This window comes from Toxotes jaculatrix, chromosome 10, assembly GCF_017976425.1.
Source record: "Toxotes jaculatrix isolate fToxJac2 chromosome 10, fToxJac2.pri, whole genome shotgun sequence".
Taxonomy (NCBI): Eukaryota; Metazoa; Chordata; class Actinopteri; family Toxotidae; genus Toxotes; species Toxotes jaculatrix.
Window position 1 is genome coordinate 25,907,097 of NC_054403.1, and position 129,641 is coordinate 26,036,737.

The 129,641-nt window shown below is 41.0% G+C and overlaps 1 protein-coding gene across 1 annotated transcript; it reads left to right on the plus strand.

Annotated features, from left to right (window-relative positions):
- The first annotated feature begins 30,234 nt into the window (after positions 1–30,234).
- Positions 30,235–116,225, plus strand: ppargc1b (peroxisome proliferator-activated receptor gamma, coactivator 1 beta). The gene is made up of 12 exons (XM_041047914.1): positions 30,235–30,315; positions 89,694–89,879; positions 93,953–94,153; positions 101,194–101,319; positions 103,586–104,648; positions 104,907–104,952; positions 106,943–107,007; positions 107,202–107,859; positions 108,786–108,843; positions 109,258–109,376; positions 110,562–110,689; positions 111,003–116,225. Exons 1-12 carry the CDS (start codon positions 30,235–30,237, stop codon positions 111,092–111,094), a joined length of 2,823 nt encoding a protein of 940 aa, XP_040903848.1. The 3' UTR covers positions 111,095–116,225.
- Positions 116,226–129,641: the final 13,416 nt, after the last annotated feature.

Here is a 129,641-nt window from a genome sequence, read left to right on the forward strand (position 1 = left end):
CTCTTTCTTATCTCCTCATTCCTCCTTAAACATGACTCATCCCTCTCTCTCATTCCCATCACTCCCACTCTTCCACCCCGTTTTCATTGTCTCTCTCTTTCCTTTATCTCAGCTTTGCTCTCTGCTCCTCTCACTGCCTCCTCTTCCTCCTGCCATCCGCCTCTCTCCTTTCTCCCCTCCTTCTCTTTTTCTTCTCTCTCTCCTCATTCCTCTTTCCTTCCCCCTCTCTCAGATTAATCCTGTGTTCTGGTGACTGTCCAACAACAGCTGTTTCTATTGGCTTGCAGAGGTTTGGTGTGTGTGTGTGTGTGTGCATCTTTCTCTCTTACTTGTTCTCTGCCTTTCTCGCCCTCTCAGTTTGGTTTAAACAGACTTCAGTGGCATTATTTCTTTATAACCACGGCAAAACACACACACTCTCTCTCTCTTTCTGCCTCTCTTCTCTCTTTGCACTTGCCTTTGTGTGTGTGTGTGTGTGTGTGTGTGTGCGTGCGTGCGTGCGTGCGTGTGTGTGTGTGTACCTCATGAATCCAGCTATACATTTCAGAAATACTCTCGCTCTCTCTCTCTGTCTCCACGTGACTCAGGGATTATCTCTCTCAACCAAAATAAAGCTGAGAGAGAGAGAGAGTAGTGGAAATAAGAGCGAGAGGGCGAGGGAGGCAGAAAAACAGTGACAGAACAGCGTGAGTGAGAGAGTTACATGATGTTCCAGAGAGGGAAACCTTGGGGAGAAAGGAGGGCGAGCGAGTTAGGAGTAGAATAAGAGAGCGAGAATAAGACGGATGCACAGACACATAAAAATAAACCAGGGACGGGAACGATTTTACATGTAAGCTTCAGCCAATCAGATCAGTCAATGCAATGACAATTACCTGGTCACAGATGATGTAATCTGAACACTTTAGACAGATCACATCAGCTGTGACTGATATTTTTTTGCATGTTTTAATGTGACTGTTTCTGCCAGTGCACTGCAGATATTTTCATGATGACTCGACATAATTTGTACAAAGTGTTCTACATGGGGCAGTTTTTATTTTGTTTGTTTGTTTGTTTGTTTGTTTGTTTGTTTGTTTGTTTGTTTGTTTGTTTTAAGTGTTTGCATTTTCTTTTAAATCTCATTCCCGGGAACCAAACTAAAATAAGTTTTAACAACAGGTGGAAACAGGTGGAAACAGCCCTAAGGCTTTGCACTCACTAACTGCTGTCCACGTTTACCTGTAAACCCCTGAATATTGCTTTGCACAACATTATTATTACTTTGGAAATTTGTCTGGTCCATCTCATTATGACCTTTATCTTGTCCTAATCATTAATAGCTGAGAGCGTCTTCCATACATTTCCTTGTCTTTCTAAGGGCTGAGTGCCATCGCCTTCCTACATCTACAGCTGCAGCACAGTGCGGTACAGCATGTACCTCACTGCATGAGCACATACAGATAACACTCTCTGTTATGTACAGATTCTGCACGTATATTCATTACCTGTCTTGTACCTTGACAAATTCCTTCACACTCCACCAAGTCCATAAATATTTTATCTTCCACACTTGTGGTCAAGGTGTGGATCAGTATTGAGCGTTGGTAGGAGATGGTGGGTCATCCTGGGACAAAGTCAGACCCTTTTTATAGACCATCATCCACGCTAATGCTCTCTGTAAGACTCAGCTGTAAAAGAAGATCATATTGCTTTGCTATTTAATCCAAACTTACAATCAGCTGTTTAAACAGCAAAAACAATGCTGATGTTTCTCTGGTAAGGACAGTCGGTGCTTTTGTCCCCCAACAAAATCTCTGGAATCTAATTTCAGCACTGACTGTACAAACGTAAAAGCTGTGTGACGTCACAGTGTGGTGAAACTGAACGCTGCAGGTTTTCAGCTTTTTGGAAACAGCAGCCTGTGCGGTGGTTTTCTGATGGAGCAGCGTCACAACGTGCAACATCACGCTGCACAGCAAGATTCCTGCAGTCACACTGCACTGCATCGCTCACACATGCATACGGAGGGAAAGGAGTGTCTCTGACTGCATGTGTGTGTGTGTATCCATGTATATTTCTATGCCTGTGAACACAGTATGCGTGTGTACTGCATATGTCTTTGTGTACAGTATGTTGTCTCATTTTTTCTCTTAATTCTTAGAACTTTACTGAAAGTGATTGACAGAGAATCAGTATCATTCAGTCACTTTCCCACAGAGCAAATTTCCCCAACTACCAACAGTTTACCGACGTGTTTAATCACTGCTAACATGTTAAAATGATCTCTCACAGAAGATGTGTCATAACTTCCCACTCAGCTGAATAATTTGCATTTCATATTGTTCTATTTTTCTCACAGTATATTTACACTGTTTGTGTACGTCTTATATTTGTTTTGAGTTGTTATGGTAAACTGCTGCTGACTGTCACGATACTGCAGTAAATTCTTTCCCTGTTTCAGACGTTCAGACTCACTCAGTTTTACATGGAGACCATTTTTTCCCTGTACATTTCCTTGGATGGATGCACAGTGATGACTGTGTGTCCAGGACTGCACAAGCATACAGGGATAGTGACGAGTACATTTTTAGACATAAAACACATTACCGAGGTCAAGTGAAGACAGTAATAGTGTGTTTCTCTCTTACAGTGTAATAGGTCTCTCATTATCATTTCTTTTTGTTCATGAAAACGCTGTTCACACAATACAATGCAAATTTCACAGGGCTCTTGTGTGTTTGCACATGTACACGTGTGTTTGTGTGCATGTGAATGTTTCAACGTGTATGTGTGGGAATGTTTGTGTACAGTAATCTCTCTCTCTTTCTCATGAGTCATGCTCTATTCCTGTTTCTCATGACAGTGTGCTGCTGTGTTGGTGAGTTGAACGCTGACTTTCGTGTGGAAAACACACCTTACACAATGAGCTGCCTCAGCGGAGCAATCTGATTGGTCTACGGCATCTCCCAGCCACACTGACACGGTAACGAATTCCCTCTAAAAATATTATTTCCTGTGCTGAAGTGTTGGGTGGGGTTACGCTTATCCGCTTTATATTACTGATTATCAAGTTTCATGAAATTGATTGAGATTAGAATGAGAATGAGATTAGTTTCGTACTATCACAGATATCAGCGACACAAGACTACTGATTTTTGATTAATCAGTTTCAACCATTTACTTTTAACAAACCAAATTAAAGTAAGTGTAAATCAGGTTATGGGTAATTACTGACTGCTAACTTTTAGCACACATAAACAAGAAAAACAAAGAAGAGCATTACCTGAATGATTTTTTGGTTTTTGTAGCTTTTTCCTTCTTCTTTCCTTCCTTCCTTTCTTTATTTCTTCTTCCACCTGCGAGGACATACATTTAGCTTCAGGAAACCTCAGTAAACAGTGAGGGAAGCAGAAGCGCACTGTCGGGGTGGTCTGTCAAGGATGGCTGGGACTTGGAAACTACAAGGGCAAGAGATGGAGGAAGGCTGATGCCAAATACAACAGACTCAGCTTGTGATACAGAGGGTTTGAGAGGCAGATGAGGAAGACAAGCCTCACTGCTTTTATGCAGCGAAGCTTGTCTGCTAGGGACAATAGATGCAGTGGGTCCAGGCACTCCAGCAGTGGGTCCAGCGTGCAGAAGCTCTGGGAGAAGGCTTACAGGTCTTGCCGGTTAACACTTTACTGGCATTGAAAAGGGACTGTCACAATGATCCTGACTCCTCCTTAAACATGCAGATTACTTTGTAAAAGAAACACCGTGATTGAGAAAGGCAGCTGACAGCCAGCCAACTCTTTAAGCCAGGTTGAAAATGGTCCAGACCACAGGCAATAGACAGAGGTGTGAACCAACAGCAGCTGAAATGAAAAGAATCTTAGTCTGAATGTGAATACCTCCAATTATAGCTCCAAAGAAATGCACCACCATCAGGAAAAAAGGGTTTCAGCAGCGAGACAGGAACTGAGCTTGGCTTCCAAATTAAAGTAATTCGAAAGGCAGTTCAAAAACTGAATTTACTCCCACAACCTGGGTGAAGGCTGTTTGATCTAAAGATGGTCTAAACGTAAGGACATATAGTTGTACCATAATTAGACAGAATACCTTAAAAGAACTCCCCCTAGATGTGGATCCTACTGAATGTGGTGTCTGGTTTCTAAATCTATTTTTTAAAGTTTAGTGGCCTCCATATTTGATGGAATAAAACTTCAGTCAAGCTGTCAAGATTTCATCAGCAGGAGCTCCCGTTCCTGACAACTGTGTGCAACTTTCCTCTTTGAAAAACATATATACAAGAAATGCATTATAAATGTTAATACATCAGAATACATCAAAATACATCAGACGTCGTCTTGTCCCCTCAGCCGGCACAGGTCTTGTTCCACATTTGCCTTTCATGGAAACTATTGTGCCATTTTATTTATGACATCATCAAAGAATTCTTGTCTTGTTTTGAATTTCAAATTTATGACAGGAGTGAAAAAACTATCTTACTCAGCTAATACAAAAACCCACGTGTTCTTTCTTAAACTCACTAAACTACTGTATAGATCAGTAAAGACATCTGAGAAGTGATGCTCCCACAAAACAAGCCTTCAGGAAATTCTCCCATCTCTAACTGCTGCATGTCCAATGTATAGAAAACATTTCATTGTAAAAATACATGCATTACAGATTTCTTTGTAATTCCAAGGCTGGATTCCTGCAGTCTGAAACACAGAGATGCTTCATACTCCACTGAACAAAAAAATACTGTAACTTTGCAATTCTAATAGATTTATTCCTAAATATTCACCCAGCGTTCATACTGACCCGTCTGTTTCTCTTTTATTCCATGAACCATCTTCCAGGTGAGATTCAGTTCACAACAATTTGAGCAAAATTAGAAACTCAACCCGACAGATTCACCACAGAAAGTTAGTTAGAAAGGTTTTCTCAGGATTTCACACACAGTTGGAAATGACACATAATCAGAGTCAACGTGTTTCCAAATATTCAGATTGCTTCCTGCCGCTGCCAAACCCTCAGAAATACACAAACTTCACATCTTTGGTTGGGATTAAAAGTTCAACACAGGGTCAGACTGAATAAGCCAACCCTCTGATGTGATGTGCTCATATACTGTAGGTTTCATATTTTACATATACCACATATTTTATATTTTACCCACTTTCAAAGTGTTCCTCACAGCAGCACAGAGATTTTATCAAGAATCGTTTGAGTTCACTGCTGTGGAGAAGCTTAATTAATGTTTTCTTTGTGGTATAAAACCATTTTACTGTAAACGTTCTGGAGAATACGTGTTTCAAATATTCATCTCCGACCTAAACCCTAAAACGTCTTTATGTAGTATATGAGCTGCATGTGTTTATAAATGACACTGTGGTGTGTTTGTCTGGGAGTGTGTGTGTGTGTGTGTGTGTGTATTCTCTTTAGAGGCTGAAGAGCAGAAGTTGCCTTGAACAGACACCAGCTCTTTGAAACATCAATGACAAGAATGTGACACAGCCAACGCAGAGTACACACACGCTGCTTTCAGTCAGCCTCACACACTCACACCCGACTGGACACACACACACACACAGACACACACACACACACACACACACATTGTGGTTCTCTCTTTTGTTGTTACACACACACAAGGAGTTCAGAGGAGTCAGTGGTTGTACAATGCATGTTCTTAATGGAGACACAAACACACACACACACACACACACACACACACACACCTTTAACTACACACACTTACTATTAGCCAATACGGTAATAACCAGGTCACATCCACACACTCCCACACACACACTGAATGTCTGCACACTCCCATATCTGAGATCAGAGATCAAAGCAAAAACAACTATTCAGGCCACTAATGATCAATAATGATTTCTCTCTCTCTGTGAGAGAGATTACAGAGACAATACAGCAATAATTATCAATATTTATTCAGATCATGAACATTTCTAAGTTTGACTTAAGTTGAATTAACTGATTTCAACTAAATGACAGGCGGTGCCCACAGCAGTGAATCACAGCCAGACTTTGCACATGATTCCAGTAAAATTAACATTTCATAACATTTCACTGCAGCTGATTGGAAATGTGAAACATATTTTTTGGAAACGTCCCTGAAGTGATTTCACCACAAATAAAAATAAAAACCATTTGTAATTTTCACATTTCAGCTTAAATTGAAGGACTTCGTGCTCCATTGTGTGTTACAGTAAGAACTACAGCCGTTAGTTTGAGAAACCATTTACAAATTGGCAGCACATATGGACCCATTTTTATAATGTTGTTTATTACACTTCCTTCATGTAAGAAACTTTTCTTTATAGATGTCTGTTGAAACTACGCATCAGTTTTAGAGTCAGTTAAATAAAATTTTGAACTGTTTTTAATTTTGAAGCAAAACTGCATGTCTGTAACACGTCTTGTTTCACTTCAGCTGACAGTATGGAAGTTTTCTTTTATTGCATAATTTTGGCTTTTTCCAGTAAAGCCTAGTTACATATGTGCATAAAAACAATTTTGCAATATTTAATCCAGTTCTTTAATCCTTCAGCCACATTTTGCCCTTGAGTTTCGCTTTCACAGCTGAGGACACTTCTACAAACCTGTCTGATCAAACCATTTCTGCACTGCCCAGATGAAGCAGAGTGTTAAACCATTCATTAATAATAACTTATGATTTCCCCCCCAAAAAACCTAAACTCTGATTGTTGCATAGAAATCTGTGAACAATTAAGTTTAGAGAAAGATACTTAAAATTAAAACAGAGCTTTGAGGCACTGGCGACACGTGATAATAAATTACTTACCTGTTACAGTTTATCTTACACTGAATTTGTCTTATTGATCACAGACCCAACAGAGAAGCAGTTAGTTTCATCAGTAGCAGTATCATTATCAGGGAAAGAGGTTTCACCAAAAGAGTAAATTGCAAAACTTTTACACACAAACTCTTTTTCTGGAGTGTTTGATCATAACTGTTGGTCTTAAGCTCCACGTGGAATTGAATCTTCAGTTCTGCCAGTGTTGATGCTCCTCTCTTCACTGCAGAGCCATTTCTACTATCTCTCATCTCTACATATGAAAGTAATAAGAGTGATAACATGTTTTAATGAGGCCGGTTTAATTAGCCTAGTTCAGGTTTAAATTCTTATAGAAGCACTAGATTTACTAAAAATTGGGTCCCTGACTTAATAGGATTTAAAATGCTTGGTAACAGCTAATGAGAGTTGGTTTAAAGACACAACTGACTCTTTTTATAAGAAGACATCACTTTCATCTCTCATCCCAAACCCAAAAGTAATAAAAGTTTTTAAAGTGATTCACCTTCAAGGTTAGAAAAATGTTCTTTTATGACAAAAACCCAAACTTTTTAAACAGAATTTTTGAACTGGCTCAGTAATATTCAAAGCAATAAAAAAGGCTAAAGCTTTTTAGTTACTGCAAATACTGGTTTTCTGGTTATATAATACTGGTTTACTGTCCTTTAACTTAAACTGCATTCAGTAAAGTACTGTCTGCAGCATTAGAAGTGTAGAATAGATGGTTCTGAAGTGAATCATCCGCAGAGGCTACTGTCTTGTAGTTGCAGGTAATCAATGACTGTGAAATCAGTGAGGTGAAATGCAGTTGGATTGCCTGCTATCTTTTGTTATTATCCTGGCATGGCAGGATTCACTCTTTCAAATGCTTTAGAGCCAAGAAGAATGTAATGTAAGCACAAACTTTTCCCTACATGTCCCAGCAGTCCCTCTGCCCATATATCATGTACTTTATATTTCAACAGTTTCACTCTTCTCTGACTTGGGTGTATAACTCTACCTTTTCTTGCCTGTTTGTACAGTATGTGCATGCATGAACGTGTGCATGGAGCCAGGCACGCATGTGGTTGCGCTCTAATCAATATTCCTTCTAGGCTCAGGACGAGCAGCACGATTCGGCTCACGATCCTCCCCTCTGACAGCCGTGACAAAGCAAACAGCAGAATATGGATCAGCACCGCTGCTGTCCACCTGCTGCTGGGTGTGTTGTGTTGACTAAAGAGCTAATATCTGAGAAACTGTTCTTTATTCCTATTTTGTGTACGACACTGTCACACGCACCAGCAACAAAGTCTCTCCAAGACGCCAAAGGACTGCAAATCCTGCACCAATGGTCTTACATGGTTTGCAGTAACTTTAATGGTTATCTTTGCCTTTATTTGAGAGCATTGTTATCACTGTGTAATGCCCCCCCCCCCCCCCCCCCCCCCCCACACACACACACACACACACACACAAAGAATACTCATAAAAATTAAAATGATGCCTCCCCCTTTGAAAATCAGCAGACAGCCCAACCTCACTGTGTGACATCTGCTGCAGTACGGCTCAGGCCGCTTGGCATTATGAGCACAGCTGGAAACACACCGCAGACCGTTTAGACTGTTTGACCAAAGTTCATGTTTCATTTTCAAAATGATTCAGACACACCCTGACTCGTGACTGCTCCTCGCAGACACTGCTGCACCTCTCTGTCCCTGCTGGAGGTTGAATCCATTTTCTGCCCTTCTGAATCTTTGATTTTGGCTCATTTGCTCTGGTGTACCATGATCTCATCCCTCCCTCTTTTCATCCCTCCCTCCACACCAGTTCCCACCTTGAAATTCCGTTTTTAATAACCCTATGCCTTCCCCCAACACCATGATGCTGCCATCTTGTATTTCAGTAGGTTAGGAATGAACACTGCCCTGGGACACTGGGTCACCATACTGCAGTGCAGTGGGGCATTTGGTCATGTTATAAATAGAGTTATGACCCCTAACCGAGGCCCCCACCCTGTCTGCCTTGACCTTGCTCTACTTGATACCTTATATAGAATCACTTCTTTTTGCAAAGTGCAGTGCAGAAGTTATTTCTTTATTTGGAGAGGGTTAGGGTTAGATCGCTGATGTGTCTTCATGGACACATTAGGGATCCAGGGTTTAACTCCAGTTCTTTCAGCCTGCTCTTTTATGGAGTCATACTGGACTGGACAGTTCTGCAGGGAAGGGGATGAACTTTATGCTGTGAAGAAAACTAAGGATAATGGCGGGTTAATAGGTGTGAAACAAGTTTGTTGTTCGCTTTGTGTATGTGTATGTGTATGTGTATGTGTATGTGTATGTGTATGTGTATGTGTATGTGTGTGTGTGTGCAGCTGCCTGTATACATTAAATGTCCACTTGTTGGTGGGCTGGCAGCAAGGAGCGTTTGGTTCGTGTGCAGGGACTCTGTGGAGACGCTCAACAAACTAAACTGTCAACAAGACTGAGACACTGAACCCGGATGAGTGACACTGAGAGAGCGTGAGAGGGAGGAGAGTGAAACAGAAAGAAAGATAAACAAGAGGAAAGATGAAGAGATGGACGGTGAGAGCAAGGGAAAAAGAGAGGAAGGACAGGGATGGACAGAGCTGATGGAAACAAAAAAAGACATGTACAACCTGCTTTGTCAGTTACTATAAATTTTAATTTGAAATTTGCGTTTGAGAAACAGAGAGAGACATTTGGAGATTTGAGGATGTATCAACAGTAAGACAATGCTGGCATGTTCATTAATCTGTTTCTTTGATTTATATTTATTCTTCCATAATTTGTCGCCTGGGATGGACCATGATAAACAACGCAAATGAATGTCACTGCAGAAAAAGCCCAGAAAACCAGCGAAAAGGAAAGAGCAGACACTTGAGAGTAAAAGGGTGAAAGAAGAAGAGAGAAAAGGGCTGAGAAGATAACAAGGAGAAAGAAAGAAAGCTAAAAAAGGAGGTGCATAGAGAAAGAGGAAAGAGGACAGAAAAAATAGAAGGAGAGCGGGATGGAGAGCAGGAGAAAGAGAAAGAGAGGGAAAAGACCAGAGCATCAGCAGAGAGAGAGAGATCAAAGTGAGCCAGCATGGAAAGACAGAGAGAGAGAGAGTGTTGAGTCATGTGACAGAGCAGCACGTGTTGGCTGGCAGGCGCTCTCTCTCTCTTCCTCTCTCTCTCTCTCTCACATTCTTTCCACTCAGATACAAGGGGTCCTCTCAGCCAATCAGGAGGTAGCGTCTCTGTATCACACTGACTCTCTCTCTCTCTCTCTCTCTCTCTCTCTCTCTCTCTCTCTCTCTCTCTCTCTCTCCGTCTGTGCGTGACTGTGTCGCTGACTGTATGGCCCAACGACACACTCTCCATCCATCTCTCTCTCCTGAATGTCAGAATCAGAATGAGAATCAACTTCATTGGCTGAGTACCCCCCCCCCCCCCCCACACACACACACACACACACAGACCCCCCCCCCCCCCCTCCCCCACAGATTCCCCCCTTTATCTGGATTGGAATTGGAAACCACATACTATATGTATCAACTGTTATTCCAGCTTTTTATTGAAACTGAATGATTTTTTTACCTTTTTTTATTTCTTTAATGTTCAGTTTCACTCCTGTATTTAAAAGTAAAAATCTTTGATTTTTGGTTGCATGGGATAAACTTGTGCTGACTATGCTGATGGCAGGAAAGGAGAAGGTTAAACACCCTGCAAACTAAAGTAAATCTGCCAGATTCTCTGGTTCCAGCTTTAGTTGAACTATTTTTTTTTTTACTATTTCTATGTTCATTGAAAATTTCAAGAAAAAAACAGGCAGATTAATCAGTAATGAAAATAATTGTCACTTGCAGCCACACTCCAAACCCACACATGTTTTTCAGGCTGAAAGTGGGCACAGCTCTGCTGTGGATTATGTGAAGTCGGTGGACTCAGGTACTAATGAGAACAATGAAGGTTAAATTTGTTTCGCTCTAAGGTGCAACAAAGCTAGCAGGGGATTCAGAGACGCTGGTCAAGAACAGTTGGTACACACCCACACAGTCCTGAGAAGAGGCCTAATCAGACAAAATCAACAAAATTCCCTGCGTGAATTTACCACACGTGTGCAGGGGCTTTAAACATACGAGGACTTTGACTCCAATTATCGAAACACTCAGTGCTAAGAAAGAATGTACAGGAGGATACACACAGACCTACAGCGAGACAAACTGTTATGTACAGACAACAAGTAGGTATCAAATTAAATTAATACATAATCAATAAATGTGAACAACAACCTCCACTGTATACATGTCAAATTGTTACAGACAAAAAGTCTGACTGAATAAGAACGTTACATGTTTTGAATACGAACTCAGTCCGTGCAGCCTGATCCTAGATTATGTTTCCAAGTTAACTTTGCAGCATTAATCTGTGGCCCCCTCCACCGCTCCTCCCTTGAGTAACAAACAAAGATTACTGTACAGCAGCAACATGACAAAGCCAGAAAACAACCGTACATTTATCCACCATTTTCCATCAATAGTGTCAAAATCTCCACACATTAATTCAGAGATGGTTTGTTTTCATTAGGGAACACAACAACAACAACAGCCTAGTTTACAGAGGGCAGCAGGACAAAGGGTTATGATGGACAGTACATTTCGGAAACACCACATCTATAGTTCAAGGCACAACCCGCTGGATTTGATCATGTAAACGTTTCTCCTCAGTAACTCTCTTCCTACCGTTTTTATCTCTCCCTCGTCTCATTATTACTGACTCTTTAAATCTGGATAGATGTTTCTATCTCTCTGTTTCCATCTGCCTCTCTTCCTGCCGTGCGTTAAGTAAGTGGATGCAAAGCTCGCACATACTCGTACACGTCCACATACTAGGATGACTAGGTTAAATACAATACACGCTAAGCCTCTGTGTCAGTATGTGGCAGATGGAAGGAGAGAGCGAGAGAGTGAGAGACAGATAAACACATGCAGGTACTTTTCATGGTTGATCTGAGAAGCCTTAGTTGTGTGTGTGTGTATGTGTGTGTGTGAATGTCTTTGTGTGAATGAAAACCACACACACTGTGTGTCCATGTTTACATCTGTGTTGTTCTGTGTTCTTTCATCAGAGTGTGTTTCATCCACACATCTGTTTGTGTAGACGCTTACTGCATATCTACACATGGTGTTTGTGTGTGTGTGTGAATGCGTGTATGTTTACATATTGTCTGAACATTGTTGACCAATCTGGGTTGATCAATACACACACACATACAATTGATTTACTACGTTATGTGAGCAAATATGACGTAACAGGAGGGCAGGAGGAGGAAAGCTGTGAATGGAGTGGTAGTGTGTGTGTGTGTGTGGGTGTGTGTATGTGTGTGTGTGTTTGTGTGGACTGACAGATGTGACTGTGTAGTCTAATCACTATGGTGAATGTAAACATTCTTCTGCCTGAGAGGGAAAGGCCGTAAGCCTCAACACAGATGATGAGTCCTGCAGAATTAACAGGTTTTTTTTGTTTTTTCTTTTCCATCCCACCAGTCGAACGCCAAATGGGTAACAACAATTTTATTATTTTTATTACAATCTGTGACAAAGTTCTGGAAATGCACAGTGATCTGGCAGAAACGCCAGCAGCAAATAACTGAAAACAGATTTCCTGAATAGTTTTTCAAAAACTAAAGTTTGTGAATTTCACTAAGACAACCACCAACCATTGTCCCTGCCTTTACCAGAGAACTCATTAAGGGAAAAATCGCATATTACACTAATTATTCCTTTTAAGAAATAAAATTGCCATAGTGAAACTGAAATGTGAAAACAGCAAAGATGCCATGTTAGCATCCCTGTAGACTGCCTCTGATTTACAGCACCAGGCTCGGTGTGTTAATCCATCTGCATAAAACAGGGCTTCAGGTCTCCAAATGGAGCCACTGGTGATATTCTCTCTGCTGACATATTTATCTATTTGCTCATTTATTTACTCCCTTGTCATCCACTGCTATAAATTCTCATGTGCTTCTTCCAAAGTGAACGGATTGGTAGAAATATATAGAGAAAGCATGCATATCTAACTAGTATGACCGATATAGTTTCCAGTGCTCAGGGTATTAGTTCAAGTGTTATAATATACACAAAGGCTAAAGATAACAGTCATATGACTCAAGGTCGTCAGGATGGTGGAGTGGTCTGAGGCTCCAGCCTCAAGGGTCCCCCTTCCTTAGACTGAGCCTGAGAAATCTGCTCTCCAAGTGGGGGCATGTGTTCAAATCCCACACCTAACAGCTGCTTCTCTCAACCCAGTGACAAAGTTAATTACCATCACCACTTTTAGGCCTGCTTCAGATTTTCTTTTACTGTAATGACTTAGGAATCTTCTTGATCAGCTTTGGAGTCTCTAGAGTTTTAAAATCACAGTGGGCACACTTCCCCAGAATCAGCTGCTTAAGGGCAACTTTAAATTACCCCAGTACAGCTCTGGTTTCTTCAGTTTTGGAAACTTTAGGCAATGATGGTCAAAAATGTGTCATCTACAATCAGCTGTCCATGTGCTGAGCATGAGCAATCATCAAGACCAAGAAATCTTTTGTAATCTGCACATGTATAATATGAGCTGTTCAGGCTATTGGAACATTTCGCTGTATTTTGCACATCTGTTATTTATGCATAATTTGCTGTTTATCAACCTAGACGTACCTTGCACATCTGTGTCTCAGCCGATGGCTGCCAACTATGTCTGTGTTGCCACACTGCAGGCATTCTTTGTCTCTGACAACATTTGTGATGTGTCTGGGCTGAGTCTATCAACTGGCTTCTGCCTTGTTCACATTGTACATGGAAACTGGAAGCAGTGTAAGCTAGTACAGAAACAAGGCTGCCTGACAGTTAAGATGGCTGAGGGCTGAACTCAAGGTCAAGGCCTAAATAAGGGGTCTTCTGGGCACCAAGAGGGCTTCTGGAGGTGTTGGTTCAAATCCCGCTCCTGACTTGTGGAATGTCTTTTCATGAAAAGAACAGGTACTGTTCAATTCCATCTTCACTGTGGACTGAATCCAGAAGCAAAGTAAAATTGGCACCACTAGAAGCCAGAATGGCTGAGTGGGCTAAGACACCAAACACAAGGCTAATCCTAACCAGAGGATTTAACCTCAGGTCTCTAAATTAACCAGTTGGAGTTCTGGTTTCCCAGTGGAGCTGGAAATTATCATGAATGTGTGATGTGTTAGAAGTGGACCCTGGGGCTCATGCGTATCAATCCTTGTATTGTAAAACATTTCAGATGAAAGCCTTCTTCATAGAAATACTATAATGTTTTTCATGCATTTTTATTCTTGCTGCATGACAGTTGGCAGTTAGTATGGGAGCTGATCTTGCTGACAGACATGCACCAACTCTTCCTCCGCAGTTTGGATTTGGAGGAGGAGGAGGAATGCAATCTGAGTCTCAGGTTTCAGCTACAAAGGTGAGGCGCTTCTGTAAAAGACACGAGGGGAGCTGTTCTGCAGTCAGTTTTTTTTATCTCCCAGGTTGCTGAGAATGAGTTAGTCAGGGAGGCGTGTCTGGTGATCCAAGATGTGCAGTTCTGCTCATGGAGGCTTGAAAAATCCTGGTCTAAAGATAGAGAGTTTGCCAGAGAAAACACAGGCACAGTGGGGTGTTTCATTGCTGCTGGTGAATGACCTAATAATGTTTTGAACTTGATTGATGGACGCTCAGCTGAATAAGATTTGTGGCATCAGTACACTTACAGCCCACTGTAGAGGCTCCAAACTATATGGTTGCAGGGTATTTTACACAATCATAAAAATGGCTCCGGTTTTCAATGTCTCATGGGTCACTGGTGATGTGTGGGACCAAATATAATCCAGAAAAAAAAAAAAGACAGACAATCTTGTGGAAGAGCTTTTTGCATAATATTGATGAAGTGGCTGAGAAGAGTCCTCAGAAACACAATCTGGCACCGCAGTCAGGTCAATTATGGTCAACACGCACAGAATCACCACAAGTTTAGGGTTCATGTCATGGACCTTTTACCTTCAGTCGTTTCAAACCTATGCTTTCCTTTCAGTTCTTAAATGCAATGACTTCTGAATTTTGAAACCTCATTTCACACCTTAGGCTCTCTCCTCCAGCTGTATTATTGGTAATGTGACACAAAATGTGATTAGAAAGAGCAGAGTTTGCTGTGGAAGTTGTTGAATTTTCAGATAGAATGAAGACGCTGAAAAGCTCTTATTTCTTTTCTCTTTATTGGGGATGGAAATGGCCTCTGTGAGCATATAAATGAAACATTTGAAAACGCTGCACGTTTGCACCTCAGTTTGTCACCTGTGTGTGAGGGAGGGTGAGACATAAGAGGAAGAAATAATGATGGAAATCAGAGTGATGGTGATGATGATAGGAGAGAGGGAGGACGGAAAGAGGTGGAGTGAGGAAGATGAGGAGCAAGAGAAGAAGAATGAGGAGGAAAAACATGGCATCAGGAAGACAACTACAGGAAGGAAAGCTATGGGAAGGAGAGGTCAACAAGATGGAGGCGGTGGAGAAGAGATGTTAATGAAGGATGAGAGTGGAAAAGAAGGACAACGGAAAAGTAAATGTTTGGAAAACATGTTGGTGGAGAAGAAAGGGATGATATAAGGAGGATGTGAGTAAGGAGAACGGGGAAAGAAGGAGGGAGATGAAGAGCAGTAAGAGGGGAGAAGGGAGGGAGGAAGGCAGAGGGGAAAAGTGGAAGAGTAGAGCTTGAGAAGGAGATGAAGGAGGTGGTGAAGCAAAAGGTAGGATGAAAGGAGGGGAATAGCTGTGAAAATCGAAGAGGAGGAAGAGTCTCAATTGATTTTTTCTGTCTTCTCCTCATCAGTCTCTATCGCAGCCACCACCTCCAAAACACACACACACACACACATTTGTACTGTACTTGTGAGGATCCACACTAATATGATATATTCCCTAGTTTTTAACTGTAATATCAACCATCACAACTACACATCAAACCCCAGTCACATGACCTCAAACTGAACTCCAACCTGAATCCTGAAACCAAGTCTTAACCATCGAATGGCCCTTTGAAAAAGACACTTTCCACAAACATCTTTACCATCAAGGTCTTCTGCTGAACTCAAACTGGTCCCCACAAAAATACAAGTTCAAGAACACACACACACACACAAAGCTACATTTCAGACAAAGATGGAAGAGAAAGAATGTTCCTCATTACATCCCCATTGATTTAGTTGGAGTCCTACCAATACCCAAACCCAATCACACACACTCACCATCACGGACACACACACACTTCTAAAAGTGTCTCTCTAGCTCCCTTCACACATTAAACTGTTTTCAAACAAACTCCCTTCCTTCACAGCTTCATATATTATGACATGGACTTTGATTGTTGCTAATTTAAAACAACAGACAGGTTGATGCATGAAAAAGAAACTGTACCCTGAGTCCAAATCATACACTGAGTGTTCCTGTCTGAATGTCATTTGCAGCGGTGGCTGTTGTGTGTGTGTGTGAGCATTCCTCACCTGGTTTTCGTGCAGTGGAGGTATATTAAGACATTGTTGGAGAAGTGGGCGGGGTGAGTTTGGTGGAAGTGTATAAAGTTGATAAAAATGATAAAGTGATTGCAGAGCTGATATGATTCTGATACGAACCACATTCACACAGTTTCACAGTATTCACTCTGTCCCACAATCGATTCATCAACACTTCATCAAACATTCGAAAAAAAAGCAGCAAAAAAAAAACAAAAAAAGCTTAGCTCGTCTAAGTCTCTACAAAACAGTGTGTGAGTTTTATTGATCTCCTGCTTTGACACTGAACATGCCCTCCTCCCTCTCTGCTGATCAATGAACACATGACCCATCTATGAAACAGGCCACAGCTCTGATTGATAACTACCAACAAGACATGGTTTCCTATATTACATGTCAATAGAGGATTGCCTGTCTGTGCTGCTGAATGTAACGTCTCTAGACAACTTTATGACATGTTAATATATGAGGCTCATATTTGCCTGTTATTAGTTTGATTGATCACATTTTTATTGTAGAATCGATCATTTATGAATTGATACTGATGCCACACAGGATTCTACACATGTAAACATAAAGACAATTTAAAATGCAGGATTTGGGTGGACGGCTTTAGTGTCCCCCGATGGTCCAGAGACTGTCTATTGTCTATTGTAGCTGAAACGGGAACATAATGTTGTTTTGGTGTAGATTCAATTGCATCATTATCACTGCTGTTTAGTGTGAGGGAACAGCATCCAGTGGGACTACAGAGAGAAATGTGGGTATGAGACAGGGAATGAAAACATGAATGAAGCATTTAATGAGACGAGGGAGAAAACTACATTTGAAGACACAGACAATGAGGGAGAGAGGGGTTAGGCTCAGCCAATAAATACAATGCATACAATACAAAACAGACAGCAGTAAAGACAATATACATCATTGCATTGCACTGATGCTTCCCAGCTACATGGTGTTTGTGCATATGTGAGTGAAGGACTGTGGATTTTTCCTGCCATCATTCGCCGACAGGAGAAACATTTACAGCAACCAATAACTCCTTTAATGTACATATGGGCATGGAAGTGCTGTTCGAAGTTAGACTCGAAAGAATGCGAACCTCCCCTTTAATGTAAGCCAGCCCATCCTACAGTTACTTTAGGTTTATGTTTACATGTGTACGTGTGGGCACATGCAGATACTCATACATGGGAAGAGCATGGTTTCTAACTTGTACTGACAGCAGTGTTCCCGTGACTTTTTCCACTTTTCTTTTTTTTTTCACATCTTTTGTGATAAACCAAGTATTTTTTAGAAAGTATATATATATATATATATATTTTTTTTTTTTTTTTTTTCCTCTCTTGAAGAGCCTTCCCCATCCTCTCTAAAAACATTGATCGTTGATAAAACTTGCAGTTAGGCTCAACCATCCCCCAGTTATGCTGCTGTAGGCTTGGACTGCTGGGGGACTTCCCATGATGCTCCTCTCTCCTCCTCTCCCTCTCCATCTGTATGCATTCATATCCCGTCGATGCTTATGACTAACCCTTCTCTGTTCTTCTTCGTTCTGTGCCGTCAGAACTGAACGCCTACAGCGATGATAACAAACCAGATGCAGTCAGAGCCTTGGCCATAATGAACGTGCATCTGTTGCATTGGTTGATTTGCCTTTTTGTAAATGGAGGTAAAGCCAGCCGCCCTTTCCCCTTCAGCGAATGTACTGGAACAATATTGGCCTCCACGTCACAGTGTTTGTGTTCAACTGCTCATGGGTTGAAGAATGTGGAGCTACCGGCAGCGGGAACATGAAAAACATTTACTATGCATTTACTATCATGTCAGCACATGTAGGCATGACTCCGGGTTTTGTGTGCATGTGAGGGCACATTTATTCTACATATACACAGTGTAATATCCTTCATGTATGAATGTGTGGAGACTTGGGCAATGTGACTTCATCTCTTATTAACCAATCAGAGGAGAGAGTATGAAACCAGGCGCTTCACGTTGTTTTTCTTTTTGCTTTAATCACAGCAGTTTCTCACAGCGTGCTTTACTGCTGACACGTGTAGCTGAAAAAGAGGATTTCATGTGAAGGAAACTACATGTGTGAACAGCTCATGGCAGTCTGCAGCTGAAGGGAGTGAATTATGGATGAAGGGAAGTAAACAAACAGAGAGGTGCGGCTGATGAGGTGGGCCTGAAGGTCAGACCAGTGTTTCTCGTTTAATGCTGCCTTCAGGTCCTACTGCGGTTATTTATGGCTTCTGAGGCTGAAAATATGACTTGTTTGTTTGTATTCTACAAGTCTAATTGAAAAACAGATTTGGTATTTTCTCATTCTGACTACTCGCTGGCTTTCCGCCAGAGAAGGGGTTCCCTCTCTTATGATCACTTTACGACTTTTTCCACTTTTTCTTATTAAAAGAAAAAAAAATTTCTTTTAGGATTTTTTTTTTGTTTTTTGTCTTATTTGATCAAGTGCTGGTTTCCTGTTTAATGTAAACTCATGACGTCCTTCATTTGCTTAAATGCCTCAAGCTGACGAGCTCTGATGCTGTTTAACGACTTTTTTTTTCACTGTTTTTGTGACTTGCCAGCAGGAAGGAGTTTCACTATCACTATTCACTATTATCGTTAAGTAAAATATAAATTAAGTAAAATATAAAAATAAATTATGAATGAATAGAAATAACTATAAGAAATAATAAAGAAAAAAATGACACATATCCCAGTAACCATCGTGGAAGCTATTCACAGGTTTTTGTTTTTTTTGTTTTTATTTTAATAAACATGTACATGTAGAGTCTTCATTATTTTTGACCAGTCAACTAAAAGACAGATTGAGTTCATGACCTTCATGGTTTCACCTCCTTATTGCAGAAGTAAACCAGCTCAGTCTGCAGCAGCTGTACCACTCTGACAAAATCCACATCAGCAAAGTAACTGATGTCGTAATTGATTTATTGGCTACCATTCCCAGCATGCATGGCCACCGTGTTATCATGTTATACACCTGCTCAGCACCAAGTCCAGTTACCATTGAAAATTGCCATTTTGCTGGTTTGTATGCTCCACTCTGCAGGGCTGTTCACGTGCACTCATCCACCAATTATATTTACAAAAGCACTTGAAGGCAGCAGCACGCTCATATGCTGCAAGTATTTGCTAATGTCAATTACAAAACATATTTTTTTAAAGAGCTTGTTTGTAGGTTTTGCACATCAATGTGTTGCCTGAACATTGAATTACATTATGTACGAGGGAGAATGTGAGCTCACTGTAGTGCATTTACAACATGTGTGGGTGAATTCACTCAAATTAGATTTTTGTAAGATGTCAACACACACACACACACACACACACACACCTGGAGCACAGAGTGTGCCTGTTTCAACCTCGTGATTTTTAAACTTTGACCTTGTAACCTATCATCACAGGCATGGCCAAATCCACATAATGCATGATGAAAAGTACACTACAGTGAAATACCAAAGTAATATATAATGTTACCAGTTTGTGGATTTTTGGACCACTTTTCTTTTTCAGTTTGAACTACTTTTTTTGTACCATTTATGGAATTTACCACAAAAGTTAAAAGTTATACTAGGGAACGGGCCCTGGCTCCTGTCTAATTACAGACCAACAGAAATGCCTTTGCTGTGTCAAGCCTGCCACAACTTTAAGAAGGAGAGATTGACAGAGCACAGAGAACGCTGCTCGACATGCAATGACAGAGCACTGATGACGGACAAAGCCAAGTGTCATCTCAGTTCATTGCAACTTGGCTGAAAGTTACAAAGTCAGAGCTCTGTGACACAGTTGTCTTAGAAACCTGGTAGAGATAATATTCAGTGAAGTAACTGTGGTTAATTGTGGTTTGTTCACTGATAAAGCAGAAAATTGGAGGTATGACTTCTGAATGCTTTATTTTTCTTCTTGTATTCAGCCAAAGAAGAAGAGTCTGAGGGGCCAAAACATCTTTGGAATCCCATGGCGCCAATCCAATAATGGCCATTACTGGTAAGTATGTGTTTCTAGATGCAGGCATAGGTGTGATGTACAGCTGTGTGTGTGTGTGTGTGTGTGCGTGTGTGTGCGTGTGTGTGCGTGTGTGTGTGTGTGTGTTGTGTCAGTCAAATCTGGTAACACTGAGGCTAAAAGTTTTCAGCATCTTAGTCCAACACAGCAGCAACTGTTGCATATTAACAAACTGGGAAGGAAAGAGAAACTGATTAATGAAAAGGAGCTGCTGACACGTTCGGTTGGTTTAATGAAAACCTGTTTTCAATCCATGGGCTCTGATGGAAGACAGCTGGGACGCACTGGCTCAATACATTTTGTTTTTGGTGTGTTTCTGTAACAGGTGTCTGTGTGTCATGTATCCTCCATCAGCATTACTGATGCAGGACACGTGACTGTGAGGAGACACTGCATGGAGTGTGAACAGAGACACAGAGATGACAGACACGCTGATATAAATGCCAAACATCACACGATGGGTTATTAATATAGCGATGGTCTTTGACAGGTCACTGTGTGAGGACATACCAGCCAAAATCTATTTACAGTGTCTGTTCACATCCAGACCTTTCATAAGCATCTTGGGCTGTGATGTCACACCGACTCGGAGCAGAGGGCCTGGCTTCAACTCAAGATCATCTCATGAATTATATCATAAATCATGTCACGGACACACAAGAGGGCGCATGAGAACCGAGCAGGCTGTAGCAGGCACAGGCAGTTACATGCAGCCTCTTCATACACTGTGGAGCTCGGCAAAGATGTCTGTGTCTTCAGGTAACTGTAAGACTGATACCGCAGTGTGTAAACACTGGTGGTATTTTGTCCCTAGCCACAGGGACTGCAGAGACTCAGTTTCACACATGGTTTACACAGGGAACCTCATGATGCTCATGGAGCTGAAAGAAATTGATCACAGAAAAGGCAGAGCCAGTGGTCAGCACATATGTGTCATAGCTGTATTTGGATCCAGCATGTATGAATGCAATATGTGTGGACAAAGACAGGATCTGTCAGTCTGTAGCTCCAAGTAGTACAAAGGTCGAGGTCAGGCTGCTGGGAGAGTGACTGCCTGAGCGAGCGAGCGAGCGAGCCAAAGAATGACAGAGAAGAAGAAGCGAGTGAGTAAGCAAATGATGGAACAAGCATGACCACAAGCAAACAGCACGGCACACAGGATGAATTAATACCTATATCACTCAGATTCACTCCACACAGTATTTCTCCTGCAGCCTTTCGCCAGATTGGCCAACCAAGTAATGAAATTCCCCTGTTACATGTCAATGATCCCGCTGCCTTGAATTAAATACTCCCATAAATCAGAGCACTCTTGATTCAGTAATGTCCTCCGCAAGATTCATTTATTTAGGGATAAGAAATGTAAATTAATTCATTTTGAGGACCCCGTCACACAGGGAGAGGCAGCGGGAGGTGGTGAGTCTGGAAGCTGGTGTTGTGTTTTTTTTTTTTCAGTAGTGTTTAAAACGGACATCAACAATAGCACATAATCAGAAGGAAAACGGAAACTGCCCTTTGCTCCACATTCATCTTCCGATTTGAATAACTGTCTAAAACTGCCCCCAAAATTTGCATTTCTAGCTTTCTCCCTCAGACTATCATTCACTTCAGTTACAGTTAATATTTTTATAATCAAGGCCTAATTATGGAGTGGACTGTGCCTTTAGAATCAACAATTTACTACTGTTTATTATGATTTATTGACTTTTTATGGATATATTTAATACTATAAGTATTACACTGGTGCACACATCACATTTTATTGGCCTATTTCACAGTAAAATGTGTTTCACTGGTCCTGCTGTGAGGTTGCTCTGTTGGCTCAGTGGCAGCATGGCTGACTGTCTTTAGTCCGTCTGGCTAGCTGACTGTTTGGCTTACGGACAGACTGATTCTCTGTCTATTTAAAGTTTAAATGTACTTGAATCCTGTACTTAAGTCCTGCATTCAAAGTTTTACTGTCAAAAAAAAAGTAAACGAGAGTCAGCAGTAAAATGTACTTAATTCTTCATCGTTCTCGAGAACAGTCTCTTTTAAAATGTGAACTTTTTGACATGCTGAGCAGTATATTGATGTTGCACAGGATTCACCCGCGTGATCTGACTACATCATCATGCAGTTTGGAAATGTTTGGGCAAAGCATCACATTTTATGAGCTCATCACGTATTGAATGTTACATGTTACCCAGCAAGAACTTGCAGTACTTGCACTACTTGCAGTAATAAGTACAGTGCAACTGTCAGTTAAATGTAGAGGAGTAAACAGGACATCATCTCTCCACCTGATGTCACCTACTGCAGCATGACACATGGCTACAGTTATGTCACTGGTGTGGTTTGCTATGTCTGGATTGCACCTCAACACTGCTACAGTATGACGAGCATGAAGACACTCTTTGTTTAGCCTGATGTTTTGCTCTCGTGCAGGAAAATGCCACTTAGAACATGCAGTACCTGATGCGGATACTGTAGGTTACCTTGTGGAGTATTTGACCACTAGTAGTGCAATGGAGCAATGCTTTATGAGTCTGTCCCTGTCTTATTTGTATTGTGTATGAGGATGACACACGAGGACACACATGCACGAGCACGAGCAAGTGGCATGTGATTGGTCTTGGCGGACAAATGTAGGCAGAAGGCCGATGGGACACGAAAACAGTGGATGATTTAAATTACTTTAAACGGATCAGTGAGAAAGGAAATGTATTCCACGTGTTTGTTAGACCTCGAGGATACATACATTGTGGTGAGTAACACTGAATGCAAACATTAACAGTAACCTCTGTTTATTTAGAAGAAAACTTCACAGGCGCACATTTAACATGCAAATCCCTCCTGATCAGTTGAAAAGCATAAACAGTCGGTCCTAAAGTTTCCAATGAAGAAACAAGCAAGTCAGGATGTGTGACCTGACTGACTGCATGACTGACTGCCTCTTTGACTGACTGGCGAGCTGCCTGTCTAGATGACTATGTACCAGTGTGGTCCTCATTTGTATCTGGAACTTCCTTCTTACATGACTGATTTCTTCTCAGCCACTAACTTTGATCGGAAATAGGTAGAAACATCACTTAAATTTAGATTTTATTAGATTTTATCGTGACTCAAAACTCCTGTAACTAGCAGTGGAGCCTAAGAATGGCAGTTTAGTTTGGCGACAGGTTTTTCTGGTCAGACTGACGTGACATTTACTGTGGACATAACTGCAGGAAACAGGGGTCCCGAGGGTACTACACCCCCATCCCCATGTGCAGCACCCCTATCTCTAGGTGACTGAGGTATGTTTGTATTCTTGCATGGCTGTTTTTGTTTTTTTTTTTCAATTGTGTCACCCACCTCACCTCTCCCTTTCCCCTGTCCCAGCAGCATGAGCTCTCCAGATATTGCCCATAATATTTTGCACAGTCTCGTAGAGCACTTTGTCTGTATTGATCTGTTGTGGCAGCAGGGTTTGGACTGGCTTCAGACAGCCCTTCCAGCATCAACAAAATATAGTTCAAATGCAGTTTTCGACCAACAGCAGCACATAAAAAGTGTGCCATTGTTTAGAGAGTGACATCTCTTTGCTATGCCAGCATTTATCCCAACGGCGTTTTGACCAAGCAGTTTTCAGTATTGTTTGGCTGACATAACATCATATGGTGCTGTAAAGATGCGATGTACAAAGACCCTTCACTGCCGTTTTTTGTCGGTGATATAGGTGAAGGTGCTGAAAGTGTTGCGCCACCATACGCCACCAAAACAGCTTCAATGCACCTTGACAGTGATTCCACAAGTCTCTGAACTCTACTGTGAAGTAGATGTGACTGTGAAGGCCACAGCACATGATTCGCATCATCTTCACACTCATCAGACCATTCAGTGACCCCTCGTTCCCTTTGGAAGGGGGCGTTGTCATCCTGGTCAAGGATGGTGAAGGAAGATTCATTTGACCATATCACTTTTTTCCCACATCTCTGTAGAACTGTGGTTTTTGCACCACTGAACTCATCTTTGTAATGATGGCTTACTGAAAGCCACCCTACTATAATATCCCTCTCTGTGTAATTGTTGACAGACTGTTCTCGCTGACACAGTCTGATCACACTCTGCATTGACATTCTCAGTCACTCAAGGAAAAGTTGCTCTTCTGTTTTTCTTGAACCCCGGTCAACTTTTCACATAAGATACAGTATTTCACAATTTTAAATGCAAACTTCCTTGTAACTACCCTGTGAAAATGACGTGAGTACTCATTGTGGAAATGAATGCTTGTATCAAATTCTAAACCTTTCTGGTGCAAAAGTAAAAAAAAACCTCGCACCTCCAGTGTGAAGGTATGACAGCTGGACAGTCCAATCATCCCTGAAGTCATCTGAGGTCAGTCTGACCTTAGCATGTTGGCAGCTCTCTGCCCTTACAGCAGGTTACAGAGTTATTCTCTGATAAGCACAGAGGTAAACTGGGGATGTAACCTGGATTATTATTGGAATGTCCACTTAGATGAAATACTGTACTTGCCTCTAGGAACACCTGACACATACCAGCCCCGCTTAGCAACCGTCTGACCTTAGACTGCAGGCTTGTTTTTGGCTGCGCTGCCGCACCCTGAGGACTAAACATTATTGAAATGTCAGCTTGGATGGTCTGGATGCTTCTAAGACACAGATCATCTCAGTTTACAGTTAAGAGCTCTGGATTGTCTTGGTGGTCTGCTGCAGCTCATTGTGATAAACCGAGGAACTGAGGCTACCTGGGCTCCTGCAGCTTGTAGGCTGTTTGTTGTCTTGAGTGGAGTTTTCCTTTGGGTTGAGACATTTGTTTTGTAAGCCCCCTGTGGCACTTCCTTTCCTCTCTGGCACATTTTGATTTTGTGTTTCTTCTCTTTCTCCTTTTGTCTTTTTTTTTGTTTATACACAGAGATAACCAAATATTAAAAATCTGCATGGAGTTGTTTATGGTTGTGAGATGTTTCCCTGAGGAGTAAGTTTTTATAAAAGGCAGCTTAGTTTAAAACCTATTTTACGTGAACCCTTTGTTCTGTTTAGTTGTTGAACAAAGTTTCAAAAACCTTCCTCCTCCCTATCTTGCTGCACCTCTGAGTTTCTTCCCCCAGCTCACGTCGCTGACCCACAATCCACCTCAGGAATATGTATTTGCAATCCTCAATAGCTCGGTCTCACCTCTGACCTTTGACCCACTGAATATTAGTTTCCTGTGATGCAGTTTATTTAGAAGTTGAAGGTTATTTTGATGTCGACCTCGCTGACAGTCTTTCTGGATCAGATTCTTGGCTGAAGGCCTAAAATGTAAATATAAAATGTAGTAACTTAAGAAGAGGACATCACTGGAATGCCAACTTGCTCGCTGGCCTACCAGTAATGTTGGCTTCTTCTTCTGAGGCTACCACCGACCAATGACATGCAAACGTCGCAAGCTAATAAATTGGGGCAGGTTTACTATTTTTACCAGTTCAAACATACAGTGACCTTAGAGAACAAAAATAAGGAGTTGCATTGGATTATCAAACATGGCAAACATGGAGGCCCAGACCCTCAAGGCCCCAAAGGCCCCAGGTTCACTTCATGGCAATTAGTTTTGGTTGATTTGATTAATTGCACATTTGTTTGAGTAAAGCACATCAGACTTATTTTTCAATTTAGATTATGCTTACATTTCGCTTATTCCTAAAAATGTTTGTGTCTGGGGCTTAGGTAAATCTACTGCAGCTACCATTTGATGTCAGCTGAATAAGTTATACTTTATGAGAACTTATTGGTAACAGGCACAATTCACAGAGAGTGGGAGTAACAGGTAGGGCCAGTAGGGGTCCCCCAGCTGCTTACTTCAGCTAAATCAACTTGTCTAAATATCAGATTCTAGTCAGACTTTGAAAAACAAGAAGTATTTACCACTTCTGGTTTTGAAATTGGGATTGGAACTGAACACATATGTTGAACACTTGTTTCTGCATTTTAAATAATCGAGTGTTTTGAAGGCACAAGAGAAAAGTGTTACGGTAGCTTTTATAATGACACGTATGTAAGGCAGTAGATTGTGAAATCAACGAGTGATGATGCATTGTGGAAAAGTTTTTGTTGACTATATGTTCTGTGGTTGCACAACAGCATAGAGATAAAATGAATGTAAGGCGCAATTTGTCATCTTACTGTTGTCTAACTGAATTGCATTCTGGTCTATTTCCCACTCCTGTGGTCGTAGAATTTGAGTTTGATGCTGCCTGCAAAGACGCCCTCGCTCTTTGACTTTGACTTTGCCAGCGTCTCCTTTTGGCCTCTTAAAGAGGGAGCGATTTTTCCCTGTAGATTTCATGAGGAGCTCTTGCTGTGGTTTATGGAATCTTATGAAAACACATCTGCAGCAGGCTTGACTGAACATGTGGTCTGATGAGCAGTTACTTCATGTTTTTGACTTTATTAAACAATGTGACAAGCAGAGACAAATTCTCAGATCCACAGTGATAAGTTAGAGGCGAAGCTGCTCACACCTAAAAATTAAAATGTTTAACACTTCTAGTCACATCAAGAGAAAGGAGAAGAGGAGGCTCTCCACTTCTGTTTGCTATGGCCTCCTCAAATGACACAGACCCACGCTCTCTTTCTCACACACACACACTCATAACATACAGTCAGGAGTGAACACTGTAGCTACAAGATACACACGCATTTCCTTTTTTGTGTCTCTTGTTGTCACATAAACACTTCCTCTCTTTTAAACACAGACATATGCAAAACATACAAATGTACAGTCTCTCTCTCTCTCTCTCTCTCTCTCTCTCTCTCTCTCTCTCTCTCTCTCTCTCTTCTCTCTCCTGTACTTCTGTACTTGTGAGGACCCTCACTGACATGATACACACTCTAGTGCCTTATCCTAACTTTAAGGGTAATTCCAGTAAATCACATCTCGGGTCTCTTTTCTGCTGCTTTGGCCATCTTGTCCATCAGTTATGACAGTCAGGCAGGTTTTAAACTGGTCACCAGTTTAGCCAAATTACACAAACCACTTGATTTAGAGATAAAACTGAGAATGAGCACATTTGAAATGGTCGGTCTGTGGACTTTAATGATTTTACCATTCACCTTTGTTTTCTCTTGCAAACAAATCAACGTTGGAGCTTTGTTAGAAATCTGTCTGATCAACTGACTGCTCATGTTTCTTTACCTGTCAGACCTCTGCTGCCATCCCAGCTCTCAGTGGATTCAGTACCTTGGTGTGAACTGTGTTATTCTCACAGATAAGAACAATGATCAGACATTGAAAATGGGACTTGAGTTAAAATAAGAAGTCAGGCCCTCAAAAACTTTACATTCAGACATGAGTTGGTCCTTACACAGATAGAAGTACAAGTGGGCACACACACACACACACGTGGGCACATATATTGTATTATATTGTATTAACATCATTAATGCCAGCCACGCTTTTGAAAGACACACACAGCTCTGCTCTGGCCATCAGCTGCCTCAGACAGTTAACCTGTTCATGACCATCACACACATACAGAGCAGAGAAGCCTCAGCGATAACTTTAGAGTCACTGCTGGTAGTGTATGTGTGTTTCCGTTTTGGTCCATATCATTGTGGGAATAGCTGCAATTGTGGAAACTTGAGATGCAATAACAGAACAGAACGACATGAAAATGTTATAAAATCTAACATGACGAAAGCTTGGATGCCATCAGGAAATGATTTCGGTGCGTGGTGTAATACTGTGCATTGTGGGGTTCGTTTTTTAAAGAATAATTCAATAACTTCACTTTGAATAAAATGCCAAACCAAAAACACACTCAGACATAAAGCACTTTAAAGTGTGTGTTATCCTGATCCACTACATGTCATCATACTGGCACCTCCATGCTCATTCACTTTAACTCTGGGATCTCATTCAAGCCCCACTGCCTTCATGTTATTGCAGACTGCATGACTCACTGACATAAAACTGATCAGACACAGTTACCGCTTTGGTTTTTATAGCCAATAGTCTTTGGAAAAAAGCAATTTGCTGCTAAAATGTTTCCATCACACAAACACGCCAGACAGGCAGCATCTAACAAACCCAAACCGCTCTGGTTTCAGCGCAGGCATGTACAGCTATCAATACAGAGGAGTAAGAATACCTGACATCTTTATCAAATTATGATACAACTGCACAGGAATGAGGTAGAAGCACAGCTCTGATCACACAGGATGGGATTCATACAGCGGAAAAAAGACTCTTTCTGAAAATGCTTTCAGTGACAGCATAGCATTAGAATTCAACCATTAGGTCCTATTTTGTTTCAGGGTGAGTTTCAGGTTGATTGGCCAGTTCAAGGAGCCTCATTGTTCTTTTTCCACACAAACAGCGACACAACTGTGTGTGGCTGATCCTCATGAGGAGGAGCTGAGCACCAAGTATGTTATTTTCTTTAAATCTAATGAAAATCAGTGGTGACGGATGCTTTGTTTTACAATGTGCAATGTGTTCCAGCAGCAAATCCTTTGTCCCATGGGACAGTGTTGTGCACTAATGTTACAGTAATGCGATTATTTTTTTTCAGTGATAAGCAGTGTAAGTGATTACAATTTGAAATTCAGTAATGACATTAGAGTTAAAAGTCCCACTAGCGCTCTTTTACTTTTTGGTTTGGTTTGATTTCTGACTTAAGAGGAGTTAGAGGTTTGATATCAGTTTCATCTCTGTCCGTTCAAGGACAGACCGGTGTGGGACACGTTTGCATTGAGGCTGACAACGTCTGCCACGTGAGTGAAATTTACAAGTTGTGTGTTCTTAGATGTCTTGCTTAAGTTTGCCAGTAGTAAGCCGGCATTCAGGAATCAGAGTTGCATAGTGTGTGAAGCAGCTTCACAGTGAGCGTGAGTGTGCAGTCATCGGGGCTATGCAAGCTGCTGATGGCCAGGAAATTCCTCCAAACTGTAGGCTGGCCAGCTCGTGCAGTGGATGTCACAAGTGGCTGTGGAGGCTTTGGAGCTGTTGAGAGGCACCTTTAATGAAGCTGTGCTGACGAACAAAAGTAATGAGTAAAGGAAGTAATCACATTTGTCGTTGACTTATTCGTGAATTTGTGTAATTGATGAAAAATGTATAACGAGTAACTGATTACATTGTTCAAATGATTTTCAGAGATGCATCCTCAGTAACTGTGGATGAGAAAAGGTTCAATTCTGAAAAACCCTCCACACCTTTATTCTGTTAAAATAGTTCTTGTTCATAGTTCCTGTCCATCTTATGTCACCACAGCATCGGCCTGCAGTGTTACAACTAAAACAGAGGATCACATTTCTCTTTTGTTACATCAGCTAATGTCATCAGCTGTGCTAGCTAAATGACTGGCAGAAGCCGGTTTTGCAGTTACCCGGCAACGATAACAGGGCGCTGCCAATGCTTATGTATGTGCAGCGAGGCTTTTCAGGCCTACAAGGTGCATCCTGAGTGATCGGATCCCAGCAGTGTTCACGCTGAATAAAAGCAGTCTCCAGCTGGAGAACCAGTTTGGTTTGATGTTGGTTTCAAAGACTGAAAACCCTCATATCTGGATTTTAAAATTATATATATAATGTCAAGTAATTATTATGTTTTTTTTTTATCTGTGTTTTGATTGCAATAGACAACTTGTAGCAAATTGGTGGTAATAATTTACAGTTAATTCAATAACAGTGAAATGAAATTGATCCTCATTTTATTATGGGGGCCCCTGGTGTCACTGCATTGGTCCCTGGGGGTCCCCAAGAGAACCGCGTGTCTTTAAAATCTTGGTTTCTGTGTGTAAACAGATGCGCCCCCTGCAGGCATCCTTTGCCCACTGCTCCTCCTCCTCCTCCTATACTCCGCTCTCTGACTCCACGGCTCCTCATTCACTAGAAGATGGCGGACTGCGCTCCACTATTAGATGAGGAACTCTCGTCCTTTGTCTTCAATTACCTGACAGAAAACTCCGGCAGCCAGGTAAGATTCCGGCCTCTATGGACACACGGGACCTTGGGCTTTGCAGTCCGGGGTGCGTCTCTGCACGTCGCCGGCTGTAGCGCACGCAATGCCCGGTTGATGCGAGCCTTTCGCCCGGCTTGTCAGCAGCATCACCCCGGCATAGTGCGACCCGGTGTCTCGGTCTGCGTGCGTGTGTGTGTGTGTGTGTGTGTGTGAATGTGTACTGTGTCTTGACGTCTGGCTTTCACGTGTTTTTGGAGGAAATATCACTAGTCACGGGCGATGAGGGAATCGGATGGATTAAACGAATAAATGTTTCTGTGTTGGTGCTGGGAGCGGAGAGCAGCCGGCGTGTTGCTGCCCGGCGAGGATTATTTGGTATGCAGAGGGGCGCTTGGGAAACTTTTGACGCATTCTTGAGGGAAGTTTTAATTTCAGTGCCGGAGACGTGGACACGTGGTGCGCCCCCGAACGCATGGACTTGGCCTCTAGACTATTATGATAGTATGACATTATGATATTAATCCACCCGCTACAGGACTGCTTAGCTTTAAGATTAGAGTAGACAAAATACATACCTGTGTGTGTTTTTGTTGATGCAGCGCTCGGCTTGATGGACATAATGTTTTGTTTATTTTACTCGCTGAATCGAAGTGGATGTTCAATAAAGAGCACCATAAAGAGCGCTGTGTAATGTTATTTATGCACTCCATTATAAGCTGCTTGCCACAGCACCGTGAGCTTAACTGGGGATCTATGGATCTCTTCGTTGGGTATCTGCAGGCTGTTCGGTGCGCTTTAAAGTTGAGCAACTCCCACCGATGATTCCTGTAATTTTGTCCAGATTGGCCAATTAATCAGGCAGTGCTCTGCAAAGCAACGAGATGGAGACGAGACTGTGGTTTTTGGTCAGCTGAGAAAGTTGGTGCGATTTTACATTTTCGTAATCGTTTGCGTAATCGTTTGGTAACGGTTACAAAACGATTGTCTGGTTCACGCCGTTGTTTGCTTTGGCAAAACGAAAACGGTGGATCCTTGGATTTTGTTTCGGGGGGGGCGATGATGACGGATAGTGTATTGACCCCGGTGTTGCTGTGGGGGGTCGCAAGGAAATTATTTTGCACTGAATTTCAAGAAAACATCAAGGCGCCAAACATAGTTCAGAAATCTCTACAGTTTAGGGATTCCTTGATTATTGTCATTCATCTATAACACATAAAACATAAATCATAGTATTAAATGAATGGGTGGGATGTTTAATTGAATTCGGCATGCAGTCAACACACCAAGCAGCACTTATTAAAATAATATGTGAACTTTTAGAACAGGTTGTCCTGTTAATCCCAAAATAATCTCCTACCATAGTACCCCGCGGAGGGCGGTAGCGAGTGGTGTTAAGCAATTGTAGAAGTTGGGATTCCGTCGAAATTAAATGTTGTTTTGCATGTAAGATGTGCTCCGAATGTACTAGACGAAGGTATTGATTAACACTCTCCTCAGGCTGTGGACTATGATGTATGCCTTGTAGCTCACATAGATGGAAAAATTAAATTAGCAGAATTCCGAACGGGGTTTGGTGAAAAAAAAAAAATCGTATTTGTCACACGACGTAACAGATCGTATCAGGTCTCATCTCCATCTTTCTGCTGCTGTGGAGTCGCGCTTCCACAACACGCACTGATTATTACCGTGCACGTAAATCCCCTACACGGTCTGTCATTGGAATATAAGACCCCGGTGTTTACGGCATCACAGTGTGACATAAGATTACGTCATGGTGATTGTTATTGCTCTGATTGCACGGTCATCGGAGAATGTGATAGGTGTGTGTGTGTCTGTGTGTGTGTGCGCGCGCGCGCGTCTGATTGGCAGCTTAAGCAGGTTAATTCAGCGTGTGGTGGGATCCGGGGAGACTGTGGGCTATTTATAACGTACAGCAGTGACATGTGCTTTCACATAACACACACACACACACACACACACACACACACACACACACACACACACACACACACACACACACACATACACACACAGACACTCATATACAGTACACGCACAGATGTGAACTGCATGATGTGAAGTGGTAAATGAGAAGCAACACAAATTATATTAGTATCCTGTAGTATGACATAACCAGATAGTGGCATTCAATATCAATATATTATCAGGCTCAGTGACTCAATTATAATATTCTTATGTTAACTTGTTGTATATTGTTTGGCTATACATGTGCATATATGCTCAGTGTTGATTAACAGTGATGTAATATGTATAAAAAATGCTGTTAATATTGGTTAGTTTTGGTCTCTAATATTATCACGGGATCCTATGGCATGTTTGAGTGTATGTTTTATAGCTGTCTTATCCCTTTGATAACATTTGCTATGATATCTGGACACAAACCCACATTTTATTAGGTGGTTGCTCAATCATTGCCGCCAGTCATTGTTCAGAACCACAGAACCACATTAAATTCAAGTGCAGACTCCAAAGTTTCCAAGGACGCCAAATGTGTCAGGCTGAATTCTGGGAAAAATGTGTAAATAATGATTCAGAGTACATACGTTTGATGGATTGGTGCATGGAGATCGCAAAAACATGGTGCCCAGACTTAAGGCAACTGAATGCATTCCTATAGTGACATGCATACTCTTATATAAATCTTTGTTCGGGGGCTTTTAATGCTGCTTTGCTGCAACATCATTGAGTAGCAAAGAGAGAGAAAGATAAAGTGCAGCCTGAGTGTAAGGAACAGGAAAGAAATCAAATTGTACATTGTGTTACCGCTCAAGTTCTTTCATGTGTAAAAGGATAAGGTTATCTATTCTACAAATGCAGTGTTAATATGTTAATATTTACACAGGGTTATTAGGGCTGGCTGGTGCCCCCCTCCCGCCATCGCCCCACCTCTCTCTCTTAGTGTGTGTGTCTGTGCCGCTCGCCCTTGCCGGCTGGTTATTGTAATACTACTCTATCCTCGTGACTGGAGTTACAGAACAGGGCTGCTGCAGTCATGTGAGTTGTAGTGGAGGGAGGGAGGCGTTACTAGTGACGTAGAGGAGTGACAGACAGGCCCTCCCCCTATTCCTCCTCCGAGCATGTGACTGCTTCCTCCTCTCCCTCTCTCTGTCATACAGCCTCTACCTCTCTCGCTCTCTCTTACACATACAGTACACATGCTTACTGTAATGTCTCTCCTTTCATCTTCCTGTATTTTTCTCACGTAAACACTTAATCTGTCCCTCATCTGTCTCCCTGTATTTCAGAGGCAGTTTATGATATATTCAGATTAGGTGGCTTTATTGCACATGGAATGAATGAACATTTGAATCTGTTGGACATCATTTATTTATTTATTTGTTTGTTTATTTGTTTTTGGAAACAAGATTTGCAAAAATGATTTGCTTTGTGGTTTGTTGGCTGTAAATGTCAGGAAAGGCTTATGCTCAACAATGGTTTTTACAGTGTTGCTCGGTTAATTTCTTTTTCACACACTGAAATCTCAACAAATCACTGAGACAGTCAGGACTGATTCTGTGATGCATCTGCAGAATAACGAGATCAGGAGCCTGTCAAAATGATAAACATTTAATTCCTGTAAATACAACTTTACTTTTTCCTACATTTAATATTAATCCTTCTTAGATGTTGCCTCAGCGTTAACATCAACATCTTGTCAAGCACCAAGGTGCTTGTACGACTTATGGCTCTGAGAAAGCAGAATGAGTGCTTTTCTGAAGTCAGTAACTGTCTTTGGTTTTTGAATTATTCACTCAGAAAGTGCTCATCACATCAGACATGTCCTCAGTTTAGAGTGTCATCAGTGTGTCTGGTTTACTTTTACGTATGACTAATACCACATATGAACAGGAAACAGAATCGAGTAGTGCAGTTTCACAGTGGTACAGATGATAATCATGAACATCTCTGAGGCTTAGACGAGTGTGAGAGTGTTAGTAAAGACTAATCATTTCAGTTAATTAAAATTATTTGTGCCGTAACTCTTTCTGTCTATTTATCAGGGAGTTAGTGCTCCACAAATTTAGGTCAACTTTAAAAGGTTGTTGCAGTTCACTTTCAGAATGAATAAGTGAAAGTGAAAGCAGATAAAGTAGATTTGTTTCCAGGTTACTGTGACATGGGAAACTGCCTTCTCTTCAGAGCTGTAGTTTCAAAAGACACTCGATTAACCTGAACAACTGTTCGGGTTAATCTGCTGCTAACTGACTAGCCAGCAGCTTCATTCAGCAAAGATGTTGCTATATTAACGTGAGCCTGAAATTATGTTGCCGTGATCTAAACACAAAACCAATTCAGGTTTCAGTTTTCCTTTCCAAAACAGCAAAGCAGGACATCATTCATTTGTCATTGTCTTTTACGTCCAGCTCTACTGCTGGGCCTGTTGAAAGCCTGTTTCAGAGTTCAGCTGGTCTCTCAAATCTATTTCAGTGCTAATCATTGACCGGGTGTTGAGGGCCGGTCTTGGTCCGTTCAGGGGATTGACTCTGGGAAGATCAGGCTGACTTAACGTCAGTCACCACATCCTGCTGTAACAGGACACAACCAGCCACAGGGCATATACTAGTAAAATATTAGTCTGTTCTGCTGTGGCAGTTGAGCAACCGCGCTCGTACAGAGCAAGTCACGTGTAAAACTGTTGCTGTCCAGTCAGAAAATGTGGAATCTCCCATTTCCCATGTGAAAATTATATATTTTCCTCTAAGACCAGAAAATTATGTGGCAAACATTCATATTAAGAAGCTACACATACGAGCTGCATGTTCTTTGAAATCACGTGTGACTTTTTTAAAATTTGTTTGTCAGGTTTATTTTGAACTTCTGTTCATGCCTGGAGATCAAGTTGTCAAGTAAAAATAGTTGCACCAGTTTCCTCACAGGGATCATAAAAGTTTTATTGCAAAGAGTTTGTCCAAATTACCCGGCTGTACTATTCTACGGTAAGAAGTGAGTCAGATTCTGGGGGAAAAAAAAAAAAAATGGCTGGCAAAGTCCGCGATTCTGTGGAAGTGGTAAAGCTTGCTTTCTATTCAAACTTAATCTAGATGGTCAACTTCAGCTTCACACCCATTAAATTAATACTTAACTGGAGGGGTGTGATCACGAAAACACAAAGAAGAGAACAGTCTTAGCCTGAGACAGGAACGGGAAGTGAGTCGGAGGCTGAAATAATTGAAAAACTTTGGGAATACCTTTAAAGAACACCTTGTTCCCAGACATCAACAAGTTACTCATTGCTGCCATGTTTGTGGCCCAAGTTACATGTTATTATCAAGTAATCAAGATAAAACTCATCTCTTAAGTGTTTAATGCATTAATTGCGTCTCTGAAACGACGCCTGCACGTACCAAATGGAAAACTTAATAAAGCTTAAAGCCATTACTGCGCTGCTGTGTAGCCCTGTAGAGCCTCATACTGTCAGTCAGCACTTTATCCTATAACCATGATGCCTCTGTGTGTGTGTGTGTGTGTGTGTGTGTGTGTGTGTGTGTGTGTGTGTGTGTGTGTGTGTGTGTGTGTGTGTGTGTGTGTGTGTGTGTGTGTGCGCGCGCTTGCTTGCCCTCCTACGCAGCAGTCAGCTCTCATCCCTGGCTATCAGGTGATCCTATCCAATTTTGGATCGGAAGTCACACAGTCCCTTACTGACCACATTTAGCTGTGTAGCTGGATTCAGCTTGATAGTGTGATTCTGCGGGGATAGATGGACATCGTTTAGTCGAGCTTTTACAGCTCTCACTTACCCATTATTAAATATAAGTATCATCTTTTACTGTTTCAGTCATAATTTTTGCATAATTTTCAAATATTTTCTTCTCTCAATGGCTAATTTATATAAAGCAACAGTGAATCGATCTATATTATAGGCTGTTTCATGAAAGCTTTTTGACTTGCTGAACTCTTCTGATAGTCGACGTTTGGAAGCTCATCCCACACAGATTATTATCACTGATGATGCTTTTATTATCAACAACAGAAAGAAACAGCTATGAATTTAGCATCGTGAGCATCATGATGAAGAAAACCCAGCAAAAACAAACAAACAACAAAAAAAAATGCCAGCAACAACTTAACAGTGCAACAAATACTTTTTGATTGACATGCCAGCTTTGGAAAATACTGTACAGAAATATCTACCCTTATAATGCATTTATACTTAGTCTGGTAGGTTTCTTGATGTAGACCAATAAATCTGATTTGAACTGGACAGTGACACAGGAGAGTGAAGGATCCAGACAGTCTGGCAGGGAGGCAGACAGACAGGTGTATAAATAACAAGGCTTTGAAGTTCCACCCAGGAATGATGGATACAGGTGTTATTGGCAGTGACTGGGATTTGCACGGTGCCAGGGACAGACAGACAGAAAGCTTTCTTCGCCTACATCTCATCTGTCACCTTCTCTGTTCACAGATTTAGGCCTTTTGTTGTGACTCTCCTGTTTTTCTTTGATAGGGTTTTTCTCTCTCTTTTTCTGTTTTATGCCCAATTCAGTGCCATTATCTCTCTCTCTCTCTCTCTCTCTCTCTCTCTCTCTTTTCTGTCTCTCTGTGTCGTGATGTGCAGTGCTGCAGTGCAATGTGTTCAGCTTGCAGCCCTACAGTGACTCACCTGTCCCTTCTGTCACTCTGTACTGGACACACACACACACACACACTGTCATACACAAATAGATGTGCATATACAGTATAAGGTACAGTACGTGTAAAAATGTGTACAAGACTGTGCGTATAAGTTTAGATGACATTTACATGTTTAGATTATAGATTATTGTAATTTTATGTTTCGTGGATGTAGCTGATGCTGCTCTGTTCAGTGACTCACAGTAAAAACACTACAGATTGCAGAATACTGCAGCCTACAGTGAGTTGAAGGTAAGAGGGTTGAGGCACTGTGTCAATAGACAGAACAAAATGTTCCCCTGAGAGAGAAGGATAGGAAAGTGTAAGAAGGATTATTTTGGAGATGCACTCAGCAGCTTGGTCATCTATCTGTGACCAGGTGTGCTTGAGTTGCGGCGTGCATGTTTTGTTTTTGCATTTCCTCTGTGCTAAGATGAATCTTAACTTGTTAAAGTGAAGAAACAGATATGGCTTCACTCTGTTGGCCTAATGTTTCCTAACCCAGTGCTGACTGTTCACTGGTGGTTACTGTGGTGCCACACCAAGGTGCCTTGTGGTTATCTGTGTGTGTGTGTGTAATTGTCATCAGCTATGAATATGTGTTTGTGTGTGGTTGATCCCCATCGTGTGTGTGTGCGTCAGAGTGGGCGCTGGGAATATGGCTGCTTCCTCCCAAATCCCTCTGAGGTTCATCAGGCATCCGGCTTAGACACCAACCCCCCACCACCCCCCCCCCCCCGCCCCCCCATGAGGCCTGTGTGTGTGTAACTGCATGTGTGTATGCATGTATCTGTGTGTTACATGTTGGAGTGTGCTGTTGCAAGCTAACATGCTAGCAGAGGCAGGTGAGGGGTCTCTCAATAATTAATTGCTTGTTGATTCGTCAGCTGCTCACTCAAGCCTGCTTGGCATTACAGGCTACAGCTAATACTCATACACACACACACACAGACACACACACACTCACACTTGCATGAGAGCTACACCGTTCTGGATTAAGCAAGAATCATGATTTTCTTACTTGGAACTGAGATTCCGATTACCTCTCTCCTTGTTAAAGGAAACAATTTTTCATGAAAAAAAAAAAATCGCCTCTTTAATCTCCTTGTTCCTATGAGATCTTTTCTGGTGTGCTGATGTAATGTGTCGGGCTCCTGTCCTTAATGTTGGTACAAACAGTGGTTTTGGTTGTTTTCATAGCATCGCTTCATTATCATCTTTAATGTCAGGCAGTTGTATGAGTCTGTGCTGCACTGCAACTATATGGCAAAGCACTGCTCATAAAATGTGTTCCTCCGATCGTCCTCATTTTCTTTGAGTATGAAAAAGGAAAGTGACAGTTTTTGAGATTAGATTTGTTTTTGTCCACAGCACTTGTATTCAGTTTGTGGCACGATGTAATGCAGTCTTGTCATTTGTTGATGCAAGTTAGGAGTAATTGGAAGTCCTTGATTTAACGCAGTGGATCTCCCTGCTCATGCAAATATGGCAGAATTGATTTCATTGAGATTGCATGGAGATATGAATCCAAATTGCAATTTTAATATGATTAATTGTGCAGCTCACACAGGAGAGAGAGTGACTAAAGATATCATCCAGATTCATTTAGTCTGTGCTACCAACAGTGAAACATTATTATTACTATGATCCATCCATTGATTCCCCTCATGATAATTTGTCATTAACATTTTCTCTTTTAATCTTGTAGCTTCATCTTTGGTCTCTGCGACAGAACACACTAAGGCTGCGAGTGCTAACCTTTAGCCTGCTTTTCAACATGGATAAACAGGGCTAGAAAAGGCTTACTGATCAGTGTGGTTTAGGGCCAAACAGCCACACAATACTCTTTCATTAGATTGGTTTCCACTAGCTGGGCTATATCAGGCTACACCTGAGCCCTGTTTCTGTCCTCTTTAGCCTAATTTGGACCTACTAAAGCTAAGTAGTGTCATTCTGTAGGCTGGTTAACAAGGCTAATTCTGAATAAAGTGATCTTAGTTATATCCATAGTTTAATTTGGCATTGTTGTCTCTAATCTGTCTCTAATCTAATTCCACTTACTGACTCTCCAATGTCAGTAAGTGCCTACAGCACAAGGGAACAGGCAGGGTCAGAGGTCGTAGTGTCAGCAGAAGAAACTCCCCTCAGATCAGGACATGGACAAGACAGGTCTCCAAAGAATCTCTAAATCCAGTTTGCATCCGATCTTTCATGCACACTGCAGGATTTTCCAAACAGTTCTTCTTCCCCTGAGGTGCAGCAACGGAGCAGCACTCAACTGTGCAAAGTGTCCAACACGCACAATGGCTTCATTGCGTGCATTACAGTGAGAGGCAGAAGGAACAGATATAGTGGGAGAAAGAAGAGGAAGAGATAAAGGAGGGGGAAAAAATCAACAGCAACAAGACACTAGTCAGTGAGAGTCTTATTAGGTATTCATCGACTGCCTTTTGCCGTCTTAATTTATATGAAAATCTATTCGGTATGTCGCCGTGTTCCAGGTTGTTGCCGTTCTCACTGTGACTCAAACCAGAGTGGGATGTGAAGATGTAAATTTCTCCGCCATCTCGTTTTTTTTTCTCCCTCACTCTCTCCAGGCTATAGTTTTAATACAGATTATATACTTTACAGTCAGTGCTGTGATTCACAGTTATCACGTCTCATCATATTTTCTCCCTCCTTTCCTCCTCTTTTTTATGGTTCTTATCTTTATGCCACATTCACACCGCGTAGGTTTATCATTCTGGTTATTTATTGTTAAATGATCATTTACATACCATTTAACCTTTGCAGCTCGCTGATGGTGAGTAGGTTCAGTAAATTGGTCGTCAGTGGGATAAACCATACCTGCTGCCCTTGCAGCTGTGGGGACTCTAACCAAGAACTCCCCCCAGTATAAATATCTGTGCTTTTCTCAGTTTTATATCATTGTGCAATGAATATTTTGGGGGGGTTTGGACTATTGGCTGGACAATACAGGACATTTGCAGGTGTGGACCATGGAGACTATTTTCTGACGTAATGGACTCTTTAGTGTTTGAGAAAATAAACATCAGCGTGTTTAACAATGAAAATGATTATTACTTGCAACCTTCATTTCCTTTTGCAAAGCTGTTAAAGTGTTTACATCCAGGAGAACATAAAATAAGGCTGGCCCTGTATAATTACCTTTCTTCCTCTTGTGGCCTTTTCTTGTCTCAAAATCTAGTTTAATGTTGGGCCAGGTGGTATGAATCCAACACTGGTTGGTTTCTGGGTCTTTGGGCATATAAAGTGAGCCTTGGAGGCAACAGGGTGCATAACACATACTGCAGATGACAGGAAATGGGGCTCAGTGGGAGCCCAAAAGGTTTTTTTTTCTCTGTGACTGCTGACATGTTTATTTGACCATCCTGCAGCATTTCCTTTTACCTCAACGTGATGTATTTACCTTATAATCAGCACACTTTGGATTTCTTTCTTTTGTTTCTGTTTAAATATTGTCGTTCAGATTGTCTTTGCACCAAAAATCAACATATTGACTGTGTACATTGTGTGCATTATCTTTAGTTTTTGCTTCAGAGGGCCAATAAATTGCCATTGTGTTGTGTTAAGACTATGTGTTTTTCTAAGCATTTGCGATTACATACAGAGGTACAGGATGAGTGGGCGTGTATATACATTTTTCATATGTTCAGAGAAAAGAAATGAGGCATACTGTGCATCCCTCATCTGAATTCCTCCTCACGTTTCAGGGCCTTTCTCCTACTTTTATCCAAACATGTATGTTGATGGTTGTGGACATGTGCAGATGTGTGTGTGTGTGTGTATGCCATGTGTCCTTAGCTAACCTTTAAGGGCAATTTGTATTCATCACAGGGACCCTGTTGCTATATTGATAGTGTCAACATGAGCGCGAGACAATTTGTCATTCTCTGCACATGCACACACACACATCGCAGCTCTGTACAACACCTGAGGGAGATAGGAAGGGGTTGAAGGAGAGGGAATCCAATCTCACCCAGCAGCTTAGGGCTTTGTAGGAAAGCGAGTGGAGGCCCAGCAGTCACCGAGCTAGCTGGCTGCCCTATTTCTTTAAAGCTCTCCTCCTCTGTTACCTGATTTATCATCGGGGCAGCCACCAGGGAAATGTCTTATTTTAAAGCAGAAAGAGCGTACGGAGGGCTGTGTCTGTTCCTAAGATCTGACGAGATGAGAGGCAGATGAGACGAGAGGGATGTTGATACCACAGTGACATGTCATCTCGGCACAGAGTCTGATGTTAGCCATCTCTCCACATTTGTACAAGAAGTGGCATTTGAAGCATCCAGCAGATAATGGAAGTGGGTGGGATTGGATGTTAGGAATCTGGGCAACGCACTGTGTATAATTTGCAGTTATCACTGCTGTATTAAAGAGAATAAAATAACTATATTATTGATAATATAATGAACTGTAATTAAAAAAAGTTTAAAAATGTTTTTAACATTTCACTTTAAGTGCATCTCTATTAAGGCATGGCTCATACTGCTAAGAGTAAAGCTTTTATGATAAAGATTATGGTTATAATTGTAAAAATATAGGATTGCATTTAAAATTAGATTTATATCAAATCATGAACCACAGGGTTTTAATGTTGTCTATAGCTGTAAAAAGTGAGATTTGAACTTATCTGCCCCTGTAAAAAGTAGGGCTTGTTCACTGTCCGCTACAGTTCAAAAACTGGACTCTGACTCTTTCTGCTGTTGTTAAAATTGAGACTTTGATGCCGCGTAACACTGTAATAAAACACAGGAGATGAATGTGAGTTGTGTGAGTGTAAATTCTGCTCTGAAATTGGTTTGGGCTCCGTCACAGCCCACATCGTAGGTCTCTCCCTCTCTCTCTCCTTGACATTGTGCCAGTGTTTTGGCTGGTGCTTGCCCCGACTTAGCCGACAGACAGATCGAGTTGTAAAGATGTCTGGACCGTGGATGGGCAAGCGCCCAACTGCACAAACACATCATCTCTCCTCCGACACCGCCACTATAGCCCACTGGACCGAAGAGGTGGCGCACAGAAATGTACACGCACTTACTGGTAGTCTGCCAACCAAAATGTATATACCAGCGTGTCCTGTCCCTCCCAATAATCCACTGGTCCTGCAGGATTATTGTTTGTGATTCCAACTCCTGCTCCACAAAGTTCAGGATTACACAGTGTCTTCATGGCTAAGGCTGAGTTTCTAAATGGGGATCTGCTCGGGATGAAGGAGTAATGCAACAGCAATGATGTGAGCTTGTTAACACACTAACTTATTACTCACACACAATAGTAATTTTAGCAACGGTACTGAAAAATACTAGTCGCTGATATTAACCGTAGCAGAACTAGTAAACTTAGTAGTAGTAGAAGTTTTGGAAGTTGTGGAAGCAGAAGCAAAAGTAGGCGTAGTATCAATAGAAGTATAGTAAGAGAGTAGAGTAGTAATCGCAATAGTAGTGGTGATGAGTAAGTAGTGGTAGAAACAGTAGAAGCATCACTAGTTTGTCTAGTGATGGTGATAGTAGAAGCACCGGTGGTGGCAGTAGCAGCAGTATACTAGCTGTGGTAGTACTGTCAGCAGTAATTGTTTTAAAGGCAGTCGTAGTAGTTATGTTAGTTAGTAGATTTAGAAGCAGTAGCTGCTGTGGAAGTTGGTGTACTATTAACAGTAGAACTCTAGCACTAGTAGTAGTAGTAGTGGCAGTAGAAGAAGTTGTAGCAGTAGTAGTGGTAGTAAGCTACTATTAGTAGTAGCAGTAATAATAATCATCATGTGACTGCTAAGCAGATTTGTAGGTTCCAGGAGTCGAACACACAAACTGTGGCGGTTGGTTTATCTCTACCCTTGTCTACTGCACCCTCCTGTGTGTGTGTGTGTGTGTGTGTGTTTGTTTGTGTGTGCGTTACTTAGTGTTGGTGCATGTGTGTGTTTCTGCCCTCAAGGGCAATGGTGTAAATGAGAGAAAAGGTTAAAGGAAATTTCCATGGCATGGCGTAAGGGAGCATAAGGACAAAAGGACAAAAGGACACACACACACACACACATACAGTTGCCAGCATGGCATATAGCCGTGGCAACCAGGTGCCAGGGGAGGGCAAGCACAGACTGGTGTGAACATGCACTTTTACGCACGTGCACACACACAGACATGCACAGACACACACAGACACACAGACACACACACAGACACACACACACACAGACACGCACACTAAGCTAGCTGCAGTTATCTAGAAACACTCAGCCTATCACATTCAGTGCAGGATTATTTGATATGGTTCAGTGCAGCAGCACACACACACAGTGTTTCTCCTCTGCCATTACTCCACTTTAAAAGCCATTTGTTGTTTTATTTTTAGATGTTGTTGCTTCCTCAGATAAACGACACGTTCATGTCTACAAACTTGCTTGTTTGTGTGTGTGTGTGCGTGCGTGCGTGTGTATGTGTGTGTTTTTTAATTAGATTCCTTGGCACAGATGTGTGTTTCTCACTGTTACATCGCACACATTTTGACCTGTGTGTGACCTCTGGTTCAATCACAATTACTATAAGATCTCCATGAGGGTTTTGAAAGCTGTAGCACTCAATCACAGCTGGAGCCACCGCCCCTGATTCTATCTCCAGCCTATAAAGAAAAAATAAAAAAAAGATTATCAATTACAAGCCTCGCAGTGACTTAGTAACTGCCGACTAATGTAATAACTCATCAGAGCTTAATAAATTGCCTCACTGTAGGAGTCCAAAATGTAATAACCTTGTATTGTGATATATTCTCTTGATAATGTGATGTAATTTCACCGATAATTCATAATGATAAACACTTTAGGGTGGAGTTGTCTTGCAGTGATGGGCTCAGGCGGCTCTGCAGGGCTTAGTGATGGAAAGTTTAGAAGTGTGTGTGTGTTGTGTTTTGAGTGTGAGTCATGCGTGTGGGTTGTAAGCAAGCAGCAGGCTTCTACCTGCATATTGCAGAGAGAGTGAAAGAGGTGGGTGAGGCCATTAATGTCCTCTGGGATGCATATACAAACACACTGGCACACATGTATTTACATGCACACACACACACACACACGCACGAGTTAACGTTTGTTCCATATATGGTGTGTGTGTGTGTACATGTTCCCAGTAAAAAAAAAGGCATCCTGCTTGTTTCTGACTGGTAACTTTCCACTGTCGTTTCTCCTCCTGGCCTTTGCGTGTGTTCTTATTTCTTCTTCTTCTTCTTCATTACATACCACCATGATTTTCTCTCTCTCTCTCTCTCTCTTTCTCTCTCTCTATTCATCTCTGTCTCTCACTCACTCATTGACCTACTTCCCAAAGGCTGCTCAGGCTTGCGTGACCAGTGCTCAGTGCTACAGTGATATGGCGTTACACACACACTACGCATGGACATGGGTGTACAGCAATGCTTACACACACAGAAGAATTCATACCATGCATGAAGTGAGTAGACCTGCTTCCTGGGGGCTGTGGAACTAACCAAAGGCTCAGCAACAACAATTGAGTTCCTCTTTATGGCAGTAACAGAGTTGGCTGGGAAATATGGTGGCAATCAATAAGAATATTTCTCTACTGTTGGCATATATTACACAAATGTAAACAAAATCATTTAAAAAGCAATGGAATTGATCATTTTAATGCAGTTAATGAGTTCCATGTCTAGTTTGGCTGTGTTTGTCTCTGAATTATTGACTCAGGTCACAGAATCCTGTAGAACAAAAACAAAAAATATGATCACATCATCCCACAGAAGTTGCGAGCATACATTACAACCCCACCCTGCTAAGAGTTTACCTTAATATTGATTGATTGATTTGAGCCCATATTACTGTGGCGGTCATAATCACCATATCTAAAACAACCTGCCTTATCAGACATTCATTTTGTAAGCCTAACTCAGTTATCTGTGGCTTTTTTCTGATCAGTGAAACAAAACCACTTCATTCTGCCGGCGATTTTTGTCTAAAACGACATGCAGTGCAGCAGAGATTGATCCAATTGATCTAATAATTTGCATTAATTGCTGTAATCACAAAATTGAGACCTGCCTGTGGGGAACAGCAGGTTCAGGTTAATAACAAAATGATTTTAAATCTCTTTTTTTATTATCGTTGTGAGTCGTTTCTCTGTCACACCCTCAGTCCGTCTGTCTGTAGGCAGTGGATATCCGATCCCTGTCAACACACTGGGAACCAGTGGTGTCTTAGTGATTGCACTCAGAAAACACTGGCGCACCAGCGCTGTAGTGTGGAGTAGGTTTCTCCTGTTTCTCTGTCGCTCATTGTTTTCCTCTTACACACCAAGGCGGGGGAGCTGTTGACACAAGGAATGTCACTACCATGATGCAATATGGGTAATAAGCCAAATTCTTTTATGGTGAGTGTGTGCTTGTATGCGTATGTGTTTAAACATGTGTATCTGCAGGCATCTTTTATGTGTGTGTGAGAGAGGTGTTTGCTTTTGGAAGCAGCTATTCATGTGTTTATATGGGTAAATGTTTGGGTGGGAATGAGAGTGTGTGTGTTAGTGTGTCTCCTCCTCCTGCTGGTCACTGAATTTGAGTGCAGAGTCTCGGGATCTGATCGCGCAGAGATTTGCATGCATATACATTACATTTCAAACCACACAGTCATCTTGATGCACAAGATGAATATCAGCACAGATTTTACCCTTGATTTTCATCCTTACCTGGGTTGAAATAGCATTAAGACAGTCATTAGGACTCACTCACCTGGGTTAGGTTGTTATCAAAAGATTTTTTAAAATTTTATTTTACAGTATGAAAACATGCAGGTTTGGTTATTTAGAGGCTAGAGCCCGTAGGTGGTGTTGTCATCCTGAGTGTGAATGGCTGTCTGTCTATATGTGATAGAACGGCAACGTGGGTGAACCCTGCCTTTCATCCAGTGTGAGCTGGGTTAGGCCTCTGCTCCCTTTAACCCTCCACAGGATAGGTGGGTGTAGATAATGGACGTATGGATGGAATAAATACATGCAAACTGAATAAATGCAACTGTTCAACGTTGTATTTTTACTTTATTTTCTCTCAGGGCAGCTCAGAATGCAGTATTTCTACCATTACTTATACCATTACCATGATTATACCAACATAATACAGAGATGCTCTGTTCAAATTGTCCTTCATTTACATTTGTTTTTGTTTAGTCTGTTTAACCTGTAACCAAAAAGAAATCGCCACGTTCAGTGGCCTGTGTGTGAGTTTCCAGTAAGTAACTTTAACTTTAAAGGAATTGAATAAAACATCTTTATTGATATTTGCACTGAAAATGCCTTCACTCATTGGACAGTATAAGATTCCTTAATCGGTCAACTAGTTGGTTGGTTGGTTGGTTGGTTGACTGGTTAGTGTTTTGCCAGTCAGTGTGTTAATTGATGCTAATTTCAGTGTCACACCACTGTCTGTCTGTCAATCACAGCAGCACTGTGTGGGTGTTGTGTGTGTGTGTTTGTGTGGGGCCATTCTCTGTCTCTCTCACCCCACACGCCTCTCTCTCTCTCTCTCTCTCTCTCTCTCTCTCTCTCTCTCTCTCTCTCTCTCTCTCTCTCTCGTCATCGCACACCTTTCGGTCTCTCGCTTTTTTGTTGCGTACACACTCCTCTGCTGTCTTTCTCTCGTGCTTCACGCTTTTCCCTCAGCTCTGCTCAGCTTTGTGCTTTTCTCAGCAGAGTCTGACCTCGTTTCAACTCTCTCCCTCTTTCTTATTTCTCTCCCTCTTTTCACTTTTCATTTACTCGCTCTCCCAGTCATTCATTTTTCATTCTCCCTCTCTTTTCTCTCCTCTTCTCCATTTACTGTATTCATTCCTTTCACTCTTTTCTCTTTTTTCGGGTTCATTTTCGTTCTCTTTGATGTCAGCATTGCCGCCCATCTCTCCCTCTCTCCATGCATTTCACTTGAATATCGTTCTACCAATAGTTTGGAGCTGTCTGGTCTGAGATAGCAGTTACTGGGGCAACACACACACACACACACACACACACACACACACAGAGTGACAAACACAAGTTGCCATAAGTGACTGATGGATGTTTTGTCAATCAAATGTGGGATTTAGTTTGACAGCACACACTCACACTCACACACTCAACACACTGGCAGGCTGAGGAGCACAAACACTGTCAGCGGCAGGCTGATAGCCACCTGACACAGCATGAAATACAGGGAGAAAGAGGGAGAGAGTCTGGGAGTCTTCATGGTCTGATAGCTTATCGATTCCTCTGCAGGTGATTTCAAGAGGAAGACGACTGAGGGAGGAAGAGAGAGAGTAGACAAAAGAGAAAGACAGGTGAGGAGAGTGGGAGAGAGAGATAGTGAAGTAAAGAAAGGATCTCATTAGTTAGGCCGAGGCAAGCAGATGTCTAAACAGTCTACTTCTGTGAGATATGATTTCTGGGAAAAAAAGACATAGACCTCTGGCCTTTGATCTTCCTTCTATCAGCTGCATGTCACCTTTCTTTTTTTTTATTGCCTTTGTAGGAATTGGAGCTTATGTAGCCTGTGTGCTCATCATGTAATTTTTTTTATTTACACAGAAAAGGACCAAGATTGGCGTTAAAGGACTGAAAGGCATGTGGAATCAAAAACTGAGAGTTGAGAAACCAAACTAATCAGTAAGCCTTGGAAAACATTCCGTCCTGTAGTGGATGTCTGGGCTAAAGAGTAGCCATTTATGGCCATGGTTTCTTCTGCAGTTTTAACCAGGGTAATTAGTAAGCCTTAGAAAGCCCTTTATGGCCATTTTAGCAGGAAGAAGGGTGAAGAAGAGTCCTGCAAAGTTTTGTCTTTCCTGCAGAGCCAAACAGACTAATAAGCAAATGTTGGCTAGCATTTTATAGTTCTGCAGTTGATATAAATGAGTAAACGTTGGATAGTTCTGTTTAGTCATGAGACACAGACACTTAATTAGCCCCAAATTGTTCTTTAGGCACAGTACGTTCTACTGACTGGCCCGGATTGGCCCTGGTTATAAACAACAGGCTACTGAGTACATCCTGCAGTGGAATCAGCCTAAAGAGAGGTCTTATATAGCTTCAGTTGCTGCTCCAGCCCTTTTGGTGTTGCTGCACAGATCACGCTAGTTGGAAGGCCCTGTTGAGTCCAGTTTGGCCCCGTGTCGGAACACTGGGTAATGCTGTTTGATACTCAGGTCAGAGCCAGGCAGGTCTGCCCTCTCTCTTTTGTGGCTTTTATGTGTGTTTGGGTGGTGTTACTGCCATATTGTCGGGTAATGTAGTGGACCGCCTACTAGGAAGACTGAATGATTATCCTGTGTGTGTGAGTGTATGTGTTTGTGTGTCTGTATCCTGCTCCCATTAGAATGGCAGCCTTGGTCCGGTTCATTAGTCCTGTTGCCAGCAGCTGAATGAGGAGCTGAGCACCTCGGAAACCAGCTGAGAAAGGCTTTCTGGAGCTTTCTGTGCATCCTAACACTCTGGTCATGCTCTTGTGTCGTTGCCACCAGCGTAACAGGAAGCGATGCCACCAATACAGATTTTCAGCGACCAACAGATTATTGTGTGCAGGGATGATCTGTTAGCGTGGTTTGAAAAAAAAAAAAAAAAATCCAGTCCTGTTTTTAGTGCTGCTGTTGTCTGTATGTAGTCATTTTGGCATGCAGAGGTGTATAACAGCAGACTGGAGAGCTCTTAGGTGATGTAATGCTCCCCGTGGCAGCCATATTGGAGGTCCTCAGCTCATAAATAGTGACAGTGAAGTGCTGATTGTTTCTGACTCAGTTTGAGCGTTGAAGTGAGTGGGAAATGACTCCAGGAAGAGAATCTAGAAATCTAAATAAATCCAAGGAAGTTCATTCACCTACAGTACAGGTGTCTCATGTTTCACCGCCTGGTTGTAATTTGTTTAGACCACCACAAGCGAAATAGTGAGTAGCTGTGAGACATTTAATCTTTTGAGAAGAAGACAAGATATGTTTATAATACAACAGTATGTGTACTGGCGTAAAAAGCCAAAAACAGTGTTTCTGAGCAGCCATTTCTCCCATGGATCTGTTGAAGGAGTCAGATGTGGCTTTTGGGAGATTAGTGCCTCAGGCTTCTATAGTTTGCCGTGAAGGAAAATGAGGCGAGAAGTTGCCGACAATGTACAAGGGACAAACTCACATCAAAGATAAAGTGCAGTGATATCTGAACTAAAATATTTTCCTGTAAGAATGCAGAGCTATCTGTGAGAAGATATTACAACAGGAGAGATTCTCTCATCCACTGTTAATTTATCCCTGCATTAATACCAACCACAGTGCACTGTGTCTCGCAGTACTCCTGGAGTAATACTTCATTACTCTGTGTGGTAATCTTTCTCGGTTGATGATTGACTGGAAGCAAATCTGCCCGTTTCCTCTCATATGGAAGAGAAATGTCAAGACTGCTGAGATGACTAACACTTGCATAAGAACATCCTACACACACTTACACACACACACACACACACACACACACAGGGACACACAAACACATACTCGCACACTTTACAGCTCAACACCCACAAACTTGCAAATTCGCAGAATGACAGTGTGCGCGTTCATAATTCATCCCCTTTTTCTTGAAGTGTGTTTTTCTTGAGGAAGTGTGTGTGTGTGTGTGTGTGTGTGTGTGTGTGTGTGTGTGTGTGTGTGTGTGTGTGTGTGTGTGTGTGTGTGTGTGACAGAGAGAAACTGAACAGTTGCAACATTGTCCCTGGTTGGAACAAACCTGTTTTATAGAGTCGGATATCTGCCCTTATTTTCCTTTGAACCTTAGCTGTTGCTTGCACACACACACACACACACACACACACACACACACACACACACACACACACACACACACACACACACACACACACACATAAAACTCCTCTCCTTTTTGCACACACATCACAGCAGTGCATTTGTGTGGGTTTTGTTCGTGTGTGTGTATAGAAGACAGGGGAATGAGGGTTGTATTGTAATAGAATGAGGTGCTGGCGTGAAGGTCGTTCTGCCACTATAAACATGATCCCTCTCATACACACACACACACAAGGTCTCACATCAGCTGCCTGTCCCACCCTGTGTGTTATTTACTGCGACATTTTCAGAGCTAACCTGCTACCTGAGCTTGGTGTGTGTGTGTGCACGTGTGTGCGTGTGTATGTGCACGTGTGTGTGTGTGTGTGTGTGTGTGTGTGTGTGTGTGTGTGAAGGCCAGTTCCAGCCTGCCAGGTGAAAGATTTGCTGCAGACATGGTGACAGGGAGGGACATTTACCGAAGCAGCTGCTCCCTGAGAGAAAAAATAAAAATTAGATGGGACATTTTTCGTTGAACATATTTGCTCCTTGAAGAGGTTTTTCTGCTGGATGCACGTCAAGCTAGTGCTGAAGCAACAGTTTTTATCATTTATTAATCATTTAAGTAATTTATCAAACAAATTGTGAACCATTCTTGTTGAGAAGTTGAGAATCTGATTTGCTGTTTCTCTGTTTCATACCTTTTGTAAATAGAATATCTTTGGGCAAAGCCCTTTGCAGCCTTAAATCATTCATTTGACTTTTTTATTAAATTTTATTAGATTTTTTAAACCTTAACCCCTGTTTGTATGCAGTGCCATGCATTGTTCTTAGATTATAGTTCTTTGTGAAAATAATCACTGTGACTGAAAAGATGAGAGTCTACTCTACTGACACATGTGATACACAGCACAATATTCATCTACGTTTTTATAGTACTACCATTAAATAAAAGTTCTACGTAGTTCTAGCACCCTGCAGGTGGAATAGTGGCTCATAAAGGGTTAAAAATAAATGTTCAGTTTCTCTTTATTTACTGGTTTTTAAATGCCTTTGTGCTCTTTATTGTAAAATTGCCACGGTAGTAATGTTTATTTATAATTGGCAGAGAAAAAGTGAAATGACCAGATGCAGAACAAAGATGAATGGTGTGTGTGTGTGTGTGTGTAGCTGTGTGTGGATAAATCAAGCCATAATGGCAAAATAAAAGGGAACATTGTGTGTGTGTGAGTGTGTACACACAGCATTTAGCATGTACTGTCATGGTGTGTGGGTGTGTGTGTGTGTGTTTTAGCAGGCCAGTCAGAACACAATGGAAAAATAAGTGAATATGGTGTGTGTGTGTGTGTGTGTGTGTGTGTGTGTGTGTGTGTGTGTGTGTGTGTGTGTGTGTGTGTGATGTAGAGAGGAAGCAGATCTTTTGATGGGACAGCTGGGAAGTTCAAAGCCCGTGCGGCTTCATGTCTGATGATGAGCACACATTTGCAGACACACACACACACATTCTGGTTTTTGTACTTGCCGCAGCTGCAGCAACACACACACACTCCCTCACATCCACGTACACCCACACAAACACGCGCACACACATTTGTTTCGTCAGCCTCTCAGGAGCAGGTTCACTTTCTGCAGAGCTGTATTTAGAGATAAACCAGGGGGTCAGAGGTTGTGGTACAAAGTCTATGTCTCTCTGTCTTTGTTTCTCTCTCTCTCTTTCCTACCTAATATGGCTTTGCTGCAGCATGAGTTTCTCCGTCACGTGCGTTGCAGTCCAGCGATGAGGCCACACACACTCTTTCACACGCACAAACACACACATGAGCAGAGTTCACTGTCAGACTTCTCACACACTGTGATTGTTGTAACTCCAGGGGTTGTTGCATTGTGTTAAAAGTGCTTGTTTGGTTTGCGTGTGTGTGTGTGTGTGTGTGTGTGTGTGTGTGTGTGTGTGTGTGTGTGTGTGTGTGTGTGTGTGTGTGTGTGTGTGTGAAAGAGATAATCCCTCTCTCCAGCAGTTTGTGAGCCAAAATCTCTAAAATCCTCCTGGATTTTCTGTTGATTCATTGATATTACTGTAAATGTTTTGGTGTCCTCGTTTATTCCTCGTTTCCTCTCCTTAATTTTTCTCACCTTTCCTCTTCTTTTTTACTCATCTCCACCTGTCCCCCTCTCCTTGCTTCTCTCGTCCTCTCTCCTAATTTTCTCCCCTCTTGTTTTTAGTCTTATCTTCTCTCTCTTTTCTCCCTTGGCCTTGTTCCCCCTCCTTTTGTCAGTTTCTCTCCTTATCTATTTTCCCTCAGACTGTCTTGTTTTCTCACTTCTGCTAATTTTCTTTCCTCCCTCTTTTGCTTCCTTTTCCCTTTTTCATCTTCTTTATCTCCTTTCCACGTTCTTTTCTTGACTCGTCTCCGTCACTCTCCTCTTCTCTGTAGGTTGTTTTGAGACTTTTGTTTGATTGGTCACATTTCAAGCTTGCTTTTATCAGTGTGTATGTGTGTGTTTGTGTATATGCATGCAAATGTATGTGTTGTGTGTTTCCAGGCAAATTTCATACATTTAACCATCTGTGATATTATTGCTGCAGCTATAAAAGTGCCCTCAGACTCTTTAGAAGATACTGGGAAACTTCCAAAAATAGAATCACCAACGGGAAAGTGAGCTATTTTGACAAATTGTTTGGTAAAAACAAATCTATTTCTATGCTGTTTGGTACAAACACAGGAAGCACTGTTGGTGTGACTGTTTACTACCTGAGTTTCCATCCAGGTGTTTATTTTGGACTGTAAACATCACATTTAAGAAAAAAGGACATTCGTGTTTTTGTGACCTCTGCTCTGAATGTTCTTTGCCTGGTTACCTGGCTTTATAATCTCAGTGATGCTGGTTAAAAACCTTAAAGATTTTTTATGCTAAAATGTCCCCAGGTTATTTCAGTGCTCACTGACATTTCAGAAGTTGGATTGAAATACAGCGGTGTGCTGTGCTGGAACTTCCAGAACAGTGCAACTGGTTGTACTGGACTAATTCTGTGTGTGTTAAGCCACTAAGCCGTGGTTATCTCCTCACATTCGGTTAAGCAGCCTAGTCTGTTAACGTCTGGACGTCTGCAGGTTGAAGGTAGCAACACTGGTGACAGTGTGTGACGAGTGGGAGTCATCAGAAACTTCTCATGCTGAGTGGATCGATAGCGCTTCCCTCCTTCTTTCTGTCCTTCCTTCCTTCCATCCTTCCTCCCTCACTTGTCATTATGTGGTGCATGACAGGGATCTGTGCCTGTGGTGTTTTTATATCTTTTTTCAGACATTGTCTTGCCATTCAGACTAAAATTGGATTCCAGTTCCAGGGCTGAATTGATAAAAATAAATAAATAAATTTAAAAAATAGGAAATGAAAACTAACCTCCCATCAAACACAAAAGAAGGAATAAAACAAGAGAGGAAGTGACAGAAATAAATAATAGACAGTTATTTATTTAGTACAGAGAAGGAGGCAAAGTTGCACAGAAGTATAAAAAAAGTAGCTGAAAGGGGCAGAGAGAGGAGAGAGGTGGATGGAGGATGAGGAGAGATGATGAAGCATCTCATCAGTTTAATTGAAAACAGTGTACAAGATGAAGATGGAGAAAAGATGGGAAATTCAAAGAGAAATGGGGTGAGGGTTAGAAAAAAAGGAGAGAGAGAGAAAGCTTTGGAAAGAGTCTTCATCTCTAATGAAACAAACCAAAATGTCAGTGAATTGCAGAAGAATAATTAGAGACACGGAGCAGAAATGTGTTCTTTTATCACGTCTGTGCTGAACATAACTTTTCAGCTTCTCTAATTCACTGAATGTTTTTGTGTGTGTGTGTGTGTGTGTATGTGTGTGTGTGTGTGTGTGTGTGTGTGTGTGTGTGTGTGTGTGTGTGTGTGTGTGTGTGTGTGTGTGTGTGTTAATGCACGAACCTGAGAAGGCTGTAGCTCATCAGTGTGTGTGCATGTGTGAGAGAGTTGCCTCTGCAATGATGTGTCACCCCGGCATCCCTCACTCCACTCAAGGACGGAGTCGCTGATTGCACTGGCCACCCTCCACTGCCTGTGTGTGAGTGATTGTGTGACAAGGTCTTTGTGTGAGTGTGCATGTATAACTGATTGTGTGTCTGTGCGTGATGACACGGTGAGTTTGTTAGGTACTGTCATGCATGCTTATGGATCGGTGTGTGTGTGTGTGTTGGTGTCCTTGTATATCTATGTGCATGTTTTTGTGTGTTGCCAGTGGTGAGAGGTGGCTAAGTGGGGGACTGTGTGTGTATGTGTGGGTGTGTGTGTGTGGTTGGGGGGGCGTCCCTCAGTGTGCAAATGCTGAAAACAGACACCTCTCAGCGCAGATGCGGTGGGAGACTGATTAGACTGCTTCTCTGCTTACTGTCAGCCTGTATGACTCTCATACGTCATGCATGTGCTTCCATGTTTGTGTGTTGAAGGGAAACGTGTGCTCGCTCTGGCCTGTATGTTAACATGCTAAGCGCAGAGCTGCTTACAGCTCAGTCTAACATTAGCCTGTGTCATGTAGCTCTGCATGGACACTGCACAGGTGTGACCTCCATACACACATCCTTGTGTCTTCGCTACATACTTGAGTCTCTGCGCCTGCTTTGTAAACAGCTGCTCGTTGTATTTGCAGACACAGTCGATTAGACATGGTTACTGATAGAGTATAAAGAGCACAGATACTGTGTGTCTAGTATTTGTGAGGAAGCTGTGGAGGACTCAGCACTGACATCACTTCCTCTTGGTCGTGTTTTGCTTGTTTGGGGATTTACAAGGCATTTAGTGAATTCGTTTCGGAAACATTCGGAAGCATAAATCATAACATCTTTTTTTAAAATGTTCAAGTGGCCTCATTCAGTCAACGCAGCACTACCGCTGTTTCAAAAAGTACCATTTTAGGCCTTTGCTTTCTTGTTCAAAGTTCTGTCTAGTATAGATTCCACTTATTTAAAATGGGTTTGACACTGTGAACCTGCTGGTTTCCTGCTGGAGCTCTTACAATAAACTTTTTGGCGATTTTTTTGTTTGTTCTTACCTTTACGGTTCACACCTCGTCTTTGACTGTGTTCCCACTTTGTTGTTGCAACTTGTCTGTGTCTTGATGCTGCTTTCCTGGCAGGCTTCCTCTGAAAAGTCATCCTTAATCTCAGAGGGGCTAACCTTTTTGAAAGCATGGTAAACCAGGAACACAGTGTTAGTTTTGCCCTGACAGAAATCTTTAGCTGGAGCTGCCAGTGTTCTTCTAAAATAACATTTGGATCCGTCACAGTCATCCCAACCATCTACATCTGAGAGGAGGAAGTGCATTAGAAGTCATGGACCATGTGTCATTGAGTCTGACTGACGTGCCCTTTAGCAAGGCGCTGGCTGACCAACTGTTTCATACCTGCAGCAGTACTTGATGGTCCTGTGTGTTCTCACAGAGCTTTTACAACTGGTATTTTTATCCTTCCGCTATACACAGTATATCAGCATTTTTAGACACCTTGCCTGCTTCTAAGAAGGGCTAAAAGAGGTCAGAGGTCAAGCCTCTGTATGTTCTTTATATTCTGGTCATGCGTGACTGGCCTGGCTGCGTGCTGGCCAGTGTCACATGCAACCGACTCTGTGGTAAAAGCTACTGTAAGTAGATGTGTTAATGCCTAGTCATGCTTTTATTTTTCCCTTTCCTTGCGTTTCTGTTTGCATGTAATGACCCCCTGGATGAGTGTGTGTGTGCGTGTGTGTGTTTATATATATTTAATGTGTATATGTATGCATATATATATATGTGTGTGTGTGTGTGTGTGCGAGTGTGTGTTTCTGTCCACCTGGCTGTCCTGACAGTGATGGATAGGATGGGCTGCAGAGCCAGGACTGCATCTGCTGTCACCTCTCTGCATGCACACACACACACACACACACACACACTTACTCGCATACAAACATTAAAGCACACATGCAAAACATGTTTATAGCCTTGTGTGTGCATGACCAAAATACCCAGTTCTATTTTGGTGTGGGAGTACTCAGTGTGCATAGAAGACGTGTCTAAAAACCTGCTGCAATTTGCATGCTTGTGAGGTCACTGTCTAACCATTTTGTGTGTGTGTGTGTGTGTTTGTGTGTGTGTGTGTGTGTGTGTGTGTGTGTGTGTGTGTGTGTGTGTGTGTGCATGGGTGTGCATGGGTGTGTGCATGTGAGGCTTGTGCCAGAGGACAAAGTGCTCTTGTGATGAAACCTGAGGTGCTTGAATAAAACTGAAAGAGGACAAATTGTTCTGTTATTTTCAACTGGCTCCAGGTTGTTTCGCTCATTTGGGTTAAATTCAATGACCGTTTGACCTCTGCTCAGCACCCATCACCTGTAGGTCGTAGGTCCATATTGAGTGACGTGGTGGTGTGTGTTGTAGCTGGATGAGAGGCCACTATTTCTGATTGGCTCATATGTGAGCCAGCTCAGTCTCATGACCACGCGGGCTGAGTTTGGTTTCCCCACGCTGGGTTGTTTTGGATGCTTTGCGGGAGTCAGAAGGTGGTTTAAGCCTGTAAGAAAATGTTTTTGAAGCTGTCAGGATACTTAAAGCCTTACACATCTTAATGATGTTGTTGATCTCTGAAATTGAGGCTTATTCCACTTCTGCACTCTGCACAAGAGCAGCAGCTAAATGTCTGATTAAAACTGGCTGGACTGAAATTGGATCTTTAAGGAGAATATTGTTGTCATTAAGATTTATAGCCCATTTAATTCTCTCTACATCTAGTTTACATTTTGTCCAGTCATTATGCTGTGCATTGCATATGTAATTGGATTTGTTTAATTTTACCTTGAGGTGATGTTCAGACACAACATTTGGCATCAGACACTTTCAGCGACAAGTTTTTGCTTTAAAACCACTTTGCTGCTTCGTTGTGGGGGAATCTAAACTCTTTGTGAAGCAATCCAAGTGTCATTTTATTGGCTCCGGATGTTGATTTGTAGGTGAATTTAACCTGTTCTGAGTCAAAGGTTCTTTACCTGACTGGCTCAGGTGTAATCTGTAATGTGCTGTGTTCTATTAATCTGTTTCATGTGGCAGTACCAAACCCTGAGATGGAAGAAAAGTTTTGTTTGCACAGCACAAACTGCTTTTTTTTTTTTTTTTTTTTTTTTTACCACAGCCAACAAAAACAACCTAAATATAGACTTAAACTGTCAAATCATTTGCTGTATTTGCCATTAAGGGAGGTTTGTATTGTCAGTCTACATTACTGGTATCATGGCACCTCACTGGGCTGTTACTGTAGCTTAGCCTTGTGTCTATCTGGGCCAAGCACAGTGTTCTGAGCCCTGGGGAAGAGAGACACTTTCTTAGCCATCAGACCTCGGTAAAAAATAGAGCCTCAGTGAAAATGGCTCCAGATAAAAGCTGTAATGTACTAGATATGCACGTGGTTTAGACTTGAAATAACTGCGTGTTTGGAAACTGCTCCATCTGACTGAAAACATCTAAGCATCTTCTACAAGTTGAGCCAAATCAGGTGCTTAAAACACATTAATGGGATTTTGAGCTGCACTCTGAAGCAGCCAAGCAACCTAATGTTAATGTTAATCAAGTTAATGCCATTTAACTTGTTTGTTTTGTTTTGTTTTCACATTAATAAATGTATGGCCTCTGTAGTGGCAGTAGCTCCAAAATTATGGAATAAATCTAAACTAAAGTAGTAAAATATTCCCCAAACAACACTAACAGTTGCTTCAAATGAAATAATTGAGCAAGTGGTCTTTATTTTAGATCTTTCCTGACCAGGCGTCCATGAATAGCTCTATTGAAGTGAGGAAACACTGATGATAAAAATAACTGTGGAGCATGATGTTTCAAACAAGCAAAGCAAACCAAAATCTGAAAGAGATCTTCACAAGGTTTTAGACAGACTGGTGAAAGTAACCGAATCTAACAACGTGGCACAATGAGCGAAATAACCCGTAACATTTTTATTATATCAACCCATTAGAAACAAATTCATTTAATTACAGCGGATTTCATGTTTGATGGCCCATGAGAGTCTGATTCTGGTGTAAGTGTTTAGTGTTTCCAGACTCATAAGAAAACTTGTAACTATTTGGTTTGAAGCTAAACCAATCAACTTTCCGTGTTAGTGACTCCATATTTAGATTGATATGCAGGAGCCTTGTCAGATGGTATGGGTAACTGGCACACACCGTGCTCACGCTATCCAGTTTAGTTTGTTGAGAGAGCGATAAATGATCCAATCATCTTTCACTAAGCACTTACTGACAGCGAATTACGAATTTTAATCTGTGACTTCCTGTTTGCAGATAAATGGCCGCACCTGTCACAGAATTTACCTCAGACAAATTTTATTAATCTGCTTGTGGGTCATTTTCCTAATATGAACCATTCATGTTTATTACATCTTCACGTAGTGATGCAGACTAATAAGATATAAAAATGCACCTTTAGCATCATGAAGCACATTTACTAGCTACGTCTCCATGGATGCCAGGTCTATAAATAAAAGAGAGACAGCGTGAGGAAAGGTTGCAAAGCTTCGAGCTGAACTCAATAATTCTTTGACATGTGTAGTTTTGTCTCTTCTCTGATACTTTACACTCACAGGTACTGCAGGCAGCACTACAGAGAGCAGGAAGGAAGGCAGGACTCACAGAGCCGGCTGCATGCTATATTTATAGCTGCACTGTTTCCATGCTACACGCTCACATGTTATACTGCATAACAGCATATGCTGCATCCACCGCCACAGTCTGTCCTTCAGGCAGGAGCTGTGTGACCTTCATGACTGCAGCATATCAGCAGATATGGACAGCAGAGAGGGGAGGAGGAAAAAGCAGAGGAGGCGATGGGGTGACTCAGGGAAAAGGGGTCAGAGGAAAGGGTGGAGGGGTGAGAAGAAAAGAAGGGAGAGAAAAAGGAAGCCAAAGAAAAGTGCAGGAGAGAAAGGGTAAGAAGGGCTGAAAGGAAATGGGGAAAGGAGAGGTTGCAGGTGAAAGGATTTATGAGGAGCAAGAAGGAAAGTGAGACAAAGGTGAAAGAAAAGGAATGGAGGATACAGGAGGGTGCAAGGAAAGGAAGAGGGAAGAGGTGAAACAAGAGCAGTGGAGGAGAGGAAAGGAAATGAATAGAAAGAAGAAAGGGGAGAGAGTAAGCAAAGGTTTTAGGGGAGTGAAGGAAACAGGAGAGTAGAATGAGAACAGGGAGCTGGGGTTAAAGGAGAGGAGACAGGATGCACAAGAAGAAAGGAGAGACAGCAGAGGAGGAAATGAAAGAAGCTGAGAGCTTTGAGGAAAAATAGGAGAGGAAAGAAGAGTAAGAAGAGAAGGTAGGAGGAAAGAAAGGATGAGAGAATGAGAGGAGAAAAAAGTCATGGAGCAAAGTGGATGCTTGATGCATCACTTAATGCAGATACTTCCTCTCCCTCTTTTCTTCTTCAGAGAGAGCAGCAGTGTTGAGAGTGCCTCAGTGCATTTGAATGCAAACCCAGCTCACGTTTTGTCAAGCAGTTGGCCTTTCTCTCTCTCTCTCTTTCTCGCTCTCTCTCTCTCTTTCTTTCACTCTTTCACATGTTGAGTCCCCATGTGGGCGCCTGAGGCGTGATCATGTGTGTGTGTTTGTGTTCACGCATGTGTGTGTTCCTCAGTGTGTATTGTGGGTCATTTGAGGACGACTGCTGGTGTTGTCCTCTTCTTCTTGTTCTTCTTTGCCACTTTGGCTGCTGAAATAGAGACGAATCACAGATTTGAATGAGAGGGGGGATAATTAATAGTGTTTATGTGTGTGTGTGTGCGCGTATGTGAGTTTGTGTGTGTGTGTGTGTGGGGGGCCAAGTCTGCAGTGCTGACCGTCTCCAAGGAGATACAGGAGGCGAGAGAAGCAGCCAACATGGTGTAGTAAACCCAAGACATGTCACTGTGTGTTTCACAATGCAAGTGTATGAGCTCTGTGAATGTGTGTGTGTGTGTGTGTGTGTGTTGGCAGGGGAGCTCTGAAGTCAACCCTTTACCTGCTTGTTTGTTGCCTAGCAACTCTGTGTATGCGTCCTTCAGCCATGCCAGAGAGATGCCTGATCACAGGTAGCCCAGGTGTGTTAGGGCAAGCAAGGTTTGCTAACACGGCAAAGTGTGTGAGTGAGGGATTGTGTTACGGCAGCTTGTTTAACTGTCAGATTCTCTCCTCCCTTCTTTATTGTTTCATTTGTTAATTGCATCCTGTCATTTTTTTTGATCGGTCCATTCTTCTCATGTCCTTCTTCCATGACTATCTCTTAGTTCTTTCTTCTCCTCTCAGCCTTCCTTCCTTCCTTCCTTAGTTTCTTCCTTGGGTTCTTCTGGGTCCTTTTTTCCATCTAATGGAATTAGTAGGTGTGGGTTAGTGGGTTACTGTTGTGTATTTAACCTAAAGTCTGTTTGAGGAGTGAAATTTAAATTCTTTATGATGTGTTCAGTGAATGGAAACAGCGATGATTGAGGTTTGAAGCTGCGTGACGCTGTAGCTGATTGGCTAAACAGATTCGCTGATGTTTTCTGGATCCTGCTTCTGTTGATAATAATAATGATGATGACAACGATACTCCTTCAGCTTCGCTCAGCTTTTGTTTGATATGAACAATAGACCAGTGAGGCTTGGATTGGCTGGACTTTCCACTTTAACCCCCGTAGCTCACACACACACATACAAACACAAACAGAGTGTTGGCTCTAACCTGATACCACTGGGCGTGACTCTTTTTTTTCTCTAATTTGCTCTCACAGACTCATTCAGAACAGTAGGTCAGGTGACGTGTCAGTTGAAACGATGCTGCTACAGGCAGCGTGAGTGTGTTGTTTCCTTTTCTTTTTTTTTAAACTTTTCTTCTCTGTTCATTTGGCCTAACTTCGTCATTGTGCTTGTGTTAATAAAGTTGCCCGAACCATCTCAGATAACTTTCTAAAGTAAAAACCAGAGTGACTGCAAACAGTCCAGCAGGGATACGGTAAAGTTGCCATGGTAACACACTTCCTGCCCAGGTTAATAAAATGTTGATTGCAATCCAAACTCTTATTGCTGTCAGTGTTTTCATGGAGTAGAAAGAAACAAGAAAACTGGGTTGTTAGATGAATGTGTCAACCAAAAAGAGACGTGAATATTACAAAATATATATAATTTGAAGGAATCACCCAGTTTGAAAAAGGATTTTAACAATTTCCTTTGAGCTTCAGGACACAGTTAAGCTTCAAGGAGGTCGGCACTGATCTGTACAAAAAAAAAAAAAAAGTACCAGGTGATTTTTTTCCCACTTGGATGATAACTTGTAGTTGGTAAAACAGAAGCAGAAAAGGATGAAAACATCCAAATGATACAGATTTCCTCTGCTGCTTTCAGGTTACAGATTATTTTATATCCCGATAATGGAGCCAAATTAGTAACCAAACAACAGACATTTCCGCTTAGCTGACAGAAATACCATCATTAAACAGTGTGTACAGAATAAGTGTGTGTGCTTCTGTGTGTGTGTGTGTGTGTGTGCGTGTCGATGGAGAGTCGAAAGTTTGCGTTGGCGTCAGGCCAGTGGTGGGAATTACAGGTTATTTGTTAGAATAATGCTGTTAGTTGACTGCAGGAGTGTGTGAAGCAGCAGAGTCGGAGGCTTTGAGTTGCGTTTTCAGAGCTTTGTTAATTATGTGTGTGTGCTTATGTGTGTTTACATAACTTTGCCAGTAAAATATTACACATTGTCCCATTTTGTCCCTGCAGGTCTCTGTTCGACAGCACAGTGCCTTTGTTCCTGACACCTTTGTTGACTTTTATTGTAATTAAGTTACTTCAGAGTTTGTTTGTTTCTTCCGTGCTGGGTTTATGGAGATATCCCTAAAGAAACTTGTCCTTGATAAATAAAGGTTAAATTTAAACCAAAGCAGATCCTCCTCTGATAAGCGGCATTTTTTTTCCCAGAGAAATGTCTTGTAGGCAGAATCATCACCTGATATCAACTGTGCACCAACAGCGTGAACCTTTATCCACTTAGTGTTTGCATCTAAGTTATTTAGGGTTTCATAAGACTGAGACTCATTTCTCAACCTACTGAAGATCCTCATGTCCTTCAGCTGAAGTTTCAACATTGAAATCACTAAACTTGTAGTGGCGGGCTTTTTACGTGTTAGTGCCAAATTGTACATGTAAGCCTAATTCACCCAGTCACCCATGAATAACCTCAGTGTGGCAGTTAGTGTAATCTCAGATTTGCCAACAGTTACTTATGGTCGCTTAACCTTTACCGCTGAATGTACCCCTCCCCCCATTTCGACACACACTCATACACCCTAAAAAGCCCTTTTCACCCCCTTTTTTTTAACCTCTTCTTCAAGCTGCAAATCTCTCCCCTCACCCAAGCAAGGCCTCACTCTAATCCCTCAGCACTGACTGGTAGATGAATTCTGGGATATCCGGGAGCCATGGGGTTTGGCACAGACGTGATTTTGCCAATTAAAATGTTGTGTTCTCGTAATAATTTCTCTTTGTTGTTATCAAACTTGGTTTGTTTTTCTTTCCTTATTTCGAAGCTTACAATATTAGAACAAAGTCTTCTAAATCTCTAGTTGATGCGTTTAATCAATTTCAGTTTTCAGGGGTCAAATAATTATTCCAGAGTCAGAGGAGGTTGGTCAGAACACTTTGTGTGCTGACAATAACATTATAACATCAGCAGCAATTCTTTCAACTCGTAAAAGTGTCAGATAAATGGGAAATTATTAACATACATTAATTGTTATATTTATTTACAAGGTGTCATTCAATGTACTGTAGTAGTCCTGTGAATGGGATGAAGTCCATCTGTTAGCCTTTTCTAGTCTTGTTTAACCTTGCAGTAGAAACCAGATTCACATCAAACTCGATATTAGACTGTACAGCTAACCTTAACCTTGCGTTGCCTTTGGAAGCCCTGCAGCTAAAATCAGGCTAAAGATTAACCCTGTAGAGGCTGGGCACTGCTATTTAGCTGAAACCAGACTAGTGAGTAAGCCTTGTTTAGCCTTGTAGACATAGCCAGGCTAAAGATTAGTCCTCCGTAGCAACAGGCTAAAAGGGAATTAAGTCTATAAAAGAAAATGAAGAACAAAATGTACCATATGAGTGTGTTTCCTCACTCTGTTCAGTCTGAACCCCCTGTCAGCCAATCACTCTGCTCTCTGAGAGCAATGTTGCTGAGGGACGTTGCTTGAAGAAGTTGCTGGTGTGCAGTTGCCTTGTGAGCAGATGGCCCAGCCGTCTGTCCCCACATTAGCAAGATACTGATGAGATGAGTCAGTTAACACACACTCAGACATATACACACACACACACACTTCCCCTGCTATGTCTGTGTGTGTATGTGTGTGTGTGTCAGTGTGGTCTGTCATATACATGTATGAACTGTGTGAGTCTGCAGATGTCCTTTCCTCCTTGTGTTTGTATGCACACCTGTGTTTGTGTGTGTGCATTCGTGCGTGCGTGTGTATTGTTGCTCGCAGTCTTCTCTGTTCTGCTTCCTATGAGACAGCAGGGAACATCGCTGACTCACACTATCCACCACAATACACACACGCACATGCACACACACAACAGCAGTAATAAGAGCGGCTGAAGCACAATAGGTGCTGGGGAATGCAATCGCTGTTTGTGATAGAAAATAAAAGTATTTCTGATTGAAAAGTGTGTTTTTTGAACGCTGCATCAAAAACAATCAAACTCTGGGGAGAAAAACATCAGTGTGTGTGTGTGTGTCTGTGTGTGTATGGTGAGCGGTGTAGCCTTAAAAACACACACTTAATGGTAAGAGGGGTTTCTGTATTCAGCCCTTACGCCTGAGTGTGTCTGATAGACAACCCACTGCTCTTATGATGCAGTCGGGAGGTGTGGGGGAAAATGCAGAATAAAGCCATGATGGATGAAAAAGCCAAATTTTGAGCAAGAGACGAGTGTTTGATTCAAACTCCAGGGTGCACTGATTGAGCACCCGCTGTGTGCACCCACTGTGGACTCTGTGGTTCAGACTTGAGTTATTCTCTAAGAGCCTGAGTTGTTTGCCACCAGTCATTTTGTATTTGTCTGATTTTTAAGTCAGTGTCTGCCTCTGTTACATTAAAAGACACTAATATGACACTACAACATGGATTTCCCAAAGATGCATGTATGCAACTGTGAATGCGAAGTAAAAAATTATGCTTAAAAATAACACAGAGGATTAATAACCCGTGGAATTAAGATGTTTTTAATGCATCCTCACATAAAACGACAGTGAGTGTAACAGGGCAGAGAGCTCTCCTGCTCAGCCACCCTCCCCTGGAAGTAAATCTGAAAGATGTAAGCGTAGGAGAGTCAGAGGTGGGGTGTGTAGTTGCTGCTGACTGCCTGTGATGTTTTATAGTGCTGGCGGTTGTGTTAGCAGGTCCCCACTCTGCTCGCTCTGTCCCATAAAAAAAACTATTGCTGTTTCTTCTACTCCTGTGTATTTACTGCAAATCTGATTATACCGCTCTAAACTGCTGCTAGGAATTTGAAAGCGGGGTTGCTGTGTGTATATGTACGTCAGTGTGTGTGTGTGTGTGTGTCAGAGAGAGAGAAATACATTGTGAAAATGAACAGGACAACTTTTTTAAGGCATTGTCATCACCATCAGTTGAAATAACACACACACACATATATAAGCAGACGGCACACACACACACGTTGTGTAAAGAATTGCTGAGCACTGAGCAGTTTCAATGCAGGGCAAATTTGTGATGTGTTTTGAAGCACTGGGACTTATAAGCCTTTATTGCCTATTTATTAGGACTTTATACACTGCCAGGGAGACATAAAGATAGAGACACACATCCCCATGGTCCCAGTATAAATGAAAAAGCTAGATGCTGCCTGTATGCAACAGAATGGAATGAGTCACTTTATTAAATTTTTTTTTAAAGGCAGATGAAGAACTGTTGTCCTTTTCCACCAGTTATGAATATGCAATTTAACCTCATTATCAGCTGGTAGTTCCCTGGTCTGGGAAACAGGCCAATTTGTAGACATTTAATTAAAAATAAAGCTCAGCAGCTTTAATGGTTTTCAGACTTTAAACTCTCGAATTGAAAGAAATGCCACTGGGTTAAACTTGCAGAGGCTGTCGGTTTATTTGACCCAGTAATCTAATGCCTTATCTTTACTTAACAGTCCCATCATATGAAGCAAAGGCCCATGTGCGGGCAAAGAATCAGAAGAATCGCTTTAGATCCAGAAGACGACAGTGTTACAATCAAAACATAAATGTCACGCTTTTTACCTTTTTGGACCAAAGAAAAAAAAACTCTTTTTTTATACTTTTTTTTATCAAGGCCTTTCTTTTGTAAAGTGGAAATGTTTACCTCCATTTCCCTCGTGACCCACGGATGAAGCTGTCTGTGAGTGTGAAGAGAGACACATGGCGAATACTCGTTGGTGTTAGGGGCACACAGTAGGACACGAGAACGCTCCCTTTGATCTTTCTTTAGTTTGCTGTTAATTTAGCAGTGGTTCACACCGAGAGGTTGGCTCAGATGACGCTGTTATTCTCAGGTCAGATGGTGTTTGCAGGACGGCAGGGTGTGTTTTTTAGGGAAAGGTGGTTCAGATGAGGGACAGTACAGGAAAGGTTAGCTGTAGCAGGTTGTCCTGATTCACAGGGAGCCGTTTGTTTCCATGTGTTCAGAGGGAGAGAATAATATAGATTTAAATAATTAATCTCTCCGCTTCTATAAACATAAAGCAGATCACTTCCTTTTCAGGGGACTGTTTTTCCTGGAAAAGGCCTTCCAGACGCTTTGCTCTCATGGATTGTGTATACTGTAGAGTTACTAATGTGCATTGCAGGACATTCATACGAATTAAAGTTGTGGATTATTGTCTTAACGGTACAGAAAAGCAGATTCTGGTTGTATGTCTTTAAACATGCAGCATCAGCTGTGCGACTGCAGCTGTAATCGCTGCTGCGTGCCAGCGTGGCCGAGCGTGTGTGACAGCTGTGCTCGCTTTTACTGTAATACCATCTCCTCTGAGCCAAATGGTGTGGATGTTTATATCTCCTGGTAGTGTGTGTAAATGTGTTTGTGTGTGTGCGTATGGGAAATGTATGTGTGTAAGTTAATGCTTGGTGTTCGTAAAGTGTTTTTCAGTGAATGTGTTAATGACATGTCTCTTTTTTAAAAGTGTTCATTTTTGTCTTTGTTTTGAAATTCTGAGTGTGTGTGTGTGTGTGTGTGTGTCTTTTCTGTTCAGCTGGAAGGGTTTGTTGTCTTGCTCCAGGGCATGTCAGCTGCTGGGATCGAACCTGTAACCTTTCTGTTACTGGATGAGCAGCTGGCTGCGTCGAAATGAATGGGAGTCAATGGGAGACAAGCGCAGCAACCCTGAGGCCTATTTTTACATGTGTGTGAGTGTATGTGTGAGAAAAGACCACCGTCACGGCTATGCTAGCAGCCAGCACTGTGTATGCGTGTGTGTATTTGTGAGACCGAAATAGTGTGTGTTTGTTGGAGAGGGTTGTGTATGTAAGTGTGTGTGTATTTGTGTGTGCAACTTGGGACAGCTGTTTCTCACTGTGTCCTCTCAACCCCAAGACACACACACACACACACACACACACACACACACACACACACACACACACACAGATCTCAGCCACCCTGTGTAAAGGTCAGAGCTCCACCCCCCTAGACCACGCTAGAGTTTCAAAACAAACCTGACCCTCGGCCCAGACTCCCAACATTTCCCACTGCATGAAGAGGAGGGGTGTTAGGGGGACAGTGAAACCCCAAAACCTCACACACACTCTCACATCCATACACACACACACCTTCGGGCAGGCTCTTTGAAGGAGAGAGAGAATGACGCTGGATTAGATGAGTGTTGACCTTTGATCCTGTTTGATGGCCTCCCCCCTCCTCCTCCTCCTCTTCCCCTTCTCTTGCCTTTTCAGCTGTGCTTCAAAGTTTGTGAGTGCACTTCAGTGAGAAGAGCAGCAGTGGAAGATGATGGGTGAAGTCAGGAAGGAAGTTTGGGTCAAAGTCCAGCTGACGTTTCGAAGTCTGTCTGTATCCCTCTTGCTGCATTAGAGCAGTTCCCTCAGGAGGAATGAAGAGTAGAGAGAGGGGGAAAGAGAGATGACGACCGTGGCTACAAAAATAACTTCCATATTTAGACTCAGATGAAGAGAGAGAAACAGCCAGAGGATAAAGAGAGAGAGAGACAGTATAGAGGAGAGTGAAGAGAGAGAGAGAGAGATCCCGTGAGAGGCAGATTAAGAAAAGAGCATCATTGGTCCTAAGGCTGTTATACAGTGAGCACTGTGCAGGCTGTCCCACAGAAAAACAAGGTCAGATCGCTGGTCGTCAATCCAGACTGGTGGTTGGTCCTACATCACCTCTGCAGTGAACATGCAAGGTTGTTTTTTTATGGTACAGTGTTCAGGGACCTTAAGTGGAGTGAACACAAAGTAATTGAAATCGAGTGAACGAGTGACACCGACAATAAGAAAAAAAGCCTCTCTTACCTTCCCTCCTCTCTCCCTCGTTCTCTCTCTACCTCACTCCCTCACTGTCTGTCCCAGCCTGTCTCTGTCTCTGTGTGTCTCTCTCTCCTTCCTTGCTGCTATTGATGTTTTGAAATGAATACATGTCAGATAGTTGGACTCTATATTTAGAATAGAGACATACGGACACATTCTCTCTCTCTCTCTCTCTCTCTCTCTCTCTCTCTCTCTCTCTCTCTCTCTCTCTCTTTCTCTCTCTCTCTCTCTCTCTCTCTCTCCCCTTTCTGTCTCTTCTAACCTCCCTCTCTCATTAGCTGCACGCTGACCTTTCATCTGTGTCATGATCCTCCTTCAGAGAGTTCAAACACTTGGAGATCTCATGAAATGGTCAATAGGACTTCCTGGAAAACAGTGCATCCTCAGTGTTGACCTCAAAACACACCAGTGGGTGTAACTTTAAAGTCATCACGTTTTTCAACTGCACTGTCTCTTTCCTGTCTCGTGAAATAACTTTCCATTTCTCTGTATAACTAATAGCCTAATGGTTTACACTTAAGATCGATCGTTGTCTAATATTCTGCTCAAATAACCTGTTTCAGGAGGAATGAAATCATGTTAATGAGGTAATAGTGTCGTTTATGGAACGTTTAAGGTAAAAGTGCTTCTTAAAACTACAGTTTGAGAGCAGAATTAAAGGAGCTCTATCTAGAGCTACTATTGCACAATTGCCAACTTATACAGGAAAGAAAACATGAGGTAGAATTAACAGATATTTACACACTTTATTCACTTCATTACGAATTAACTCCTGCTAGAGACTGAACATTGAGTGAGATGCCAAGTTTAGGTTTAAGCTCCTCTCAGCAGGAAATGTGACTGGTTACTTAGACAGAAAACGAGTTAACAACAGAAAGATGGTGGTTTCACTGAGGAGGCTGCTGCACAGTCAATACTTTCAGTTCAAATAATTTAGCAGACATTGTCATTCTCTTGTTCTAACTGCCAAATAGCAGGTTTTGTATCTCCTCATATCACTGACCAAAATAAAATACATCATGAACAGTAACACAGAGCTATGACCGGCTGAGCCATTTTTCTCTATAGAAGACTAGAGCTGCTGAAAGAAGAGTTGAGCTCTTTCTAATCTAGTTTGGCACCCCACTGGCTAAATGCTCCAAGGAAAGTCTGTGAACACCTTGAGTATATTAAAGGCAACTCATGGTGACCATTTTTTGAAGCAGACAATAGGATTTTTAAGATTGATGAATGAGATTTTTTTGCCTCCCAGGCAGCCATTAGTTTCCATTCATTGTGGTACAGAATAAAAATCAACTTGCAGAGACTTGAAACTTGTTTGAAAAAGGTAATCCATCACAATGAGCAACACGTCCCCTTTTATTTTTGTCAAAGTTATTGTTGCGTGGTGACGCAGTTCAGAATAACCACTGCTCTGAAAACTTTCCCCTTGTTGCGATCATACATCAGCACACAAACTAAGGTGGCAGTCTTTCATGACTTATTTTTCTTGATCCATCTCTTTCTTTCTGTCTTTTTTCTTTCCTTCTTATCTTGCTCTCATTCTGCTTTCCCTTCGTCTCTTCTTCCTTCTCCCTCTCTCTGACTCAGTATTTTCCTCTCCTGTCAGTCGCTCTCCCTGCACCATCAAGGAGTCGTGACTGGACGAAGGGATGAAGGGATGAATGCAGGGATTTGTGGATAGAGGGATGGAGGGCGGGGATTGGACAAAGAGAATCGGGTGTGTCATGATGCTCGGTTTCACCTCTCCGCTCTGCAGCACCAGTAAGAAAAGAAGGGATGGAGAAGAGGAGTGAAGAGGGAAAGATGAGAAAAAGCGAGTAGGGGGAGGTTAAAGAGCACGGAAACAGAGTGGAACAGAAAAGAGGAGGAACATGGAAGGAAGGAAAGAGGACAGAAAGGGATGGAAGAGGAAGGGGATAAAGAGAAAGAGTGACAGGGAGACGGGTGGAAGAGAGGGTGAGTTTGCAGACACACTGAGTGCTGCATGAGAATGAGACAAGACAGGACACACACACACAGAGGCAGAGTCGTGATGCATCTGCTAGATGAGCCATTAGATCAGGTGACAGAGGTCTGGTCCGTTACCTTTTACCTGCTTCTCCTCTTCCTTTCTTCTCTCTATCCTTTAATTTTATCACCTCTCTCTCTCTCTCTTCCTTTTTATTCCACGCCAGTGCTCTCTCTCTCTTTTTATTTTCCTATCTCATTCTTTTCCTCACTCTTTACCACAATTTCTCTCGCTTTATTCTTTATTCTTTTCCGTGGCTGGACGCGTTGATGTTTTCGGGCTGTCCACCCACCCGTCCATCTGTCCCGGTCATTGTGAACGTAGTATCTCACAAACTTCAGGGCATCTCTTCAAATTCGGCGCAAACGTAGGCTTGGACTCAAGGATGAACTGGTTTGAATTTAGTGGTCAAAGGTCAAGGTCACTAGAATTTATATGCTGATTATGACAAGATTTCATACTAAATAGAAAAGGTCACAGGTCAACGTAACTGTGACTTCTTAATATTCAGATAAAATGCTTTTCTGGCCATTATTCAGGAGCAGAAGGGGAGGCTGTGACCATATTCCACTTCTCAGATACTGAGTTGGTGACACTGGTCTTGATTGTGTTGATGATTGTGTTTCTCTCAGTGAACGTACACACTAATACAACAGGCGTACACAGAGCAAGAACAACAAAGCTTCAAGTCAAATGTCTTTGTATCACAAATCAAAAAATACAGCAAATACTTTTTTTTAAAATTCCTAAGTCTTCACTATATATATTATGTAATGAAATCAAACAATCTTGAGGCTATAATTCTAGTTCTCGCTTTACTTTGATCTCTTTCATTCTCTCCCCATCTGTATCTCCTTCCTCCCCTCCTCTTCCCCTCCTTTTAACCCACACTCTTCACTCTTCTTACTTTTCTATCTTTACGCACGTGCCTGCCTTTCTCTCCCTTTTCTTCCCCTCTTTCTCTCAGTCTTCTGTCCTTCCTTCATCTGTATCTTCAGTAATGAAACTTGTCACTGTTCACACTAGTAGAGCAGCTGCAACACAGAAAGGCCATAAATCAGCCTTTGTGTGTGTGTGTGAGAGAGAGAGAGACCAGGCCATTTAGATTCGCCACTGTGATATAAGTGCTTAATCTGCCTGGATACAGCACCTGGATCACGTGCACACACACACACACACAGCTGTAGGTGGTGCCAGCTCGTCGTGAGGTCGAGGCAAATTCAGGGTTTAACCATCTCCTTCAATTTTTGTCCTTGGGTCACAGTCCCTGTACAGTGTGTGTGTGTGTGTCTGTGTGTGAGTGAACATATGTGAGTGTGTGTAGGAACAGGTGTGTGCTTTCCAAGCTGCTGTAACATTAGACACCTACTGTCATTGTCCCTGTGTAAAGGACACCAATGTGCTGACTTACTTGCTAACCCCTGTAGACTGTGTGTTTGTGTGTGTGTGTGTGTATACATTTCAGGGTGTATTTTTGATGTCCTGGGAAAATGCAGGTGTTAAGCAGTCATGTATGTGCAGGTGTGTGTACTTCATTCAGTTTACCGATTATAAAATATCATGAAATGTGGACAAAAGCCCTTCACACACTCTGGTTATTTCTTACAATTTTTTTTCCTCAATCGATTATTAAAAATGAATTGGGTGTTAATCTCTGGCCTGATCAGCAAATGCCTGACATGTTTATTCTTTTCAGGAAAGGTAGAGGAAGACAGGAAGCTATGGGGCTGATGGGAAATATAGTCTTAATTTGATCAGTGCTGGTGTGAGAATGCTTCCCATCATCTCCACCATGGTCTCTTTTGTTTACTGTAATTATACAAAGATGTCATAATTCATTTGTCTTTGATGGACAGATGCTGTGTGGTTTCTACACCCGCCTTAAGCCTTGTTTCTCTTCTATCTACATGTTGTTTTTCTCCTCAGCCCTCCGACCCCAAAGTTCACACGCTGAGTTGTGCTTATCTACACATTTCCTAGATATCTCACAACGACCTTGGGAAGCCAACGTGTTTGTGTGTGTGTGTGTGTCAGAGTTGCCAAGCTGTGATAAGCTTTTCTATTAGTTACAGTTAGCTAGGCCCACCCAGCTGCAGGGACACACACACACACACACTGCCTTAGTGTGTTTTACATCTGTATTCCTCCGCTATTTGTTGTGCGAAGCCGTTGACAGCGGTTTTTCAGCTAACAGATGTGTGTATGTTCTCTTTTGTCCATAAATGTTTTCTGCTGAACTTGGGTGTGTGTTACTAGGGTGCAAGTTTGTTTATGTGTGTGTGTGAGCAAGGCAGGTTGTGTTGTGTTGTACATGTGTCTTATTCTCGTTTTGTAAGCATCCCTTACCTACTTAATCGTAAATAGGTATTCATAACTTTGTGTGTGTGCTGTTGATGCTTTTGTGTGTGTGTGTGTGTGTGTGTGTGTGTGTGTGTGTGTGTGGGCATCACATTACCTCTCAGTAATGAGAAGTCAGTTTGCCTGGTGACCAATCTTCACAATGAAGCTCCACACTATAATCTGCAGGCTGCAACCGGTAGAGAAATCACAATCAGCTGCCATTTGTCTTATGCACACACACACACACACACACACACACACACACACACACACACACACACACACACACACACACACACACACACACACACAGGTTTGTTTATGTTTTTGTGAGAGCGCAAACAGGATGTGATTAGGCATGTAATTAGCTGTGAGCGCTGAGGTTTTCTGCAGGTTTATGCTTCTGTTTGGGCTGCGTTAGCGAGGCGCGCTCACCTGATGGCAGAGAGACACAGAAACAGAGTGAGGGACAGAGAGAGAGAGAGAGAGAGAGAGAGAGAGAAGAGCATCAAAGATCTTGTGGTTTGAGTCTGAGCGATCACTTTACCAAGTCTCCATCTGCTTCGACCATGTGGTCTGTCTCGTCTCTAGGTTGACCTTGTCAGGAATTGATTGGCTGATTGATTAGTTGTGGAGGCGATTGGCTCATTAGCTGATTGATTGATTGACAGATGGTTGAAAAGACTGAAGGAGCTTCTCTTTGTAAAATTCCCCTTCAGTCTTTATTTGTCCTCTGTTTTGTGCCTGATATCTCAGTGTCATATTTTAACTTTGGTGTTCGGTACGTGCTGCTGTAAAGAGGAACGACGGTGAAGTCACATGTCATGTTTTACACATTTTTCCTGGATTTTAGTCCACCACAAAAAGCCAAAGTTCCTCATGGGAGTTTGTGTATGTTCAGGTTTTTCCACACACATTATCTAATTTGACTCCTGATAATTGATTAAGGCCCACCGGCACCGGTGACTCACTGATATCGTATTACAGCGGTTGGATCGTATTTCTCCACAACGTCCTTGCTCTGCGCCGCCTGCTCCCACTGCCTCCGCCTCTCTGCAGATCTCTTTCTCTGACGTTAGAGCCTCAGCTGTCCTTTCATCAGAATAAGCAGAAACTGTTTGTGTTGCTGCTGCATCGTCCTTTTATTTTGCAGACGGCATCGAAGCGGGAAGGACAACACTATAGCAGCAGACAGCCGGCTGGTCCAGGGTCAGGGGAGCAGAGCGAATAAGAGATGAGAATCCAGAGTTAGACCACATGTGGGCCAGAGGCAAGATGGTTTATAAAAAGTTCAAAATTAAATTTTTTATATTAAATTTAATTTTAATTGAACCACCTAGATGCAACTACAAAGTATATTTAATTTAAAATGTGACATTTTTTTCCCACTGATCAAATTACTGTTGAAATGAGCAAAAGCTAATGAATAAATTCTATAATTTTTAACAAATTAAGGTTAACAAATCCTGGAAGGTTCACTAATGAAATCTGATTGGCTGAGATCAGGGTCAAAACTGCACACTGGGGAAGTTTAAATGAAGGTGAAGTAATCTGATTGGCCGACCTGTCACTGCTGAATTAAGGTCAGGTGAAACGGTGGATTTGGAGTTTCAAGATGAGTGTGCTGTGACGTGATTGGCCAAGATCCCGCATTGTTATCAGGGTCAGGGAAGCGTGCCTGTACATATATGTATGTTTCTGTGTGTGTGTGTGTGTGTGTTTAGCTACCTAAATCACACAAAATGCACACACAAGTAATGGACACTTATAGCCTTCTACTCTGGGATTCCTACTGTGCCACCACACACACACACACACACACACACACACACACACACACACACACACACACACACACACAGACACACAGACACACAGACACTCACGCAGGCACAAATACCTACCATCATTAACCCCCCTGCTGACCTTTGACCCGACCCTTGTGATAAGGTTTACTCTGATTTTCTCCAATCCTGTTAAGAGCTTTACAAACGCTGCCTGGCTGAAAAAATAGATTACCAGCCAAGAGGAGGGATGGAGGGATGACTGGACAAGAATAAAGATGGAGGAGGGGTTTAACAGAAATGGATGATTGGAGAGTGATGACTTATAGATCACACAAAATCAGAGTGAGCCAATATTTTGTGCCAAGGAACTCAAATACAACGTTTCTATGCTAAAAAAGAATCCAAAGAATCCAGTGTACAGGACAGAAAAGCCAGCACTGTAAAACATAAATGTTTAAATGAAGAGTAATTTGCAGGGAATAATGAATGTCATGCCTCAGACTGTCCACCTCATGTGACAGGAAGAAGAGAGGGACAAAGAGAAAGATGGAGGGAGGAGGAAAATGAGAAGCGAGACGTTGCACAGGGTGATGGGTATTCCTCGTTGCCTTCTAATGAGTTCCTTAGTGAGAGTGATTGCGGAGGTTTGATCTTGGTGCCTCGTGCAGAAACAAGCACGTACGCTGTTCATATGTAGGACTCACATGAATTAATGCAACATTAACGCAAACAGAAGATGGAGCATGTGAGGTCACATGGTCTTTACTGCAGGAATTTTAAAAAATGAAAAATTAGGAAGAGATGGAAAGAGGGAAAGATTTTCATCATAGAACTAAAGGGATGGAAAAAATAAGATAAACAAGGATAAATGTGTTGAGTGAAGAATAGAGAGGAAGGAAGGAAGGAAGGAAGGTAAGAGACCTGATTTAAAAAGTATAGGGAAGGAAGGATCAAAGGAAATGATGGATGATGTGTTGAAACTGGAGCTTCATTTGAGTGTGTAGTTTTGGACAGCTCTTCAGTCCAGTCTGCTGGTTAGCTGGTTAGCTGGGATCAGCGTCCACCGCTAATTGCTAACAAAGCTATTGAGAATGCCATCAGATACACTGATCTTACAGTGATGGATTGGATTTTGAGCCTGCAGAGGAAAGGCGGCTGCAGCTTCAGGCTCTGCACCCTGAAAAACAGGAATCCCTTAAGGTTAAGTTTTGAAATGCAGGACATACTGTATGTAGTGTAAACATACGTCCGCCACTTCAGTGTTTCTCTGTCTGTGGAAACATACATTATAAATAGAGATGATGCCCATACAAGGACCCTAATGGATTAATAGATCGAGTGCAGGGGTTTTGGTGCATCTAAAGGCCAAGTGCTCTGAAATTAGATACTGGGACGACTGGACACCTGAGACCGGAGCATTGTAGATGCTGAGGGTTAAAGCCTGTTCGGTGGCAATTTAATCAACAGAGGTCTCTCACAGGGAATTTGGAAAATGGTTACCAGTGCTTAAAGAGATTGAAGTCCACATGTTGGAGGACACAGAAGACATTCGGATGTCGAATAGATGTTGATACAATAGCTTCCACAAAAATGAAGTTATCATCATGTGGATCTTTTAAAACTTGACCTAAGCAATTTATTTTATAAAGTAGTTGAACACTTACACATTTTTTGCTTTGTCCATCCATCTTTCTGTCTTTAACTTTTTCAGTTTTTTTAAATTTTAAACAAACCCTAATGTCATATCTCAAATGAAAGTGAACCGACTCAATCCTCTTAAACTCTGAGTGTCTCTGCATACGCTCTCAGCCTCCCCAATCCCTCTTTCCTTTTTCCATTCAATGCACAAAGTTTTTTTTTTCTTTCCTTTCTGTTCTCACACTGAAGTGTTGCCCTGAATGAACCGAACTGGCAAGGCCTCCGCATCGTCTCAGCTGCCACCGCCGCTCTTATTTCTGAGCTCTGAATCGGCTTTCCCCCTCCGATCCCATTACCAGACACGACCGTTACCTGCAGAGTCAAGACGGCAGGTGGGCTAAAAGGAGTGGAGACTCCTTTTAGCCCACCGTTCTGTCTTCTGTTCAGGCCTCCGTCATCATCCTTCACCAAACTGTCACTCATGATTTCTCTTTGGGTCTTTGTGGTTGTGGATGTTTTGACTTTGATGCTGCTGTCAGTCCAAGTTTGGCTCCAGAAGGACACTGGTTTTACACTCATACAGTTTTTTAATTTTCAATATTGATCCCACTATTTTAAAATCTTTTACTTAAGGGTTTTTTTTTTTGTTGTTTATCTCCAAGTATTAAAGAATGTGATAAACGTTACCTGAAGCTTCTCTGTGCTGACTCATCATGCACTATCTGTATTTGAGAGAATCCTAGTATTTTAGTTGTATTTTAGCATTTGTCAGTCTCCCTCCCCTCTGGTATTTCGCTGAGTTCTGCGTCACCCATGACTCGCTCCTGATTGGCTGTGGCTTTATCCATAGGCCAGTGGAACAGTCCGATTTAGCCTTGACTGCTAATCTCACAACAATTAAGCAGGGTTCTTAACGATGAGGTGAGGATGGAGTCGAGCGGGTGTGGCCCGCTTCCTGCTCAGAGAATGTATGGGGGGTATAAAGCTACTCTCACATTATATATACATCAACAGGTTGATCCAGCTGTTAATGCGTCTAGGTGGAGCTGAGGTAGACTTAATTTACCCAAGTCTTCACTGCATTTAGCAGATAAAAGATATGACAACACAAGTAAATGCTCCTTACCCACATGCAGCAGAACTACACGCTGCAGTTTAATCAGCCTGTTGAATCGAGTAAAGTCTGTTGGCTTAATGTGTGTATTTCCATCCCTCCGTCATTAGCCTCTTACATGCAGGGTACAGGCGAGGGTTCACCTGGGCTGCTGCTTCCAGATTTAGCCTCTGTGCCTCTGCCACTCTTCTAGCCGAGGGATGGAGGGGTGGTGGAGGAGGGAAGGACAGAGCCAGATTAGGTTGCAGAGTGACAGAGGTTGGCTGGAGGTGAGATCAGTGTAATGGATCTCCCAGGAGGCAGGAAGAGCCGTAGACGGGCTGGATTCCACGCTATCAGTCAGCCAAAGACACCTCAAAATAACTAAAGAATGTGATTTTTAATTTGAATGTAATTTGATTACTTTTAAAAGATTTATCAATCAACTCATTACCAGTGACAAGGCAGGCAACGCCGACCTTGGCTTTAATGTTTGGGATTTTTTTTGGAATCATTAGTGGTATTTATGAGGGCCATTTAGAGTTAATGAGGACATTATTTCCATGTCCTTTCTTCCTTCTTTCTGGCCTTTGGGTGTCCAGGATGAAAAAAAAAAAGGTTAAGAGTGAAGCACCGAACCAAATCAAAAGGGACATTTTCTTCTGTTTGATGAGGAAATGTTACTGCGCTTCATAAAGTCTGAAGACATTTTATTCCTTTGAAGCCTGCTGCATGCAATTTTGTTGTAAAAGCAAATCCAGAGTAGAAATGATCGGGAAGTAGATAAATCCTAAGTCCTCCTCACTCTAGTTTGAGTTAAATCCAAAAGGTTAATAGAAAAACTAACATAGTTAGTTAGAAAGCCCTTTACATGGCAGATCACACACGAAATAAAAACTTTTTTCTTAAAGTGAAGCAACACTAAACTTCAAACTGTAAAAAAAATAGCACTTCTTTGTGATTTATGCTTAAACTGGAACTTCCACCCAAACCCAACTCAGCTCTTGGACAAGCCTCTGAGGGGTTCACCTTTTAAAGGCAGCGGTAGATTGTTCAACAGAAACATGAGCGAGGAAAATGAGCATTTGATTGAACTCTTGAGTGTTTTGGAGTCGGGACTGGGAGCAGTATCTGCAGAACTCAATAACACATGTTCTATTGACCGAAGGCCAGACTGTGTGTGTGTGTGCAGGAGGGAAACACAGATATGAAGGAGATGAACGAGCAGACAAAGAGAAAGGAAGAGAGCCTTTGATGCTGGTGATGGTGTGTGTGTGTGTGTGTGTGTGTGATAGAGAGATAATAGAAAAAAGAAAACACTACATAGAGACGTGTTTTTTGTTGCTGAGTAAATATGCGACATATTTGAAAATGAGTACTTCCCTACATTCCTTTCAGTACCCTTCTCCCTCTTTCATCACTCCTGCCCTCCTGCTGTCCGACTGTCAGGACTACCAGCAACTGATAGTAATGAGGTCAAAGGTCAGAGGCCACAGTGTCATGGCAATGATGCTTTTACAAGAGAATGATGATGTAAGAGTAAATTAGGACAGAAACCCTCCTGAATTATAGATTATTTTCGTCACAAATACTAAATTGGATTCAGTCTGATCCTTTTTAGCTGCATAATGTAGTTAAAGCATTGAAGTAAAAGTACTGCTTTGGTCCCTCCAACTGATTGTGATTATTATACATAACATCATCAGTTTATTCATGCTGAAGCATCAGTGTTTAAGCAGCATCATGCTCCTGTTGTAGCTGCTGGAGATGGAGCTAGTTTGAACTACTTTTATAAACAGGGACACCATCTTCATCTTAGCTTATGATACGCAAATCTGTTTTAAGTTTTTGGACTTTTCCTCCAATCTTTGATTTTTGGTGATATTTTTGGATCATTTGAACTTGAGCTATTAACAGTTCATAGACCTCTGAAATGTGGCCCTGAGGTTGGAAAAGTTGGAGAGAGAGCGGTGCTTCCCTTATTTTAAACCCACAGCTGCGCTTAAAGTTTCTACTTTGACCTCATTTGTCGAACTTTCAATGTGATGACAACCGTCTGAGATGTTATCTGAAAGCAACCTGTGAAAAAAAGCTTCATCTTTCTGTGTCGGAACTCCCACAAATGTACGACACAGCCGTAAAGGAATAGTGTGACATTTTTTAAAGGGAGCTCTTTTGTATTCTGGTCGAGAGTTAGATAAGAAGACCACTCTCATGTCTGATTTGTTAAGCATGCAGCTGGAAGTGGGAGGCAGTTAGCCAAGCTTTACATGAAGACTGGAAACAGGGGGACACAGCTGGCTTTTCCCTCTCCCAAATTCAAAAATACACTCACCAGTACCTCTAAAGCTTTTAATTAACGTGATCTGTCTTGTTTTTTGCTGTAGTGTGTGAAGACATCCAATCCCCTGGAACAACTGTACACAAAGATATACACAAATACACACAAACACAAGGGTAAACACACACACACACACACCTGAGACGCAGTGATGGGAACAGTCAGTATTCTGGTTTTCAGCAGCGTCCCACTTCCTCCTCAGTTGGCCTCATTTGTGCTCATCACAGCAAAAAACACACATTCAGAAATACACAAGAAACACACACATTCACTTTGACCTTATGACTGACTGACTGACTGACTGACTGACTGACTGACTGACTGACTGATCGCCTGCTGATCATTCACTGAGCTTTGGGAAATTAACTAAATTAGCTTAAAAAGAAAATTAGATTAAAAAAATTCCTTTAAAGGTTTAGAGAATGTAATACAGCTCCCTCTCTCTCTCTCTCTCTATCTCTCTCTCTCTCTCTCTCTCTCTCTCTCTCACTGCTGAGGCATGTAATAAGAAACACTAGCTGCCAATTTAGCCTTTCATTCATTCATTAAAGTGTGTGAGACAGACTCACGTTCACATAAATCACTTTATGTCATGTGGTAGCAACACTGCACGAGGTCAAGGCCACAAGCACACACACACACAAACACACACACACACACACACACACAAACACACACACACACACAGAGTTGCCAGCTTAGCTCGTCTGATTAGACTCAGTTGATTCCACGATAATCCCCATCCACTTGCATCATCAAGCTTTAAGGTGTGTGTGTTTTCAGCCATTCTTATTACCACTCGTGTGTATATGTGCGTCCGTGTGTGTGTGTGTGTGTGTGTGTGTGTGTGTGTGTGTGTGTGTGTGTGTGTGTGTGTGTGAAGGGGTGAGGGGTCATCTGTGTCTGGCAGAGGATCCTCAAGTCACCAGCAGCCTGTGGAAGAACTGGTCATGAGACCAGGACAAGAGCTAAATATAGACACACACACTCACACGCAGAAACACACACACACACAGAAACACACTGATGCTGTGTGTGTTTAAGTGCAGTGTCTGAATGAACCAGTGAACTTATCAAAGAATCAGGCTGCGTTCTGATTTGCATTCTGGGTAATGTCTCCTTTCTTTCCATTTATTTTTTCATTCCTCGTTCATCTTTCATTCCCACCAAGAAAAGAGGAACTCCAGAGGGAGCAGAGTGACAAACTCTCCGTCTTTTATTCTCTCTGTCTCTGTCTTCCTGCGAGTCTCTCAGGATCAGACCGACCGCCCGGTCTGTTAGAAATATGTTTCATCTAGGAGAACGGAAATTTGGAAGACTTCATTTTCTCTTTTTGCCTCTAACATTTTTCTCCACTGTCTCTTAGTTTGTGATACTCTTACTTTTTAACAGTATTTGTGCATAGACATGAGATTGTGTACTTTCCATACTTAGTTTGTACCTGAGTGATTCAAAAGTAAATCCACAAGAGGGAGAATCAGTGGACCAAATTCCTCACAAATATCCCTGGCCTGAATATCCTTGTTAAGAATTTGAACTTTTGCCCGAGGTAAACACAGTGACCCTTGAGGTGCTCAGTGTATTGTAAATGAGAAGAGCTCTGTAAGCTTCTGCACAAAGTTTGACACCATTGTGCTATCTGCTTTTGACCTTACTCGACATCTTTACAGCCCCAAATGTCCAGACATCGCCGTGGGCTCCGGCATTTCGTGGCAGAATGACATAACCGTTAGTTGCAGCCCTGGTCCACATACAAAGAGATTAGAAAAGTGAGCTCCTGAAGGTTGATTGGCCACAGGTCTGAATCCTGTTTGGGGAAAATCAGACGAGAGGAAGGAAACAAGCTGTTTGTACTGGGCTGCTCCTGCTGTTAATGCATGTTAACTTTATGAATGTAAAGCAGGTTGCTGCTGAAAAAAACATTTTTGTGCTCAGTCAAGCTTCTCTGGATAAATAAAGATTAAACAGCATGAGATAATGATTCCCATTGATCTGCATCCTAATTTAGCTTCCATTCGTACCCTTGCGGGTTTTCATTGTCTTACTTTGTACCTCAATAATCAAACAGCACATAATTGGCTTTTTGTGGCCCTTATTAAATATGGAAGGGGGCCGTGGATGGAGGGGGTGTCCTTTTTGTTTTCTGTAATTAAGCACATCTCCTCTGTGTCGGCTGCAGAGGAGAAAAATGAGTTGGGAAGTTTAAATTGTGCAGCTTTCCTTCCTCATTATCTGTCAACAAATTACTCACTAATTCACATGTGACTCTTTCATGTCATGATGAAGTATTGGTTGTCAACCTGAAGAAAGGGGCTCTTCAAGAGGTCACAGCATAATTCTGCAGGGTCATGAGATGGTGTATAGAGCACAGGTAAACACATTCTAGGACACAAATGTGCAAAAGTTTCTGTTTTAAAAACTTGGGTTCTGCTAGGTCCCGTCCAGGAAAAAAAAAATCTCCCAATGCAGCTGAAATGATGCTTTTAAAGTTTATGGTTTGTTTAGAATTTAAGAAAATATAAAGAGTAAGAAGCCATAATAGCTGTACAGACAAGAAGGAATTCCTCCAGACTGTCTAACTGACAGTGACTTTTGGGAAAAGAGGTGCAGAAACAGCACAGCAATTAGCATTTATCACAAAAGATGGAGACAAAATTAAAAAGATCAAGACTTGTCTGTGTTGTCACTTGCAAAGCAAAAATAAAATCTGTTAATTGGGTGTCAGTTTTCATTGCTCAATACCCAACGTTCACGTGCAGGGCTCCCTTCATTTATGGGAGTCATAAGTCAATAAGTTTGAGCAGCACTGCAGGGACGTCTGAGGTGTCATTTATAAACCACTTCCTGTCAAAGTGACCTACAAGAAAGTGAGAGTTAAGGGACTGGGACACTTAACGGAGTCCCGAACTTGGCAAGTTGCCTTATATCTTCCATGTCACTTCAATGTGCGAGGCTGGAAAGTGATTACAAGCCTCTATCTGGCTCCTCTCATCACCATTTTTCATATATATGGGCTCCGGTCTGTCACTTAACCTTCACATGTACCCCCTCCCTATTTCTTGTATAACAGTGTTTCTCAGGGACAGGTTTAAGACGTCATTTTGGAGATTTGAAGTTCAAAGACTGGATCAGAATATTGAAGAATGTGTCAGATCCCAAATTACTCCTTCATTTGATCATGCTTGAATCCAAATGTTCAGAATATTCAGAATTTGAAAAAGCTTCTGAAACTGCCAAAACCTGACAAAACTCTGTCGCTCTTTCTGTAGCTGGAGTCAGACATGAACCTCCATCGTGTCTATAAAGGTCAATACTGTGGTTTAACTCTCTGCTAGACGATCGCTCGTCGTTTCTGATGGATGAAAAAAGGAACAAAATTAGATTTTTTGTCCTCTGTTGAATTGAGTTAAAGTGCAGAATAAGTTCAGCAATTCAGCAGTAAGTAAGTGTGACTTCTGCAACGTCTCTGTACTTACATCTAAACCTCTGGGTGCTTTGGCCATGCAGAACTGGCAGTGGATGTAGCTAACCTGAGAAATCATACCTTATAATAAGCGGAGACTTATAGTCTTTTTTTTTTCTGTCCCCCCCCCCAGTACCTACAGCCGAGAGTTGAGAGAGCTTGACCTTGTATGGTGGTGGGGCTGTATCTATGGTGGTAGGGCTGTATCTGTGTGTGTGTGTGCGCGCCTGAAGGGAAGTGTGGACAGTCCAGAACACTGGCGAGGACTCACCGGCACATGACTGGGCTTGTGACCGACCTTACATAACATTACAAAAGATCTGTTGTAGAGCTGCCAGCAAAGCAGCAGCCAAAGGCTTTAATTTCTCTGTGTGGATCAATACAGTATATATTGTATCCAGTATGGAACGGGGACATATTTTTATATATTTTTAGCTTTTAGTCTAAACTTGTTTTCTCCACCCTAAAGGCTTAACTCAACCAGTAAGATCATTTCATCCTCCAAGCAATCCTTGTGTAACTATAATTCCTATATACTATTCATAGAAGACTGATGGAAAGACATACAGCGTCTCCTCAGCACCATGGCGAGCAGTCAATCAAGAGATAACCCTTGGAAGAATGTGTCGTGTGTGTTCACAGGCGTTTAAAGACAGAAGTGAACGATGCACGCTCAGCACATCCACATGCTGGTGCTCCACCGCAGAGTCTCGCTGGCCTTTCCATATCCACTCGCTGGTTTTAGCCCAGATAGCTCTCCCACGTGCAGGCTAGCTATAAATAGCACAGGTTTAATGCGCGATTGTCCCGGCAGGCTTTTTTATGACTGAACGGGCCAGTAGGTTTTCACTGTTGTTACTAAGGCAGAGATTAACCACAAATGGAAATCATCACACTTTATTTTTTCACACCCCATTCCTCCAGGACCACCATTATTACACTGTGATGCCCTTTACAAGCAGACACTAGCCAGCAGCCTTTATAGGTTTCAAAAGGTCAAAGGTCAGGATGAAGCTTTGGGTTCGCATTAACATAAGTTGCACATATAGATATTGTGAATTTATATGAAATCCACCTCTGTGCAACAGTGTTTTCCTCATTTTGTTTATTCTGCCCCGTATCAATAATCCCGTAGCTCTTTCATTTCTTTTTACTTCATAGTCATAGTAATATTTTCCTCTGTTTATAAACTCATAAACTCCGAATGAACCCTTTGCAATTTTCCCTGAAGTATGCCCTTTCAGTAACTTCAAAGGTGTCTGTAGTCTACGTTAATTTCATGGCCATTTGCTTAATCTACCCAGTCTAATGCTCCATTTAAACCGTAATCGATTTAGACAGAGACACACTGAGTGATGTGTTCATTCCTGAGATGCTATTGTGTTATGCCACTTCCATTACAGTACATTAAAACAGAGAAGAATAAGCCACTTTTCTGTCCTTTATTTCCCTTTTAGCAAGTATAACACATTTATTTTTGCGAGAAAAAAAGATGACTGAGCACTGTGGGGTTTTTTTTTTCCAGCAAAAACCCTGATTTATATTCACACTTCAGACTTCTGGATTTCAGACTCTTTTTTGCTTAAGACCACCTCAGTAGGGGATGTTCACAGAGTCTGAGAGAGCTTCTTTTTAACTCCACACATTGAGACTTTATATGGATTCAAATAGGCAGTTTCACTGCCTGACTGGGCTAATGAACTGTGTTTTACCCGGTGCAGGAGGGCACTGTTCATCTGAAAGAGGCGATGAACTGCAAAACTTTGTCAGCTTTTCTACTGTGCAAAGAAAGGAAAAATGACAGTGTTGATCTTTGTTCAAAGGTTTAAAATAACCTCTGTGTGTGTTTACCCAACCTTCATCTCTGTGCAGTCGTGTGAAGGATAATATTTTACATTTCAGACTTACAGACTCACTCTATAACATAATTATGCCGGAGCTGATGCAACTTAAAGTTGAGCTGTAGATTTCAGACTTGACTCAACCAAGTTAAACTGAAGTTAAAAAAAAGTAGGAACTGAAATTTGACAAACTTAACGCTTGATTTAACTTGAGACATGAAATTAAAAACATGTTAAGACACGTTTGCATTTCTATCTCTCTGAGCAGGAAAATTAGAATTCCACAGCTGACAGTGTCTCATCTTTTTTCTTTTAACCATGAAGGTAACCTTTTCCAAACCTTTTCCAAAACATCTTAATGAGCTTAGTTTTTTTTTTTTTTTTATTTGTAAAGACTTTTGCCACTTTCTTTGGAGGATCTTTGTAGCATGCTCTTTCACAGAGAACAGCAGCTGTTGTCAGTTTGGGTTCAGCAGTGACACAAACAAAAACAAAAGAAGAAAAAGAAAAAAATCTAAACAGCCGCAAAAATTTGCCAAACCACTTCAGCATAATCTTCTTTTATGTCCTTGATCCGTATTTTAGTATGTTTCTAACAACTGTTTCTTTGTTTGACATAACAGCAGTGTATTAACCACACAATGTTTTGGAGAAACTAGGAATTCTGGGAACATACTGAACCTGAATCAACAGTTGAGGAGCTGATCACAGGACAGATATAGTTTCTATAGACATTTTGACTCTTTTTTTCGTGACTTCCATTGGAAACCATTATAATGACTGTGAATGTGCTGTTTTTGCTGGAGTATTCCTTTACTTTGCTGAGAAAACCTAACCCTCGCCCATGTTTTCAAAATCTTAGCTCGCAACAAGGTCAAAGGTCACTGCGCTCAGACAGCACGTGCGGCATGATGTTCAGTGATCGTGTGCAGGACAGAAGTGCTTGGAAAAGGAAAACGGAGCGGAGCAGAGAAGGCGTCACTTCTTGCTGAGCTGCTCGTTCGCCTGCTTCTTTCTCCTAGCATCTGTGAGTCATGTTGTGTAGCTGTCAGGGGCTTCATCATTATTCAGAGGCAGCGCGGCTTTGGGAACGCAGCCGCCTATTGCCTTCCGCTGCTGCAGAGAGGATGCTCAGACCTGCGTCGCGTGTGTGTTACATGTGTTGTTGTGCTTGGCCTTAGTCATGTTAGTGTGTTTCATGGTTTTATATGCGTAGGATGTCCTGTTTTGTGTGTGTGAACGTGTGACCTGGGCCAGTGTCTGTCGGTACATGTGTGTTTAAGAGTGACAGTGAGCAGGACTCACCAGCAGAGCGTCATAAAAGGCAGAGGATCGTTGCTTTAGTAGGTGAATGTGATACCAATGACATTACAGCACAGCACAGCAGCCCTGTGTGTGGGTCTACATGTGTGAACTACTCATTCTGCACTTTGCTCATTTTTCCAGTTTTCCTGTTTTATGGTGCAACGTCTTTAGGCGTATGAAATGTGTGCGCCATGCCCAAGGATGTTTTTATTGATTGGCGGCTGCAATGGAGAGAAGAAAGAAGAGAAGGAGGGATGACTGAGGAGAGAACAAGGCTGAGTGGAAACAGAGAAATCAATCAGCCTGTTTACAAGGAGGCAGAGCTGGAAGGATGTAGATGAGAAGAAGGAAACCTAGAGGAAAAGGAGGAGAGAGATGATGGGAGAGGAAGGAGGAGAAGATCAGAAAATGGGGGAAAGAAAAGTGGAGAGGAAGGGTGCTGGGGAGAAAGGTCAGAAGATGAAAGAGAAGTGGAGGAAGAGTTGATAGATGAAGAGATAAATGAAAAGAGGAGATGGAGAAGAAAGAAAAGAAAGGGAGAAGAAATTATTAAGATTATGAAAGAGAGAAGACTGAAAAGAGGAGACAGATGAGTGCAGGTGGAGGAAATGATGCTGAGTGAAGGAAAGGACAGGTGAAGGAGGGAAGGGAGAGAGAGAGCAGAGAAGAAGAGAATGAGATGAAAGAAGAGCGAGAAGGAATGATGAGCAGAGCGAATGAGTGGTGGAGGGGTATGAGTCAGGCACACGTGAGGGGGATGTGAGCTGCATGCTAACTAAAACACACACACACACACACACACACACACACCTATGTGAAAACACACTAATGCATCAGCAACTGGAAGGAGAGGAAGCAATGGGAGGGTCTTATGGAGGGCATCCTCTCCCCTCTCGTCTCCTCCCTCCTTCCCATCTTCTTCTGCTTCTCTATCAAGTCACGACTGCCCTCCCCCTCCCTCTCTCCATCGCTCCTCCTCTATCGCTCTTTTATTCTCTCTCTTCTGACCCACATGTCCCCTTTTCTCCCTCACACCCGCTCAGTCTTTCCCATCCCTTTCCTCTTCCTTCTCTTCATTCTAACATCCACACCATTTTTTGTTTCCTTTCATCTCGCTTTCCTTTCCCTTTCTTCCCTTGGTCCCTTCCTCTTTTCTCCCTCCTTTTACCATTCCCTTTTCCTTTCCTCCTTCTCCTTTCTTATCTTTACACCTCTCTCTCCCTCCGTCCCTCCATCCTCTCTTTCTCACTCCACTCCGCTGATTGGCTCTTTGATCATGTCTGCTCTGCTGTGCAGTGTAGTTCTGCTCTGTAATTTATGAAACCATAAATGATATCAGCTCATGCTATCCATTCCTTGACCCAAATAAACACTCCTCACTCAGACCAAATAAACACACACACACGTACGCACACACTGCGAGGCAGCATGGGAACGGTTGTACAAATAAACCAGTTTAGAATATGTTGGAATGAAAAGAAGCAAGAAAAATATTTTCTGAAATCAAAGAAAAAAGTAAGCGGTAATTAAGCATGAAGAGAGCATGCAAATTAAAACATACAGTGGCAAACGCACAAAATAATGAGAGGAGAACTGGAGATGGGGAAGAGAGATTGATAATCATTCACTTCTGTGTGGAAGCAGCGATAATGGATTATTATATTGTGAATTCATTGTGTGAAAAATTTATGTAAACTGATAAATTTTTGGGAAATGTGAAAAATTCAGAGCTTTGATTAGCTTAGCTAGGTCTCAGCTGCTGCAGCAGATCTGGAAGTTGTGTATCCATGATTTAATTTAAACCAAACAAACTGAACTAAATCATGAAAATATGATAGTTAGTCCTGTTTACATGCTGTGCGTTAAACCTTAACCATTCTGTTTCAGTAGATAATGTGGCTACATGTGCTGTTTTTATGCAAGCAGCATTGATGTTAGATAGTTAGGTTACACTGGTACAGGTAACTAAGTGCTGTGATTACTAATTCATATCAAATAATTGAGCTTTTAATCACAATTTTAAACAATTTTAACTTGAGGGACTTTTTCTGACATTGACTTTATCAAATGATGGAAAGGTTTTGTTGTAGTTTCAATGAAACTGGTTGACAGATCAAAACCATTAATGTCAGAAACTTTATCTCACTACCACTTGTCCATGTCAGATTCTCATCAACACTAGAATAAAGCATAGTAATTTGGGGCAGAGTGTTTACAATCTGCAGTTTAGTGCTTAGAGTCAGTTTGTGATGACATTACTGCTGAGGAAGTCTGATAGGGGGTGAAAACCGTCTCTTTGATTCAGTTTCAAAGACAGTTGGTTTAACTGGTCTGCCCTGTCTACTCGCCCTGTGAGATGAATGGAAAGGGAAGTGTGTAAACACGTGTGTCTGTCTGTCTGTCTGTGTGTGTGTGGGCGTACAAATGAATGAGAGACCGGTAACAGAGCATGCTTCCTTATCATGGATACAATAGGAAATTGATCCTTCTCTTGTCTTTTGTGGACACAGCCTACATGTTCACACACAAACACGTTCAGCAAGCGCACGATGCTCGGATTCCTTGTGAAATTCCAGTCTGACTGCTTTCTGCTCCAAAATGTTTCCTCTTTCTTTATTATACTCTTTCCTTCTTCCCCAAAATTTCCCTCCTCCTTCCTCCCTCATTCACCGCCCCCAAGAGACCACAGTCCCTTCCTTTCACACTGAGTCACGTACACACACTTCCTGCTCTTCTTTTTTTTTTTTCTGGTCTCTCAGTGACGTGGCTCCGTGTTTCTGTCTGAATCTCAGCCATGTGTTGTGACTGGAGACCACGTGGCAGCTACTTTTGACTGGAACACTATTTTAGCAGATCACAGTTTGGGGTTCTTGAGGTTTTTGAAAGCAGTTGAGGAGTTTGTGAGAATGTGCAGGGAGCATACACAGGGATTCCATGTGTTCTTGAGAGCATTTTAGAGATTCTTGATCAGGTTTTAGAGATTCTTAACAGGGTGGAAGGGGTTCCTGAAGGGGTGTAAATGGTTCTTTAGGGGGCTGTAGGGTTGCTTGGTGCTTACGGATATTCTACAGGCTGTTATAGAGCTTCTTGAAGGGGTTTCAGGATTTCTAGAGGGGTCTCCAGAACTCTTGAAAGGGCTCTTGGGGCATTCTTGATGGGGGTCTAAGAGGTTTTTTTTTTTTTTTTTTTTACAGGATCTGGAGAGTTTGTGAGGAGGTTTCCCGGAAACTTACAGGGATTGAGGGGTTCTTCAAAGAGTTTTGGGTTTCACTGAAAGGGGTTCAGGAATTCTTTGGGGTTATGTGATTTTTGTGAGAGTTTTAGAGTCTTTTGATGGGGTTTTAGAATTTTCCAGTGGATTGTGAGGGTATTTCATAGATTCATGAGGGGGTTGGCAGGGCCCTTGATGGAGTTTACGGGATGTTAAGTGGGTTCAAGGGGTTATTAGAGAGATTTCTGAGTTTTGTAAAGGGTTCCAAGGGGTTTATAGGGGTACAATCAAAAGTTCGTTTAATTTCACTGCAATTTTAAATATTAATCTGTGAATGAATCACTTCTGTAACAGTTGTAAAGCAATGCATTATTGCAACTGAAGTAAATTTTCCATTACATTTTTAGTGTGCCCTGAAGTACTCTTTATAGGATTGTCTCTTGCAGGCCGTTGGGGGGAATTTGCGCAGAGCAAATTATTTACTTTTTAAGATCTGTAGTTGACAACATTTCTCAGTGAATGAAACACAGAAAACAAGGCCAGATCAGCCGTGTGCCACCATGACCAAAGAGTCTACCGATTAAACAGAGCAGCTCATTTCACTGATTAACACACACTCAACCAACGAAGGGGAACTAATCACCTGAAGACCTCTCGGGTCACGATTGCACTTTGTTGTGAGCCACAGGGAGATGTGCAGGATAGATGCATGAAGACGCTTCCACAATGACTGCTGGTGTATGTGACACATTTTCTGTCTAATCCTGCATTGTGCTGGGGCAAATGCCTCTATTGGTTTCAGTGTCGAACCTCCTCTAACATGGAAGTCTCATTATCTATAATGAGTAGCTGTTGAGAGATGAGGGGCTGTTGATGAAAGCTCCTTGTGACTCAGACAGTGAACAGTGTAATAATATACAGTATATGCCACATGATGGAGGCTTTTATCAAAAGTGCCTCACAGTACTTCAACTGCATACATATTTTAGAAAGGGTGGCCTGATGAGAGCTGAACCTCTAGTTCTAACAATGGCAGTGCTGCGCTGAGCGATGAACTTCACAGAAAACACCAACCTTGGCTGGGAGCAGCATTATTTCCCATGTTTGTTCGCTGATGATGTTTCACATCATTCCCTCTGCGATCACATAAGAGAGCAAAGTGGCTGACACGAGTGACGCATGCAAACTTTTCTCACTGAGGATCTCTCCAGCTGTGATCAGCACCTCCGTTTTTTTTGGGATCGTGTTTTACAAAGTGACTTGTGCGTTTCTGTTGCATCTCAAAAGAACAATCCGCTTGGGGATTTTGCTTTAATCTTGATGTTTGACTAACATGACCTTTCCCTCTCTCTCCCTCTCTTTTTCCGTCTTCAGTATGGGGAGGAGGAGGTGTGTTCGGACCGTTTGGACGCTGACTTCCCGGACATTGACCTCTCCCAGCTGGACACCAGCGACTTCGACAGTGTCAACTGTCTCAGTGAGCTGCAGTGGTGCAACGATCAGCCTGCGGACGCGTCACCGGCCTCCATCCACTATAGTACATCAGATGAGCTCTTCGAGGTGAGGCCTTATCATCACAAACAAATATGCTGCTTCGTGTTGAAGAATTATTCAGAAATGCTTCTGGTTCGTTAAAAAAATGATGCACATTATGTTACAGATACAGGTACAAAGGTTTTGGCAGAAACAAGCCCGTGCAGAAGAAAAGAATCCACTTCATCAGCAAATTAAAGTCCAGTTTGCTTGAGGTTTAACCCTAATCCACAGAGCTGGCACACTGAGGCCACTCTTAATCTGATCTGATTGAGGAAAAACATCCCACTGGACCACCTAAACACAACATCAGTGTTTGAGCAATGATAGAAGGCACCCGAAATCATGGTGGAGCTGATGTTGCACGGTGTTAGTCATAACGCACGGTCCCACTAAGGTGCAAAGGGATTTCGGTTGTTCAGCTTGGGTTCAGGTTTCATTTCTGATAATACCCTTCAGCAGAAAACTTCTTCTTGGAATTATTTCTTCAGTGGGTCTTCAGCAAACTTTTTGCAAGAGATGTGGGATTTGAACGGGCAGATGGGAGGGCAGAACATTTTCCATTGTTTGGTGTTCAGAGGAAGTAACTGTCCCGTGAAGGGCTTCACCCACTTATTAAGCCAAATTCCTCATATTTACTATTTTAACACCACAGTTGCCAAAAATATCTGCTACTCATCGAACGACTCATAGCTGGAATCACGCTGCTCATTTTACAAAAATATTGTCGTGCTGTGCTACAGGCTTTATTTTTAGCAGTGAATCTGGAAAACAGTGTATGATTGGTGAGAAGAGCTGTTGTTACAGTAAGTTAACTTAATGCTAAGTAAATTAAATGTTACTATGATTTGTTCATTTTTCTTGTTTAGCTCATTGCTAATTCCCAAAACATTTAATGAATCTTGGCTCCGAGGCCAAAGTTTCCTTTGGTTTGACACGTGCAATGCCCTAACCCTTCACCTGATCCCCTTGCTGAAATTTGGACATGCACCGTGTCTCAGAGGGCACTGCCAAGAAAGCAAGTGCCAGTTACGCTGTGTGTAATATGATGATGGAAGCAGTCCATCAGTTTGGATCAGTGCTTCCACCGAGCCAGTGAAAGGTCTGAGGCTCCAGTATCAGGTGCCCTTGCTGGATGAATTCAGGGAATGCCCTCCTTGTTTTTCTCTATGTGAAAGCAAACCCTGGATCATTGATTGTCTATAGGTTTCTAGCCCCAGTGATGTCTCGCGGTCCCATTACTGGGGCTAAATTGAGTACATCTCAAGAATAAAAAGACGACAACAGAGATATAAAGTAGCATTTAGGCCAGATCATCGACTATGTAATGCAACTCTGCTGGGGAAAATTGCTGTGATGCTGCGATGCACCACAGAGTATTGGTTAAATGAAGACAGGCAAGGCATGCTGGGAAAGTAGGTGAAGTAAACACAGATTGTCTTTGTCTGTACTCTCTGTTTTTATTCCTATTTTGATCCCCATTAGTCGACGGCTGAGTGACTGTTTGTCTTTCTGCTGCCGACACACAAGAAAACTTTACAACACAGTTGGCATCTGAGGACAGACTCAGAGAAACTACATCAGCAGAAATAGATATTTGTATTGATGCTATAATCTTTACAAGGAAGATCTAAGAGCAAGAAACTTCAATACTGGGATCTGATTTCCCTTTTTAATTGCTTCTTATTGTTGTTATCCTTCTTTTCACATCTTTTTTCTGATTGTGAATGTTTCTTTCCTCCATATTTTATAGCTTGTATACATACATTTATTTTATTTATTTATTTTACCAGACCCCTGTTTCACCTCCACAGACCTTTTTAGGAAAAATTGATATTTTTTCTCAGTTTGCCACACCTCACCCCCTTCATTCCTCCACTGTATTATATTTTAGTCAATATTGTATTGATCAGAATAATTCAGCAGAGCAGACGGTCATATGGCTCTCGGTTGTGAACACACAGTAATGAACAGACCGATGAGCCAACAGATGAAGCCCCTCGTGTCTCTGTCTCTCTGCCGCCCATCAATAAACCACTTATTTACAGTAGCATATCGGAATCTAATCCCATGTCGCGCGACATTGATCAGTGTTTGTGTGTGGCATGGCTTCATTTAACCTTGGAGAGTGTCGAGAGAGAGAGAGATGGAAAAAGTTGGAATGGGGCCTTTTTTACTTATTAATACTAATAATGATAATAATAATAATAAGAAGAAGAAGAAGAAGAAGAAGAAGAATGCTGTGCATGCTTCTACATTTTCCAGTAAATATTATGCTCTATGCTGCCTCCTGTCTGTCACTGATGTAACTTTCTTTCTTTCTCTTTTGCCGTCTCTTTTTGCCGTCTCTCTCAGTTCAATCTAATTAAAATCCATCTAATCTAATTAATGTAATCAGGTAACATCTATGAGTGCCTTTGAATGTACAAATTTATTGCTAATGATAATATGGAAAAGTAAGCGATTTAAGTAAAAAAGAAATATATTTCACCCAAAGACAACTGTAATTATCAAGAATAGCTTCGTTTGTGTCCCCTCAAACTTTAACTTCGCAGCATCCAGTCAAGAGAAAGAGAGTCAGCAAGCCTGAGAGACAGAGAATAAATTTAATAATAAATAGTTTGGCAGCTGGGAACAGATAGAGCTAGATGATAAAAGGAAGAGACAGATGAATGGAGCTCAGTGGCTTCCCGTAGGCTAGACATGCTATCACCTCTCCACCAGACCCGGCTCTCAGCAAGATGGCAGCTTCATAACAGTAAACAACCCCTGTGTGGATGGAACAGGGGGGATGGAGATGTGGAAAAAGGGCAAAGTTTGGACTGAAATTACAGATGAATAATATCCTCTGAAGTTTATCTTCAAATCTTTAAATTTGACTGTTTTCATACTTTTAAAATCACAGGAAACTGGACCAAGAGAAAGTGAATCACAGGAGTCACACGTGCTGAAGGGGAATATGATGATGCAGAATGGTCGATAACCATTTTTAAAACTAAAACTCCTGTGTCAGCAAACTTGTGTTTTGTTCTTTCTAATGGGGTCAAAGGTCAGAGTTACCTTATCCTGAGAATGTTAATATACAAGATAGAAGAGAAGCAAGAATGGACTTCAGATGACAGCTGATTAGCCTGAATAGAGGAGGAAGTTAGGGGAGAGGGGGATTCAGAGAGTGATTCAGCAATGACACAGAGCTTCCAAAAGTCTCGTTTCTATCTGCCAAGGACAATAATTTCCAAGCATAAATGTAGTATGCATATATAAATCTGTCAGGAGTTAGTTATTTTCCAACTGTCTTGATGACTCACGGCGAAATGACTCAAATATGGTTGTTATTTCATTTGTGTGGATTGCAGGGCAGGGTCACACCAAACATTTTTAAAACCTTAATTCATCCCAGTGTTAGTTTGTATCTGCTCAGCTTTCTTTCAGGCTAAAACTAGAAGACTATTATTGATTTATCAAACATCAAAATCAAAATCCTCTCTCCAATAACGTTTGGTAGCAGACGATGATCCAGTGGTCTAAAACATCAGCAACAGATCTTTACAAATTAAAAAAGAGGGATTCTTTGAAGAGATGCTATTTTGCTCCAACGTTCAACAATCACACAGAGAAATCTGAAGAAAATAGACCAGAATGCGATGTAGCCGCAGGTATTTTGGGATATAAGTGAAGGCGATTGTCTGCTTTTCTTCACTGGAAAATCGCCTCGTAATGCTGCTTCCCTGAAGCGTTGTTGAAGTAAAGGAAATAATTAATTGAAAAAGAAGTTGGCAAGGCAGGATGAGGAAGCGTGGGTTCTGCAAAAGCAAATTAATCACAAAGTAATTGGATGATTGAAGCTGAATGTTCAGTCTTTACCTTGGAAACGGGGGCTTTGCCAGAGTTTTCATAGAATGGCAGATATTCAACTTTCCAGTTTTTTCTTGCACTTTCAGGACCTCTCGTCTGTTTTGACTTAAAAGTTAGAAAGTTAGAAAAGCTAGCCAGGTAAAGCATGAACTCTCAATATCAGCCTTTATAACGGCTAATACATAGACCTTGTGCTGAGGTGGTTTCAACTTTCTCACCCATGTTCTCTCTGTCTTTGACTCCAGATAGGAGAGGAGAATGCGGCGCTGCTCGCCGCCCTGACCGACAGTTTGGATGGCATGGTGGATGCTGAGGTGAGTGGGCTCTCCGTCTTCCCCGCCCTGGAAGAGGAGCCTGACCAGGAAGAGGAGGAAGAGGATGGTCTTCCTCTCACGGCTGAGGACTTCAGCCAGTCCCTGGGGGCCGAGACAGAAGACCCATCACTAGTAAGGACACCTCTGTACTGTCGGTGGACAGGGCAGTTCTTCTTTCATGGTTATTGAGATAAGATGTGGAGAGACGCTTCTCATCAGAACACTTTCCATCTCCCCTGGGGGTCTCTAACCTCACTTTTGCAACACATATCTGAACATTTGCCCCCGTTTAAGAACTTGATATTTTCACCTCAAATACCGTCATGTTTCTTTTTTGTCAGTGGTCTGTGAATCAAAAGTCTCATGCAGCTCAAAAACTACCGCTTGTTGAAGTGGAGCCTTTAATACAGGCTTCAAACACCATCCACTCTCCCCTTCCACCCCTGCCATGGTGCTCCTCTCCTTTCCCATGCTCTTCTTCTCTTTTTCTCCCCAGTATCTTAATCTGTGTCGCGCTTGCTAACCTTGATGTTCCCCTCGTTGGCCCGCGAGGTTCAAAGTCTGCCTTTAACTCCGGGAAAACAGAGGGGCACTGAGGCACACAGTAACCTTTCATCCAGTCCCGTCCTGTGTGTGTGTGTGTGTGTGTGTTGTATTTCAGCTTTTCTAAGGAGCACGTGTCTTTACAAGAACAGAAAGAAAATTGTAAATCCTACCTGAGGACACGTTGCAGATTCCCGTTCAGGGAGTTTGAGTAGTAATTAGTAAAAACTAGAATTATGATTAGCTTTATATAGTTTTATTTAAGCTTAATGTCAGTACTGGATTGCAACTAGTTTTCAATCTGCCTTTAAAATCCAGATCAGGTTTAGGTTTGAGGATTAGAGCTAAAAGTAGTCAAAAGTCCTCACAAGCATAGTGATCAAAACGTGTGTGTGGTCTGCCAGCACGTGGTCAAGTTTATGTGTGTTTTCTTGTTTTCAGCTCCTCACCAGCCCCCCCCCCCCCTTCACACAGTGTTGCCGGATGCCTCTCGCTCTCTTTTCGTTCTCTCGGGGGCCCCTCCATCGTTTCTCTGAACCAGACTTCTGAGAACCAACCTTGTTTTTCTCTCCTCACTCTGTTTCCCCTCCCGTTATCAGCCCCTGCCTGCACCTGAACCACGTGCCCCGCAAAAAACACTAAACCTCCATCTCATCACATCATACAGGAACAACAAATTGCCATATCCCGTTGCAGTGAATATTGTGCCCCACTTTCCCCGCGGTTCACTCTGCTGTCAGAAGAATGCACGCTCTGGAGCTTAATTGAAGCAGGAAGCTATTTCACTGCAATAAACGACTTATGATTACAGCTGTAATGTGGCCTTATTGCACTTGTCAAGATGAATCCAGCCCGCTTCCTTAATTTGACTTAAATTTCACAGCAAAGGGGCTGCAAACAGGGTTTTCTTGTGCACTCTGATTTAGCGGCAGTCCACAAAGATACTATTGTTTGGCGCCCATGAGTCATGTCGGATGGCTGAATACCTACAGTGTAAATATTCACCGAGCTGCTCTGGCTTCCCATTTGCAATTACACACCGAGTTGAACAATAAAACAAGTCTGTCTGTGAAGTCACCGGAGATTTGTTAAGCTTTAAAACGAAAAGTTTTGTGTTCGGCAACGCTCAGGAGAAGTCGAGTGAGCAACAGGACTCCTCGGTAAGCAAGAGTTAAGTTTAGGCCGGCAAAATAAATTAAGTAAAAAAAAAACGAAAGGACAAAGAAAAAGGCAAAAAACGCTTCTGCAGAAATTAGAATTGATTTTAACAACAAGAGGAACAAAGTTTAGCAGGTTTCAGGTTTCGGTGCTGTCATAACCCATAGAACCAACTGCTGAAGCTAGAAAAAATAAAACCAAAAAAGTTGTAATGAACCTCAGTTTTTCTGTCAGGCTGCACCACCACTCGCTGGTAACATTACAGGATCTGACTGGCATCAGAGGGATAAATGACCGGGGGAAGTGACATTCCTTCCAAATTGGTGGAAATGATAATGGCTTCAGTGACCTTAGAGATGGCTCAGTACAGTAATCAGGGTAGTTTGGCAATTGAGGAAGCCAAAAAATGCCAAGCCTCACAGTGATAGCCATTAGCGGGTGTCTTATCGTATGCTGGAATAGTAACACAAACAGGGCACAGCGACATGGAACCGGTTTTGTTGCCGCAGTCTGTGAAAGGCCATGGAGATACTGTTTAGTCCAAAACAACAGGTCAGCGATACTGAGAGGTCAAGCCACCAGATGCCATCGTCTTCACTGTTGTGTTGCAAAACTCCGTCACCCCACACATGACTGCGCTGCTCTTGTTTAACCTTGAGGACTCTTTGGTAATCAGTCAGCTTGTGTCAAAATAAGACCGAGTGGAGGCTGGTTAATCAGTTACACCTGTCTGTTCACCCCGTCTGGTAAGAAACAACGCTGAAGGTCAAACGAGAAATGGCAGGTTCAGTTGGACAGTTACTGTTCTGTACTGAGAACTTCCAGATTACGTGCAGTGTAAGTCATTGAAGAAAGTCCCTCCATCATGTGCACGTCGTCTGTCAGCTTGGTTTGTTGGTGCTTGAATTTTCTGATATGACCACAGTGATTTTGTGGTGCAAATCATGTACATTTGCACAGTGACTGAGAGAAATCTCAGTTTCCCTGCCATGAAAGGATTAAAAGCACGGGACCAGACAGGGATAAGAAGCAGTTAGATGCTTACAGAGCAGATTGGGAAGTAATGGTCTGGCGTTCATGGGCAGATGGAAGCTGTGTTTATTTTAAACTTCAGCAGTTTAAAGTGCAGCTTTGTACTGGAAGAAAAGTTTCTGCTTTTTTTTCCCTACAAAATTTGACCAAAAACCTGAAACGGGGGTAACCCTAACCCTAACCCTAAACTACCAGCTTGTGCTCAGCTTAGTGATTTACTGTTTGTGCTCTGCATGTTACAAAAATGTAAATGCCAATAATTTATCCTGCAATTTATCGCTGCAGTAACCGCTCGAGAAACCCCTTGCTTGTGATTTATCGTGGACCAGCACCACGTGTCTCTCCTGCTTGTTTTTCCTCGAATATTGTAACAGCACACTTGAAGAAGTCTTTTCTATCCCCAGACACACAGCGCTCCGTCAGCTGGTTGTTGCTTCATTCCTCTGACAGCTGGCAAGATAACACACTTTTCCAAAAGTTCCCTCACATGTGCACGGCTCCCCTGTTCTGTCACACAACCGCATGCTACTACTACTACTACTGCTACTGCTACTGCTACTACTACTACTACTACTGCTACTACTACTAGTGCTGCTGCTGCTAGGTTACCACTACCTCTACATGTCTTTCTGTAGTTGCCACTAGAAATTCTGAAATCATTTCCCTCGGGCATCATCTTTTTTGTGCCTCCAGGCAGCAAGTTTGTGACTAGCAAGACAAGTCAAGACTCCTGTTGCTTTGGGGAAATGCAGAATCTTCTATATCCGAAGTTATGAAATGCATGTCAGGAACACTGGAGAACCGTTCTGGTTCTGATGTTTTTCCAAAGCACTGAATTTTTTTTTTTTTTCTACTTATAAGCAACATTAAATAGTCATGCTTGGCCTTGACAATAACAATGTGATAAAAATGTGGTTTTCGGTCCAGGAATGTTGCTGTTACATCCAACCTGTACAGTTTGTCATAAATATAGTCACAAAATAACACACAGAGCGTTGATTGACTAAATCTCCACCTCCACCGTCTCTGTTAAAAACACTACTGGTACTTCTACTATTATTATTATTCACCTGCAGCAGCCACTGTAGTAATTTCAAACTTTTCATGGTTTAAATAGCTGTTTACACTACATACATACCTACATTTACACCAGAGCTCTCACATGACCCAGTGTTTCATTCATGTTTTCACTCTTGTTTCTTGGTTTCTTCCACGAAAATATCTCTTGCCAAGAATGTGTCAGACCAGATCGAAAAATATTTCTGCTTTACTCCTGTAAATGGACTCATTTGTAAAAGTTTTTTTTCCTGACTTCCCCTAGATATTTCTTTTAGATTTGCTGAATGAAATGCTTTATAATTATACTGAAAACCAATTTCAAATCCAAGTAGACTCTCTATCTATCAGATTCACTTGTCTGAAGTGCATCGTCTCAGAATTCAGTGGCGCCCCCAGTAAATCCAGGACCCATTCCAGGGCTCCTAACAGAAAGCAGAATATTTCCCTTTACTTTATATAAATCATATTGCCCTGCATCGTGGATCTGTTTCCACTGTGTACACTATCATGTGGCAAAAATAGCAACCTGACATTCACGTCCACTCACACAGAAAAGCTTGGTGTAATAACATTATGCTGTCTACTCTGCTGAAGCTGCCAGATGTGTGTGTGTGTGCGTGTGTGTGTGTGTGTGTGTGAGTTTCAGCGCCTATTTCCATCAGTTGAGTGGTTCACTGTCACATGACTGCTATCACTCATGTGCTCAAGCCTGAGTGTGGCGCTGCCCTCTACTGGTGTAAAGGGATAATGCCGATGACCTCACTGTGGCCCCACTGTCCATCACTGTGTGTGTGTGTGTGTTCATGTACTGTACATGTCAGTAAGTTTATTAGCTTGATTGGGTCCACATTAAAGATATCCCTATTTTATTTATCACTCATCAACAAAATAATTAAGCACATTAACTAGTCAAAATTCTAATTCCATCCAATTAAAGTCCAATTACAGCCATTTTCATTAATGTGTATGTAATTTAATAAATATATATCATATCGTCATGCACCCTGCTGACATGTAGATGTGCGTAAAAGCATGTTTGGAGGCCCTGTATATCTCCAGCCTTACTAGTCATAATGTAATTACAGAGCTCTCTTAGTAAATGCACTGTAGATACATGAAATGTAAATCCTGTTAGCATCAGGACCTGCTTACATATATCCTTAAACACATGTAGACATCTAAGATATAATTATAATGAAGTTAAACCATTTATGTAGATAAACAGCTTCCCATGTGTTTGTTTCTTGTGCATTTGAGTGTGTCTGTTATTGCTGTGCTGCTTTTTCTACGTGTGTGTGTGTGTGTGTGTGTGTGTGTGCGTGCGTGCGTGCGTGCGTGCGTGTGCGTGTGCGTGTGCGTGCGCGTGCGTCCCACCATAGAACAAGGCGTCCATTGATGCTGACAGTGGAGCTCTGGAAGGCGTCCAGAGTAGAGTAGAGCGGAGAAGAGTAGAGTGTTTGAGGGGCCTGGACGCTGCCGGAGGGTTTTCAGTGTTTCACACAGACACAAACCTTCAGTCTCCTCTTCACTTTCCTCAATGGGACTCTCAGAGGAGCATCATCATACACTCCGAGCCAAGTTGGCTCGCCCACAAAGGGCCGCGGTGGCCCCATTAGTGATGCGGGCGATCGTCCCGTTCAGTCATTTGACCCAGATAGTATTCTGTGGTTACAGCCAGCTCTGTTGGGTGGTAATGTTGTATTCATTAAAGCATTATGATAATATACAATGATAGTGTTGTAAATAAAACGTAGTTAAACTGTGACCTCCAGACAGTGATGAGGAGCTCAGTTATTTAAATGCTGCTTACAACAACACACTGTGGGAGATATAGTTAACTTCATTCCTTCAATGTAAACACTCCAACAGTTAAATCACCTGAGAAACCGAGTGGGACTTCGGCTTCCAGAGCCGAGGATGCTCAAAATAACGTCTCAAAGTTAGAAATTCTATTCAGCAAATTGATCATTTCAGTTATAAATGCACAAAAATGAACCTTGTTCCTCATTTCCAGTGAGATGGCCAAATCACATTCATTTCAGTTCTGTGACAGGTGATCACAATCGCTGTTTCGCATAAGATGAGGAGCTCCAATATGGCTGCCAGAGAGTGTGTTGCATTAAGTGAGCCCCGTGGATGCAGGGCCCTTTGCTGTAAATGATTCAGGGAGCTCAGGTACATCCTTCTGCTCCAATCCTCATTCCTATCACATCTGTGTTTTCCACATCGTCTTCTCCTGGAGCAAACGCTGCGCAGCGTAGTGGGGGATTTTCTCCTTAAGCTGATCTATATCAGCTGATATCCCTGTCATGAAGCTAGGCTCTGGAATGAATGGATGAATAGGCAGATGAAAAAAAGCAATGAAAGGATAGTGGGAAATGAGGAGCAGCTGTGCTAATATCCATTTGAAAGGTAATACCAAGGGAAGGATTCAGGAGGGGTTTGCTCTGTTTCATCTCTGTATCTTAAGTGTGGCTCCCTATGAGAAGCAACACGGTGATAGGAAGAAGGAGGGATGGGTGAAGAGAAAAGGAAAACATTAAGAGACATGAACAGACAGAAGGAAGAGGACAGTGTTGATGTGAGTGTAGAGGTTTGGATGAAGATGGGTGAGAAAGGTCATAAAGATGGACAGAAGGAAGGATGGAGATGAGAGATGGGAAGGGAGGGGCAAGGAAGAAGGGATGATAGTAAACATTTATGGCAGAAAAGGAAAAAGCTGAAAGATGATATAGGGACTGGAGGAAAGGAGGAGAGGATGGAAAGAGAAGTGGAGAGGATGGGAGGGAAGATGGGGTGCTGGTACAAACAAAGATGGGGGGAGACTGGAACAAGAAGACATTAGGTTGAACGGAGAGTGACACAAAACTGACACAGGAGGATGATTTAAAAAGAAGTGTGAAGATGGAAAGAGATGAACGAGAAAGAGCAGAAGCCACATTATGTGTTGTTACGGAGAAAGAAACGGCTGAATCCAGCTCTTTAACGGGAAACGTGAATGTGCCATGTAGCTGTCAGCTTTAGTGATTTGATAAATGTACAGTATCATAACCTCACTGCCTCCTCTGCACATTATTCCCATGTACAAACATCCATCTGCAGGGTGTTAACAGCCGACAGAATATAGATTAAAAAGTGTTGGACATTTTCATCTCACCGTAATTTTTTTTTTTTCAGCCTTTCTTTTTGGGTATTCTGCACAAAATGTGTTACTACAGACTTCAACACTATAATCCTAAATTCTGTATATATCACTCTGTGCAACCAAGGATTCAAAAATTGCCCTCATTTTTGTGTCGCTCTTCTTTGATGGACATTAATTTGCAAACTGCAGCCTAACTTAAACGTCCAACTCTCCTTTTCTTCTTCTTCTTCCCCAGCTGAAGAAGCTGCTCCTGACTCCTCCCAACGTGCCCGCGGGCATCGACGCACACAAAGATGGAGTCCATGGCCATCGCTATAGCAACAGAAGCCTGCAACTACGGCCGGTCAGACCTCTGGTCAAGGTGAGGCACAGATTATGGTGAATGTCAATTACAGGTGGATTTGTCTGGTTTACAGTAAAGGACAGTTTAATGTAATTTCAAACATTGTACAACTCTCCCCTCGCGTATTTATCCTGCAGTAAAACTCCAGCCTTCTTCAGTCTCAGGCTGCGAGGGAGAATTGAAGCAGTCTGTTCTGTTGTAACTCCAGACACACACATCCCTGTTTCCACTGGTTAACGCCTCATTCCCTGTGTCTTCTGAAGGCTGGAGAGATAACAAAATTGGATTTTTCAAATCACTTCCCCTCTGAGGTGGCGGAGTAAGGCAGAAGTAATTCACGGCTGCACGCAGGGCCTGAAGTCAGCCTCCCTGCCTCTGCGGTTGTTGTTCGTCAAACAGGTGTCTGTGCTTATTTTTTCCAGGCTAGAGTCAAACCAGTACAGGGAACGTATTTCGGCATTTGATTATAAATCACTAGTAAATCTTCCAGACATTTGAGAGTGTCCTCACCAGAAAAACAGTATCTGTCCTTTGGTCGGATGTTTAAAAAGACCTGTGTTATGGCTGTTTTCTCAAAACAAATCTGACTGGCAGATGTTGTTATAGAGCTGCAAAACCACTAACTGCAAACTGTGGTGTCTGACACTGACACCAGAGCTTGCAGCTTATATTTCCTATCAGCTGTCAACATGGGTCTCTTTTAACCTCGACCACTATCTTTCTCAAGCCTTTACAAAGTTGTTTTAGTTGCCTAAACTTAACTGAACTACAGAGCTGGTGGATCAGAAAATGTTTAACTGCAACAGTCATTTAAGTAGTGTTGAAAGGCACTGACAAACTTGCGGTAAAACCCTTACACAGCTCAGTCAGACTGGCATTCAGGGGGAGTTTAGGCATCAAGTCAACATTAATTGCAATTTGAGTGGCATTTTCCAACGTGAATTAATTAAAACCAAAATACTGCAAAATATTGTCAAATTTAAAAAAAAAAAAAAAAAAAGTCTAACTACCCATGGCTTCTGTACCAAAACAGTTCAGTAGTAAAGTCAGTATTGGCCTTTAAGAAACTGTACAGACAAAACCTCAGATTCTCATTACACACTGTTCGCAGGAAAAGGAAAAATGGCAAAACTTCCCACAGTCCAGTCAGCAGTGGTCCAGCTAGTACAACAACCGTTTTTATTTTCCACATGACAGATATCTCATCTTAGAATAAAAACTCTATGGGCCTTCAAGCTTGCAGAGACCTTCAGCTGCTGCCCATGATAGATGTCATGTTGGTGTAGAGGGGACATTTACAATGGCTGCTGCTGTATGGCTTAGCAGTAATTGGATAGCTGCTAGCATTGTGCTTCAAGTGGTCATTGATTACAATACCAGTCATTTATCTTGTACGAGCACAAAGCGTGGTGAGGCTTCACACTTCTGCTCAGGCTCAAGAAAGGAGGATACAAAATACCCACAGGATGCAGCGCGGGGATAAGCCAGGCCTGTATCCATCACACACCCTCCTAACCTCACTGTTGCTAAGAGTGTGTGTATGTGTGTGTCTGTTAGCTTTAGTTCTAGAGTAGTGTGGCTTTGCTGTGGCAGATGGCGGGAGTATTGACTGACAGGGCAAGAGGGCAACAGTGAATCACAGTCTCTCTCCTCTCTCTGTATGAGTAATATAGAATCAGCCATTTCATTGCAGCTGCACAGTGAATCATCCCTCACATCGTCGGAAGCAGAATTTACTGCTGTGTGCTCAGTGTTCCTGTATCCAGGGCAGGAAACTGAAGATACACCCGTGCGTTCATGATTCTGTTTTTGTTGGTTTTCATTTTTCTTGATCCCATGAACAACTGTAGACCATGTGATGAGATATTTCCAGCACAGCTGCTGTGGACTTTGATAAAGAAAAATGAAAAATATAAAACACTAAAAGTAAATATCAGGTATTTAGTGTCAGCTCCTCAGAGTCAGAGTGAGGGCTTCTCTCTAAGGCTGCCATTTCGTATTGATGTCCATTTGCACTGAAGTATCTTTGAATGTGTGCTATCAAATAATAATGTTAAGTGCAAAAGATCGGCTTAGGAAAAGTCATAAAAAATATTGACAACAGTTAATCACTGATACAGTTTTGGGTTCATTATTTTCATTTTTTATTAAAAAAAAAAATCAGTGACTTATTTCTTTTTGAGTATAACTTTTCCCAACACTTTCAAAAGTTTTGAGAAACAGATCGAGGGTGTTTTGTGTTGTACTTTGCCACTCATACTTATGTATGTGTCTCCACCCTCAGAGTGACCTTCCTCAGGAGCGGAAGCCCCGGGCAGTGCGTCCAGCAGGGCGCCTCTGCACCGAGCTCCATCGTCACCTCACCACCGCCCAGGACGCAGAGGACTTCCCGACCCCCGACACAGAGGAGGACGAAGAGGAAGAAGAGGACGAGGACAGTGAGTCGGAGGAGGATGAAGAGGAGGAAGGGGAAGAGGAGGAGGAGGAGTCTTCCAGCAGTGAGGTGGAGGGCGCAGCAGTTGCGGCTGCTGTCCCCGCTGAGCCAGCTAAGCCTCAGTTCAGCTCAGAGAAAGAACTGCACTCGGTGGTGGAGCTGATCACGTACATGCACACCTACTGCCTGCCCACGCGTAAGCAGCAGGGCTGGGAGCGCAAGGACCGTGACCTCCCGAGGTCTCGGGCCCGACCTGAGGCCTCCCGCCCGGCCACCACAAACTCTCACAGCAGAGTCGTCTTGGTGGCCACCCCTGGGACTAGTGGGGGCTTGACTGGGACAGGCAGTGGCACCCCGAGAAGGCTCCCCTTTGCAAGGCAGAGGGAGATGAAGGCCAACTCCCTTCTCCGTGAGCTCCTGCAGCAGAGCAGCTCTTTTGATGTGAGCAAGCCTTACAGACTGCACAGTCCGCCCTACTCCCACTCACACAGCCCCAACAGAGGATTATCTGCCCCTTCCGCCCTGGCTAAATCAGCCCCAGCCCCATCCCCCAGCTCCACCAACCCTAAACCTGAGCTTTGTAAAGACTCTTCCTCCCCTGAAAGGAGAAACTCCTCCTCTGAGGCGTCTCAGAGACCAGAGGAGACTGCAGAAGACAGTGGCTCCTTCTCAGTCCGGCGTTCCCGACGTCTGGCCTCTTTCCCCAGCCGCTTTGCCAAGAGGCTGCGGCCTGGACGGGCGAGGGAAGGTGAGGGGAAGGAAAAACAGGAGAAGGAGGAGGGACGAGCAGGGGTCAAACTCCTGCCAACCCAAGCAGGAGGGGGAACCACGACAGAGGCGCAGCCGGAGCCGATAACGTCCAGTGACAGCAGCATCGCTACCACAGAGCCGACCAAACCCTGTTGCCACAACGGTGAGGTGGACAGGAAAGACAAAAGCTACATAATTTTTATGTAATAACACACCAACGCTGTAGTTCTCAAGTCTGAGCGTTAGATTTCAAATATAATCTAAGTAAACCAGAGCTGAAAAAATGTAACTGCTGATTATTAAGATCTGATCTGAGTCACATAAGAGGCTGAGTTGCAGTGTGAATGCACTTTGATAATCATTAAGAAGACACACACGTCTTCTAAACATGCATGTAACTGGCCTTTTGTTCTGATTGCAGAGAAGCGAGCCTGCCTCTGCCTGCCTCTGCACCCCAAGTCCGCAGGGTGAGTATCTCTATTTGCTGTAAAGTACTGGATCTGCTGTGTTTGGTCAGTAGAGCCTGGTCAGAGTACTCCTTTGTTTTTCATGAAGCATCAACAGAACAGAAGCAGTCATATTAATGTCAGTTTTTTTTATACTGTACAGTGCAATCAAACAAAGTACTGTAACAAAAATATCTAGCAGTGCGTAACAGCTACTTTGTGGGATAAAAGACCAGCAGTGTACAAAATGCAGCAGTAGTTCACCAAGCTTACACTTAGGAGAAGAACTCCATTAACTTTCAGAGCTACATGTGCAATTATAATCAAATAATCCCAAATGGCTCATTAAAAGCACATTATTGTGCTTCACATCACTTCTGATTAACTTTGAACAGATATTAGCTAAACTACTGGTCTGGTAATTCTGTTCAAAATCTTCCTCTTCCTTTGTATTTTACATTAAAATATAAATAGCTGCATTGGCCTCTGCAGTGCCGCCAGGTACAAGGTAGACGCCGCCACAGTCCAGTTTAAAAATGGATGTGGTGATGACTGTGGTGATGTCAAAACGTCAGCAGAAGTTGATGTTTTTAAGAATAGATTTTTTTTTTTTTTTTTTGTCCTAGTTCCCAGTATTTGTATTTACTTACGTGCGTACTGTAACAGTAGAACACGACTGGGCTCTTTCCAGGTGGTTTCCCCACCTACTGTCTGATGTACATTTAAAAAGCATTCAGTGAGAGCTTCTGTCCCATATTGTTGAGGAAATGCATCCAACATCATAGGAGTTGTTTATTTATGAGTTAGAGGCAGATTCCATTAAGGAGCAGAGGGTTGTTTCAGCTTTACTAATCTAATGCCTGTAAATATGCAAATTACTCAGTTAATCACCTTTGCTCTGATTATTATTAGAATTAAGCACTAATTGATTTGATCCTATATGGGTGTTTATTTCATTGTCTGTTATATAATCGAATACTTTCTAATCTGGCAACGCGCCATAATTCATACATTTACATAAAATATATTAAACCACTGCGACACACTGAGCTGATGTACTGATATGCAGTACTAATATACATATTTACATTCAACAAGCCAAAGTTTGACAGCACTATCTGAACTAGACTGGATTTTGAATCTCAAACCACAAGGGAGCAACAATTTGGAGAAAGTGACAAAATTGTCTTCAAGCTGCAAAAAGTGAGCCAGGATTCATTTTTACTGCATATCAGCGAGCACGGTTTGTAGGTGTCGTGTATAATCGACTTTATTATATTCCGAACTTATACAAGATAAACCAAGACCAAATTCAGCTATTTTATACCAAGATGCCTAATGAACCGGGACCCCTGGTTGGCTTGCTTAGATTTTAATCTGTAGCAGACAGAGTGTCCTCACTGCTCTTACTTTTCTAAATTAACCTCCCCGCCCATCCAGTCTCAGACCCTGGAACTTCTCCAGCTCCAGCCAGTCACAAAGCTGAATTGTTTTCCTGTACAAACACCTGGCGTCCGTCCATCTTCTAAATGAATCTGTCTTCTGAAGCGCTCACACACAAAAAAAAAAAGTTTTTTTTTTTTTTTTTTTTAATTTTATTTTGCTGTTCTCTGCGCAGGGTAAGTAATATCCCGCCTGAAGCCAATCCACTCGGCACTGCTCCTGCCTTTCATGGCAACTGCAGAAACAGAAACAGACAGCCAGAAATAGAAAGCAGAAGAAGAATAGGGGGGAGGACAGCGGAGTACATATGGTTGTTATGATAAGAAATGAGGAGCGGCCAGAAATGCCAGTAACATTTCCAGGGAGGAACATGATTCAAATTCAACAGACATCAGTTGCAGTTTTTATTTTAGTGGAAAAAAAAAAAGCTTTTACTGAGCCTTGTAAGGACGTTATTGGATTCCTGTTGATGTGAATGTTTGAAAACTGCAGTAGATTTAAACATGACACAGCAGTCTTTAATTTCTCTCCCTCTCTCCTTTTATCTCTGCTGTCTCTCCACCACCAGAGAGTCGCAGTACAGCACCAAGCCTTTTGAACAGACACTCAGTGTGGATCTGTGTGGAACAGCAGGTAAACACACCTCATGTTTACTCAAAAATCTGCCCACCAGCATCTGAAAGCTCTCAAATCAACGTTACATCCAATCCCAACAAAACTGATAAAACTTCGCATTTTGGTCACACAGGGGGTTATAACCTGGACTATTTCTTTGCAGGGCGCAGTTCGTATCCTCCTCATGTGTGTATCGCTTCTTTCCCCCTCAGGTCTCACCCCTCCCACCACCCCGCCTCACAAACCAGTAGAGGATGAGCTCTTCAAGCCGGCAGAGGGAGGAAAGAGTGGTGGAGGAGCTGGTGGTGGCAGCAGTGACGACGGTGGAGGAGGTGGCAGTGAGTCTGTTCACCCGGCTTCAAACACCAACACCAACATTGCCACGAAGGGCTCATCTTGGCTGAGCCGTGCCCACCACCAGAGGAAGCTTCCAGAGCAGACGGAGTTGTATGCCCAGCTGCGGCGCATGGGCCAGGCTGGTGACAGTGACACCCATCGCAACTTTGGCGACCATGACTACTGCGCACTGAGCCTTGGAGAGTCCCGCAAACGTAGTGCTGCCATGCTCGGTGCCATGTTGCAGGCACAAGGAGGGAGCGATGGAGTTGGCACCCTAGTACCCAAAGCAGCTGACGACCAGGTATCGGAGGAGAAGGAGAAGGGGGAGAGGCTGGTGACATCAGAAGTCGCAGAAGCGAAGGAACAGCAGACGACCGGGGTGATATCATCGCCGCTGTCGTCAGACAGCCAGTCGGCAGCAGCCACACCACCAACCTCAGAGGAAGAGGCGGACCGCTCACTGGCGTCTCGCTCGCCCTCGCCCATCCTCCACCAGTGTCCCGACTCCCCCGCCAGCAAGACAGACTCCAGGTGAGACAGAGAGAATAAGTGTGAGCGGAGGGAAAGGAGAGGTGTGAAGATGTGGGTCAAGGAGATTGGATTCACAGTGAAATGTGGTGGGATGTATCACATGGAGGAAAAAGACAAAAGCAAGAATATGGAGGAGTTCAAGAGACAATAAGAACTGAAAATAGTATGAGAACAAGAGAAACATGAAGAGAGGGGGAGCAGCTCTGTATTATTGAAGGAAATTTTAGACATTTATACTCTCTATCCAAGTATGACTCCCGAGTGCAGTCTCTCAGCATATTGTGCCACATACGGCAAACCAACTGTTTCACAACACAGCCTCTACAAGAGTTTACTGTAGCTTTCAAAAGTATGGCTCCAAGCACAGTTTTCTTTTTCAAAATTTGGATGAATATAGATATTATAGTGAGAGATACCTCAGAATAAACAGGACAACAAAATCCATGACAGCTGACAAATTTCTAGCAATTTACAGTTTGCAAAATATCATCACATCAGCCAGCACCAGAGACGAAGGTAAACTGTAGACTGAAGGAGTTGTATCCGTCATTAACTGTGTTCTTATCTGTAGCATGTAAACAGTAAATACAGACTGACCACAGACTGCACTGTTTAACTTTACTTGAAATCTGTGACTTGCACTTAAGGTCTTACAACCATCACTGAATTCTAAGACCGTGCAGTTTGACTTGACTGTCTGACATAGAAAAAGGTCAGTGGTCGTATTATTTCTGTATGAAAGACAATGACAGAGAAAAAGGGAGTGTAAAGAACAGAGCGATGCTGTACTGCACCCAGTGGAAGAAAGTCTCAGTTTTTGCCGCAGTTCACCTGTTTCCTCATGTCTGACATTTCAGTTTCACCTTGTGAACGTCCTTATCTCACTCACTATACTCTCTCCCCTTTTCTTCCTTGTCCTCCTTTAGTGAGAACTCGGAGATCTGTCCCGATGACAAGCAGAGGAACAAAGCCAAGTCTGATGAGGTACAGAGAACATTCACACTCTCAGTGTCCTGCATATGGCAATACTGTTGAATTATAAAAAGTTTTTTTTTTTTTGCCCCAATTAAGTCAGAAAAGTAAAACTAACCTCAGCACCCCGGAGCTCACCAGTAGTTCAGACTATAACACACACTCCTAAAGCAAAAGGTTGAAGCCCCAAAACATTCAAAGGTGATTTTGGTGCTTAGACACAGACGTATTTGGTTTAACGTGTCTTTAGATGCATACTGTAGCTGCAAGATCACAATAATATACTGCATGTAAATGAACACAGGGCTGAAGTGTGGAGCCTCAGGACGCCGCCCAACACTCTTTCTACCTGCTTCAGTTCCCACGTCTATCTGTATTCTGTATTGTCCTTTGTCCTGACTGTTGCCATGGTTTCCCTGTTGCCAGGACAACTGCCAGGTGTTTTACATCCACAACCTGCCAAGTAGCGTGACCCAGAACATGCTGAGGAAACGCTTCCAGGTTTTCGGAAAAGCAGAGGACTGCAAAGTCATCATCTGCAACGAGTGAGTGTCCTGATCTGGGTTCCTCAATATGAAGCGAGACCTGGTTTTCATGTTGTGAGCTAAAGAGTTTAAACTGCAGCCTTTATAATCAGATGGAAGTGCTGAAATCAGATAATGTTGCAGTGTCATTAATTCATACTTGATAGAGATGTTAGTGCTAGAAACATTGAGTTACAGGGGTTGGTAAATGAAATGTAAAAAGCAAGTCATCAGAAATGCCAATCTCAATTCCCCTGAAGTAATCTAGCAGCCTGTGGGAAACGGTATTCAGACACAATAAACACAACAAAAGATAATGGGAAAACAAGAAAGCAAGCTTTTAAAAGTCTTCAGCAGCACTGAAAATACAGAATGTTTAAATCTCCATTCTACATCTTTTGTCTGACAACAGCAGCAGTTTGAGTCTGCAGTGTTCCTGTTGTGCTTAGTTGTCATTTTACGTGACTTTTTCATTTCTCAGTGTGAAAAGTTGGGACACTTAAACTTCATACTTAAACATAAATAATCACCGATTGCGAACCACTGAGGAGCCTAATGCTGACAGCAGGCTCCACACTTTCTGTTCAGAGCTAACATTTGCTTGTGTTTGTGTACGTTCCTACAGGAGCTCTGGTTTATGTATTAGATAGGTAGATGGAATAGTCCTACTATTTACCTTGACCAAGGCACTGAACTTAGGACTGGAATTGGTCCCCGGGCTTTGCACTGTTGCTGGCCACTGCTCCTAAATATTTAGGACAGGTTGATTACAGAGGATAAATGTACCCATGGGGACTAATTAAATATGACTTTAAAAAGTTGAACTTAATAAGAGTGCCCTCTTTTTGTTGCAGACAAACCCAAACATTTAGAGTACTGGCTATTTTTTGTCTTTCCTGTTTGTCCTTTCACGTATTTTAGACATTTGTTCTTTTTAAGTGGATAAAGTGATGACATGCTGTATACTTGATGTAGCATACAAAACAGGCATCAGCCCAGGGACAGATTAGATCAGAAATCAGGGAGGTGTTTTTGGTTTGATTTTCCTCTGCTGCTCTTCCTGTACTGGAACATTTCAATCCAGTTATTGTCAAGATTTTTGCTCTCAGAATGAGTATGACTGATTCAGCATTCTTCATCTCTACCGATGCCAGTTTGAGTGCCAGTAATGAATGTGTGTGTCTGTCTCTACCTGTGTGGTTGTAGGGAGCGCTGTGGGGTGATCAAGATCCGCCAGTCAGGGGTTCAGAGGCACTGGAGAGAACGGGAGACAGTTTGCCAGAATGGACCTGCAGGCCAAAGGAGGCTGACAAGAAAACGCTACATAGACCTTGGTAAAGGGCACACACACAATGAAAGGGTTAAACAGGCTCAAATAGTAAACAATCATCATAAGAAAAACAGCCAACGTAAGCAGGCAAAAGATTCGTTTTCTGTATGTGTGTAACAATTCACCAAAGTTGAACTCTACATAAAAAATAAAATAAAAATGCGAGTTTACTTTGCTTCCATACTGGTTTGAAGGACACAGTCCATCTGAAATTTAGAAGCTGCCACAATCTTAAGTAAATCTTACTTAGGAAAGAATGAGAGGACTCTACATTGACACAAGTTGGACTTTGACAACCCGAATTTTCTTTCTTTTAGATGAGGCGGGTCCGGGCCCTGTCAAGAGCAAGTATGATGCACTGGACTTTGACACTCTGCTGAAGGAGGCCCAGAAGTCCCTGCACCGCTGATGGCACAGCGCCCTTGACTGGCCAGCCTTAGTAAACCGCAGCAACACCCCTCCGACTATACGGCTCTGCCCTCAGACAGGCCTCTCAGTACCTCCATGCAAGGCAACCTCGCAAAATGTTTACATTTTTACCATTGGAATAAAGTAACGATAAGGACCTTGTTGTTTTTTAAGTTTCTTTCACCGGAGGATACTGCTTAAAAACGAGGAAGCCACTGGGAGTCCGGATGAGCTAAGAGACAATGGAGGAACTAGGACTTCTAACACCAATGGTACAACAGCTACAAACTAATAATGATACAGTTCTCTGCTGAACAACAATAACAAGCTGCTTCCTGTCTGTGTTGGTGACATCTTCGCCCCGCCTTGGAAGCACGGGTGTGAGAGACCTCTGTAGCAAATCCTTGCTATCCCTGCGTTGCGTTGGTCGTCGTGATGTGTGTTTCTGCGTGTGCGTGTTCTTTGTTCTGTTTGTTTTGTAAAAAAAAAAGTTGAAAAAAAAACCTCCCTATTTTCAGCCAGGGGTGGTGAACCTGCAAGCTGTGTTCGCCATGAAGTTGTGTGGTTGTGTAACCAGAGAAAAAAAACAAACAAAAAAAAAAAACCCTGCTTTGTTTTAGCGAAAAATTGTGGATGTTATAAATTTTAAAATCTATTGTGTGTGTGTTATGGACAAAGACTATAACTAAAAAACATTTAACGTAATCATTTGATGACTGATAAAGTTTACAAATCTAAAATGAAGAAGAAAAAAATCATGTTTTTTTCTTTTTTGTAATTGTAGTGCTTCCTTGATTTGATCTATGCACTGTAAGGAGGTAAATGTCTCCGCTGTCCTCCACTTTCCCTCTTTGACTCTAATCTCTAACTCTGCCGTGCTGACTATTTCGGCTTCTGCTACTGGCTGCTGTAGGCTTTGTTTGATAGGCGCTTTGCTCATTAAGACCTCAACCTTTTTTTTTACCAATTTCAAACCAATTCAAACAAAAACAATCACAAGAAAAGCACTTACCTTGAATGTTGCAGGTGTTGTGAATTGGACAAAATAAGCTAAAATAAGATACATGTTGAGTTCAACTTTATTTGGATAGTCTGCTGTTGGCCAATGTCCGATAACAAGACTATAATGGTTCGCAAAGAGTTTTTTTAGATTTGATTTCAAAAAGCAGCTTAAAAATATTTACTGCTTGGTACCAAAACTGATGACTGAACACCAAGGCTCCACTATCCAATAAAGTATCACTGAACATTGCTTATTAGTAAAACTATCAGCGTAGATCTTTGATACTCACATGGATTTGGTCCTCGATTGCTTCTGATACATGAAAACGTGGCCCGCACCAAATTTCTTCAGTTATCCAGACTTTCAATCATCTGTGAATGTTCAGAAAATTAAGAGTCAGTTTTTACCAAACAGTTATTACCAAACACTTTGTGCTTCATTGGCTGATACCAGCTAAATTTCTTCCACATCTGGATGGGTCTTGATGCATCTTTGATAGGGTCCCACTGAACATATGTCCAGTAAAAGCTGCAGCCTAATGACACCCCCCGAATGCCACAGCCAATGCAACAGTTACTGTTTACATTTGGACTGCAGCAAGCAGGACTAAAATGGGGAAATACACATGGTAGCCATTGGCGCTTTTATACCACACTCGGTGTGAAATCATCACATCCACACTTAGTCCAGGCCATCCCAGTCCAATCTTCTCTCACATAAAGTTCATCAGTCAATACAGGACAAAGAACTGTAAACGGAATTGAACTATTTGGATTGTCCAGGATTTCTTTTTCCTCTGTGACACTGAGGTTGGGTTTCAAAATTATGAGCCAATTTGCTTCCCATAATCCACCAGTGGAACATTGCCATAGCCAGACGTAGATGAATCTGTTGGTTCAAATGGAATGTATTTAAGAATCTGAATGTAATCATCGTGTTTTCCCCATTTCTGCTTGCCCAAAGATTGTGGAGCTTTTTGGTGCTTAAAAGGTAGACTTGCTTAGTCGTCCAGCTGACTGCATGCGACCGATTCTGGCTTGAAGCGCAGTCCGGGTAGCGCCTAATTTACATTCCTCACACAGCCAGTAGCAGCCACCGTCAAAAGGGAGAGAGCCTCCAAGCCTGCCAATACGGTGGCACCAAACAGCCACCTACAACAGCCAGGGAACGAGTGAGGGATGGGCTTGAAAGTAATGAAAAGAGCAATTGGCCGAGAATCCGATTTCTCGTCCAGGAGGTACTGTATCAGCTGAGCATCTCTACCTCACATCCATCCATCCTTGCTCCCCGTCTTTTTATTTCCTCAGTCTACTGGATGCTCTTCCCCTCCTCTTTTATAAGTCTCTCACTCTTTGTTTTGTTGTTTTTTTGTCTAAAGTGTTCTCTGTGTGAGGTTTTCCCCAACTGATGGGCAGTTATGTGTAGTGGGGGGTTGAGTTAGATTTTTTATACTATGACTCCTTCTACATCTAAGTCCTCTGTAAAAGGAATAATCTCTATCTTTCTCTAACACTATCCTTCGCTTGCCTCATAACGGTTTTAAGCGTGTCCGTTTCTTGGAGTCTCAATCGTGTGTCTTTGTGAGTGTTTTGTCTTTGTCTCGTGTTTGAGTCGGACACTGCTGACGCTTGCGGGTTGGTGAGGAGGGGTCGGGAGGGGTTGAACAGCGGCTTGGTGGCTGGTTGGTCCTTGAGTGCACTTGGAAGGGAGGATTCCCAGTCTTCTTTCCTTGTCCTCATTTTCTTGTTTTCTTCAGGGACACGCCATTCCTCCTCATTTGCCTGTTCCTCCTCTCCTTGGCAAGGAATTTCAATAAGACGCAGCCCGACTCTTCCTCTATCTTTAACCCTGTCGTTTTCGGACTCTGTGGGTTCAAGGCCTTGTTTCCAGGTCTTCTCCAAACCCTGGTAAACTCCCCCCTTTTTAACAAATAACCCCTCTTTCCCCATCCTCTTCCTTGTTCTTTCTCTATCTAATCAACTCCTTCTTAACACACACAAAAAACTGAATGTTTACATCACTTGATTCTCCTTTATCTTTATTAGGAACGCACACTAAGTACAAAGGCGCCTTATTCAGTGTTTTAAAAAAAATAAGTGAAGTGGCCCTTGGAGGATGGACCTTCTCCAGGCTCACTGATGTCCAAAACTAAAAAAACAATTTAGTTCTATACATACTGATTAAGGAACAAGGTGTCAGGCAAAAAGAAAAAAAAGAAAAAAAAATTGAAATCGCAACAAAACTAATCGCGAACAACTGAATGAGTATTTGTGCTTAGTATGTATACTACTAAAAAAGTGAGAGAATGTGCTGGTTTACATATTAAAAAAGAAAATATATGAATATATAATGTGTATATAGCACTATGCCTCGTTGTAAACATAAAATGTATTGTGTGTATTTTTTAAGGGTGGCGGGTCACAGTTGATTGCTAATCAGACAGGAGATGGTCAGGTCGGTTTTGTTCCAGTGAGTTTTTGTTTGTTCAGTGCAGGGAGGAAATGAAGGGAAACAATTTACGTTGAAATTACTTCACCCAAAGTCCAACACTGCTGTAAAAGAAAGACAAAAAAGATACAAGTATCCCTTTAGACTATCACACTAGGACGTTCTATTTCTTTGCTGTTTTGAAATGACTAAATATTTTGGATTATTTGTTGTTTTTTTTTTTTGTTTTGTTTTCTTAAAAAGCAATTTGAGATGCAATACATAATAATCTTATCTTTAAGAAAGCCTTTCCGAAAAACTGAGGTAATAATGTACAGTGCATGGTTGGTTGTTGAACTACAACACGGGCGATCTTTAAGCTGCAGATTCAATAGGCTACTGTACTGTGTGTAGACTGCTGTTAAACACGAAAAAAAAATCCTAAAAACAAATTACAGGAAGAATGTGGTCAGTCGAGTTGTAAAGACGTATACAAAACAAATTGTACTAATATACTCTTGCACAAATAACGTCCCAAGTACTGAAATATCTTCACAATATTCTCTTCTCATTGAAAGGAAGCTGTTCTATGTTATAACCTCACTGATGGTACACAGGTTTGTTCAAATCTGAGTTGCATTGGACACTTGTATTACACTATCAGCTAATAATTATACATGTAAGAATTCTGGTAAAAGAATGTGGGAGGGAGGAAAAGAAAAAAAAGAAAGTTGTTGCTGGTTTGACCCCATTAGATATTTTCAGACTAGTTGATACAGATGAGGTTGAAACTGTAGAAATCCCAATTCCACTGCTGCACCTTTCCTACATGCCAAAAAGGAAGCATTTGGATTAAATTAATTACAATGAAATACAGAAGTTACAGAAGAGGAAAGGAGAAGTTTGCTTTCAAACCCATGTGGAAGGTTTTACAATTTTGTTACCTTAGTATGCTTTCAGTTAGCAAATTGTTAGTTTGCTAACCTTTTTACATGACAACCATTTTATGCGGCAAAACTAGTTCCTGTTTGGCCTGTTGCTTTATCCTTTCTGTGGAGGAGAAACCTCCACCATTTCTACGCGTAGTCCAAAATTTGAACTTCCACTTATTTGAGGAAATCTTGAGACGTCGGCATGTGGTGGGGTTTCTACAGTGGCTGCTGCTGTGCCTGTGAGGGTGCCTCCATTGTTACAGAGGTGAATGACATCGAAACGACCCCATTTTTCATCATGGCAAGCCTTAAAAATCAATCGGGGGGAAAACAAAGCTACCACTAGCTTTTAGTATTTCCGTTTCAACTCCTTTCCAATCCAACGTGGTTTATTATTAAATAATTACTGACGTAATTAAAACTTTTTTCAATAGCCATATTATAAAAAGGTATATACATATATATGAATATATATTTGTGTGTTTGTGTAGATATCTAGATGATTATATACTTTCTTATAGAAAACTTTGATGTTGACCATTCTCCTCTGTGTTTTGAGAACACGTTGACACATTTCAACATAATACTGCTGTCCGCTTGGTCTAGGTCCTAGGTCGATGGGCAACGAATCCAAATAAAAAAGAAAAATGTTACAAAAAAAAAAAAAAAAAAGAAAAACATAACAAAAAAACCTTCCAAAGGGAATTACCCTCATCAGAATGCAATACCTTTCTTTCCACTATTCATTTCAGAAAAATGGAAAATGGCAAGAAAACCATAAAACTTGATGGATGAGTTGACCAAAAAAAAAGTAAAAGAAAAACCTTCAATAAAGAGCGTGTCTTGTGACGGCTCCTGAAAAATGTGATGTTTTCGGCAGACGAGTCAGATTCAGTTTTATAGGTGTCATGTTTCCAATACCATGGCCCACTACAAACACTTCCTTGTGTTTATGCCACTTCCTGTTTCTTTAGTTCAGAGAACAATGTATCTGTCAGCTAGCTACACCATCGAATTAGCCCCTACCAGGACGGGAGTGCTTGCAATACCGGCCCAATTCTGGCCTAAGATTCCACGTCCGTGTTTCACCTGTAAATGGTTGTGTCACATTTCAGCATTAACAGTTGTACAATACACAGGAATTAATGGGTAATCTGTCAAACTTGATGGCAACAGTGATGTCTAATAGGCACTTAGTAGGGACTGCAAACTGTCAAAATCTGCTAAATGTGAGTGGGTTCTGTTTTTTTGTTTTGTTTTTTTTTTGGTGGGAGAAAATATGTTGACATAAGGGCATACATTGTTTTTGTTGTTTTTCATTGCTATTGATTTCATTGTCTATTTACATCTAATGACTATCAAATTCACATAAATGATTTTTTTTTTTTTTAACTTAGCTTTTGGTAAAACAAAAAAAGGTAAATACTGCTAGTGAGATTTTATATTTTTACATATGTTGGTTTTATTTTGCGTTTTTTCTTTTTTTATTTATACGCACTTAGTTTGGATGTCTTTAAATTGTGTTTTTTTTTTTCTTCGTTTTGTGTGATTTCATATGTCTGGAGAATGTGGAGACAAAGGCATTTCAGTATTTTTGAATTGTTAAAATCTAGTTTCATAGAAGCGGAAGTATCTGATGTTATAAATTATATTTTAATTCATGTAAATAGTTTAAAACAGAAGACTATGGCTTCCTTTTAAACTGAATACATTTCTCTTCAGAGATTGTTTACATTATGAAACTGTAGAGATGTGCTCCTCATATACTGTATAAAGTACATTTATTCATTGATTTGCCTCCAAAAAATAAAATCCTAATGAGCAGCACTCTCTGAGCTTGTTTTTCTTATTTTTTGTATTTTGGAAAATTTAAATTTTTTTAAGAGAGGTGTAATGCATTTCCACTTTAATACTGTTGCTGAGCATACTGAAAATACAAATAATACCAGATGACACTAAAAAATTAGAAAATACAATACTAAAATATAGCTTTTTTGGCCTATTTTGAAGCCTTACTATACTATGATTATTTTTATGACATTTTGAGATCATACTAAAGTATGACTTTGGCCGATTTTGAAACCTTACTATACTATGACGAGTTTTATGACATTTGGAGGTCATACTAAAGGATGACTTTTTTGGCCGATTTTGACGCCTTACTATACTATGACCATTTTTATGACTTTTGGAGGTCTAAAAAAATTTTGACTTTTTTTGCCCGAAAAAAACGCCTTACTATACTATGACGTTTTTTATGACTTTTGGAGGTCGAAAAAAATTTTGACTTTTTTTGCCCGAAAAAAAAGCCTTACTATACTATGACGTTTTTTATGACATTTTGAGGTCTAAAAAAATTTTGACTTTTTTTGCCCGAAAAAAAAAGCCTTACTATACTATGACGTTTTTTATGACTTTTGGAGGTCGAAAAAATTTTTGACTTTTTTTGCCCGAAAAAAACGCCTTACTATACTATGACGTTTTTTATGACTTTTGGAGGTCGAAAAAAATTTTGACTTTTTTTGCCCGAAAAAAACGCCTTACTATACTATGACGTTTTTTATGACTTTTGGAGGTCGAAAAAAATTTTGACTTTTTTTGCCCGAAAAAAACGCCTTACTATACTATGACGTTTTTTATGACTTTTGGAGGTCGAAAAAATTTTTGACTTTTTTTGCCCGAAAAAAACGCCTTACTATACTATGACGTTTTTTATGACTTTTGGAGGTCGAAAAAATTTTTGACTTTTTTTGCCCGAAAAAAACACCTTACTGTACTATGACGTTTTTTATGACTTTTGGAGGTCGAAAAAATTTTTGACTTTTTTTGCCCGAAAAAAAAGCCTTACTATACTATGACGTTTTTTTATGACTTTTGGAGGTCGAAAAAAATTTTGACTTTTTTTGTCCGATTTTGACGCCTTACTATACTATGACGTTTTTTATGACTTTTGGAGGTCGAAAAAAATTTTGACTTTTTTTGTCCGATTTTGACGCCTTACTATACAATGACGTTTTTTATGACTTTTGGAGGTCTAAAAAAATTTTGACTTTTTTTGTCCGATTTTGACGCCTTACTATACTATGACATTTTTTATGACATTTTGAGGTCGAAAAAAATTTTGACTTTTTTTACCTGAAAAAAAACGCCTTACTATACTATGACGTTTTTCATGACATTTTGAGGTCGAAAAAAATTTTGACTTTTTTTGCCCAAAAAAAACGCCTTACTATACTATGACGTTTTTTTAGGACATTTTGAGGTCGAAAAAAAATTAGACTTTTTTTGCCCGAAAAAAAAGCCTTACTATACTATGACGTTTTTTATGACTTTTGGAGGTCGAAAAAAAATTTGACTTTTTTTGCCCGAAAAAAACGCCTTACTATACTATGACGTTTTTTATGACTTTTGGAGGTCGAAAAAAATTTTGACTTTTTTTGGCCGAAAAAAACGCCTTACTATACTATGACATTTTTTATGACTTTTGGAGGTCGAAAAAAATTTTGACTTTTTTTGTCAGATTTTGACGCCTTACTATACTATGACGTTTTTTTATGACTTTTGGAGGCTAAAAAAAAATTTGACATTTTTTGGCCGATTTTGACGCTTTACTATACTATGACCATTTTTATGACTTTTTGAGGCTAAAAAAAAATGTGACTTTTTTTGGCCGAAAAAAACGCCTTACTATACTATGACGTTTTTATGACTTTTGGAGGTCGAAAAAAAGTTTGACTTTTTTTGTCCGATTTTGACGCCTTACTATACTATGACGTTTTTTATGACTTTTGGAGGTCTAAAAAAATTTTGACTTTTTTTGTCCGATTTTGACGCCTTACTATACTATGACGTTTTTTATGACATTTTGAGGTCGAAAAAATTTTTTGACTTTTTTTGTCCGATTTTGACGCCTTACTATACTATGACGTTTTTTATGACTTTTGGAGGTCGAAAAAAATTTTGACTTTTTTTGTCCGAAAAAAACGCCTTACTATACTATGACGTTTTTTATGACATTTTGAGGTCGAAAAAAATTTTGACTTTTTTTGCCCGAAAAAAACGCCTTACTATACTATGACATTTTTTATGACTTTTGGAGGTCGAAAAAAATTTTGACTTTTTTTGCCCGAAAAAAACGCCTTACTATACTATGCCGTTTTTTATGACATTTTGAGGTCGAAAAAAATTTTGACTTTTTTTGTCCGAAAAAAACGCCTTACTATACTATGATGTTTTTTATGACATTTTGAGGTCGAAAAAAATTTTGACTTTTTTTCCCCGAAAAAAACGCCTTACTATACTATGCCGTTTTTATGACATTTTGAGGTCGAAAAAAATTTTGACTTTTTTTGCCCGAAAAAAACGCCTTACTATACTATGACGTTTTTTATGACATTTTGAGGTCGAAAAAATTTTTGACTTTTTTTGCCCGAAAAAAAACGCCTTACTATACTATGACGTTTTTCATGACATTTTGAGGTCGAAAAAAAATTTGACTTTTTTTGCCCGAAAAAAACGCCTTACTATACTATGACGTTTTTTATGACTTTTGGAGGTCGAAAAAAATTTTGACTTTTTTTGGCCGATTTTGACGCCTTACTATACTATGACGTTTTTTATGACTTTTGGAGGTCGAAAAAAATTTTGACTTTTTTTAGCCGATTTTGACGCCTTACTATACTATGACGTTTTTTATGACTTCTGGAGGTCGAAAAAAATTTTGACTTTTTTTAGCCGATTTTGACGCCTTACTATACTATGACGTTTTTTATGACTTTTGGAGGTCGAAAAAAATTTTGACTTTTTTTGTCCGATTTTGACGCCTTACTATACAATGACGTTTTTTATGACTTTTGGAGGTCTAAAAAAATTTTGACTTTTTTTGTCCGATTTTGACGCCTTACTATACTATGACGTTTTTTATGACATTTTGAGGTCGAAAAAAATTTTGACTTTTTTTACCCGAAAAAAAACGCCTTACTATACTATGACGTTTTTCATGACATTTTGAGGTCGAAAAAAATTTTGACTTTTTTTGTCCGATTTTGACGCCTTAGTATACTATGACATTTTTTATGACATTTTGAGGTCGAAAAAAATTTTGACTTTTTTTACCCGAAAAAAACGCCTTACTATACTATGACGTTTTTCATGACATTTTGAGGTCGAAAAAAATTTTGACTTTTTTTGTCCGAAAAAAACGCCTTACTATACTATGATGTTTTTTATGACATTTTGAGGTCGAAAAAAATTTTGACTTTTTTTCCCCGAAAAAAACGCCTTACTATACTATGCCGTTTTTATGACATTTTGAGGTCGAAAAAAATTTTGACTTTTTTTGCCCGAAAAAAACGCCTTACTATACTATGACGTTTTTTATGACATTTTGAGGTCGAAAAAATTTTTGACTTTTTTTGCCCGAAAAAAAACGCCTTACTATACTATGACGTTTTTCATGACATTTTGAGGTCGAAAAAAAATTTGACTTTTTTTGCCCGAAAAAAACGCCTTACTATACTATGACGTTTTTTATGACTTTTGGAGGTCGAAAAAAATTTTGACTTTTTTTGGCCGATTTTGACGCCTTACTATACTATGACGTTTTTTATGACTTTTGGAGGTCGAAAAAAATTTTGACTTTTTTTAGCCGATTTTGACGCCTTACTATACTATGACGTTTTTTATGACTTCTGGAGGTCGAAAAAAATTTTGACTTTTTTTAGCCGATTTTGACGCCTTACTATACTATGACGTTTTTTATGACTTTTGGAGGTCGAAAAAAATTTTGACTTTTTTTGTCCGATTTTGACGCCTTACTATACAATGACGTTTTTTATGACTTTTGGAGGTCTAAAAAAATTTTGACTTTTTTTGTCCGATTTTGACGCCTTACTATACTATGACGTTTTTTATGACATTTTGAGGTCTAAAAAAATTTTGACTTTTTTTACCCGAAAAAAAACGCCTTACTATACTATGACGTTTTTCATGACATTTTGAGGTCGAAAAAAATTTTGACTTTTTTTGTCCGATTTTGACGCCTTAGTATACTATGACATTTTTTATGACATTTTGAGGTCGAAAAAAATTTTGACTTTTTTTACCCGAAAAAAACGCCTTACTATACTATGACGTTTTTCATGACATTTTGAGGTCGAAAAAAATTTTGACTTTTTTTGTCCGATTTTGACGCCTTACTATACTATGACGTTTTTTATGACATTTTGAGGTCGAAAAAAAATTTGACGTTTTTTGCCCGAAAAAAACGCCGTACTATACTATGACGTTTTTTATGACTTTTGGAGGTTGAAAAAAATTTTGACTTTTTTTGTCCGAAAAAACGCCTTACTATACTATGACGTTTTTTTATGACATTTTGAGGTCGAAAAAAATTTTGACTTTTTTTGGCCGAAAAAAACGCCTTACTATACTATGACATTTTTTATGACTTTTGGAGGTCGAAAAAAATTTTGACTTTTTTTGTCCGATTTTGACGCCTTACTATACTATGATGTTTTTTATGACTTTTGGAGGTCGAAAAAAATTTTGACTTTTTTTGTCCAATTTTGACGCCTTACTATACTATGACGTTTTTTATGACATTTTGAGGTCGAAAAAAATTTTGACTTTTTTTGGCCGAAAAAAACGCCTTACTATACTATGACGTTTTTTATGACTTTTGGAGGTCGAAAAAAATTTTGACTTTTTTTGCCCGAAAAAAACGCCTTACTATACTATGACGTTTTTTATGACTTTTGGAGGTCGAAAAAAATTTTGACTTTTTTTGTCCAATTTTGACGCCTTACTATACTATGACGTTTTTTATGACATTTTGAGGTCGAAAAAAATTTTGACTTTTTTTGGCCGAAAAAAACGCCTTACTATACTATGACGTTTTTTATGACTTTTGGAGGTCGAAAAAAATTTTGACTTTTTTTGTCCGATTTTGACGCCTTACTATACTATGACGTTTTTTATGACATTTTGAGGTCGAAAAAAATTTTGACTTTTTTTGTCCGATTTTGACGCCTTACTATACTATGACATTTTTTATGACATTTTGAGGTCGAAAAAAATTTTGACTTTTTTTACCCGAAAAAAACGCCTTACTATACTATGACGTTTTTCATGACATTTTGAGGTCGAAAAAAATTTTGACTTTTTTTGTCCGATTTTGACGCCTTACTATACTATGACGTTTTTTATGACATTTTGAGGTCGAAAAAAAATTGACGTTTTTTGCCCGAGAAAAACGCCGTACTATACTATGACGTTTTTTATGACTTTTGGAGGTTGAAAAAAATTTTGACTTTTTTTGTCCGAAAAAACGCCTTACTATACTATGACATTTTTTATGACTTTTGGAGGTCGAAAAAAATTTTGACTTTTTTTGTCCGATTTTGACGCCTTACTATACTATGATGTTTTTTATGACTTTTGGAGGTCGAAAAAAATTTTGACTTTTTTTGTCCAATTTTGACGCCTTACTATACTATGACGTTTTTTATGACATTTTGAGGTCGAAAAAAATTTTGACTTTTTTTGGCCGAAAAAAACGCCTTACTATACTATGACGTTTTTTATGACTTTTGGAGGTCGAAAAAAATTTTGACTTTTTTTGCCCAAAAAAAACGCCTTACTATACTATGACGTTTTTTATGACTTTTGGAGGTCGAAAAAAATTTTGACTTTTTTTGTCCAATTTTGACGCCTTACTATACTATGACGTTTTTTATGACATTTTGAGGTCGAAAAAAATTTTGACTTTTTTTGGCCGAAAAAAACGCCTTACTATACTATGACGTTTTTTATGACTTTTGGAGGTCGAAAAAAATTTTGACTTTTTTTGTCCGATTTTGACACCTTACTATACTATGACGTTTTTTATGACTTTTGGAGGTCGAAAAAAATTTTGACTTTTTTTGCCCGAAAAAAACGCCTTACTATACTATGACGTTTTTCATGACATTTTGAGGTCGAAAAAAAATTTGACTTTTTCTGGCCGAAAAAAACGCCTTACTATACTACGACGTTTTTTATGACATTTTGAGGTCGAAAAAAATTTTGACTTTTTTTGTCCGAAAAAAACGCCTTACTATACTATGACGTTTTTTATGACTTTTGGAGGTCGAAAAAAATTTTGACTTTTTTTGTCCGATTTTGACGCCTTACTATACTATGACGTTTTTTATGACATTTTGAGGTCGAAAAAAATTTTGACTTTTTTTGGCCGAAAAAAACGCCTTACTATACTATGCCGTTTTTTATGACATTTTGAGGTCGAAAAAAATTTTGACTTTTTTTGTCCGAAAAAAACGCCTTACTATACTATGATGTTTTTTATGACATTTTGAGGTCGAAAAAAATTTTGACTTTTTTTGCCCGAAAAAAACGCCTTACTATACTATGCCGTTTTTTATGACATTTTGAGGTCGAAAAAAATTTTGACTTTTTTTGTCCAATTTTGACGCCTTACTATACTATGACGTTTTTTATGACATTTTGAGGTCGAAAAAAATTTTGACTTTTTTTGGCCGAAAAAAACGCCTTACTATACTATGACGTTTTTTATGACTTTTGGAGGTCGAAAAAAATTTTGACTTTTTTTGTCCGATTTTGACACCTTACTATACTATGACGTTTTTTATGACATTTTGAGGTCGAAAAAAATTTTGACTTTTTTTGGCCGAAAAAAACGCCTTACTATACTATGACGTTTTTTATGACTTTTGGAGGTCGAAAAAAATTTTGACTTTTTTTGCCCGAAAAAAACGCCTTACTATACTATGACGTTTTTCATGACATTTTGAGGTCGAAAAAAAATTTGACTTTTTCTGGCCGAAAAAAAACGCCTTACTATACTACGACGTTTTTTATGACATTTTGAGGTCGAAAAAAATTTTGACTTTTTTTGTCCGAAAAAAACGCCTTACTATACTATGACGTTTTTTATGACTTTTGGAGGTCGAAAAAAATTTTGACTTTTTTTGTCCAATTTTGACGCCTTACTATACTATGACGTTTTTTATGACATTTTGAGGTCGAAAAAAATTTTGACTTTTTTTGGCCGAAAAAAACGCCTTACTATACTATGACGTTTTTTATGACTTTTTGAGGTCGAAAAAAATTTTGACTTTTTTTGTCCGAAAATAACGCCTTACTATACTATGACGTTTTTCATGACATTTTGAGGTCGAAAAAAATTTTGACTTTTTTTGCCCGAAAAAAACGCCTTACTATACTATGACATTTTTTATGACTTTTGGAGGTCGAAAAAAATTTTGACTTTTTTTGCCCGAAAAAAACGCCTTACTATACTATGCCGTTTTTTATGACATTTTGAGGTCGAAAAAAATTTTGACTTTTTTTGCCCGAAAAAAACGCCTTACTATACTATGCCGTTTTTTATGACATTTTGAGGTCGAAAAAAATTTTGACTTTTTTTGTCCGAAAAAAACGCCTTACTATACTATGATGTTTTTTATGACATTTTGAGGTCGAAAAAAATTTTGACTTTTTTTGCCCGAAAAAAACGCCTTACTATACTATGCCGTTTTTTATGACATTTTGAGGTCGAAAAAAATTTTGACTTTTTTTGCCCGAAAAAAACGCCTTACTATACTATGACGTTTTTTATGACATTTTGAGGTCGAAAAAATTTTTGACTTTTTTTGCCCGAAAAAAAACGCCTTACTATACTATGACGTTTTTCATGACATTTTGAGGTCGAAAAAAAATTTGACTTTTTTTGCCCGAAAAAAACGCCTTACTATACTATGACGTTTTTTATGACTTTTGGAGGTCTAAAAAAATTTTGACTTTTTTTTGGCCGATTTTGACGCCTTACTATACTATGACGTTTTTTATGACTTTTGGAGGTCGAAAAAAATTTTGACTTTTTTTGGCCGATTTTGACGGCTTACTATACTATGACGTTTTTTATGACTTTTGGAGGTCGAAAAAAATTTTGACTTTTTTTGTCCGATTTTGACGCCTTACTATACAATGACGTTTTTTATGACTTTTGGAGGTCTAAAAAAATTTTGACTTTTTTTGGCCGATTTTGACGCCTTACTATACTATGACGTTTTTTATGACATTTTGAGGTCGAAAAAAATTTTGACTTTTTTTACCCGAAAAAAAACGCCTTACTATACTATGACGTTTTTCATGACATTTTGAGGTCGAAAAAATTTTTGACTTTTTTTGTCCGATTTTGACGCCTTACTATACTATGACATTTTTTATGACATTTTGAGGTCGAAAAAAATTTTGACTTTTTTACCCGAAAAAAACGCCTTACTATACTATGACGTTTTTCATGACATTTTGAGGTCGAAAAAATTTTTGACTTTTTTTGTCCGATTTTGACGCCTTACTATACTATGACGTTTTTTATGACATTTTGAGGTCGAAAAAAAATTTGACGTTTTTTGCCCGAAAAAAACGCCGTACTATACTATGACGTTTTTTATGACTTTTGGAGGTTGAAAAAAATTTTGACTTTTTTTGTCCGAAAAAACGCCTTACTATACTATGACGTTTTTTTATGACATTTTGAGGTCGAAAAAAATTTTGACTTTTTTTGGCCGAAAAAAACGCCTTACTATACTATGACATTTTTTATGACTTTTGGAGGTCGAAAAAATTTTTGACTTTTTTTGTCCAATTTTGACGCCTTACTATACTATGACGTTTTTTATGACATTTTGAGGTCGAAAAAAATTTTGACTTTTTTTGGCCAAAAAAAACGCCTTACTATACTATGACGTTTTTTATGACTTTTGGAGGTCGAAAAAAATTTTGACTTTTTTTGCCCGAAAAAAACGCCTTACTATACTATGACGTTTTTTATGACTTTTGGAGGTCGAAAAAAATTTTGACTTTTTTTGTCCAATTTTGACGCCTTACTATACTATGACGTTTTTTATGACATTTTGAGGTCGAAAAAAATTTTGACTTTTTTTGGCCGAAAAAAACGCCTTACTATACTATGACGTTTTTTATGACTTTTGGAGGTCGAAAAAAATTTTGACTTTTTTTGTCCGATTTTGACGCCTTACTATACTATGACGTTTTTTATGACATTTTGAGGTCGAAAAAAATTTTGACTTTTTTTGTCCGATTTTGACGCCTTACTATACTATGACATTTTTTATGACATTTTGAGGTCGAAAAAAATTTTGACTTTTTTTACCCGAAAAAAACGCCTTACTATACTATGACGTTTTTCATGACATTTTGAGGTCGAAAAAAATTTTGACTTTTTTTGTCCGATTTTGACGCCTTACTATACTATGACGTTTTTTATGACATTTTGAGGTCGAAAAAAAATTTGACGTTTTTTGCCCGAAAAAAACGCCGTACTATACTATGACGTTTTTTATGACTTTTGGAGGTTGAAAAAAATTTTGACTTTTTTTGTCCGAAAAAACGCCTTACTATACTATGACGTTTTTTTATGACATTTTGAGGTCGAAAAAAATTTTGACTTTTTTTGGCCGAAAAAAACGCCTTACTATACTATGACATTTTTTATGACTTTTGGAGGTCGAAAAAAATTTTGACTTTTTTTGTCCGATTTTGACGCCTTACTATACTATGATGTTTTTTATGACTTTTGGAGGTCGAAAAAAATTTTGACTTTTTTTGTCCGATTTTGACGCCTTACTATACTATGACGTTTTTTATGACATTTTGAGGTCGAAAAAAATTTTGACTTTTTTTGGCCGAAAAAAACGCCTTACTATACTATGACGTTTTTTATGACTTTTGGAGGTCGAAAAAAATTTGGACTTTTTTTGCCCAAAAAAAACGCCTTACTATACTATGACGTTTTTTATGACTTTTGGAGGTCGAAAAAAATTTTGACTTTTTTTGTCCAATTTTGACGCCTTACTATACTATGACGTTTTTTATGACATTTTGAGGTCGAAAAAAATTTTGACTTTTTTTGTCCGATTTTGACGCCTTACTATACTATGACGTTTTTTATGACTTTTGGAGGTCGAAAAAAATTTTGACTTTTTTTGTCCAATTTTGACGCCTTACTATAGTATGACGTTTTTTATGACATTTTGAGGTCGAAAAAAATTTTGACTTTTTTTGTCCGAAAAAAACGCCTTACTATACTATGACGTTTTTTATGACTTTTGGAGGTCGAAAAAAATTTTGACTTTTTTTGCCCGAAAAAAACGCCTTACTATACTATGACGTTTTTATGACTTTTGGAGGTCGAAAAAAAGTTTGACTTTTTTTGTCCGATTTTGACGCCTTACTATACTATGACGTTTTTTATGACTTTTGGAGGTCGAAAAAAATTTTGACTTTTTTTGTCCAATTTTGACGCCTTACTATACTATGACGTTTTTTATGACATTTTGAGGTCGAAAAAAATTTTGACTTTTTTTGGCCGAAAAAAACGCCTTACTATACTATGACGTTTTTTATGACTTTTTGAGGTCGAAAAAAATTTTGACTTTTTTTGTCCGAAAAAAACGCCTTACTATACTATGACGTTTTTTATGACTTTTGGAGGTCGAAAAAAATTTTGACTTTTTTTGCCCGAAAAAAACGCCTTACTATACTATGACGTTTTTTATGACTTTTGGAGGTCGAAAAAAATTTTGACTTTTTTTGTCCGAAAAAAAAGCCTTACTATACTATGACGTTTTTTATGACATTTTGAGGTCGAAAAAAATTTTGACTTTTTTTGTCCGATTTTGACGCCTTACTATACTATGACGTTTTTTATGACTTTTGGAGGTCGAAAAAAATTTTGACTTTTTTTGTCCAATTTTGACGCCTTACTATAGTATGACGTTTTTTATGACATTTTGAGGTCGAAAAAAATTTTGACTTTTTTTGGCCGAAAAAAACGCCTTACTATACTATGACGTTTTTTATGACTTTTGGAGGTCGAAAAAAATTTTGACTTTTTTTGTCCGAAAAAAACGCCTTACTATACTATGACGTTTTTTTATGACTTTTGGAGGTCGAAAAAAATTTGGACTTTTTTTGTCCGATTTTGACGCCTTACTATACTATGACGTTTTTTATGACTTTTGGAGGTCGAAAAAAATTTTGACTTTTTTTGTCCGATTTTGACGCCTTACTATACAATGACGTTTTTTATGACTTTTGGAGGTCGAAAAAAATTTTGACTTTTTTTGTCCGATTTTGACGCCTTACTATACTATGACGTTTTTTATGACATTTTGAGGTCGAAAAAAATTTTGACTTTTTTGTCCGAAAAAAACGCCTTACTATACTATGACGTTTTTTATGACTTTTGGAGGTCGAAAAAAATTTTGACTTTTTTTGCCCAAAAAAAACGCCTTACTATACTATGACGTTTTTTATGACTTTTGGAGGTCGAAAAAATTTTTGACTTTTTTTGTCCAATTTTGACGCCTTACTATACTATGACGTTTTTTATGACATTTTGAGGTCGAAAAAAATTTTGACTTTTTTTGGCCGAAAAAAACGCCTTACTATACTATGACGTTTTTTATGACTTTTGGAGGTCGAAAAAAATTTTGACTTTTTTTGTCCGATTTTGACGCCTTACTATACTATGACGTTTTTCATGACATTTTGAGGTCGAAAAAAATTTTGACTTTTTTTGTCCGATTTTGACGCCTTACTATACTATGACGTTTTTTATGACTTTTGGAGGTCGAAAAAAATTTTGACTTTTTTTGTCCAATTTTGACGCCTTACTATAGTATGACGTTTTTTATGACATTTTGAGGTCGAAAAAAATTTTGACTTTTTTTGGCCGAAAAAAACGCCTTACTATACTATGACGTTTTTTATGACTTTTGGAGGTCGAAAAAAATTTTGACTTTTTTTGCCCGAAAAAAACGCCTTACTATACTATGACGTTTTTCATGACATTTTGAGGTCGAAAAAAAATTTGACTTTTTCTGGCCGAAAAAAACGCCTTACTATACTATGACGTTTTTTATGACATTTTGAGGTCGAAAAAAATTTTGACTTTTTTTGTCCGAAAAAAACGCCTTACTATACTATGACGTTTTTTATGACTTTTGGAGGTCGAAAAAAATTTTGACTTTTTTTGTCCAATTTTGACGCCTTACTATACTATGACGTTTTTTATGACATTTTGAGGTCGAAAAAAATTTTGACTTTTTTTGGCCGAAAAAAACGCCTTACTATACTAT

What these genes read in the sequence shown, in the direction of transcription:
- ppargc1b (XM_041047914.1), top strand. Translation starts at nt 30,235, where the DNA reads ATGGCGGACTGCGCTCCACTATTAGATGAGGAACTCTCGTCCTTTGTC. An exon ending in CAGAAAACTCCGGCAGCCAG is followed by an intron (nt 30,316 to 89,693) that starts GTAAGATTCCGG and finishes TTCCGTCTTCAG; the next exon opens with TATGGGGAGGAGGAGGTGTG. An exon ending in ACAAAGCCAAGTCTGATGAG is followed by an intron (nt 108,844 to 109,257) that starts GTACAGAGAACA and finishes CCCTGTTGCCAG; the next exon opens with GACAACTGCCAGGTGTTTTA.